Raw genomic sequence first — 121,896 nt, forward strand, 5'->3', positions numbered from 1 at the left:
ATAAGACTGAAGGAAGGGACTGAAGGCTTTTCATGGTCCAACAACGTTTTTGTTTATCCTTCAGATGATTCCAGCCACATGATGCTGCTTCATTGACCTGATTGATAAAAGTGTACCCGATATATATATGGTAATCCATGAGTCAGGCTGCTAATCTTTTTTCCTCATAGATGAATTTCGAGGCTGGTTCTATGCAACGAACCACCTTGTGGATCAGGTTAGTAAGCCGCAAGCAACAACACAGAGCAGCGACTGAAGCTGCCTTAAGTGACTTCATTGTAAGCCTTCTGTTGGGTTTCCTGCAGCTCCCATGACCTCTTTGTGCAACTTATTCTCAATATATACAACAGAACACCCTTAAGCTTCAAATCAGACTTGATTTGTTGATATTGAAATAAAATAAAACTCCCATCATTTTGAAATTAGTTTCATTTCACATTTGTGCAATTTCCTGTGAGATCTTTAAAGCACTCCAGCTCCAGGAGAAAACATGCAGTAATTGCATTTGTCCAGATACCAGACATGTAGTGATGTCAAAATGAAGGCGTATATGAAGACATATACATAGATATGTAGCGTTTTACTTCATCTGCTGTTTTGTGACATCGTTGAGGCAGTGTGATGTCAACCTTTAACCACATACCCATTAATATTCAAGCCTTTTTTTAATCGCTAACCCTAACATTTCATTATTTTAAGCCTATCCAACTTTTAAAAAAAAGGATGTGCTCAGACAATGTGGAAATGTGTTTCTAGTGTGTTTGTAGTGCAATGCCATCTTCCAACTTATAAAAACTATGCAGTGCAATGTCACCATTGTTTTGCATAACACAAAACTTTGACATGCTACAGTTTGTAAGTAAATTTGACATGTAATGTTTTTAGAGCCTTCAAAACTGAGTTATCATTGATCAAATTGATGGACTAGAGTTAAGTCTTCAATGAATAAAGTATGTGAAACTGTGAAGCTGAGATGTTATCTTGTCTCACTTATGAACATGTAAAAATGGCTTCCAGCACTTTAGCATCCAAGGGTGAATGTGTCTTATCTTTTAGAGGTGCTAAAACAAGAAAACTAGAAAGCGTTGGCTTAAATTAGGGGGTATCTAAGACATCTGTGTCAGGGGCCCATCAGCTCACATTCTATCTGTTCCAGTGTTTCTCTTAAAGATATCCTGTAGAGACTTGTAGCAGAGCTATGGAGCAATATTTTTACAAGAGCATGGTGCACATGCGTTAGGTGATCGCATCTGCTGTTTCATTCATGTCACAACCACCAACTCTCTCAGTTATGGGGATATCAGCTGACTAGTAAATTTTCATGAAGGTGCATGGACTGCCCATTAAAACCCAACATTTCACGATATTACTCTCCTGAAATGTTCAACCTACACCTATTTGCTATTGCGGCTCCGTCCCCCACCAGAGTTTTCACTTCATACGTGGCATTTTCCTTTTTTCTTTCTTTTTATAATAATATTTTCACATATATGTATTGCTATTGCATTCAGAATCCAGGTTCATGCTAGGATATCTTGGCGGTCCAAAATAACACTCTGCAACGCCTCAGTTCAATGTTGTAAGCATACATGAAATAAATTACAACCAAATTGTCATTCAGCACATGCTGTGTCAAAGTTTTAAGCCTTCTACAGAGTGTGAATTCACATTTTTAGCCTGGAGGCCAGTAGATAGACCCCCCTGAGAAGGGAAACAGTGTGTTGATACGCCCTGGGGTAGTGGAAAAAGGGGCCTGTGTGAACTGTCAGCGCCAGATAGACACAGAAGCAGCTAATCTACTCCCAGGCCAGCACTCACTAGCATGTGCCACTTGCACTCTTGCTGACCGACTTCCCACATGCATATGGAATGAGGTGGACAGGGTCTGGGTGTACCCGCAGGTGGAAATCCTGAGTGGAGATATACATGCATGAGGAGATTATTACCAAACAGTAGACGCAATACAGTTCTGGGAAACACACATCCTGGCAAGGGAGTACTACTTGGAAAGAACACTTTGAATGCAAACGTATGTGTGGGTTGTTCACAGATTCAAGACACAATGGCATGTGAGCACAACTGTATTATCTCATTCTGTACACTGAGAGAGGTGTTGACATGCTGCTTGTGCTTTAATTAAATATACAATTTTCCAGACAATGGAAATGGATCATTTAATCAGCCACTCCTAGCTGAATGAGAAGAGCAAATAAAGGATTGTTTGCTCAGTGACTAAGATTTGGAGATGGAGCAAAGATGGATAGCTACAAAGGAGACCAAACCCCATGAAATCATATCCCTTACTTCTCTGTGAACCTTGGTTCATGATTCATTAGTTCTGAACAGAGTTCGTCTTGTCATTGAGGCTGCTTAAATCCTTTAACTGCTGTTGAGTGATCAATAATAACTAATGGTTTGTTTGGATAAAAAGGCAACTTCACACAACACTGAATAATGATATAACAATTTCTAAAAATGATGTTTTGTGATCACCTCCCCTTGCTGCTATTCCAGTGCAATAAGGGTTGTTTTTGTCCTTTACCTAAACAGGTACTCCCCAAGCATCATGTCAGACCCTTAGAAGTTGACACAGTGACCCGGCGGTAGAAAAGCCCACCAGGAGCTGGTCTGCAGACAGATCAAAGTGGAAATCATGCTCCACCAACAGAGATAAATACACACTTCCTCTCATCCCTTTCACACTGGTTTTTCCCACACTCCAGCAAACCGTTGTGCTGCAGCAGGGCCAGCTAAGAGGAAATGACAGACCACATCAAGAGGCATGCTGTTGCTTTGACCTAAGGGCTCACACCAGACCTCAAGACGCAGGGAAACGCTTTACCATTCATCTGAGCAGGTTGTAAGTTATTTGTGCTTTTCTCAGATGTTGGCAACTGCGGAGCAGTGCATCTAAGAATAAGAAATGGCTTCACAATTGGTTTGTGCATGGTTTAAAATGCATATACCACCAAATGTTGTAGGGGAATGACATTAAACATGTCCAGATTTCTCTATGAGCCACAGTCAGACCTTCAGTTTTCTACACAATATATACGAAATCTAAAAGCATTGAACTTTACAAACTAAACCAGAGAATCACAGAGAAACAACAAGTCCACTAAAATGAAAATGAAACACAACAATAAAGCTGAGTAAATAACACTACAGGATGGTTGATAACTTGCTAATAAAGGATAAACTGTTTGGAAGACACAATTTGTTTAAACGAATAGTAAAGTTTAACTTTAATCCCCTGTTGTCTTGTAAATCGTTCTGAGTTATATTTGAAAAAGAATGTTTTTTCCCTTCACAAATACAAATTCAGCTTTTGTTCACAAGAACTGCTTTTTATGGCGGTTCCACTCTACAGCACAACCTTGAAATAGCATTTGAAACAAGTTTATCCTATCACTTAATGCAATAGTTTCTCTTGCTCAACAGAGATAAAGTACCAACATAACTCATAATAGTATGAGATGCATGATCATTTGTTGGTCTGAAATCACTGTGAGTGTATATCTATGCTTTTTTAATATCTCCCTGGTATTCGTGATAATCAAGGAAGAATAACAATGGACTAAAAACAATAATTTTAAGGCAAAAATAAGGAATCAAATTGTAAAAAATAATAGGTTCACGTGAGAAACAAATTCCTGGGTGAAAATTATTCTTCCACTATCCCTCCAACTTGGGAATGACAACTTTATCACTATTTACATCAACCATGCCCGATGAAAATCAATGCATAAGGGTTACACATTGTATTAAAATAATGAGAATAAAAGTAATAATACAACTCTCACTGCCTTCGATTGATATGTTAGAGTTGCATTATTTCTTTGCTCAAAATCTTGGTACAAAGTTGAATCTGCATAAATTAGTGGATGGATGGATGGATGGATGGATGGATGGATGGATGGATGGATGGATGGATGGATGGATGGATGGATGGATGGATGGATGAGGCTTTCAGATTTGATAGGAATCTGTGGAAATCTGTGCCAATTGGCACTTATTAAAAGCCACTTAGAAAGAGTTGCTAAGAAACCTACCTGTTTTCTAAATCTGTCTTGTAACAGGAGGCCCTCCCATTTGGACAGTTCATAGAGTAAATCAACTTTACCTCCAGTCCGTGTTTCTCCTACATGATTCTTCTGAGACATGTATTTGCCGGACCAAAATATAAAGGCTACAAGGAAAATCCTCTCCTCGAGCAATGAATTATGTTTGGGCATTCCCTGAACAGCGGCTGTTTATATTTTCTTGGCGGGGAATATGCGAGGCCACCCAAAACAAAATTGTGTAATGTCATATTATTCTACTGCTTTAGTACACACTAGAGAAGATGCCAGATCCTTGTAACAGGGCCGTGCAGCTTTTCCAGTTTTTCTCCTCTGTTTTATGCTCTTCCTCAGGAAATCCACCCATGCTCATAAGTTTCTCCACCTGTTTGGAAATATCTTTTGAATCGTTTCTGGTCAGTGTGAAGGATCATAAGTAGGGCCCTTAATGAGCAAATAAAGTCTGACATTGCTTTGCACCCAGAAGCGGAGAAAGTGAATCACTGTGCAGATTCATCTCCTGCAACACCTAATATTGTTTATGATTCATGCGAACACCTAAAAAATGAACCAGCTGGAAAATGGGAAAACTTATCCTAGATGTCCCGTAAGTGAGTCCAGCTTCAGTAAACCTAGAGTAAGTGAAGATTACAGAACTAATAATGGAGAATATTGGCATTTGATATTATCTTATGGAACAGATTAGAGGATAACAAATACGGTACTCAAAACACATTTTTCATTTTGCACAGAAAATAATTGGTATTAACTTTATATAACACAGTTGTACATTTATACAGGTCTTAATCTAAAACTATTTGAAGTAAATGTAAATAAGGTCTAAACGTTCATGCATGAAGACAAGTCAAACTTTAAGTTTCTAAGTGCCAGAATAAATTAAGTCACTAGAACAGAACATGTATAAGACAAAAACCTAACCTTTGGGTCTAGAATATAAAGCCTGGGATGAATTGACTTAATTTGCAATAATTAGGAAAATTGAAGCTGTAAGCAGCGATAAACGGGCCCTCACACCCTTGTGCACGTTCAGGCGTGCTGCAGTGGAAGCACTTGTATGACTTGCATGTAGATTCTTCAGGCCTGGACATTTAGGGGATGACACCACCCACGACTCTCTATATCAAACCATTCAAAAGTTATGGCAGAAAGTAGGAACTATCAAATATCGACCAATCAGATGAAGGGGCGGGGCTACATTGAAACAATTAAGGTGAAGGAGTCAAAACCGAGTCTGATGACACCACCTACGACCCTCTATGTAGAACCATTCAAAAGTTATGGCAGAAAATAGGGACTATCAAATATTGACCAATCAGAAGAAGGGGCGGGGATAATTCAGGCCAATGAAGGTCAAGTACTCAATACCGAGTCCGATGACACCACCCACATGTCTTTATCCCAACCCGTTCAAAAGTTATGGCAGAGAATAGGGACTATCAAATATCGACCAATCAGAAGAAGGGGCGGGGCTAATTTGCAACAATTATGTTCAAGGACCCAAAACCGAGTCCGATGACACCACCCACCGCTCTTTATGTCAAACCATTCAAAAGTTATGCCAGAAAGTAGGAACTATCAAATATGGACCAATCAGATGAAGGGGGGCGCGCTTTTGGGCGTCTATCATCGCCACAGTAACGCTTTTGACTGAGAAAAAGTGATCGTCGCAGGATGGAGATGCACATGTTGATGTATAACAGACCTGGGTGCACGTTACGGTTCGGGCGAAGAAACGGACGAAGAAATGGCATAAATTCCACCAAAATTACACGATTAATTCAAAATGGCCGACTTCCTGTTCGGTTTCGGCCATGGCGCCAAGAGACTTTTCTTTAAGTTGCGACATGATATAGGTGTGTACCGATTTACGTCAAACCGTATTGTGGGGCTTGAGGCACGAAGTTTTCTAGGGGGCGCTGTTGAGCCATTTTGCCACGCCCATTAATGCAAACCATTAAATATCAAATTTTTCACCAGGCCTGGCTTGCGTGCGAAATTTGGTGACTTTTGGGGCACGTTTAGGGGGGCAAAAAGGCCCTCATTTTGTCGGAAGAAAAACGAGGATAAAAACAAAAACGAGAACGAGAACGAGAACGAGAAAAACAACAATTCCTACAGATACAATAGGGCCTTCACACTGTAAGTGCTCGGGCCCATAATAATGACAATGTGACTCTAAAATATCTAAGGATCAGAAGATGATTCCACAAAGCATCAACCCCTCTCATAAAAGCAAATAAACTTTTTTTTTTGTCATTTAAAAAAGTGCTCCTTCCATTCAGAATGCCAACAGCCTCTTTGAAAGTGTTTTGAATTAAACAGATTCTATGGAAGTGACTGACAGGCAATTTAGGGTATAGATAGAGAGGAAGTTAATGCAGTCTTTAACTTAAGGTGCACACATACTGTTTTGATGCATAACTGCTATTTTGTCATCATTTTTGAGGAGAAAAAACCTTTTCCAGTTTTACTTTTCTCATTGCATTAGTTTAGTTTTTTTGTCTTTAATACACTCTGAACCATAACACACTGTTTCCAGTTTAGGACATTGACATGCAAATCTTTACATAATATACAAACTTACTCTCATTTCTGACAAGCAAAATGGCCATGTTGGATTTTTTTTCTTTGTTGCTTTTTTTTCTTTTTGAAGCATAAGTACACTAGATAGAGTTAAGTTTAATATAAAAATCACATGACTTCTTGAGATGAATGCCACATAGTCCAAGACGAGTTGAATGTCTGTTTGAGCCGATGTTAACATCAAGGTTGCATTAAGCGATACGATTTTTGATATTCAAGTGAAAACAGGTGAAGCACCTGTTTTGTGGCTTCACGAAGTGTAGATGAAATTCGAAATTCCTGCGGAGTGTAAAATAAGTATTGTATAAACCACTGGTAACTGTCCCTATGCCAACCAGGATTGCCATGGGGCCACAATGGTTGCCTCCACTTAGCGATGTGAAGGGATACCAGTGGTATCAGGCCGACAAAAAGCAGGCGGCTGAACAGAAGCAAATTAGATTTAGGTGTAAATTGCAGTTGGCAATAACTAATCTTAGTTGGCAATAGCCTTCTCAGAGATGGCTGTGGAGATTTGGCATTCAAGGCAGGACCATAAGAAAGAGTAAGAGAGAGGGATCAGGTGGCATTAATGCTAACTGTTCTTCATCATCCCCCCTACGTGCAGCCCACCAATGTGATGAATCTGATGTTATGTTTCTGTCTAATGACAAAGAAGCCCAACCTTAGTTACCGGTACTTCTGGTATGGCATTTCAGTGTCAAACATATAACAGTGTTAAAAAAAGTGCCTAGACTTTTTAGCAATTTGTTTGTTTATTTTCTTTTAGTTCATTTGTGGCTCTTTTAAGCCTTTGGCACAGGATGATTCCGCCTGGCGCCCACCTCCTTTCTACCGCACACCTTCCCTCTTGCCATCCGTAATTACCACACTGTTCGAGCCCTAGCCTGTCCAAAAGCCACTGCAGGTTTGATGTTTTTGGCTTGGCTCCTCTCTGACATGCCTGGGAAGGGCAAGGAAAGGAAATGGGTGGACCAGCCGCTCTCCATTCCCCTAAAGCAGGCCTGGGAGAAGCCAGCCCAGTGTTTTTCAACTCGGCCGGGCTTGTAAGGGAGCACAGCCCATCTGGTTCTAATAAATCCTCCATGTGGCTTCGCAACTGGAATTGTCTGACCTGCATGGGGACGTGAACACTGATATAATCATTTTGCAACACAACAGGGAAGGGTTTGAGCATGGTCATTGGACTTTGGAAACCAATACAGTCTCGTAATCTGAAGAGGATGCAGCACACACCAAAGCGGCCTCACCAAAACCCTACAGGGGGGATGGATGGCATAATGGTCATATTGCATTCCTGCCAACAGTGGGCAGTGTGGGACTGTATCTTAAATTGTGACAATCATTTACGTATTGTTTTTTTTTTTGTTTGCTTTTTTGTTGTTGTTTTTTTAAGAAAAAAAAGCACAATTTTTAATATTTTTCAAACATTCATACCTTCTTTCACAGGTGTAGTGTTTCTGTTATTTCACCAATACCCTAAATCCATTAAAGCAGTGTGAATGAATGGTAGTATGGGCACACCAAGACAGCAGACTACGCCATGCAGACTAAAGCTTGCCAGCTCATTAGGTCACCCAGTGTTATGTTGGTAATGTCTGCCTCCAGATCCCAGTTATATATTTATGACCTGCTGGCTGCAAGAGTGCTGCTGACTCGCGCATATGAGGTCAAAGCCATCAAAGTGACCTAACCATCAGAGACAGCAGAACATCTGTCCTCCTCCTTCACACCTTCTGTGGCCGTGTTTCCTCAGACCTCCCTGCCTCTCTCCATGCTCACTCACCCACAATTAGAAGCAGTTTGATTCCTTACCGTGAACACAGCAGATCAAATGACAGGGGTCAAGACAATTAAGATTTAAGGTTTACACCACCAGGTTTTCCTGATCAGTATTCCTATTTAACATGAGCTACATGCAACAGCACAATCGGAATTAATGAATTAATTCTGCACTCTTCGAGTTATATTAAAATAGAGGAACAACCGTTGTTTTCCAGTATATACCTCTCACTTTATACGAAGCTATTTTACTGCCAAGCTTTTGAATAATGTAAAGGGTTCAACGGTGGTGTCTGATTTCTCCAAAAGTGCAGAAGCTATGTGAACAGTAGCAGCCTCAGGCCACATATTTGGCTTCTCAAAAGTTAAATGGCATCACAAAAGGGAAACATGTGATTTTAATGTCAATCAGTAATATTAGCAACAATAATGATACAATATCCCACAGGTATTATCCTGTAATTAAAATGGGTAATAATAGGATTTGGGTGGAGGTTTAGGGCAGGAGACCACACATGGGGTAAGCTTGTATTGTACATGCTTAATCAGATTAAAACTTAAATGTGATTATAAAAAAGAGTGACACAGACTTCACAGGAATGCTGACATAAACCGGGCTGGTTTGCACAGTCCCTTCTGATGGGACAGAACTTTTCATTTTACTAAAACTCTCTTGGCAGACATTTTTGGGGGGATTTACACTCCAGTGGGCTGACAGAAAGTGTGAGTTACTGGTATAGATCTGCACATCTGGTTCCCCTTCAGTGATTCAAAGTTTGTGATATGCAGAAACAGCAAATGCTCATTAGACCAAATTTACTACATATTAGAAACAAACTGAACGGCATAGGAAATATGTCTGTTTTAAATATTTTCTTGGAAAGCCTGATGGGACCTAAAAGATATGGAGCAGAATGACGAACAAATCATTTGTTCAATATAAAGTGCCGTTGCAACATCAATCAAACAACTAAAAGAAGAGACCAGAAACAGCTTTAAACCCACTATAAACTGAAACATACTGACAAAAAACAATCACACAATAGGACAGCAGTGACATAAAATTGCCAAAAAAGCACACAACTGCTTAAAAAAAACATAAAATGACTGCAAGGAGATGTCAAATGCCCACAAAGAAACTCAAAGTAAAAACAAAAGATGAAATAATAACAGACCCTCAAAAAATTACTATGACAGAAAATAATCCAATTTAAAGTACGGTATGATAATACAAAATTTTCACCAAAATGTGCGTACAATACTCACTCTGTTGTGTTTTCTTGACAAGACATCAAGTATGGCGGATGAGGCTGACTAAGGCCCATTTTTGTATTTATATCAAAATGACACGATTTCAAATGAATTGGTACTATTGTTGAGGAAGTAAATGACATCACACAGGCCAGCAAAACAGAATATGAAACATCAGCTCTTATCACCATCAACCCTCTGTGCTTCAGAAGATGAATGGCCACAGTCAAACTCTCTCTAACTCTGCAGTCTTCTGCACAGTCAGTTTTTATTAGCTGGCTGGAAGATATCCACTTGACGTGTGGAGTGAATGTTGCAAACATTCGCGTTTTCACACGCCACCCCTAAAAAACACCCATCCATCCATTTCCTATACTTTCTTCAATCCTTTTCAGTGTCCCAGGGGGGATTTGGAGCCTAGCCCAGCTTCTATCAGTAGAGAGGTCGCCCCCTCAGGAACATCTCTAGAAGATTTCAGGAATGCTGTGTATGTGTGAAAACCTTAAGTCTTAAAATGACTACAAAATGAAAAAATAATCACAGATGGAAGAAACCACAACAGCACTGAGGTACTATCAAGAAGCACAAGCCAATCTTGAAGGTAAAGAAAAAGGAACAAAAAAATAAACAAAAATTACCACATAGAGAAAATGACGTAAATCCCACCTATAGATATACAAAATGAGTCTACGAAGGAAAAAAATGCTGAAGAAAAAACAAATGTAAGGAAAAATAGCAAAGACCTAAAACAGTTAAGCAGCTTTCAAATAGAACGCGGTTTGCACCGGGGTGGGCGCAAACTCGGCGCAGAGTCGGCGCAGGTGGGCGCAAGGTGGGCGCAGACTCGGCGCAGAGCAGCGTGCACATCCGCGCATCGCGTAGGCCTACATATTTGTTGCAAGTTGCTTGGCGACCGAAAAAAAGTTTTTCCGGTCTGGCGCCGTTTTCCCACTCGTTTGGACGTACAGTAGCCTACAGCTCGGTTTGAAAAATGTATCTGTCCCTGCTTAAAAAGAAAAGCCCGGGCTTTAGTTCTTCTTCTGAGGAGGAGGAGACGAGCAGCAGCAGCAAGGAGGGTTCATGAAATCCTCATGAGAAGACAGGATTTGGGGGAATACAGGCTGGTTCGGGAGCTACAGCTCCATGATGGCCAGGTCTACTTCAGGCTGAACAGGGAGCAGTTTGACAGCCTGTTGGGGAGAGTTGGAGCCTCAGCAGGATCAACCAACTTCAGGCTCCATCACTGCAACTGAACGCCTGGCCTCCCTTCCTCTCCTTTATATTTCTGTCCCTCAAGTTTCTCCATTTTTTCTTCAAGTCATCCACTGTAAATAGTTCAAAACATATTTTATTAAAAAACCTTTCTGAACTATGTTGTCGTTTTTTAGCTCATGTCAGTCATCTAGATTTTTAGATATGGACATGTAGTAAAGTATGTGCTTCAGTTTACAAAAGTATTGACACATGGTCTTTTCATAACCATATATTGATAAATGATTCAATTGATCCTGATATGAAGCATGGAAATGCAATATTTTATTTGAAACTAACATTTTATTGTTAAAAGAGCAAAATAATATCACATTTCTACCACTTTTAAACACCCTTGGTATGTCCAAACTCTGGGAGATTTCTCTCCACTTTTGTCTCTTTTTGTTGAGGTCACGATAGGCCTGCAGTCTCGCAACCCACAGCTCCTCACATGCTCATAGCCAACATCATTATCGGGCTAGATGACTTACCTCCATGTTGATCGTCTCTGATCTACAACCTGCAAGTTTTTCACCCTCCACCACCTTTTCTCCTATTGGACACCGCCGAGATGTCGTCACAGGGCGCACGGTGAAATTAAAAAATGTTCAATTCGCAGCGGCAGCCTGCGCCCTGTTGCGCACTGTTGCGCTCTGTTGCGCGGTGCGGCAACCCGGCGGCAGCTCGGCGGCATGCGCCCTCTTGCGCCCTTTGCCGCCGCGCAAACCCGGCGGTATGTGCCCTCTTGCGCGCCGCCGACCTCGGCGGCAGACCCCTGCGCCCTTGCGCGGCGGCAGCACATACACAATGAATGGGAAAGCAGCTGCCGCTGTGCGCCCTCTAAGTGAAAGCCGCTTTACACAAAGCAAAGAAATCATAGAAATCAGCTAAACAAAGATGCAAAACAATATCAAAGCACACACCTCAACATCCCAGGATGTATAGAGCACACTTTTACAAGCAAAAGTCCTTGCTAGGGCAGGCTGGCCGGGGTTTCGTTCTGATTTTGGAAATCTTTGTTCAGTCCAAATAAGATTTCATTATAAATAATTCAAACTGTTAATGTATACATGAGATGATATATTTCTGCCTTCAGTATAAATTGTTCTCTTTCATGGTTCAGATGTATGTATGAACCCTCGTTTACAATGTGTGTTTTTTTATGCTATAATAATAATATATTAATACAAATTTAGAAACAACCATGAAGCAAAGTGGACTTCATTCTGGATAAATGTCGGCTGTCTAGTATCAATAAATAGCACATCCTGTCCATTCACCTTTTATATACTGAAACTGTAGGCTTGAGCATTACTGCATGCAGATTATTGTCAAATATATCCAAGTATACAAAGAAAATGTTAGCTTTTCCTCCCCTCAACATCAAAATGGCTCGCCATGACAGCTTTGAATATATCACTGTGATAAATTCAAAACAGCCATGACCAGATCTACTGCCCACATTTTCCATGCATTTTTTCTGTGAAGTGAGTGATGCTTGACCACCCCTTTACTTTTTAAAGAGACACCCATCACCACTACCCGACAGGCAATGAACAAAGCTATTCATTGCTTACATGTTATCTGTTCAGTATCTGTGCACAAAATTCTTTCTTGTGGCTCTTCTTAGTTCAGTTCAGAGCAGTGTACTCTTTGCATATGTAGCACGTCTCAAAATAAAATTCATGACTATTTTCTCTCTTTGTGTCCTTGAACTTCACTATCATAAATTATATGAGCACAATGTCAATAACAGGAACATCTGAGGGCCACATGGGATGCAACAAAGACTGTTGCCTCTCAGACAAAGAAATGATCATTCCTTTTTTATACAGATTAGTTCAATATATTTGGGAAAGAAAAGCAGCCTCTTGCACTTTTACACACAAATATGTTTTATTTTGTTTTTCCTCCAAGAATGAAACCTTTATCTTGGGAAAGCAACATGGAAAGTATAACACCTGGTATGTATCAGTAAATTGAAGGGAGGAAAGGCCAAGCCATATGTCTACCTTAAGTCTTCAAAGCAGCTTGAACGTGTATCTAAGTGCATTTCAAGACTGAAACAATCCAAAAAGGAAATTTATCACTGAACTGATATTTTGGGGCTCTAAAGGATTTTCTTTCATAAACATCACATGCAGCATGTTTTTCAGCTAAATCAAATGTCATTCGAGCTTGGGCATCTGCAACTGAAGGGATATTTTGAACACATTTATGCAGACAACCCACGTGTGTCAGTAATAATTTCAGTTATGCCATATTTATAACGTCTGTCTTTAAATCAACTGAAACAAACTGAATTACCATTAACGTGTGCAGCCTTTAACACACAAGCAACCCATTGTTTCTTCACAGAAGCACATCCAATCGCTTGATATTCTGAAAAATGCCCCTTGATCATTTTTTTGTACTCAATCTCATTTTGATAGTTGATAGCTTGACGTGAATTGTGAAAACAGACGTGGAGAAAATCGATCAAGATTATTTAGGTCCTGTCATTGTTGTAATGGTTTACGCAGGAGGAGAACAGCTGCAGAGCACCTAGACAAATTCAAAGCTTTACTCAAGACACACAGTCAGCATTGCAAACAAAGCAGAGTGGAGCAGGCAAAAAGTAAAAGTAGATGAATAAAATAAATAAAATTAAAAAAAGGTTTAAAAAATTAGTTCAAATATAGAAAAACTGATGTAAGGCATCCAAACGCTGGAAAACAGCTGAATATTATGATAAAAAGTACAAAAAGTTCATATGGAATACTTTATCAATTAGAATGCTTTTATTCTTAATAATAACGTGTAATTTTGACATGGTATTTGTAACACAGCACATTTTGCCAGACAGGCAGCCACAGTAGAAGTAGTAATTTAGCAGATGGTGTGTCTTCAAATGAAGACAGATTGTTGCTTAATGCTTCATAATTTTGTCCACAATTTACAGTCATTTTAAAACATTTTTCATTTCTTTTGAATTTATGGTGTAGTTTGGTCATGAGTCTGCAATTTAAAAAAAAATCATAGATCTTATTAAGCTACACAGAGATTGTTGTAAAAAGATGCTTTATTTCACCTCCAGCTTCCAGCTGTGTATTCACAATGATCCCACAAAGACGTAATATTGTCTCCCCTGTGGGTGCTTTATGTTGTTACGGCATTCTGCAACCTGGAGAAAGTCCCTTTCTTTCTTTGTGGCCCAGGGCCAGCCACAAGTCCCTGATGTGTCTGGTCACAGGCAGATATTTTTATGTCAGTGGCGAATAAAGCACAGTGTGGAACAAGTGCTAACATATATTAAGGTTTCTAGCTGCTTGTGTGACACACACACAAACACACACACACACGCACGCACGCACACACACACACACACACACACACACACACACACACACACACACACACACACACACACACACACACACACACACACACACACACACACACACACACACACACACACACACACACACACACACACACACACACACACACACACACACACACACACACACAGCAACACCAACAACTTGAACTCAAGGGAGATAAATCGTCCTGGGAGTATTTTGTAACTACTGTGTACCTTCCTATTATAAAGTATAAAAAATAAATAAATAAATAAAATAGTGAAATTATGAAATCAATGATTTTGTAAATTATGAACCTACAGGTTATTGTTGCATCCTAGCACATACCTCTTGAGTATTTACAGTGTATTATGTCATCGTGTTAGTATTTCCTTGCTGATATTTAATCTTATAATCAATTTTGTAATTACCATTCAAGGATGTGTAATTTATTAAAATAAGTTAAATAGATCAAACCTGAAAAAGACTGATAAAAAAATAATACTTTATGGTTTTTGTTTTACAGATGTATATCTGGCCACTTTTGTTTAGACTGCTTCTCCCATGACCTGAATCTGCATAAATTAGTGGATGGATGGATGGATGGATGGATGGATGGATGGATGGATGGATGGATGGATGGATGGATGGATGGATGGATGGATGGATGGATGGATGGATGGATGGATGGATGGATGGATGGATGGATGGATGGATGGAGGGATGGATTTGACACATCTATTTCTTCTTCTTCAGAGTAAAAACTAAACTGTGTTTTTTGTTCCATTTACTGAAGATTTTCAAATGTACACGTTCAGCTAGTGCACATAGAATGGACGTGTAAAATATTAAATTACAGTGTAAAAAATGGATCGTACATAGGAGGTGCAGAGCTGAATTATATAAATACCACGGTTCTACCCTTACAGTTACCCTGTAATTACACAGTATTTCCAGGAGTGTGGGATGGATTATTTATTGATTGAAGTATAGCCATGTTATTGTAAAATTACAATTTATGAAGTTGGAGTAAACTGGAATATGTATCCCTCTTTTTTCCTTGTTTTTCATCATCTGCCATTTTCCCTTCTTACTTCTTACTATTGCAAAAAAGTGCAGGCAAACAATAACAGTAACCACTAATAAACCATACAGGATCCTTTCATCTGAGGGTAGAATCAATTTACAAATACTGAGAAAAAGAAATAAATATATTATCTTGCATCTTTACTGTATTACAGATTAAGATAAAAGTATTTGTATTTGTAACTCTGATGGACTGGTGCCCAGTCCAGAGTGTACCCGTGACAAAACTAGATGGAAATTAGGAAATCTAATATCTAAAGTAAATAAATTCACTGTGTTTTGTAAAATGTCACATTTGAGATAAAGGTTGGATTATAATGGCTGACTCCCAATCAGCAAAACTGGCTTGAACATAAAACTTCTTGCTGAGTCTAAAGTTTCCTCCTCTTGGACCACCACTGCAACAGAACATTGATAGGATTTGTAATGGTTTTCCTGTGTCTCAGACTCTGTCGCCATGAATCATGCCCACCGCAGGAGCTTCTCTGGACAGTGAGGTGTCATTTCACAATAAATAACATGTGCACTGATGGACGGGATGGACTGTAAGTGGGCTGAGAGAACCATTATTTACTCTGATGGGGAAAACAAATACATATGGTGCTTAGATAAACTTCAAACAGGGGACAGACATCCTGAGAGCAGAGAGCTGTTTTGCATGTCTCTTCGGACTAGAGAGGAAAGAGAGATTTGGCAGTGTTTAGAAAGCAGAAGTCCCTCCCGATAAGATAAATGCACAATGTCTAAACAGAGATAATGATATTTGTTGTGTTTTGCAGCTTTGGATGATGCAGCCATGCAACATCTTTTGAAAACCGTTGTTGCAGTGCAAACATTTATTATACTAAATATACAGTCCTTTATAGTTTTTAAATATTCAGGTTCCGAGAGTTTGATTAGAATAAGACAGCAGAATTAGCATAGTTTTCACTAGAAATACAATTATATGATTAATTACATCATTACTAAGTTGTCCAATTTTTCTTTGTTTTGTTTTTAAAGAACAACTTGTGTGAAAAAGCCTCCTGCCAAATGTGAAGCAGCAAAGCTGTTCATGTTTGTTTGTTATCCACCAGGATAAGTTATCAGAATTCCAGTTAAACATATTTAACATAATTTTCATTTGTTTTAAAATCAGAAAAAAAACATTTATTTAAAATAATAATTAACGATTGTTCTTAAATGTGTGTAATGATAAATATAGAAAAAGTTTTTCCTATATACATGACGGCCTCTCGCCTGAAAATTAGTTGTGATGGGCTCCGGCAGACCCCCGTGACCCTGCAAAGGATATAGCGGGTATAGAAAATGATGGATGGATGGATGGATGGATGGATGGATGGATGGATGGATGGATGGATGGATGACGGCTTTCTACATTGTAATTAGTTCTTGTTACATTTTAAAGTGTGTCTAAGTGTGTCTCCTCAAAGGAGGAGACCAACGAGTGCAACATGAAGAATCAAGTGCTGCCAATTCAGTTGGTGTGCGTATCCAGCTTGGTGGGCCAAATGAAGCATTTGAGATGTCCCTGTAGAAACCTCATGCATTAACATTGTGATCATAATCTTGCAAATGACTTAGGAATTAAGCTTTTTCTGAAGGTAATGTTCACATCTCAAGAACAGCTTGAGACGTGAGGCCAGGCTATCAACCTAAATACCCCAAACTCCATGTTTTCCTGTGGGTTTAACATAGTTATTGTCAGTGGACTACATGTATGTTAACCTTTAAACCTGAAATAGCCTACAAGTTATATTTTTACAATCAAATCTAATATAATCTCATATCATCTTAATACACGCTTTGGTAAAGCGTGTATTGAGTGGTGACATGTTTCACGTAGCCAGTCATAGTGAGATTCAGATATCTTAAGCCACAGATATGAACCTGAACTTATTAAGTAATTTCCATTTAACTCTTTAGCTTTTCATACACTTAATTAGAATAATAAACAGTATATGCTGTGAGGTCCTGGGTTAAAAAAAACTGGAACATTTGAAAATATTTTCCTCTAAATTGACCTCCCAGGTGAGATTGCATGCAAAGAAATAAACATAATTAATTGCTAAAACAAGCACAAACCACGTTGTTGGACAGCCAGGCCTCACAATCGCCCATTCAGCTGTTTGTGTTTTTGTTGTAAGTCATATTTTACCTCCTGCTGCACCACCTGTACTACTGGTTCAACGTCTGATGTGGTCCACCACCCTCTCAGCGCTGGCAGCCTACATGTGTGGCACCCATCAAGTTTGCAGCAACAGATAGCATCATCGCTGCTCTGACAGACGCTCATACGTCAAGTGGCGGTTTTCCCCATATAACATTTGGCCCACAGTGAGTGTGAGAGCTTGACAGAAAAGGGAGTTTCCCAGTGTTTTCTCCAAGGGACTGTATGTTTGTCTTGTACCTGCACAGTCAAAATAAACCAAAATACTTTTCCTTCTTTTTTTATGATATTTGTGTGTGTGTAATATTCAGGGTTTTCAGTAACCCCACACACGAAAGCATGCTGGAAAACAACACGTCACAGAATATGGGATACCCGCAGAGCCGCCATGGTAACATGATAAACATCATGTCTGCCATTAAATAGAATAAAGCAAATAACATGAGTCACTGATTCTCATTTTTCATGCCTCTATCCATGCTGCATCAGCAACATATATGCTAAAGAAAACAAGCAGACCTAAAAACGCTGGGTGGGTTTGTGCTTCAGTTTCAGCTTTGGCTTCGCTGTTGTAAAAATTGGTGGGGGAAAATGTGAGCTGAGGAGGGTGACGCCCAGTCAGCGTCAGGTGAGTCATTTTATGTGGCAGTTCAGGTTGCAGGCAGTCCAAACCGCCCGCGTCTTCTTGTGGCCAGCATTGGTAAAATGTTGGTGGGGAGAAAAGGGAAAAATTGAGGTAGACTTGATTCACCCTGGTCTGTGACAGGTGTGTGTGTGTGTGTGTGTTTTTTTTTTCTTAGTTTACCTACACTGCTCTTCACTAGACAGAAGGGGAATGCCTGGTGGTACTGAACAGATAACTGCATCTGGTACTCTATGGCTGTTCACCATATTATTTAGATAACCTGATAAAAATCTTGTTTTGTTGCAACTCTTATAATAGTGTATTTAGAAATAGAAAGCCATCTGTATTGCTTTTAAGCTTGAGAAACATTTTCTACCAATTATCTCTACCGATTATCTTAATCAACAAATGTTAAACATTTGATTGTGTGTATACAAGGTGAAGGTAGCAATAGCTCTGACAGGCCGTAATGCTGACATTGGTTGCGAACACAATGAAACTCATCTGATCATATCTAAAATAATTTCATAATAATAACAGCATAGAGGCATCAAAATAGCTGTCAACTAACCCTGCATTCACACCAAAAGCTTGCATCGCGCCGCCTGCCAGCTCAAGCCGGCGCTTGCAGTAGGCAGCCTAGCGGCAGGGCTTTCAGGCTGTGGATGCAGAACTGGAAGGAAAAAAAGTGTATGTATATATGTATAGCATGCAAATCTTCGGTTTTACTGTTTCACCATGGATCGCACTTTGGGAAGCCTTCTTTGAATTGCAGCAAAGCATTTTCTGCGGAAGCGCAGGGCCCGGCGCCGTGGGTCCATCTGGGTCCACAAAGCTGCAAATCCGGCAACTCCACAGGGGATTTCGACGGCTGATATCGGAGCTTCGTTTTATTTCACTTGAGCCTGTTACTTAGCAGATAGGCTAATAATTCCAGACACCTTTTTCAAGCATCCAACTTCTTCTTAATGTATCTATATCTTAATAAAGTGACATTGTATAACTCTGGATACAGAGACCGTGATTATTAGTTTTTCTTCCATCTTCGTATTCTCTTTCTCCCGTCTTGGGAGAGGCTTCTCGCCTTGGGAATCCCGGTCGGTAATTGGATGCTGCTTTGGATGCTGCTGGTCATTTGCATAACGTTGATATTCTCTCAAGTTCAAAGTGACGCTCGCTCGTTGCTGCTGACGCGCCAGATGCCCTTTGTAGCAAGCGATCATTTAAAATGAATGGCTGCTGGCTACTTATGACGCTCGTGATGCTCTTGCTGTGAATGCAGGAGGGGTCACACTGGCTATGGCTACTTTTTGCATGCTATCAATTGTTGCACCATAAGAAATGTCAGTGAATGTATTATAAGGATTATATATCTGGGAGCAATTAAAGTAGCAAAAATGTACGCTTATTCATCCCATAAGTTTATATGAGTAAAAATGGTAGGAGGGGGCTCACGCTTATGCATACAGGCAACTTAGGTTGTACCATGCTGTGTCCAGGCACCAATTTATTCTCCCTCCAAATCCCCCCACTGGTCTGCACTCACATTACTCCAGTCTCATGCTTCAGTACAATTGTTGCTTGAACATACATCATCACGCTGTTACACACCCACATGACGCCACATCAGGGCTGCAAGTTGTCAGAAGAGTGTAGCCTGCATTTACAGGCCATGCCTACATTGCATGCTCGCTATCATCCAGATTCATGTCCAGCTACACCGTGCCCAAGCAGCACACCTCTTCCACCCATTTCAGAGACAATGCAATCCAATTAGGCAAGAAATGTCAGATTAATGGATAGCAATTTCTTGAAACCAGGCGACAAACATCTCCTGATTTTCATCTTTGCATTCTTTATATATATTTATATAAATCTATTTTTTTAGGAATGTTGGGGCTGACCTGTGCTGCACCTCCCCCTTCTCACCCTTTCCAGTCTCATTTAAGCCTTTAATCAAAGGGACATCTGGATTGCATTGAGCGTTGCAGAGAGAGGCCTGATTGTCGTTAAGCAGACCACGCAATGATGTCACTTTTTATTAATAATGATGCTGCCCACAGCAGACGCATTTATCTTACTGTCGAAGGATTCAGAGACCAGTCTGAGGACATGACAATGACTACACGGACAATTTTACTGGACAGCTGAGAAAACAAGCAGATGCTTCATGATGACTTCGTTCTGATTCATGCGAGAAACACTTCAATAAAATCAGGAAAGGAATCTTTACAGAAGACAATGAGTACATTCCTATTAACGTCCCATGTCATGTCATGAGAAAATAAACTCAGCGTACACGTGTTTCTGATATGTGTATCAACATCTGTAAATCCACGAAGAAGGAACAGAGCTTCACCCTGGCAGGTCCAGATGACCAGATGGGTTGACTACAGTTCTCTGTACTTGTTCTTATTATCTTGATGGCAGAATTAATCCTTTTCCTTATTATCTCAGTTCCTTGTTGTCAATTCATGGGCCATCTTTGATGCTATGATGAATTATTTACTGTATTTCTTTGATGCCAGTAAATCTGAGCAAGTTGGGGAAAAAAATGTGACAGGTTCCCTTTTCAAAAGGAGACACCTTGGATTTTCTAAATGATCTCAGTGTAGTAAAATGTCAACAGACCCATTTTTTGTCTTCATATTTTTACATCAAAATAATATGGAATAAAAGGCTTTGTGTCGACACAAATTGATAAACCCAACAAAAGTTCTTTCCTGGTACACTGCTACTCTATGAACTCATCGAGCCTTTTCTGCGCACTTTTGTTTAATTTTGACAGTCAGGGGTGACAGTCAGTTTATGACCATTGAGCTCATAAATTGAGTCTGTTACTGTTAAGTCTACGCCCTTTTCCAAAACTGTGTTTTGACTGGCTTATATTCTTCCCAACAGTGTCAATGCTGATTAAAAGCAAAATGAGAGAAAGAAAGGTGAAAGCAGGTCTTTTTCACTGTTAGAAAGTTGTCTGGTTGAGGTGTGTCCTGATAGAGCCTTCTGCAACCCATCTAATATTACTGCCTTACTTCCCCTGTCAATATTAAGTAAACCATTTCCTGTCACAAGAAAGACTGTCAACCTTTTTATCATTTTTATCAAGTTAATTTCAGTCAAGTCTGTTGCTTTGAAATTAGCTGAATAAACTATAGAATATCACTCATCGGTTATTGTTTACCTTACTTATGTATGAAGAAGACATAAAAACTCTATTTATAGTCCGATCTAATAGTCAGATTTTTCTTCTCTCAGTTTGCATGCGGTTTTACAACTAAATTATCTTTGCTCCAACTGAGTCATTGCAATGATAAAAACATTCCTACATTTTATGAGGCATTTGTAGTCAAACAAAAGCTAATATTGTTCCCATTTCAAGAAATCTCATGTAGTTGTTTGGGTATTTTTAGTAAAGTAAAAGGAGTAATAGGATTTGCAGTAATGCTTTGTAGAGAAGAAAAGGCATAGATGACAATTTTGAAGTATTACCATATTCTGCATTTAATTTCAGTTTGGACGGGCGTAATTGAAAACAGTAGGAGACTTCACTTTGAATGATTTTAATTTTGCACCAGCTGATTGTTGCTAACAATGAAAAATGTTGATCCCCACTAAATTAAATATCTTAGATTTTTTTCTGGCTTTAAAACAGCCGAGAAGACGGATATTACAAAAAACAAATTCTGCAGGGAAAAAAATAATAAATCAGCACATTTGTGAAGTTAAGTGGCCATTTATTTCAGGGTATTTAACATGTTTGGAAAAGAAATGAGAATTTAAAGGGTTCACATCCATAAAAGAGGGCTAGAAGTCCCTATATTTGGATATCTTCTTGGCATTTAAGACATTCCTCTGCCATCTGCACTTGATAGTCATTACAAGTCTGTTTTATCTCTAAATTAGGCCTTGCCGGCTTGGAATGTCTGGCATGATTTAAACAAAAAGGATTGTTTTATTCAAAAAAATGTCAGTCTGCAGCTGTGATGTTCCTTTGTAATGCTGACACAAAACACTTGGGTAGACAAAAGGATTTTTTTTCTTTTATTCTTTCTTTAATTGTTAATTTCCATTGTAAATATCTGTTTTATAGTCATGCATTCCACAGCAAAATTAATTCTTATTGATTTATGTCTCTTAACTCCCATTTTATGTTGAAGAACGAAGCTCCGGGCCGTTCACTGGAGCATTATCTACTGTCCATTCCCCAAACAAACTAGTTTGGTTGAAACAAAAATGGCCTGCTTCGAAGATCAAATGAACATTAATGAGGGAGCAGCTTTTGAAAGTGTTGCACCAGTTGCATTTCTTATCCAAATGAGGAGGGGGACTTCTCAAAAGAGGAAGCCATTTATCTCTGCTGAGCAGCAGAGCTGGCCTGGAGAGCCTCACTGCACTGCTCTTATCATGAAAAACTAGAGGAGATTTAGTGTGTTATAGCACTCATTTGATCTCAATGGGGTACAGGACTGTCTACTATCAGCTAACGACCCTATCGGTTTAATATTTTCAGCCTATTTCAGCATTCCCCCCTGTGATTAGTTGGACAGTAATTATTTTGCAACGTGCACGCCGAAATCGGCAGACAGATTTGAGCTTAAGGAGCCGCTTGGCTTGCTGTTGAGTATCTGTCAATAATTGTGTGAAAGATTTTCACCCCATGAATATTTCCATGAAATACTCTCCAGATTGAGAATAATAACCTGCATGCCTGCTCTGTCCCTGAGCAACAGCACGCTGTGATCATAAGCAGGCTTTCTGTCAGTGCAGAAATCATTACCACAACTGAGCTTCTAAAAAAGATGAAAGGCCGCATCTGGACTGGCAAAGTGGCCTTTAGCAGGTCTGGTGCACCATTGCGTGCTATCTGCTCCGTCTTCTAAAACCTCGAGGTGAAGGGGATGAACAAAAACACATGTAAGTTGCTAGCGATTTCCCACTGCAGAGCCAGGTCGGGTCAATCTCCATCTTCCTTTGTTTCAGGATACTTCTTTGAACCGTGGGGCCTACTTACTCCATCATAAACACATGAATCTTTCAACCTCTGGTATGTGGCCACAATATCCCGCTGGGTAAGAGATTTATAATTCTTGAAGATATTACTTGACTGTACCATGCCCCTAAAATGTAAACATGAGAAATTGAATTTTTTAACACAATTCATTTAAAAAAAAAAAAAAACATATTACCATTTAAAAACAATAATTTACTAACTTTAAACAAACTTTATGTTGGCTGAGATAAACTGAAATGAACTTAGAGACTAAGAATCTACTGAATGTATGATGGCCGCACCTGCAGCCCCACAGCTATAAATGGCGGTAACATCAAGCACCGACACTTTGATTTATTATGTACACACCTTAATTTATATTGTGTTGAAGTGCACAAGTTCAATTTGTAGCGCACAAATTTGGTTTACTTTGTATATTCAACGGCAGCACGGTGGCTTCTGTGGTTAGCCCTGTTGCCTCACAGCAAGAAGGTTCCCGGTTTGATTCCCAGGCCCGGCAGGATCTTTCTGTGTGGAGTTTGTATGTTCTCCCCGTGCTTGCGTGGGTTCCCTCCGGGTACTCCGGCTTCCTCCCACAGTCCAAAAACATGCGTAGTAGGTTAATTGATGATTCTAAATTGCCCGTAGGTGTGAGTGTGAGTGTGTCTGGTTGTTTGTCTCTATATGGCCCTGTGATGGACTGGCGACCTGTCCAGGGTGTAACCCCTGCCTCTCGCCTGAAAATTAGCTGGGATAGGCTCCAGCAGACCCCCGTGACCCTGCAAAGGGTAAAGCTGATATAGAAAATGGATGGATGGATGGATGGATGTATATTCAACATTTGTTTCTTTATGGTTTATTTGTGCGGCGAGCCATGAGGGGATGTTGGAGACTCCAGGATGCAGCTGCCAGAAATTAAGACGATTGGGACTGTACCAAGGGCAGCTACATCATGGGGGGAAATCATGGGTTTTTTGTGTAAATATTCACCATAATTTAAGTTCATTAGTATAATTTTGTATTTAGGAATTAAGTTAGGCCAACTCCCACCCTCACTGTTTGTTTAGATTATTTGTGTAAGTTATTTGTTAACAATGTTCAGTGTTTTACCCCTGTGTGTCATTGGTCTGATCAGCCAGTATTTAAGTTCCTTGTGTGTGTTTGTTCAGGTGTGGTCAGTTTGGTTTTGTTTCAGTGTGGTGGCTGTTATTGTTTAGTTTCTTCATTTTTTGACCTCTTTTAAGGGCCCCATCTTGTAAAAAATTATTTTGGTAATAAAACCCTTTTTTTCTTTAAAATCTTTGAAATCTTTAAAGATTTCTTTAAAATCTTTGTGTCCTCATGCTTAACCGGCTTGGTCCCTCACAGAATGAATGAGGTCAGTTGCTTATTGAAAAATAAATTGATGAGGATGTACATGGCTCCACATGTAGGTCTGATATTGGGATGATCTGGCCTGCACCGGTAGACAAGAGACAAGAGTAAGGCCCATGGCTTAAGCTGCCGTGTGATGTTCGTAGTCTGGTCATCTCTGCACTCTGTTACCTCATCCCAGTTTAGGTTAAGGAAATGTATTTCATTGGTAAAAGGACATATGATAATAACTTAACGACTACATCAACTAAATTAAAACCCTTTTTTTTTGTCTGTGTTTTGTGAGTGTGATTCAGAAAATATATGTATTAGACAAGTCCCAAAACAAAATAAATTCAAAAACTAACAGCACCCAAAAGTATTCCATTATTTTTCTACACTTGTTGGCTCATTTGGTTAAAGCAAGAAAACTTGTTCAGTGTGAACACCAAAGCAAATATTACTCAAGAAATAAAGTGTGAATGAAAATGAAAAGCTTGCATGTTTCCAACAGAGTGTGACCTTGAACTATCATCCTAAAATATTGTGATGCCACGTATCCTTGATTTCCAAAGAAAATTAAACACTAGTATTTGTTGCTTTATGAGTTTAAAATTGGAACCCAAATACAGGCACGAGGGAGGCAGGCATGTGAAGACAAAGAAGATGACTTCATAAACATATTTGGGGTTTTAAGACAAAAATCAGGACTGAAGAATCACTGGTTCACCACTGATCAGTCACAGCCTTAGGATCAGCAGAAGCGAGACTGAAAAGAGTTAAACGTGTTGGATGCAGGAAGAATTGATTAGGAATCACTGGGAAACTAGAGAAGAAACACAAATGACTCTTCAGGAAAAAGAGCACAGGCCTCAGATGACCCAGAAGGAGGGACAGCAAAGTCTGTCTGGTCAACATGTAGCTGTGAAAAGTGTCACCTCTATTATCTAAAGTCATCCTGATCAGTGTGTTTGTACTATTGTGATGCAAGTTCAAAACTGGACACACCAGGGATGGCATAATTATTACAAAAAAATGACTAAAAAGGAGAAAACATGATGGATGGATGGATCAATGGATGCATGAATGGAATTAGAAAAATTGTGAGGAAATTAACCTTGTTCTTTGGTGAAATAGTTATTGGCGGTCCACCTATATATTTTAACAAACTGCAACAATACAACAGAGCTCCGTTAATTTCAGCTGAAACAAATAGCACGGATGTGAATGCACAAATACACTTTCCACCTGCTATATGACCAATATTCAAAATGTAGAAAAAAAAACCCCTCACACTTCAAATTCATCAATGGAGTCATACAGTTAAGATGAAATATTCAATTACAATTTGCAAATTCACAATTTGAATTACTATTATTACTATTATTTTAACTCTAGAATGTGCAGCACTTAGTTCTTTTGTGTGAAACATAAGCTAATGCATGTTTGTGGAGCTCCAGAACTGATTATCCAGTTGTCTCATATAGTTACATATTTAATATCCTCATATTATTATTATAGAAAAATAATTTGCGAAAACCATTCGAAGTAGAGAAAGTGTCAGCAAGAAGAGGAAAACATCCCCACCATAAAATAAATATAATGGGTTTAGGAAAGGGTGGTTGGGACTTAGTTGGTTCTCAAACATCACATCTCCATTGGTGGCACTTAGTATATCTTATATTACTTGCTTTCGTCTAATTACTCACTTTTGTCAAGTATGTATGTAATTGCGTTATCTCTGTGGAGCCCTTCCCTTCCCAGCCAGTTGGCAGCAGCGAGCCTCTGTTTGATGAAAGGCATCCAATTAAGATGAAACATCTAGGTCCTGAAATGATAATTTGTGTCCTGGCAACGCTGGTGGTCACGGAGGCCCGCTCTGTCAGTCCACACCACCCTTTAAAACATGGCCCGCTATTACTTCATTTAATAATTAATAGGATTTTAAACAGTCTTTCGTATATTGTTTTAATATGGAGCGGAGCTGACGTAAGGAGAAACCAGTGTTCTGAAAGCTCAAAAGGGAGGGGAGACCAAAAGGTTTCCATTGTCTCAAATGAAGTTGGCAGTGAGAGTGGTTTACTTGGATTCTCGCTGCATAGTGTAATTTGTGAGTATATTGATAACCTGCATTCAGCCTAACTTGTGCGTTTGTCTGTTCTCTTCTGTAATAAGAAATGATGGCATACGTAACCAAAGCCAAGGGAATAAGATTTCAGCCAGACATTTAAGTGAATCACCAACTGTGTTGCATGTGAAGTGTACATTTGCGTGACTTGTTGTTCATTGCCCACATTCAACTTCGTGACTCTCTTCCATATTTGTGCCAAGTCTGAGGCCACATTCCTACATCTCTCCAGTTTGTCGGTAGAGAATGTGGCTAGTTTTCCTCCCTTGACTTATTTTGCTCCATTTCACATCCACTGTACCTCCAGGGACATGTATATTATATAAATACGCTGTGTGTGGTAAAAGGCTTTAAATCACATTTACAATATTTACTCTCCATCAAACATTGAGTTGGTCTTGTTCTTGGCCTTATAGGTTTTTAAGTGAAAATTCAAAAACAGTTTATTTTTACAGCTAATAAAATAAGGATTCTATGTACAATCCTGTAAAAAAATAAATAAATAAATAAAAAAATAAAGGACATCCTTAATCAGTTCTAAAGTCTTACAAAGTTAAAAAACAAGAATAAATCATCTGGTAAAATGATTTATTCATCTGCCAGGTCTTGAAATTAAGTAAACACATCGTTCAGATGAACAATAGTACATGATTTATTCATGGCATTATTTAATTGCCAAAAAACTAAACCAAAATGCTGAAGTTGTTTGTCAAAAAAAAGCACACCCCGTGCTTCAAAGGGTAAGTAGCACTAAACTGAAATGATCATTTTTGGATGACATTATTAGTGTCTCACATTATTGTGGAGGTATTTCGGTCCCCTGTGTTTTACAGTGTTGCTTAGTTCTTTGAGTTTTCCGAACATTTGATTTACACAGCTCTCTTAAGAACCTGCCACAGCATTTTAATCAGGCTGAGACCGTAGCTTCGACCGAGCCATTGCAGTTGATTCATTCTTTCCTTTTTTTAGCTGTTCTGCTGTAACTTTGCTGGATTTCATGTGGTCATTGTACTGCTGTATGGGTCAACTTGAGCGGAGCTTTGGCTCTTAAGTCATATCATATTTTATCTGATAATAATTTGGTACTTTGCATAAAGCAGTTCATAGACAACTTAATGATTGCAAGATGCCCAGATGGCTGCAAAATAAATCCAAATCAATTCACTTCCACCACTCTTCATGGCAGTGGGTGTAAGAACTCTTTCTGTTATTAAAGGTTTTGTTTTTTTGTTCTTGTTTTAACAGTTCTTCTGAGTCTTGCACAGTCTATCCTTGGCAAACGTCTTGATATATGTACATGTGTTTGTGGAAACAAGCCTGAAATCTACTCAATACACATCTTTTGTCTGTGTCACAGATGAATCCCAGACATGCCTTGTTTCCGTTCACTGGCAAAACTGTCGTCTGACTCTTATATTCTGTACACACATAATTCCATAGCTTTGTCTATGGTTACAAAAACCACATGCATATTTTCTCATTATGAATTAAATCCTTAAATAAAATTACACGTTAGATTGTTAGATTTAGGGAAGTTATAAGGCAAGGTGTAGTACTCTGACTCATTCAGAAGTGCTATAGTGAAGCTTTAAAAATATAAACTCAGCTAGTTTCAAATTTGTTTCTGAAGGACTCAATGGTTTTCCTCTGAGGATTTTAATATTTTGTTTGTTAATTTTCCTAAGTAGGTGGGGTCTCTCTCCAAATCAAATATGTAACCCAAGATGTGTATCATCATCGGTGAACTGCAAACTGAAGTCAATCTGGGCGATGGAGTGAAGCCAGTTAGTCAAATCAAACTTTTGCCAGAACTGCTTGTGAGACAAGCAAAAATGTCTTTCCTTACTTTGGTTTATTTGAATTAATGCTCTCAAATTCTAATAGAAATGATATAACACAAAAAAAACACAAATCGCAGTCAGTTTCCTCAGCACAATTGCACAATCAAACTTTCATTTGTTTGATTAGAAAGAAAAAAAAACAGAATTTCCTTGAGCTGTTGTAAAAAGATATACTGTATGTCTGAAAGTTATAAGATTAAAACTGTTCAGAAAATGTATGTTATTTAATATATTCTCTTTTCTAAGCTGATTATGATAGCCATGTTTATCTGTCTACGTCTGCAGCACTTGTGGGCTGAAAAATGTGTAGTTTCTGACTCAGACATGGAACTTAGACCACAGCAACACCCTAATCAGGTTTTCAGCGCACGAGTGCTGCACCACAGTCAGGCAACTTTCTAATGTCTGGAGCCGAGGTTCTGCAGCTTCCAGTACATCAGCAGATGATTGTTAACAGCATCAGCACGCTTCAGACGACAGTGTCTCAAAAACTGGGAGGAGGTGTTCAGACAGCAACAATTAAGGGTCCCATCTGAAGAGTGATCATCATTTGAGTGCCACTTTTATATACTTTCCCACAGCCTGTCCCCAGCCTACTGGGACTGCTGATGCTATCTCCTGCCAAATGTGTTTACCGAAAATGTGAAAAGAAAACATCTAGAAGCAAATAAAGTAATGCAAACCACATGATACAAAAATTTGAAACTGCATTACAATGACATCTGTCTTATGTCAAATATCAGTTGATCATTTGGGATTTCTAGAAGCATATGCGACAACAGATTCACATGTCCATATTATCTATAACTGATACTAGTGGAGCTAATCCAAACACTGGTCCACCCTCTGATTGAATTTAATTACAGATGGCCTTGCTGACAATATGTTCAGCAGTGTTTGCTTCACTTTTTTACAAAAAAAAAAAAAAAAATTCAAATAGTTTCTCGTCATTTGTTTGATTAGAGCTACTGAACTTGGCTGCGGTGAAATAACTCCCTTTTGAATGATTACAGTTTTGTTGTCAGTTCAGACTGACCATGATTTTGAGGTGAGGTTGGGTTCAGCTCAGATCAAGGGGTCATATCCTTCTGTGTTTGTCAAGCTGATGTGCTGCTGGCAGGACAACTTACAGCCACGAGGTTGTCGGGCTGGCGGCGCAAGCACTTTACAGAGTGTTGTTTTCTTTGGGCGCTTAGTGAATCTCAAACTGCTTGTTTCTCTTTTTCCTGTATGGATTTCACATTTGCATGGAAAAATCTTTCTTGTGTGTTTGGATTTCCATTGTGTGGACAATATAAAGGGCGCCGGGATGGGATGTGGGAAAAGGGAGTGTGCAGTTTGCTTAAGTGCATGTTTTGATGTCTGTTTGACAGCCTTGGTCAGTGGCTGATGTCAGTACATACTGAAAGTTAATGGCCATCCTCTTTCCTACTCTTAAATTCACTGGGGGAAACCAGTGAAAGACTGCTACTGCAGATATCCCACGATATAAAAATGTGGAGCGCGTCCATTATATACAATGTTCAATCATTATGTGAAGCCTGCACACTTTAAACAGCAGAGGAATTAAACATATGTGGTTGCAATGATATAAAATGACTTGAAAGCTTCTAACTGATCAAGAATCTCTGTAATGTGGACTATAAAAGTGCTTGCCCTTTAATTTGAAAATAAAGGTTGATTTTTATATGTCAGTGGTTCCTTAAACACTGTTTTGAAAGGAAGTATCTCAAATTGTGGTCAAAGACCAATTGGGAAAACAATCATTGAGCAATTTTCACCAAAGTATTTTTTTAAGCTGGCAATAAACGTCTGCTTGAAATGTATCCGATTTTATCCTCAGTGCTAATTATTTGCAAAAAGGTAAGATTTTCCCATGATGGTTCTTGAGCATAGAGCAAAGGACACTGAATCAATTGAAAATGATTATATATATATATATATATATATATATATATATATATATATATATATATATATATATATATATACATTTTACAAAAGAAAAAAAAACCTGCACATCTGTCTTCCTCGCTCGTGTTTGCTTTTTGGCTCAGGAGCTATGGCTGAGTGTACAGAGTTTGTTATGACTGAGATCTGTGGAAATAAAAAGGCCTTGTTGTCTCAGCTGAACATGAGAAATACCTGAGAACCTCATCAAGTCTGCTGTATGACCTTGTGTAAAGTCTTTGAACAATGCCGGGAGTTCTTGTCAGATTAAACTTCCAAGAAAACCGGCACAATCACTTTCCCCATTCTTCTCTGGGTTCCCCTCTTTATTACTTTTTCCGGCCTCTTTTCGTTGTACATGCGTCTGCATGAGTATGAGGTGTTTAATAAGTGTGCACATTTCCTCCGCGAGGGGAAATAATAAATCCATGCTCATTATTTCAATAAACAAAATGTACTTTAATCACTCAACGGCTTATGACAGAAAAGTGTGTTTGGCTCATGCATGTAACAATGATATGCCAGGCGCTGACATTCTGTTACCGAACTGCTTTGGCATAAAACAAGGACACCATCATTTTTATTGACACTTTGCAAGAGAGCGTGAGATTTTTATTTTTTATTTTCTCTCTCTCTGTCTCTCTCTCTCTCTGGGTTATATTAGGAACTGACCTTGTGGCCACCAGTCTGGAGTCATTATGTCAATATCAGAGCATGAGGTAAAGAACCGTAACTATAAATAAATAAAATCATAAATAATGTCAGCCTACCTGCACCAATCTCCGCAGGCCTGAATGGAGGTATATATTAAACCCTGACAACATCAAAGGTATGAGACTGCTGGCATGAGATACTGGAATACCTTTCACATCCCTGTGACTGATGTCACCTCCACAGGCTAAATAAAGCCTTCCTGGGTCTTCTTTCACATGTTATCTGAATGGTTAGACGTTCAACTGCTAGCTATAGTGAGACAGATTCCTCAGAGCAGGTTTCAGAATGCAACTAACTGTACGAGAGCCTGAAAATTAGACTTATGGAAAAATGACTGGCTCCATGTCCTCATTGTTTACCCTTAACATGTGCAAAAGTGTCTCTGGGCAGGACAGGGAACCTGTGTCAACCCCTACAACAGAAAAGGGCTGAAAGAGAGAGGGGGAAATAATGAACGAAATGAATACATGCTTGGAATAGCTCCAATGTTAAGAGAAAACATTATAACTGGAGAAACAACTCCACATTACCAAAAAGCCAGCTGTTAACGTTGAAGTGCTACACAGTTAGAACTAAACCATTTAGCAGAAGTGTTTTGCTACAGCAGGACACCAGAGTAAACGTGACTGAGAAGACAGAAAGATGTGTATTGAAGAGTTAAATGATGTTGTATTGGTCAAGAGCTGCAGTTTATGGTTATTTGAAGCCATATACAAGAGTTAGTGTTTGTGTATTAAAATATCACTTTTCAATTTCACTTGAAGGAATATTTTACTACTTTTAGGAAATGCATCCTACGTCACAACAAAATCCAGCCAACTTTGGACTCCCATCCAGATCATGCTGTGTATCGCTTTATGACACCAAACAAAAATGCAATGCATCAAACAAAAATTAAACTAGCTCACAAACCTACAGTGGCTATTGATCGAGAGGCAGGTATCAGACTTACGAAAGTAATGATGAAAGGGAAAACGAGAATGACCAAGTGCGACACCGAAAAGAAAACATTTTGGACAGTGGCGTAAAAGCGACCTAACCTCCACCTCTCGTGGCATTAGTAAAGTTAAAAGTTTCAGTTGTAGTTTTTTAAATAAATATTCAATGTTTCAGTTCCTGATACTCATTTCGGGTAGAAACATGCAGCAGAATCTGAGACTGGCAGGTGTAACCTGGCATACCTGTCAAGTCTCCCTATTTGGCCAGAAAACTACCGTATTTTACCATCTTTCCCGCTGTCTTCCTGTATTAGTATTTTCCTGTAAATTTCCCCTTTTATAATATAATAATTTTTAAACTTCAAACTGAATTGTCCCGAACCTCGCGAGAACTGTCACTTGCTGTAGCCTCGGTCGCAGTTCTCGCGAGGTTAGTGGCGACAACGGTAACAAACTCGGAACAACAAATCAGAGATGGATGGATGTAACAAGAGAAGACATTTCTGCCCAAAAAGCAAAGACTTTTGGGGAACCGAAATTACTTTCCCAAAGATGAGCAGGACGGGGCAGAGAGCCACATGAGTGAAAATGACAAATTAAAAGAAAATGTAAATGTTTCACTTGAAGACAATCAATATGTATATAAACTGAAAATATTTAAAATAAATAAATGTGCTTTAATTCCCCTTTGTGTTTTCATTTAGACTCTATTATAGGAATTACATACAACAAAAGGTCGGCCTGTCAGATTCTGAGCACCTAGTTGTAGGTTGTAAGTGGTTGACAGGTAGTTATTTTGGATTTCTCATAAATCTGTCTTAAAATGTAAGACACTGGACCTCGGTTGGGCTGGTGGGACAGCGGCGGGAAAATTCCCCGTATTTTTAAATCCAAAACTTGACAGCTATGGTACTTGGGCAGGATGAGGAGTGATGCTACAACTGTGAAAGGTCTTTCAGTAAAGGAGAAGGAGATTCAGAAGGAGCCAGTTGAGGTGACGAGACTGATCAAAATCTTTCTTGCACAACTCCTATGGACGGCATTTTAACAGTAGGAGATCATGTGGCATACCAATAACTGACTGGACATTTTAAATTCACCTAACTGACATGGGAAGAGATCAAGGTTACGGTTGCATTTCATTTAAAAAACACCTAACTATTGCTTTTCCATGCCGATTGAGTGAAAGAACTAATTATTTTTTTTCCCCATTTTGAATGTTGTGCAAATCTCTATTATATTGACAAAAAAAAATCACAACCTAGCCTCCATTTATTTGCTCGTCTTCCTCTTTACTGGGAGCTGATTGTGCAGAGTCAGCAGCAGAGGATTAAATGTCATTTTGAGGGACTCAGCAGCAGTATGGATGTTTGCCATAATCAGGGCTTGAACCTGGCTTCTCCAGTTAAAGGGCAGCTGTCCCACGGCTCATTCTGTAAGTCTGACCAAAGTCTCTCTGGCAACAGCAGTGCCAGCATGGGACGGAAAAAGAATCTCAGATCCAACTGCAAAAGACAATAGAAAATATGACATGGGCCTTCTCAACTATCTGTTTCTCTAACAATGTACACCACAAGAAAGGATTCTCAGTTTGAAACTAGGTGCTTTCACTTCACTAAGGGAAACGCCACTCATCCTGTTTTTCCTTCCCGTGACCACGATCGGGGATTCCTTCAAGTTTTTAAAGTGGAAAATGATGGTTTGTCTGGAAAATGACTGACAGCCTCTCACGATACTCTGAAAGTAGTGGGAACAAAGGAGTTTCCGTGAGGATAAGCTGACCAGAGAAGCTCTGTTACAAGTCGGAACCAAACTGAGGAAATGTGGTCATGTTAGATCACTGATGAGGAGCTCATTGCCTCAGAAAATTGCATTTGTGGGAAAACTAAATCAATGAAACTCATAAATCATTTAGTGAATAACCAGTGACATAATGACTCTGACATAAGCTCAATTACTTTAGAAAAAAGCAAAAAACAAATGGAGCAGTCACATGTTTAAGAAAGCGCTCAACCACATCTCAAGGAAAAGACATTTAGACTTGTCCAGGTTTTTATAGCTTCACTCTATTACAGTCTCCCATCAGTTATGTGTTGCAATCTGATCTAATTAAAAAATATGACTGAGTTAGTTGTGTGAAGAATGTTGAACAAGAGATTTAGTAGAAAGTTCAATCTCTGCCCTGCATTCACACCTTTAAACAGCTGATCAACATTTGCATGGACTGGGCAAGACTGATGCTCGTATTTTCGCCCCTCAAAGAAAGAGACACCACCTAATTGGGATATTCTAAAGTTTTTTTTGAGTAATGTTAAGTCAAGAACACCAAGTAAATTATTCTTTTTAGACAAGAAAAATGCACACTTTAAAATGCCAAACTGTGATGCTATTTACACAAATAGCTGCACTGTCCAAACTTAGCTCCTCTATCATTTTACCTAACATGATACGCTGTAGCAAGGATCCAAAGGAAAATAGTGTTTAAAGTACAGGCAGGTGTGGTATCTCTAAGTGGCTTGAGCTTAAGGTCAGGAACTGATCGCAAGACATTCTCCTTCAGGGTTTTTCTGAAAGAGAAGAGAATTCATGGTTCCATCAAGTACGGCAAGTTGTCTAGGTTCTGAAGCAGCAAAGCAGCCCCAGACCATGAAACTACCAGCTCCTTTTTTGAAATGCAGGATCATTTTTCCACAAGATGCACACCTCCAAAAAGTTCCACTTTTGTCTCGTCAGTCCACAGAATATTTTCACTGGAGTCTTGAGGATCATTTAGCTTTATAACGTGGAATTCGCTCTGAATGAATGCCATTTATGTTCAGCCTCTTTCTTTCTGCTGTATCATGAGCAGTGACCCAAACTGAGGCAAGTGAGGCCTGCAGTGCTGTGGATTTTGTTCTGGCTTTTTTTTGTGATCTGGATGAATCTCTTTCTTGGTGTAATTTTGGTAGGCTTGGAAGGTTCACCACTGTTCAGTGTTTTCTGCCTATGTGGATAATGACTCTCACTGTGGTTCACTGGAGTCCCATAACATTAGACATTTTTTTGTAGCCCTTTCCAGACTGATAGATGTCAATGACTTTGTTTATCATTACTATTTCACAAAAAGCCAGGTTCCTCTGGATAGCTTTTTTCTCCCTTAACCATTAAATTAATCATTCAAAAACTGTATTTTGCATTTGCTCGGGCTATCATTGTCTGATTTACAATTCTATTTTATAATATGTCCCATGTAAGTGTGATAAAAGAGGAAACACAGAAGAAATCTGTAAGGTGGCAAATACTTTTTCTCATCACTGTGCTGTGCGTGAAGCTACAGGTAGTTGCCCAAGTGATGAGTGCTTTGACTAAATAAACTCATGGTAAAAGATGAACTATTGAATGGAGACTTTATGTACATGGTGTTCTGGAGGATGACTTGGAGGCAAGAATGTAGAACATTTCCTTGTTTTCCTCCGAAATCACATCAGCATGTCGTATGTGGAATATAGCTTATTTGTCGGTCCCATCAGGCTCGAGAGTGACAATCAAGAATGTTAAGAGCAGTGCATCAGGAAAACATCAAAGAAAGCACTGAGCCCCAAGGAATCCATAAAATTAATGATCCAGATTGACTTCTGCACAAAACAAAGGGTGGAGAGAATGTGCCACTGTATGAAAAAGGTCACAGTTCAAGTCCGAATGTGTTTTACGGTCTGCTGAACCATAACTTTTCACCTATTTAACAACAGGTAAGCTTTACATCTTGATGGTGGTGAAAGCTTGTCAAGAATATGAACAAATGCCAAGGAAATGGAAACTGCTTTGATTTCATAAGTCTGCAAAACCGTTTGTTTTATTTTGTCTGCTTTAAAATCTCTTTCCTCCACATGTTTTTGTGGAGAGAGGTGTTAGCTATGAAAAACTGACAGAGGACAAACTTTTAAAAAGTCATGTAATCTATCGCACACAAAGGCACATACGTTTTGCATATTTTATTCTATATTTTCTTCCTAATGTTTACTTTCAATATAAAACCAGCAACACGTTTCAAAAAGGTTGGGACAGGTACATTCACTACTGTTCTTCAAACTAACATAACTGCTTTTTTAACAACATTCTGAGAAAACCACTTGTAGCTTTAACGGCAAAATGCTTTCCCATAAAGGATTGCATCTGGTCAACAGCAATGTCAATATTTTAATTTTATGATGTATCAAATGCTTTGATTGGGTGAGTTCCAAAAAAGGAATTTGAACTTTGAATTCTTGAGACCGTTGGACAGTTTCCCCGAGGCCCATAAATGAGCTCAGGCTTAGAAAAGGCAACTCTGTACTTTGTCACTATATATTCTTTAATTTGTACACTTGAATTGGAACTTTGATACAAATCTGAAGATCATTATAGTTTTAAGCCCCATCCAAAAATAATAATTTTGTAATGCAGATGATAATATCCTCAAATTAACTTGCTGTGATAGGGTAGTCTTAAATTGGCCAGTTATTTGCTCCCATAGATAATTTCTAAAACTGCAAAAACAATGCAATATATTTCTGTATGTAATTCATACTGGATTGGTTTAGTACAAAATATGCAACAATAAAAAACACACTTTTATGGTGGCGGTGTATGTTAGGTACACTGGTCAATTGGGCATTGCTCATTGTCCCACATGTACCCATGCTGTATTTTTCACATACTGTATTATGCATTTTGGCAAAATAAATGTGTGTACTAGGAATTAAGTACGAAGGTTTGAAAATGACTTTCAAAGACTCACTTATATACCTGAACATGACATATTTTTTGCCAACTAATTTGTGATGAAACATTCAAAAAGATAATTGAGGTCAGATTTATATCCCCATTGTGTTCTGCATCTCGTGGAAAATGGAAATAAAGATATATTGAATACTGAAACCATTTGTACAATGAGCTAAGTGTAACGGTTACCGAAGGTAAGTATATGGATGATATTTATTGAACCAGTATCAGTAAGGTCTAGGAACGACTGTAGAGCCTGAAAACCTGTGTCAGCAGAATTACCACACACACACACAACGGAATGGTTTGAATTCAATGTATTGTTCACAAAATAATAAAGATGAGTTTACAAACCCTGCCTACCTAAGCCGGCTTCCTAGTGTGCATAAATGCACAATAAATGGGCCCATAAAAATAAATAAAATAAAATAGAGGTTCCTTCAAAATAAAGAGTTAAATGTCCAATGCGTACTGCTCCTTTAGGGAAAGAAGCAAAGGTCTTCTTGTGTATGAGTGTGTGTTCTTTGATGTCTGTGTTCGAACTACCCGGGTAGATTTTGAGTGTTAGTCTTATCTGTCTGTTAATGAAAAGGGAATCGACGATGCTGTGCTCTGCAGATGGATCCTGCGGCTGGCCACACCGCATTGCTGGTTCCTCCACAGTCAATCTTCCAATTAAACTGGCTCGCCACTGAACATAAAGTTCAGATCCCGATCGACTCGGTCTGGGTAAAAAACTATGCAAACAGCGAAGAATGCATGTTATAATATAATTTTCTCTCTATCGATCTCCTTAAATCATCACTATCATTAACATTTCCTCTCTTAGTATATCAATCATGAAAGATACACACTGTCAAGATATCCCAGTGTCAATTAGCTGCAAATCATGCATACCAAATCACAACATTCACTTCAACATGTAAATGAAATATAATATATTTAAACTCACTATTTATATTTTTAACACATTAAATCTATTTATTCTCTTTTAACAGCACTGTAATTGTAACATATATTTAATTAAACATAGGCCCTTTAATATTCAGCCCTCTTTTAACTGTTAGGATGGATCAAACAGCCATTATGTATTCACTTAAAGGGGACATATCATGAAAAACACGTTTTTTCTTGTTTTAACATATATAAAGTGGTCTCTCCTCACCCTGCCAGCACAGGGGAGACAAAATCCCATGAATTTCTGCAAGGTCTGTGACCCCCACCTTACAGAATCCCCCAGTGTCACGTGATTTTTTTTGAACCGATGAGAATCTGCGCCTAGGGTGACGTCACCCGAGGCGCAGAGGTTCGGCCTCCACTGCTGAAACCACGCCCACAACCAGCTCTCTCCGTCGGCTCGAGCGTCCGCCATTGTTCAGAAGCGGTGGCTGTTTGAACAGCGAGGGAGAGTAGAAATTCGATTTTGCATCGACATTTACCCTCATAAAAGGATCAGTTCCCACAGCACGGACCCAGTAACTGCACACGAGTCAGCGGTATGTTACTTTTTTTTTAATGTTATTTATATTTGTATGATCTTTGCATGGGCTAAGTATTTAGCTTAGCTCCGGAGCCCCGGCGCCGCATACGGAGCTGCGGGGGCTGCTCACGGACCGGACCTTCAAGGAGCCCCGGGCTCGGGGCTCTATTAGTACAGTAATACATTTTTCTTCTGTGGTTTCAGATCTTTCAAACACCTGGAGCTGTTCACATTCAGAAGACGCGCGGCCCTTCCTTGAGCTAGCAATAGTGCATACATTTTATTTATATATTTTAACAATAAAGTTGCCATTTGTGAAAATTCAGTGTTGTGATTTCTTTACAGTTAACATGATTCATTTGTCTTGTAACATAAGAAGTGAAATGATGAGGAATTGGAGTAAATAACCGTGGTGTACCTGTTTAGAATTAAATTCAATCTTCCTGTTTGAAGACGAGGTGACTAAAGGCTGATTTATGGTTCCGCGTTACACCAACGCAGAGCCTACGGCGTAGGGTACGCGTCGATTTAACGCAGAACCGTGGACACGCTTTGCTACGCAGCCGCTGCTCTTCTGCCCGGAGCGACGCTTTGTCTCCTCCCCTCCTACACGTCATTCAAGCAGCCAATCAGCGCAGAGCCTCATTATCATACCCCCCCCCCGCCCTGAAAATGAATCACAGAAAAAGGCTTTAGAAGCGGAAAAAATAAAAACATGGCCCAGAGACTGAATTTCTGATTTATGTAGAAAAAACAAGCTTTAGATTGTTTTTAAGACATTCGAGGCCTGTTTAAAATATACATTAAATGCCATAATATGTCCCCTTTAAGCATATTTAAACCATTAAATTACCTTAACAATACAGGTAATCAATCAATACTCCTTCAGTAACATAACTTTAACCTCAAACAAATAAATATAAGGCACCTTTAATGGTGTAAAACACTGTTACTGCTCTGCTACAGTATCACAGCTGCATAGTGTAAGTCAGGGGTGCTCAATACGTCGATCGCGATCTACCAGTCGATCGCAAAGGTATTATTGGTAGATCGCGTGACATTAAAAAAATTGACGTCAACCTATCATCCATCCCGTCTTTTGATTGATATACATGGCAGCCAATCAGATGACATCTGAATTTTGTCTGAGGTCATAGGTCGCTGCCCATGAGCAAACAACTGCGCTAAGTGCTAACAATTAGCAAGCTTGTCAGCAAGTTACGGCCAGTTTTCAGCCTTTGGTTTTTTCTAGGGCTGAAACGATTCTTCGAATAATTCAAGTAATTCGATTACAAAAAATGATAGAGGAATTTTCTCTGCCTCGAGGAATCGTTTAATTTCTTCTTTTTTTTTTTGTTTAATTTCACCAGCTCAAATCCTCGTATTACGCCCGGACTATATTTAATGCGACACAACGCGCTGACGCTGATCCATGCGCTGCGCACATTAAAGGGGGGGAGAAAGACGCGGCGGATATGTTTGTTTTGTAACATGCCATGCTCAGGCAGTCTGCAATGGCCCAGACGGGAGGCACATGTAGTTCAGTGCTTAACTTTTATTTTTAATCCACGCTATATTCTTCTGGTCCATTCTCCTATGTTCCCCCTCTAAAGCCAAAATTATTGTTCCGCGTTAAATTGACGCAGAGTCTACGGTCTACGAGTCTACGAGTCTACGGTCCGGCTGGCGGTGCTGCGCTGACGTGCAGGCTCTCCACGGCTACGCCTTAGCCTACGGCGTAGGGTACGCAGCGACGCGCACCTTTCTGCGTTGTTGTAACACGGAACCATAAATCAGCCTTTACCCGGTACATAAACCTCTGTTCCCGCTACAGTTTTAAGTAAAAGAAAAGGCAGAAAATGTCAGAAAAATAAAAACGTAATAAAGCTAACTGGGTAGTTTTCAATTTTAGGTCCGTAGTCATTCATGGATAAAACAAGCAGCACTGGTGTCTAATGTGCTCAAATACAGCAGGGCTCATCATTTTATTTTGAACACTGCCAAAACTCTAACTTAAAACTTAACTAGAACTTCAAATTTGCTTGACATAAATGAAAGTTCAATTGAAACACGTGGGAAAACACCTAACATTTTAAGTTATGTGTGTTATCAGGTGTAATGGCATTTTTAGGTTAGAAATAAGAACATTTCTTGGTAAGATCCTTAGTTTTTTGAGTGAACATAGTTAATTGTGTTGTGCAATATTGGCTCATGCGATATAAAGAATCCTCAATATATTTATAAATAATTATATGTTTTGAATTTTTTGTAGTAGGTGGTCAGTGTTGGGTGTAAAGGCTGAATTATGCTTCTGCGTCAAAACGACGCCGTGTCTACGGCGTGTGGTTTTTGTACACGCAGAGGACACGCCGTCACATGCGCCGTCAGTGACGTGCACCTCCCGAAAATTGTAACTACGTGAAAGATATTACGTGTTCTTTTGTCTGGTGAATCAAGAAAGACTAGTGGAATAAAATCACAGGTTAACAACTTTTAATCTTGTCAAGCACAAGGTTTTTCCGGCCAGAGGTACATTTGTCTCCGGCCGGGGTACACTTCTGTCAGACCGCGTGAGTCGGAGAGAAATGCACCAAGTTTTCATGAGTCCAGTTGACTTTATAATCTAAAGGGGGTGTTCTTTGCAAGTGAATTTCATTGGTGGAGGGAACGGAAAAAGACCCCCAAAAGGTGTCACTTCTATCTCCTTTGTTATTTCTCTCACCTGGGGTGCCACCCCAGGTGGCAGATAAACCCCCCCAATGCTAAACATCTGTTTCTCCCCCAATGTCTCCTCTCAACAATGGTATGTATATTGTACTCAACTTCCAGTCTACCAGTAACACCAGGAGGTGGCTCTGTGTCTTACTGCATACAACGTTACTTTGAATATAAAGAGAAAGCCCACCAGTGTTGGAAAATGCTTTGAGCTTTTAACAATTTTCATGAAATCCTAACATACGCGTCGAGGAGACGCCGTCCACACGCAGACCGAGAGGGCTGTGATTGGTTCGTTTGAAAGCGAAGCATTTCCGGTTTCCGGTTTGAAGCAGTAGTGAACTTCCAGGGCTTTTTTCTTCGTTTATATGTGATTTTTTTTGTTTTTGTTTTTTGCACAATAGTTGTCCTTATTTCTTTGATTTACTGTGACCGGAAAAAGTCGGATAAACCATTCAGAAAAAGATCGCTAACTAGTGGCCGCGGGGGGTACTGCACCGCGACCAAATGGAGAGACGGAGAACTCTGAACGATTCGTGACGGCGTCACGGGTGCGCCGTGTGCTCTGCGTGTGTGTGACGCAGAACCATACCCGCACCTTAACGCGTTACAAAGTAACGCGTTACAAAGTAACGCGTTACTGTAACGAGATTACATTCGCCAGTAACGCAGTAATGTAATGCGTTACAGTTGTAATTTGGGTAATCCCGTTATAGTTACTCTAAGACAAGAAAAAATAAGTTACTTTAGTTACTTTAAGCTTTTCAACTACATGTAGAACGGGAGAACAGAAAAGAAAATCAAACTTGCCTTTCATGCGTCTTCATGCGTTGCGCTGCAACACTTGTCTGACTTGAGGCTGATTTATGGTTCCGCGTTAAATCGACGCAGTGTCTACGGCGTAGGGTACGCGGCGACACACACCGTACGGTGCGCGTCGCCGCATACCCTACGCCGTAATTTCTGCGTTGGTGTAACGCAGAACCATAAATCAGCCTCTAACGTGATCTTACGGGATTTTAAGGGACTTCTGGTGCTGATCTGGGCACTACAGTAATGTTCCAACTACAGGACTGTCTCAGAAAATTTGAATATTGTGATAAAGTTCTTTATTTTCTGTAATGCAATTAAAAAAAACAAAAATGTCATACATTCTGGATTCATTACAAATCAACTGAAATATTGCAAGCCTTTTATTATTTTAATATTGCTGATTTTGGCTTACAGTTTAAGATTAAGATTCCCAGAATATTCTAATTTTTTTAGATAGGATATTTCGAGTTTTCTTAAGCTGTAAACCATGATCAGGAATAATCAAATAATAAAAGGCTTGCAATATTTCAGTTGATTTGTAATGAATCCAGAATGTATGACATTTGTTTTTGTAATTGCATTACAGAAAATCACAATATTCTAATTTTCTGAGACAGTCCTGTACATGTTGTTCATTGGCAATCGAGTTATGGTGCAGCTCAGGTGATATTGCAGAGTAATCCAAAAGTAATGTAACTAGTAATGTAACTAGTTACTTTCAGCAACCAGTAACTAGTGTAGTGTAGTGTAAGGGATTACCTTTTTTAAAGTAACTAGTAATATGTAATGGATTACTTTTTTGAGTAACTACCCCAACACTGTAGGTGGTAGATCATTTTGACTTGATCATTTTATAAGTAGCTCTCATGCTGAAAAAGTGTGAGCACCCCTGGTGTAAGTGAACCTTAGCATGACAGTGCACAATTAGCTCGCGGCTAGCGGGATTAGCTCGGTGCTAACGTAATTAGCGATCTTTTTACACTCATTTATCACCACTGAAATGATATGTATCAGTATCTGTGTAGTCTCTCGTACTCTTGGCGACAGTATCACAGCTCCAATTGGTTTTTATTCATGAATCAAGAGTAACACAGTCACAAGGAGTCCTGATAGCCAAGATGGCGCATTAGCATTAGCATTTCTTACCGGAGCTAAGGCCCGCTAACAGAGGCTCTTCATTCCAGCTGAATCCTCACACAATGTAACACCCTGGCGAACAAATAACTTGTTAACAGTGTGTACCAGGCGAATTATGGTGAATTTCTGGTGTGAGGAGTGTTTATTCGTTACCGGGAGTTCTCAGTTGGTAAGCTGTGTGCTCTTGGCAATGACTTCTGCCGAAAAGAGAGTGAACACAGTGACAGGCTGACCGTTTACTCATAGCGGACGCGCCACCCTCTGGTCGGCCATGGAACTGCACCGTTCCACAACATTAAGTTCTGAAACCCAGGTGGGTTACATAAGCAATATTAATTTGTGAATAAGAATTAAAAAAAATACCAACGTGTCAGAAATGTCTTTTCCTGTAGTGTTTAAGCACTGCTATGGTGACAAGCTCTACCCACAACGCAAGAAAGAAATGCCAAAAAATGTGTTTCTTGAAGGAGCTGTAGCACCACTGGCGCCTCCATGAGAGCAATACAAATCCCAGCTGCTTTGAAAATAATTAGTGCAGGGATCAAGCGTTGCAGGGAAGTCTCCCCAGTCTGGCGCTGAAGAGGAGACAGGTGCCACCAGTGGCCTAAGCCACTGAAGCTGCACTCTGCAATACAGAGCAGGTCCAGGCTGGCAGGATGAATGCCAAGCTCCATAAAAAAGGAGAAAAAGTGTGATCCAAAGGCTGCAGGTCAGGCAGCCCTTGGATCACACTTTTTAACACTGTTCAGCTGCTTAGTTGGCAATTTGTTTGAGTTCTGTAAGAGAAAGTTGGAGGGATTTGTGGGCTTGAACAACTGGGCCTACCCAATGACCCTTTAGCTGACTTATAGGATGATAAAAGATATATTGATATGTCGTATATATTTATATCTACAGATGGACCTGGAGCTGCTACATTGGAGTCCACAGCAAATAAGTGGTGTAAGGACTTAGAACATTTTCAAAATAGCAAATCCAAATCTATAGTTCATGGAGTGTCGGACTCCAGTCCTCGAGAGCCGCAGTCCTGCATGTTTTAGTTGTTTCCCTGCATCAACACACTTGATTCAAATTAACGGTCGTCACCAGCTTGTCATCAAAGTCTGGATACTTCTGTTGATGACAAAGCTCCTTGTATCATGGTTTGTTAAAAAAGGGACACATCTAAAAACATGGCACCGGCCCTCGAGGACTGGAGTCCGACACGTGTGGTTGATGACAAAATACCCCAGAAAACACACCATAGAAAGTACAAGTTATTTAACTGAGCAAGGTTTTCTGATAAATTTACTCAGTCCATGCAGATGTTGCCCAGTCCATGCAGATGTTGATCTGATAGAACTTTCTACTAAATCTCGTTTAACATTCTTCACACAACTAATTCAGTCATATTTTGTAATTTAATCAGTTCCAGGAAGATTTGTTGGGGCTGGCGCGTGTCTTCATTACCAGGAACGGTCCTGCAAAAGTGGCCTTCAGGAACCTTCACAGGGCAAGAAACATTCCAGTACTAGGAGAGGTACTCAGGTTGGCCAACAGGAACTACCCAACAGGGTTTCTCTGCTAATCAGGATTTCTTAATTATATTCAGCCCTCTCACATGAACATAAATCATGTGAACACAACTCATTTGAACCCATTGGACCAGAAACATTTTGTTGCGAGTACAATGAAGTTGGAGATTACAAGAAAAAAAACATAGATGGACCAATGAGTCAGTTCAGGCCTTGTTGGTGTATAATGCCAAGATAGAGGCACGTGGGGGAGTTCTTGTAATCTTAATCACTACGAGTGCTGTGTATGTTAAAAAAAGCAAACAAAAACGCAAGTACCATTCCGTGTTTTTACTTGCTTTTTCTCTTTCTCTTTCTTATTTGCTGCATTCTTCTTTTTGGTTTGCAAACAGCAAAAAATGCTCATTACCACCACCTTGTGGTCAGCTGTGTTACGGGCTGAGGTAACGGTGGGGCCTGTTAGAGGTTCCTGTCTGGTTTACCCTAAATCGCTGCTAACAGAAACACATCACTTTGTGCACCCAGATGTAGTCATGATGGTCAGAAGTTAATAATGTTGAAATGGTGTAAATTTCAAAACTTAATAAGCACCATCATTGCTAGGTAGCGGAAAAGGGAGGCCGCACCAACTATGTAGATGGCGAGTCCAATGCCAGCTTGCTATCTGCTAGCGGCAATCTTTTTGGTTTTGTGTTGTCACATATTGTCAATTTCTCTGTGTTAAATAGCTCCCAAGGACAACTTCCCCATTTCCAGTCTCTTGTACAACATTGACAGGATTTTAGACCAAACATGTTGGTCAAAATTCCTCGCGTTCTTATAGTGCAAAACTTTTGCAAAGGCCTACTTAGATTTGTGCATAAAGTTTATCAGTACATTGACACCATTATTATAAATTAAACTGGTGATCGTTTAGTTTAATAATACCATTTGTAACTCATGATTATTGTCATTATTTTTCTGGTTATTTTGTCAATTGATTGATTCAGAGAATCAAAAACTGATCTTAAAAACTGAGCTCACATTGAATTCATTGTATTATTAAATTAAAACTAATCAATTGCTTGCAATTTCAACATGACTGTAAGAATTGATTAAATAAAGCTATTTCCCCTTAAACATATTTCTTTCCTCTATCCCATTTTTTCATCAGCTCTGAAATGGTTAAACTCTCCTTTCTGGCTGCTCCATGAAAAAAAAGAAAAACAAAAGTTTGTGTTTAATTGAACAATTGGCAGAGGAGCTGTTGCTCCTTATTGCTTAAAGGTAAAAAAGCCTCAAAGTTGTCTACTCTGCCTCCCAAAGGGATCCTAGGAAAGCAAACCTCTGTGTTTGACCTTTGCAGAGACTCTTGTAGCAACAGGCTCCTCTTACAACTCATATCAGTTTGCACTAAAGTACAAACAAAGGCCCAGTAATAGCAACCAAATAGACAACGCCAGCAGACATTTGACATGAGCCGAACGCGATGCAGATCTACACTTAATATCTTAAATTTAATCAAAGCCAGTATATACGAGTTCGGGGGGGGTTTCATGGCTAGTGTTTCTGATGTTGTAGCTGAACTATTTTTTTTTCTTCATTGAAAACAAAACAAAACAGAAAAAAAAAAAAACGAGGCAATGTTTAATCTATAAAAAACTCATGTTTCACCAGAAGTTACCAGCTTATATTCACAGTGACACTGCAGAGGATGGTACTGCCAGGAGACAAGCCCATTACACCTGATTTTATAAATATTTAGGCTTAGCCACATAAAGCTGATTTTGGTACTTTACTCTGCTGGTCTGCCGTGAACACTTGAGTATAAATCTGCTTAATCTGTTCTGTGCCATGCTGCGCAAGTTTTGCATTCTCTCAAGTTAATTTAAATGCCTGATTTTTTCAGTTATGTCATTGTGAATTTATTATTATTATTCAATTCAATTATTATATGCAATTCATGGGTAAAATTGAGCTTTTTAATTCACCCCTGATGACAGGTTCTTTGAATTTGATCTGGTGTTTTGAGCCTCTGAATATAAGAAAGTTTCCGTCATCAGCTGAGAACGTCTAAGCAGATCTTTGATAATTGATTTGGGAAGGAAAGACCCTCAAAATGCTGGCATTTGTGAGCTATGGTTGGGTAAGTATCCCATACCAGGTTGTTGCGGCGAGACAGCGGAGATGTTGTGGTCAAGTGCTAGGCCAAACTCAGGGTGAAGCGTGCTGATCCCTGTGGTTGACTGGAATAACAATTACAGGAAGATTAACAAGACCTTCAAAAGAAAAAAATGATCAGAACTACAAAATACTGAAATAGAGATGTTTATTTTTCCATAGAAGGCTTTGCTGTGCTTTAGTTGAAAGACATTTTTTCTGGAGATCAGTGAAAAAAAGGGGTGCAGACATGAGACTGTGGTTCATCTTTTGCCCCTGTTCTCAAGGTGACACTCTGACCACACGACGAAATGGATCCAATTTTTCTATAGGAAAACCCAAAAGGGTGTGTATTTTTGTGTTTTATACCGGGAATTTTACATAATTTACAGTAGATGTTGACATATCTAACAAGATAAGTAAAATTGTCTGCTTGCTGTGGCAATGCAGGGCAAACTCAAATGAAGAATTCCCAGAATCATTACAATTATTCCCATAAATATTTATACAAAAATCATAATATTCAACTTGAGACATTTTCACATGCATAGACATGGTGGACAACAAAGGTCCTGAGTGATGGAAACAGTTTATAACATTACTTGAAATGAATTATTGCATGCTAGTATTTCTGTAAAAAATGTGGCCAAATATTTACTGTGATACCCGTCAAAAGCCCCACCTTTTCTGTGCATCAATGCAGTGATTCGATCTGCAAAAAGCCTATTACCCTGACTACCCTCTACTTCACTATCTTGGGCAAAATTCTTAACGCATCCAATGACAAGCTGGTCACACAAGTATTATGTTTTATGTTTTCCCCATTGCTGTCTAATGTTTCACATTGAGGTTGGGACCGTCAGGCAAACTACGGCTCACAAAAGAATGGGCCCATTGATTCTCAGAGGAATAATTTTAGTCGAGGGAGTATTTAGCACAGGCTCAGCTATTAGCTGCTTCTCCAGCTCTGTGATCCATGACTGGAGAGGCTCTGAGTGAGGAGAGAAAGAGGACCCTTGCCTGGCATTGCATCCACACCGGTTTCACACTCCAGCCAGTATGCCGAAGTCATGTTTTGTGGATTTAGTCATAAATATACATATTTCTATCTTAAAACAAACAATAATTTAGATTTTCAGCATTATCATTTCACAGCAAAGTTATATCTTGATATGATGGTGGCAAATAAATAAATGAAAATAAACATTGGGAATGGTCTGCATCTGGACAGCAACCATACAGAAATAGATTTTTTTTTTAATATGGCGAAAATAAAACAGCTTTAAAAAACAGTCGTCAGGAAATGATTGCCTTTATTTCTGTGTATAAATCGGGCCGTCTGAGATTGGGCCCGAATTCCTCATTCTCAGGAGAAACCAAAGTGGTCCATCATTACCTCCTCCACACTCCCCCTTTTCCCATTTCAGCACCACACTGAGCTAAGATATCAGCTAACACATTATCCTCTTAGCCCTGGAGACTGATAGCCAGTGAGGGCCTGGAGCCAGGAGCAGCCACACAGGTCAGGGAATAAAACTGGCATCACAGTTACTGCAACAGTACATTTAACACAGATCAGATATAGCTCACTTGCTGATCTATTGAACAGTTGTGCCGTATGCAAATAGTACACATAAATGGACATATTTCAAGTAACTATTGTTTTTAAAAAAAATCTATAAACACTGTTTTCTGTCTTGTATAATTCCAGTGGATTAACTTATTATTCCTATATCTTTTTTTAAAGGTAGTAAGTACATGAATTGATTACTGATAAAAATATACATTTGGAGCAGATCTACATTGCAGAAATAGTCCCACCCTGCTTTTTGTAAGGTTACACTAACATAACCAGTATGAGAGAGTAATGTCAAACCATTAACCCAATACGCTCAATATCAGGTGACATTATCCCGTCTGTGTTACCCACCATGACTGGCTTTTCCAAGAACATTTGATTATATTTCTTGGCTCAGCTCTTTCTCAGACAACAGAGGAAGCCAAATCCACCAGCTTTTTATGATTAAGAGGACAAAGTCGGGATGATTTTATTCCAGAGAGCTTGCCAAGTCATTTTATATCACTTCAACAAGCCAAAGACTGAATTTATGAAATTGCATTAATAACTGTCAATGTAAAAAAAAATGAAGATCTGCAATAGTTGAGAAAGCTTGATAAACAAATCTGGTATTCCTCAGGCTTTGGGTTTTCAATCAGAGCCCAAAGGTATTTCTTTAACAGCTCTAGTCCCAAAATTGAAGTGTTATGCAGCTAAAAACACTGCAGCAGGCCCACATGCTGGCTGGAGCCCAAGATGCACCTGCGCTGTCATTTACTCAATGAGTGTACTTCTGTCTGCACGTGTAGACACCCAGCACCTGCTGCACATTAATCTGTAATGGTTTCCACTGCCGGATATTCCCAGTTAACAAGACATTTGATTGGCGCACCTTTTACTTCTGTCCCACAGGTCCATGCTCCTCAGCCTGCACTGTGGAGGCAGGCATGCTCAGCTCGACTTATAACCAACTGATACTTGTCACAGAGTGTGTGGTTTGGGGCTCTGAGGGGAAAGCCAGGAAGGTGGCAGATCCGCTTCACATGAATTTGCCTTTTTGGCAGCGGCATCGTCAACTTGGATGAAATTGAACACCTCCACACAGCTTCACTGGAAGGTTACAATGTTTCTGGATGTGGTCCATGCACGCCTGTTTTCGCCAGCCACCTTCTTAACCAGTAACATGGTGATGTCATTATTCCCTGTAGTCGCAACTCTGAGTTGGCTAAAAGTGAAAAGCAATCAGTCTGAACTTCTTGTTCACATTATAAAGACCTTCAGCTCTTACCATTAAGCTCTGCATGTACGTATTTACTTTTCCTCATGGACTGCATATGGTCAGAAATAAACGATTAAAGTGGAACTTAATCATCCTTACAGATTTAAAATGGTGATTTAATGTAAAAAAAAAAATACCTTGACACAAAATTATTTCTTAGCATACAGGCCCACGCAATAACAAATTTTTTTGTCATAGCAACAAACCTGGCATAGCAAACAGCTAAAGTAAAGACAGCTCAGCAAGTTTTCAGTTGACAGACTGGAAAATCAACACCATATTATTGTGTGACCTTACTGGACTGAAAATAAAACCTGTTTTATGATTGATTGTGTATTTTGCCAGACCCATCAAGTGATGCAGCAGCAGGTTCGGTGAGCAGCTAAATGTTGAAACAATAATCAAAGACTGAAGACTCTTTTTTTGTGTAGTTAGATAAGAATATTTTCGTTGTCTGAATCACCATTGCAATACAGGAGCTGTAAGATTGTGACCAACTATGGATGCACCAGCTATTGTGACTTTGAACGTTTGAGAACAGTACGACTTTACGCTATGAGAGCATCCACTGACCAACAGAACAGACCACTTTGAACTGACATTTTATGACAAAATAGTTTTTCCTTGCTTTAGGAGCATCCGATGTGATTACAATCAAGAGTTCTGACATAATGCAACCTTGTAGTTTTGCTTGGGGCAGTCTAGGTTTCCTCAACTTAATCCCCACTTACTATTACATCATGCTGAATCTGCTGTGCCTAAAACGTGGGTAACATGAAGCAACACAGACTTTAAGAGTAGCACACCCTACAGAGTAAGAGGTGAAGAAGAGGAGCTCACTATACAACCTCAAACCAGTTTATCAAGGTGTGAAGATATTTTTTAATGTTTGAAAACATACCTGAATAATAGTACGTAGCTACTCTGCAAGGGTAAACTTAAAAAAAAATACCCTCTATGAAGTACCATGTTACTTAATATAACACAAGTTATTTATAATAGTTTCACTTAGTTATTTCTAATATGCAGCAGATGTGTGATTATGATAATTGGTACCATTGGAAACATCATTGAGTTGATTTCAGTCTGACACATAACCACGCTCTGGAAGAAGTCACCTGTCCACAGTATTGTTTTGGGGGATTAAAAACTTTCTCCCAATTCCGATGACTCACTGACATCAGGCCAGAAGTCTTTGATGCTATACAGCTGCTCAGGCACCCAACGTCTTCCTCAGTATGAAGCATTTCCAGTTGTAAACATTGTGGTTTACACCCAGTGTGAGAAGGCAGGATTATTCCAGGTTTGTGGTAAAACAGATAAGAGTACCACTCTGCAGTAAGAGAGGAGAAAAAGGATCATGTTGAGAGCTGGATGTCATTCAGTGTGAACACATCCACACTAAAGCCCTCTGCAATAAAATAAAGACATAAGGAAAGACATAAGATGTGTTATTTTGTGTGTGTTTATTTATTTATTTTTTTTAATGGATTCTAAATGTTGTATAGATTAGATGCTTGAGTTAAATCCATCCATCCATTTTCTCCAATCCGTGTATCATTCGTTTTCTATTTTCAATTGCATTCCCCCATATAAAAATATTCAATAACTTCACTAACACCAACTGTAGTTTCACCAAAATCGCTACGGCGGACAGTTGTCTACGGAGCCCTGGAGGTGACATGGAAATTATTATTGTTATCTCGTGCGCACAACTTTTTATCTCGCGCGTTTTTTTAATTAATTTTCACTTTTTCAAGAAACACTATCTACAGTAAACATTTGGTAGTTCTAATGTTCTGTCTAATGACAGAATTATCACTGTTTCAGCAGGTCTCTTAGGTTTATAATTCAGATTAATTTTCGTTTACATATAACATTGTTTGTAGTGATTTTAGTGCAATTTAAAGCTTATTTCTAGAAATAAAATCAGCACTGTAGGCAGCGATCTTGGACCAGCGGCCACTCTGATTGGTCCAGCACGCTCACGTGACAATGTCGAAGCACTTTGTGTCAACTCCGCCTCTGGAAAAAGTTCCACTTTTAAAACGTCGTTTGTGAAGCCAGTTTCCCGAGATCGGACTTCGACGACTAGATAAATGCTTGGCATCAATAGCTGTATATGTTGAAGTGAGCGGATATGTCACTTCTGGGGGTTTCCTTTCGGCCTAATTATTCAATCCCAGTGTTCTGTTCTCACTGACCGCCTTCCTAACTCACGGGAAATAAAAAGTCGTGCGCACAAGATAAAAAGTCGTGCGCACGAGATAACAATAATAATTTCCATGTCACCTCCAGGGCTCCGTAGTTGTCTCCTACTGATGGTAAAAAAAATGTATAGCCAGTTTGACGGGTCTGAATGATGTCTGTTTATCAATAAAGCAATCAAAATACTTTAATGATCCCAGAGGGAATTTATTTGAATTACATATCTGCCGATTATGTGTACAACTGTAGTAGTGACACTGCAGTTGGTGGTCGTGAAGTTATTGACTATTATTATATGGGGACCGCAATTTGTAGAGATCTAAGCCGCATATTGACGTCTGTTGTGCAGTCCAGACTCTCATTTTGATGACAGTTGGCTTGTAGCTTGTTGTCTATGTTTCTGTGGTTGGACAGAGGCAACATTCATGCTTTTACGTCTCTTTATTTAGGAGTTATTGACAGCGGAAGTGGGAATCTGCGAATATCTGTCTAACTTGACCGGACCCTCTGCGTCTTTTTCTCCTCAGATCATGCCGAGCACATAATCTTCTGACGCTCCATTCCCAGCATTACAGGATACCCATCTTGAAGTCCTTGATTAAACTAGTATGTGATTCCAGCGCCGCCATTTTTCATTTCGTATTTTTGATCCGAGTCTAAAATTGAAATATGAAAAAACAGACTTTTTTTTTATTTTTGATCGACAATTGAAAATAGAAAGAACAAATGATAAACGGATTCTCTCTCCTCACCAAACCAAGAGCCCTTCCACCCCTCAACTGCGCCTCCTTAAAATATACTTGAGTTCAAACACGTACTAAAATTACACAGTCTTTTCTTTCTCAGGTAATTGTATTTCCTTGTGATGCTCACTTGATTCAAGATTCAAGATTAACTTTATTCTCCCTCAAGAGGGAAATTTGTTCTAGGCCATTTGCCCATGCTGCAGCCACAACACAGACCAACCATACAACACAATAACAGGCCATACAACAAATGATCTCCTGCTTTTGAACCTCACCACTGAACCCAGGGTCTTTTTTCGTATGTTTTGAGTTTTTTATATCTTGCTACACTTTTCTTAATTAAAGATGTGGTTGATTACTTTTGTCTCCTGGGCTCCCACATTTGAGTCATGCCTACATCTGACATTGATACTATAGGGAGCTACATCCAGATTGCTAGTTTGTCACAACGAGAAGAAAATTGCAGATGTGTGACTGATCACTAAGGGCTAACTCCACAAGCTAGTCAATATGCAAAAATGGAATAAAAGGACAGGCTCCAGTGTATGAAAAGTAAACAGGTTTTAATCTGTAAAGACAGACATCAGACATTCAGCATTCTTGCACTCGATACCCCCACTGGTTCTTCACTAATGAACAAATGTTTCAGCATATTCATGTGTGGTATATATGCGCCTCAAGAGTCACAAATTTATGCTAAAATTGGGGGTGTTTTGATTGATGGTTGGTTACAATTAATCGCTAGCTGTTATCACTTGAGTTGACTGCAGTAACAGTGCATAGTCATTCTTATTTTAAAGATAACGTTTGTTGTTGTTCTGTTAATTGTACAACCATTTGCTGTTGGTCTGGAAAGGAACAAGGGGCTTGTCCAAGCAGCAGACTGCAGGTACCTTTGTACGGTGGCCGAGACCCGCCATTGCTGAAAATAAAAGTAACGATGCAAACAGAAACAAACGCCGCTGCAAATTAAATAAACGCTTAGCAAATAAAATAAACACTGCAAACAAATAGAAACGCCGCTGCAAATAAAATAAATGCTGCAAAAATAAAGAAACCCAGCTGCAAATAAAATAAAAAAACGACGGAAATAAAAAAGCCACAACTGAAGTGAATTACCGGGGACTATTTTTGCCGATGCACCGGTGTCGCACATTAAAAATTACACGTAGCGACGTTGAACACTAACCTTTTCACTTATATTCTCTTTCGTTGTTCTTCTTATTCCTCGCTCTTCTTATTTCTTCCTTTTCACTTACGTCCTCCTCGTCTTCTTCTTCTCCTCTCACATAAAAACACTGGTGCATCGGCAAAAATAGTCCCCGGTAATTCACTTCCGTTGTGGCTTTTTTATATGCGTAGTTTTTTTTTTAATTTGCAGTGGCGTTTCTTTATATTTGCAGCGTTTCTTTTATTTGCAGCAGCGTTTGTTTTTATTTTCAGCGTTTATTTTATTTGCAAAGCGTCTATTTTATTTGCAGCGGCGTTTCTTTTTATTTGCAGCGTTTCTTTAATTTTCCGCAATGGCGGGTCTCGGCCACCGTACCTTTGTCTGCAGACGATGGCTGTGATTTTGGCCAGTGAAAGATTTCTAGGCCACTTGCTCAGGAAGTAGCTAGACCAGCCAGGCCTTTCAGCTAAGCCACCCTTCAGGTTGGCCCAGACCCTATAAGATTGGATAACTTTGCCTGGACCATCGCCCGGAACCAGCTCTGACATCAATTAGCTAAGCACTAGCTTATCAAGAGACCTGCTGGTGATCAATCTGAGCACCACCAGTCCTTGTTTCAGCTCTGTCTGGCAATACTTGGTTCCAACATCAACAACGAGGACGGATGGAGCGATTCAGTCACAAAATATGTAACATAATGCTAGTTAGCATCATAGCTCAGCTTTCTGGCAGAGCCCTTTGTACCCAAAGGACCATTATCACCCCAACCCTAATCTTGATGGGCTCAGCATTTAGTCTTTTCAGCAGTAGCCTACTTGTTTTAAAAGTTCCATCAGTAGCAAAAACAGAAATGATAATGGATGGACACTTTTGATCAGAATAAATATGAGCTACGTCTAGTTAGCATCTGAAGATCTATTAGCTGAGCATTTGCGTGTTGAGATTTTTCAGTGTTTTTCTCCTCATTTCAGCTCCAGCAGTCGTTGGTTTTTAACTTGTGTAATGGAGTTAAGGTGGGCATTTTTCAAGTAGCCTGGGGAGCATGATGGCAACCACCACTAAAGAAAAATTCCAGCTTCAAACCGAGTCTTCAGAAAAGATATGGGTGACGTCGCAGGGGTTTGTTTAATTTTCATTCAACAGTGGGCGGTTGACACACTATTCAACCTCCTGACAACAGCACTGGTTTTTGGCATGAAACAGACTGGATCTGTAATACAATGTAATTTCTAATCACCTTCATTAAAGTTGAATTATTTACACACTGGTCCACTAATCTCTATTACACTCCACTTTGTTACATAGAAAGTCCACTACTACCATATTATGCTGGCATTGATGTGCATCACAATCATCTCACATAATGAATATTTGCTAATAAAAGGGTAACTTTCTTGCGGGATTTGACTTTTGTTTTGAGGAGCAAGGTGGATGATAAAGACCTAGAGTCACTGAGATCTGAGTTTACAAGGTGTACTTATCTACCCCGGCTTGCTTCACCCAAGGAATGGAGCTCACCGTGACAGCTGCCGCACTGTGATGAATAAAGAAAATGTAGGGAAACACACAGAGACGGAGACAGTTGCTCAACCTGTTGACAGCTTCCCCATAATTCAAGAAGTCAAGGTGCCGGACCATTCCTGCAAGGCTAAAGCAGCTCCGTAAATAGCTGTCTAGCATGATGAATGTTTTTTTCTTTTTTTCGTCTTCTATGGTAATCTTGCTCATCTCTCTCAACAAGCCTTCTAACAAAATTGAAAACACAGACAGGAAAAAAACACTAGTACCACTGACAGGAGGAATGTTTCTTTGTCCTGGATGGTTACGCTTTCACTGTCCTGTTTTAACATGCTTAAAGAATCTCTGAGTCTGTCTCCAGGTCAGCATGGTTAACAATGCACCACTTGTTCCATTTTCTTTAAAATGAAATTATTCATCACTGTTTTTATGCATGTTGACAAAGTTTCTCATGGTTGCAAAGAAGTACTACTCCATCAGTGAGCTGCAAAGAAAAATATTTATTTAAGCTTTTTGCCTGAGACTGTGAAGTTTTGCAGTTCGTGCTAACAATCTCAAAATATTGGAAATAACAACTCACACAGACTACAAAAGCTGAGGTCTTTTCAAATAGCCTACCGCACACTGTTGTGTCTATTTCTCATTCGAAGTCCCCTTTTTGTCAGGAAAAATAAAAGCAGTATTTCAACTTTCCCACCATCTCCTCTCAATATATCTGTCCCACTGCATTTGTGACTTAAGTCCCTGTTGGATCCTTGCCAGCGTGTTAACTCCAGCTAAATCAAAGGATTAACAATTTAGTTCTTTCCCCCGATCCCCTTCCCCACCCCAACATGCCAACACACACACAAAACACAACTAACACTAACTTTAAGGAGCTGACCTCAGCCAACAAATGACCAAATCCACAAAAAATAAAGAACCCCCCCACCTTCCTACCCCCCGACAGACAATGTGGTCTTTCCTTTTCTTCTGTTCTTATGAGAAGCTCCTATTGAAGCAGCCAAACACACTTGTTGGGATTGTGGTGACAGATCCTTAAGTACCTCTCTCTTAAACGAAACCCCACTACCCTTTGGGATTCAATTTAGTTGGCAAATGCTTGGTCACAAAAACAGAGATGGTGGGAATCCAGCGAAAGCAAACTATCTTGCATTTGTATATGGGATTACTATCCCCTTAATGTATATTCCCACACAAAATTTGTTATTGGTGTTGCACTAGTAGAAATAGTGAGTGAATAAATGAATCCACTTTCTGTATGCCAGACTTTAACCTATTTGTGCTACACTTTCTTCATTTATTGGCATTAGCAGTGGATTCACAGCCTCTGGTTAGTAGGCAGCACTGGTTGTGATCCATGAGCTCAGCTTTACTCTTGAACCTGTGCCACAGCGTCTCACACAATGAAACAGGCAATGTGCATCTGTGTACGACTCTGCAGCAGAAAGCAGCGACACATACGCATGCATCGCATGTTGACACACTGTTTGTCCTTCCACATGTCAGTTATTCTGACTTCTCCTAAATCAGCCAGAATACACTTTGCTAGAAGGTTGCACGAGGATAGCTTCTTCCTACGTTAACATCAGTGTTTCCCATTTCTGAAACCTTTTTTCAAGCTTTCCACTGAACATATATTCCCAGACCACCACTCATGACAGTCAGGCTGTTTACAAGCCTTTTTCTGTCACTATATATGTTTTATGAGAGAGCGGGACAGACATTAATGGAATCCTGTGATCATTTCTACAGCAGTGGGATTTCAAGAATGCAGCATAATATTAAAAAAAATGACAAATATAAAGATTTATTGAAACATAAGTTGTGTTTTAATATTTTATTTTTCATGCTGATTATAAAATGTTGATGGAAACAGACACAAGTCACAAAACCTTTTGCAAAAGGTTTCCGCAGTTGCATGAAAGGATTTTAATGGGTTTTGGAACGAATGCTCAGATATGGTAAATAGCAGCTAACATTAAAGAATAATCACAACAGGTAAAAAAGAAAAATATCTCATAGACCTTTTTTCATTCATCCCTTGTGAGGAGACAAAGACCCGTGTGACTAGACGTAGTGCAGTGGTTACTTTAGATCGTCCTCTAAGTTGAAGGCCGGCATTTTGATCCTCCACCCTGCTGGGTATGGAAGTAAATGAAGGGAGGACACTGAACCCCATTTTACCCCATGATATTTCCATCTTTGTAGAACCATAGGTCTGCTGTATATACACTCACCAGCTACTTCATTTAGTAAAACTATACCTAATAAAGTGGTGAGTCTATATATATATATATATATATATATATATATATATATATATATATATATATATATATATATATATATATATATATATATATATATATATATATATATATATACACATATGAACCATTGACAACTATGGACACTTTATCCATCCATCCATTTTCAATACCCGCTTTATCATTTGCAGGGTCACGGGGGTCTGCTGGAGCCTAGACACTTTAGTTCTAATTATTTGATTGTGAAATATAAAATTACTAGTGCAATCGTTAGTTTGCATGATTATGTAAATATATATATATATTTTTTTTATAAATATCTTTATTGCTGTAACATGGACATTTTCCCAGTGTGAGACAAATAAAGGCTTATCTTGTCTTATCTTATCTTATCTTACATATATTAGGGCTGTCAATCAATAAAAAAAAGTTATCATGATTAAATAGAAGATTTTCATTTTCATTGTTAACACAAATAATTTTTTTTTTATATTCTCTTTACCTTAAAAAATATATTTCAATAATACAAGGACAGACAATTATCATTGTTTTGAACAAATAGTTGTTTCTTGTATTATTATATGTCAAAAACATAATCTGAAAGCGTTGAAAGGGCACATTTTGGCAGCCTTTACAGCCTGGTTCACAACAACGTGTTGGTTTTTATTGTTTAATTTCACATCCATGAAAAATTTGGGAGGGTTTTGTTTTTTTGTACTGCATTAGATAAATTTATATAAAGCAGTGATCTATTTTTTTTTTTATAATATAAGACATATCCTTTTCATTGATGGTTCAGCAGGTGGCTGCGAATATAATTTCCTAATTAGTCATCCTCATAATACAAAGCTAAGAAAGTGATTGACAGCTTATACTAACCCAGCATCTGATTGTGTCACCGAAACAGCATCTGAAACCAGATATTCGCCTGTAAATGTCCGCCAGCAGCTTTGCAGCTCCATCGATATGGGTCAGCTGAAGAAGCTGGTAGCAACAGGAAACTTTGATTGACATACGGGCTACGACTAAAGCTGAATGCATTGTATTTCAATATCTACTGCAACTGCATCACTTCTTGTTCCTCCAAACCACAGGTTAGTCCAAGGGGCATATTTCCTGAAACTGGCTTGCATTCATGTTGCGTAAATAATGTTTGCATATTAATATATTTGCTGTATATATATATATATATATGTGTATATATATATATATATATATATATATATATATATATATATATATATATATATATATATATATATATATATATATATATATATATATATATATAGTTGTGCTGAGAAACTTAAAATACAGTCCAAAGACAATACATTTCAGTTCATTATAATAAAAATAAAGTCTTATTTTAAAAAATAATACAAAAAAAGATGTAATCTGTGCTAAAGAACCAAACAGATTACATCACATCTTCACTTAGATTTTCAATTCTCCATCCTGAGCAAGAAGGTGATCGCAGAGAGGAAATAGAACATCTCTAGACTGGAGAGTGCCTATCTGCTTCTATAAATTGGTAATCTGAGATGGGAGGAAAGGACGAGCAAACCAAGGAATATCTGAGAATAAAAAGAGAATGATGTTAATTGTTATAATAATGTTATAAACAAGAAAAGAGAGTAATAACAGAGAGAAGAAACAGGCCACTCAACCAGTCTTAAAGGGATGGTCCAGGGCATTCAAGTCAACCCTAACTGTAAGCTTTACCAAAAAGGTCAATTCTAAGCTTAAACTTAAAGGTAGCAAAGGTGTCTTTAGCCCGAATACTACCTGGGACTTGATTCCATAAAAGAGGAGGTCAGAAGTGAAACTTCTGCTTCCGCCACAAGCCTGCTTTCTGAGGGAGAAGTGCACTCTTGGGATTGTATAGAACTATGAGTTCTATGAGTTCTTAAAAGTACAAAGGAGCTAGGCCCTTAAGGGCCTTATATGGATTAAGAATTTCCAGTATATCCTAACTCTAATAGGAAGCCAATGGAACCAAAATTGGAGAAATATTAATTTTCTTCATTAGAACCCTCGCTGTTAGAAACATGGAAAGAATAAAAGAAGAAAGTGCAAGAAAAAAGAATATGCAGAAACTAATGAATCTATAGGAAACAATGGTACCCAAGTTAAAAAAAAAAAAAAAAGCACACAACCACATCCAGAAGAGCAGGGTAGGATGCATGCTGTACATAAATATAAATAAAATGGTGATAAATTCATACATATTTGTGGTTTCACAAAACTGCATTTTACTTTAGCAATTAGGTTGAGTCAGGGCACGTTAAATTTAGCAACATGAGGTGGAGTGGGTGAACTTTTCAGTAGTTACCCGCCTGGTGATGCACAGTAAGTTCATCTTGTGTTGCGGTGGTACTATAAATGGGCAAGATATGATGCCAAAAAACAAGTGGCATCCACAACAGGGTCACTGTATACCATGACTCAAAGCTGAAATGAAATTGCTGACATTTAGGAATGAAATTCTTGACAAATTGTGTTTTGAAAAGTGAAACTATCCTGATTATGCTGCTGTACATTCCCTCTCATAAATAACGGGAAGAAACTAGCAGGTTGCCCTCTCATGGCCTCTGGAAAAAGAAAAACAGGTTTCATCTTGGGTGTTTCTGGCTCCATTGCATCACGGGTTCATCCTTTTTTCTTCCATCTCGTCTCATCCTAAATTCTCCGGGTCATAGGCGCCTGGTCTAGCCACGGTGCCGTATGTCCTAATCACATAAGCACACGGGCTAATCCTTAGAACAGCTGGGGAATCTTTACTGCACAATTGAAGCATGAGTTGGACAGCAGCTTTATGGCTCATCTCTGTAAACCCCCACGCTTTCATCAGCCTGCCATTGTAACCCCTCCTGACAACACAGAGACACACACAGTCACCACAGCTACAACTGATTTCCCCCACACCACCCCACATGCAGACACAAATGAATGGTCATAGGTCAGTACAGCTGCTGATAGAAACTTCCAGGTCCTCCTCCATTCACAGTTGTACAACTTTCCCCCTTGAGCTTATCTAGCATCAACATTTTTGGGAAAAAACAAAAACCTTGACTTCGTCCCTGTTGTCAATATTTCATACATATCTGATGCACAAAACAGGTGGTGACCCGGTTAAAGCAAATTTCTCAATTGTAAATGGATTTTCTATTCTGACATTTAATGCTGTATAGATATGGTGTTGAATAGCCATTGAGTGATCTCCAAAGTACTTACTGTCTAAGTGAATTGATGGACTGAGGAGTATGTGTCCATCGCATACGTCCTGCCAGCGATATATCAGAAATCTCTCGTCTTGGATATACTGTGATGAACTGTTTTCCTGAAAGCTGTTTCTGCTAGAAGAGTTAGAGGATCCATCTCCTCTGAGACTCTGATGAATAATGGAGTAATAGGAGAATTTTCCTCAAGAATAAAATGTTTCTAACCCTGCACCTCTCCTGGCAGGCATTCCAATCCCCCTGGAATAATTGCAAGCGTAGGAGCATTGCCAAAAAACCCAGGCGTCTACACAGATCTATGTTTATCCCATCCCCCGAGAGAGTTTGCTATGGGGTCTCTTGGGCTTTCCCTGCTCTTCAAACATGTTCTTCAATGAAAGAAACACATGTTCTGTTATTGTTTGTATAATCATTTGTTTGTTTATGATTCTGTTTTTTTGTTTGTTTGGTTTTTTTTAGGGGGTCCTGAAAGACAGTCTCAGCTCAGGTCCAAACACAGTCTGTACAATTTATGAGCCATACTGAATTCTTCTTTTTTAATTTTGCAGGAGTACAACATGTTTTAACAGAAGAAGAGTTCTTTGAAAAATGAGCTGTGTCATGTGAGGCTGACATTTTTATGATTGTGAGCAAGTGTTGAAAACCTCCCGAGCCGGTTATCATCGTTATCCATCGCATTCTGCAGAGGGGCCTCAGTCATGCTCAATGAGCTTTCTCCCGAGTCACAGGGAAAATGTGCAGGGACCTCCAGTATGGACTGGTTCGCTAGCACTGAAAAAAAACACTGATAGTTTTTACAGCCCATGGTATCACAAGACACAACATGATATATTACACTTCAGTTTTCATCCTGGTGTAAAATCAGTTGACCAGCCCGTTTGTATTTCTTCCAAAGAACTTATTGAATTAATTTTTCTTTCACCTCAGACTCATTTTTACATTTCCCCCAACTTACAGCTTTGTGTAGTTTTCTTAATTTTTCTTTGCTCCTTTTTCATGAGATGCTGAGCTCACATGTTTGTCCACACCTGAAGAACAAGCAGGAGCGTTGACAACAAATCAAAAACGGTTATAAACAGCACAAGCTATTAGGCAGGGTGCAGGAAGGAAGGAACACAGTCTTCAGACTGCTATCATACTTTCCAGAGGGAAACTCGCTTTCCCCCCTGAAAAACCTTGAAAAAATCTTAAGACTGTAAGCTACACAGACTTGCATCGTGAGCTAAGGTGTTTTCATAATGCTCAGCACATGTTTCAGCCAGTACATTGGTCTTTGAGGGGGCTGATGCTCATATTCACTTTTATCTTTTATTGTTTTCAAAGCTTTGATTTAACGTTAAACTGTGTAATTTTTTATGAAAAAATGTGTAGAATGAAAATATGTGCTTTCATGTAAATTACTGAAACATTATTTAACTCAGTATACTGAGAAACTGACCCTCACAGACCATATTACTATTGTCAGTTTATTGTCAGCATGTTTGCGTATAGCTATGTTGACTAATATTTTCTCATTATGTGAAAGATACATGCTACATTTATTCATCCATCCATTTTCTATACCTGCTTCTGAGGGTTACAGTGGTTTGGTCAACCTGATCTCACAAAAATCCTTGAAATGCCCACGACCTCTCACCACTATTTTCCGTGGCACCAACACGGAAATGGTATAATTCCGTGTGAGCACCACGGATATTGTACTATGCAAAGTCAATGGGATCCGTTGTCGTGATATATACACGGATTATTACATTATTATTATGTTTATATTATTCTTTATTATAGTGGCTAAGTTATGAGTTTATGATGCACAAGTTACTGTTTGTTACTGTCAGTTTGTAAAAGTATGTTTTTAACGCTGTTTTAACAGTGTTTTAATGGTGTTTTGATGATTTTTAACAGTATTTTGACGGCGAGTATTTAACCGTGTTTTCTAGTATTTAACGTAAATTCGAGCATTTAACCATGTTGTTTGCTGTCACCATGACGACGGAGGTGGCGTAAGTGATGTGAAATTATTATTTTTAGCAAAAACCACAAGCGTTTCCTACTTCTAACCAATCATAAGTGGTGCATTAACCTAACCAGACCTTAACCAGAGCGTCGTCCAGCCACAAAATATCATTTTTAATTGCTTTTGAACCAGGAAGTGGAGACAGGCGATATTTAAATTCATTGTTTTAACCATCCTCCCATTTTGTCACCACAGGGAATTCCCTGGGCATCCCCTCTACGTCATACAGTAGATTGATAAGCGGAGATCCTGATCACGTGACGAGTGCCCCGATCGCGGATGTATTTTTTTTTTAAATAGCCTACTAAAAAAACACAGTTAAATACTCGCCGTGAAAATACTGTTAAAAATCATCAAAACACCATTAAAACACTGTTAAAACAGCGTTAAAAACATGCTTTTACAAACTGACAGTAACAAACAGTAACTTGCGTGTCAAAAACTCATAACTTAGCCACTATAATAAAGAATAATATATACATAATAATAATGTAATAATCCGTGTATCACGACAGGGGTGGGATTAAATAAATTTTCTTCTTCCCACTCCCTTTCGAGTGTTGACGAATTAATTTGTATTTTGAACCTGCACCTGATAAACCTGATAAAAGGTATTTGTTTAATTTTATGTTGCACGCAGGTCATTTATGTTATGTTCATTGCTCGAAATAAAAATATATGAATGAATGAATGAATGAACTATAATAACGAATAATATATACATAATAATAATGTAATAATCCGTGTATATATCACGACAACGGATCCCATTGACTTCACATACAATATCCGTAGTGCTCACACGGAATTATACCATTTCCGTGTTGGTGCCACGGAAAATAGTGGTGAGAGGTCGTGGGCATTTCACGGATTTTTGTGAGATCAGGTTGGTTTGGTGGAGCCCATCCCAGCTTCTTTGGGTGAAAGGTTACACCCTGGACAGTTCACAAGCCCATAGGGTGCCACATTTATATTGGCTACTCAATTCAAATTCTCAGTTATCACTTGTGACCTGCTAGAAGTGTGTTGTGATTTGTATTTTCAATCTAGTTTCACGGGAGATCTTAAATTCCTCACAAATTTCACCAGTGTTCTTGGATTTTTTTAGATTAACCCAGGGAAAATGTTTAAGAAAAACACAGTCTACTGTACAAGGTTGGATGGGTGATGATGGAATGGCACATGGATCTTTATCTTGTACACAGTGGTTTCACAAATTTCAGTGATTTTTACTATGATTTTTACACTTTTACTTGTTGGTAAGGTTTAGTTAGGTTTAGTTAGTAAGTGTTTCATGAAGTTACAGTTTTAAAAACAACTGGAGTGCATCATATACAGTAATTTTTACAGGATTTGTGGGGTGGTGGGCTGAATCAAAGAACTTTTTTCCTGGAGACTAGGTCCGAATGTCATGTGAAACTATTATCACTTAGTTATGTCCGTCAACACACACTGTTCATTATTCTATCAATATTCAATCTTGGGTCCCACAGGGCGAGAACCTGCTATGGTCTAGTTTTGAAGGGGTTTTGCACAAATTGTGCTTCTTCCTCAGATCTTTCCGGGAGTGTTTCAAAAGTGGAGTTCGTCCAAGCATTGCTTCTAGATTCATGAGATTACGAATTTGATGCCAAATTTTAGCAGAATAGAGCGTTCTTCTGGGGAACTTCTAAATGCGAGTGTGCTGTAAGATCAGTCTCATTGATTGAATCATCCTTGAAGCAGGGTAGGTGGAAACTGTGCAGGATTGCTGGAACCCACCACTGTGTGTCACACATGGGACAATGAAGCAATAACAAGACACAGATGTTGACAGTCAAGAAGAACGAGGGCCAACACAGGAAGTCAAACAGGATACAATGCAGGAGGTCAAGCAAACCAGGAGTGTAGAATCAAATGGGGTGCCAAATAAAAAGATTAAAATCTAACAAAAGTGGTTAACTCAAAAAGATATGGAGCGGCATTGAGACCCACTGAGTAGATATGCAATGAGCAAATAATGACATGAATTTCACTGGTCCACACCCACTATCTGGCTGCAATTCAATTTAGAATGAAAAAGGAACCAGAGAAAAATCCCATGAAGTTATGTTGCACTTCAGGTGTCGTCCTAACTCCCAGTTTCACTCTGAGAGCCTTTAGAAATGGTCCGAAAGTGCCTATATATCCAGCGTGGTTGGATAAGGCTGAAATAGCAAATAATCTCCCACTTTCAGCATTTCAAAAGTGATCTCACTCTTCTTGACACCTACAGCTCTGTGCATGTCCGAGCCGACCAGGAGGGCAAGAGTGGGAATGGAAGGTCGTTGGGGGGTTCGCTTGATCTTTGTCTACTTTAAGTCTATGCTTTAGTTGCACCCACTTCCTTCTGGGTAACAGCTGTCAAAATGTGTCCGATTACAGCACACCGCAGAGCAGCAGCTCATATGAGGGGCTGGTACAGGGCAGGATGTAGGGAGGAATCCAGCAAGTAAGGTACATTAAAAGCCCTTAATTTCTCCTAGCACAGCAGCTTAGACACAAGGGATGAATAGCTAACACCAAGAGGGTGCTCCTGCACTGCTAATTTAGGTACATGTGTCAGGGATATAACAGGCTTTTCTACTGATATGTTAGGTATTAGAGCAGATACGCTCATAATTGTGTTTTGTTTTCCCAACTGGATATAAGGCTCCCATTCACAGCATAGGTTCCCATAGCCCATTTTCCCTTGGATTAATTTAGCTTTGAGGGTTTTATGATGAGGCTTCAAGATATTTCCAACACTGTTGACAGAGAAAACTCTGAAGTCCTCCCGCCCTCATCTGCAGTATTGCCTCATCTGAGGTGATACTGCTTGTTGAAATAATATCAGCTTAACAGGATAATTCTCCAGCTTGATATGCATGTCTGAACACTGTAAACCGAAAACAGAAATCTTATCTTGCTCCAAAGAGCTTCCTGGTAATTTTGTTTGACGCCAACATGAGCACATCATTGTTATACAAATAGTGTAGTGTAACATGACAGCAACTGTGATAATCAGTTTATACTTAATCAATATAAAATGTCACAACAAAGTGGAGGTGATAGTGCATGAAACTCTGAAGACCCAACAATGTCTGTATCAAATTCTTGAAAACACCTAACCTCAGACCTCAGCTATGACATTTTATTACTTAGCAGGAAAGCCCTTTTGCTTCGCTCACTGTTTTTGCTTCATGTTTTTCCCAGCATAGACATTTGAAGCAGAGATGTTCTGGTCCCTTCTGTTGTCTTCACTTTCATTTTGATGTTTGAGCATTGAGCTAATGCTTGCTAGGAAGATATGCTTTTGTCTTTGCAGTGCATCTGGGTGGATGGATAGGTATAGATAAGGTTTTACCATATTCATAAGGTAAAAAAAACCTACCAAGTGTTTTTTGCCTGTTCAAAAAAGACAGAATGTAGCACTGCCACAGCCCTTTGAATATCTAGTGGGTCTTTTACATGCTTGTGATAATTCAGACTTTAATGCTCCAGATACACGTCAGGCTACAATTGGAGATTCCTTTTGTCACTTAGAACGCTAAGAAGGGCACAACAATCCAACTTTCAGTGCAGTCAATTTGTGAAGCCTTGCTCTAATGCCTGCACACAGTTGTGATTCATATTATGGACAAAATAATACTAATACTAGACTAGACTGTCTTTTTTTTTAACTCCAGTTTTGGCAAAGGTGAATGTGTCACAGTTTTGGGTTTATACCTCTTCTTGTTTTATTTTGAAAGCCTGTGTCCTTGTGTTTTATTTCTGTTTTGAATACCTTTGGTCCCATCTTCCATGATTGTTTGCACCTGCCTCCTCAGTCCTGTCAGTATATCTATTAATGATCTATTATCTATCGATTAATTAATCTAATCTATCATTTTTTTGTGAAAAAAAAGAAAAAAATGACAAAATGTTAATAATTTTTCTATTATACTAAATACATTCAGCCAGATCAGTACATCACCCTATCTGGCATATATTCCAAATGTCTAATTGATAAATATCTCAACACTTTTGACTTGCTTTTTTACGAGAACTGTACAAGTTGTGGTTTTATTAAGGGGTTTTGTCCTGTAATTAACAACCAAGATATACAGTAACAAGCTAAGTAAAGTTGAGCTGATTTGTTGATGCATCTTTGGGAACTTTATTCAAGAAAGCCTGTTGTATTTCCCTGAGTATCAGTATACAAGAAACACCATCAAATACTTATAATTTGTAACTAACTAACTCAATTACTCAAACAGTTTAAAAAGCATTTTATGTCTGTTTTCCAAAACGTTTATGATATTACTTTTGATTCCTGTTGCCATGGTCCTGCAGTACTGCATACACATACGTGAGCAGTGTCAATACTGTTGCTGTCCATTGACTGAATTGTGGCTCCACTGCATCATGGTGAAAGAGGTTGAGAAACTTTTCAACTTTTCAAATTTGATTTGAAAAGTTTGATTCTTTGATTGGTTGTTTACTGGTGTAAAGAACCAGTAAACCAATTCTGAAGGCCCATCACAAACACCAATCACCATGTGCACAGCCCCTGTGAGTACAGGAGCAGTCCCACTAAAAGAGGCATATCACGGTTTAGAAGCCTCCCACTAGCAAATTTCCATTCTGTTGCACCAACAGCCAATTTATACACAGCAGATGAAGCTGGCAGGAAGTCAGACCCAAGACTGACAAAGAGAATCAAGTCAATTTTACAAATTCTACACCACAAACGTGCTTCAACATCTGCCTTATGTTAACCGACAGAGGCTGTTGTAAACAATTCAGAGGGTTTAAGAAGAGATTTCAGCCACGCACAAGAAGACGTTGAATTTAAAGTGAAAGAGCACAATGTATTGGAGACCACTCATCCTTTTTTATGTATATAACAGCAGAAAGGACAAGATATGGCAAGATCTTTAAAAGGAATGGATTACTACTTCAACTCAAAAAACTTTGGATAATTTTGTGGACTCACAAATCTAGCCAAACAGACAGAGAAGTTTGACTGCAGCCCTTCTGCTCCCAGTGGGACCCAGGGGAAATAGTTGACCATATTCCAGTATTATCATGTTACAAACAACTGGCTGCATATATATTAATGGTTAATACCAATTTGGCAAAAAGTCATTTATGCATTTTGAACAGATGCAACAGATGTTTATTAATAATAATAATAATAATAATAATAATAATAATAATAATAATACAAATTAATTAATTATTATTGTTATTAATTTATGCAAGGATGTGCATAGGAGTGAATGTGCCCTTCATCAGACCCCTTGACAGACTGATCTATCATATTAAACCCTAAAACCCTGATTCTCTCAAAAGGAGACTAAAATCATTGTTAATAAGACACAAAACAACAGGACAGAAAGAAAACATGATTGTGTCGTGTGTTGTGGTTTATGTAATTGAACGTGTAGTAAATTGTGCAGGGACAAAAAAAGACAGACATATAAATGTAGGAGAAACATATATACAGACAGAAAAGGACAGACATTTAATCATAATCCAGTACTGAGTGGCATGTCATCTTGTTTAACTACTCACGACACCAAAAACCGAAACCACACAGGGAATAATTTAAAAATTCATTTATTACCTCAGATTTTTTTCGCCTTTGTTATACAAAGATGTTAAATAACTTAAATACATTCTTACCAGTCATTTCTGATCTGTTTATACCTACAAGCTATACACATGAGGTAGAGGAAAATAATTTAGAGTTCCCATAAGACATGAATAAGTGAACATGGACATAGCTCTGGTGGTGTAATATTATCACAAAGGGCATTACAATGGTGGCGTGTTTTATCTTTGTTGTACAAGCACAGCACAAATCCTAACAGAAGGCACATGTACATGTAGCGTGACCCAAAGGTGAGTTTAAATGCAGTCACTAGGTCACACTGCAGGATACTGCATAAGGTGATAGCCAGCAATATAGTCAAAAGTCTTTTACAAAATAGTTGATTATAATATAAACAGATTCAATCCTATAAACATATTCTTGACTGTCATTTTCTGAGTACTTAAAAAAAAACTGAAAATAAAACAGCTATAGGTAAGTTGATTTTAATTTTGTTAGGATTTGTTAGTGCTTAGATGACAATGCTGAGATATGAAATGAAACAGGTTTGTGGTATACGCTGCTTCTTGAAGCCCCCACCCCAAAATGAGCAAACACCCAGAAGGGAAAAAAAAAGTAGAGTAGAAAATATAGGATATAAAATCATTTTAGACTTTGTGTCTTTATTTACACTGAACAGGTGCTCATAATACATTTAAAAATAATTTATCTTTCATTCTTTTCTACAAAATAGAATTGTGTACATGATCCACTGACTAAACAGTGCAGTTTTGTTTCTGATGATACTGTTGCGTCTAAAAGTCAACGGGTTGCTGCATCATGCTCCTCTTTCTCCAGAGAATTTGAGAGCCTTACGTTCAAGCTATAAACAAACAGAAATGAATTCACTCTGTATTTGGTATTCCTGTCATGTCTGTTGCAAATCTATTCAAGAGTAGAGAACCTCGCTATGCTTGGACTGAGGAGTGTGTGCAGCGAAAACACACCAAAAGCTGTGGAGAGCAGGCATTTATGCTCTGTCTCAGCATAGCTATTATGGTTTTCATGTAGCGTGCAAAGTTCTATGTATATATTTTGACCACGCTTTATTTGGCATGCCATCTCATATCAAAATGCTTGGAATTCACTCCTCAGGACAAATAAGCTGAGCTGGATTCTCTTCCTAAAGCATGAATTTGCTGTCAAAGGGGGTGGTTTTGATTAAGTATTATTTCTGAAGATTAAAGCATATGTTTTGCCAGTTTTACATGCAGATGATCTGAACCTGCAACCGCCTTGTTTCGGTAACACTGCTGTTCCGGTACTTAAACCTCTTTATTTATGATCAAGTTTGTTTTAAATGCTTGTGAGAGTTGAACATGTGCCTCACTTTTGTCTTTGTACCACAGGAGAGTAAACTGTTGCTATTTACATGGGAGAAAAAAAATCTGGACTGGACTGTATCTATAAATACAGATTTTTAAATACTTTTAAAAGGGATTTGGGGCTTCAGTGCATGTATGGGCTATAATACAAAACTGGGTCCCTCAGTAGTTAATTCACTCCAATTAAAAATATGGCAAATAACATCTATATTTGTATATTTATAAAAATGTTCCCATAAGCTAAGTGCTGAATGAAATGTTAGTGTTTATATTGCTTATATTTACAGAGGCATTCTTTATAAAACTGTAATGGCATCTTATTGAGATAATTTGGTAGTCGTGAAACTACACTCATTTGCTTCCCTCCAGTGTGTTTGGTCAGATCAATATCACGCTCAAATCTTTCCACTTAAGCAGCTAGTTATCGTATCTTAGTATTAAAAACACTGCAAACTGGGAAAACATGTAGCCTGGCTCTGTCCAAAGGTATGCTTTTAAAATTCACTCATTAACATACTGCGGCCTGTTTGTTTGCAAAAAGCTTACAAGTGTCTAGATGTGGCAAGATAAAGGGGTGAACATCTGCATATAACATGCTAAATAATGAGCTTTAAACATGCTAACAGCTGATCTGTTCAAAAGCCACGCAGCTATTTTCCTCCCGTTTTTTATAGCGGCCAGAGCAAACCAGCTGCTGGCTACAGTGCTGCATTCGCCACACAGACGCAAGAGAGACGTCAATCTTTCCAACTCTGAACAAAGTGAGTAAGTACTTTTCCTATAATGCTAAATGGTTCCTATAATGTGTCACTGTCACTGCAATTTGCATGATGGGGTTTTAACGTTGCACTGTGTTAACTTTGTCACTTGCTACAGGGTAACAAAATAAAAAAGGCAAATTAATTGGCATATAAAAAGAAACACTCTCTGAAGACACCAGCAAAACGTCCACGTGTACACTTAAGACATTGATTTGTGGACCCTTCCACAAATGCCAAGTCTTATAAAATGCATTTATATTAGATACAAGTCTTTAGCTTTGATCTTCACTTGAGCGAACCTGCACAGAGGTGAAGTTAGAGTTCAGTCTCGGTTCCCCATTACAGTTTGAACTTTACTGCACACAGACTACATGTCAACATGGCTCAAACAAATCATGGTAGCAGAAAAGGAAAAAAAAAAAAAAAAAAGTTAACTTGCTGGGACTTCCTTTCCTCTAGCGCTCCACAGAATGCTTTACAACTTTAATGTATAAAAAAGATATTCTACTGAGATTTAAACCCCAAGGAGTTACATAAATTTGGCTGTTGCACTGATGTTGGCTTCAATGAGGCCACTGTCATCTCCAGCTTAGATAATCTTTGCATTTGCACTATTTCATCCAAATATAGTGGTTTAAGTCATTCCCTGAACACTGATTCGCTCAAGGCCAACAATAGCCTAAATTGACTGGTTTAGTTATTTCCTGTTAATAAAAACAGCTTCATATTATATTATTGCAAAGAAAAAAAAATACATATTTTTTTCCTTCTGGTGAAGGATTAGTCCCATAGGATCTATAAATTATCCACAGCAAGACATCTGACGCAAGTGTGCCTCTTTCCAAAGGGCCTTGTCAATGTGAATCAGGAAGAAAATGAACAATAGCACACAAACAAAAAAACATTTGTGTAGTTAGTGGTTTGTTTTTACATAGTAAGATAAGTGGCTTATATAATATCATTAAAATATAACTGAGTTTATTTACATATATATGCAAACACACGTTGTGTGAGAGTGTAAATATGTGCGTGTAAAGTAATTCTTACACCCTGTCTTTTTCTTTAAAACAGTCTCTAAATATGATTTTCATTACCATTAAATGTCATCACTCGAACTCTGCTTCAATTTCACTTTACAACATGCTCACATGCCACACATACGTGGGCACACACACACACAAACACACACACACACACACACACACACACACACACACACACACACACAAAAATTCCTCTTTGGGCAAAGCCCAAAAAATCAGTCTGCTGGCGTTACTCTGTGTTGTATCATCATCAATTGTATTATGATCAGTTTTTGTTCTGCTTTTTCGTGAAATGGTGCCAATGGATTTCATAACAACTAAAGTAAAAGCATTTCTTCTCAAGGCAATGCTGTGATAAAAAGCGTGAGATGTTGAGCCAGTTGTCTGAGAAAGTTTTTATTCTTCAGGACCTCTGAAACCCAACCCACAGAAATCCCTCAAAGTGCTTATTGCTTCTTGGCTCACTCCTCATTTTGTTTGCAGAACACTGTTCTGACGCTGAAAACCGGACCTCGCATGGAACAAAATGACCACTCATCTTCAATACAACCATATTTAACCTGCTCCACTGATGGAGGGGGGACGGACAGGTGAGTGCTTTACCCCTTGCAGGTGTAGACCTCTTCTCTCTGTGTGCACTGTTTGCATTCAACGTAGCAGCACCAGCGCACCTGGCACTGGCAGGGCCCGGTCACCTCCCTACTTTGCGTGTTGTGGCCGCGGCCGCAACAGATAGCGTCACAGTTCTTGTCCTTGTAGCACTTGCGGGCTGCGGTGCCATATGAGTATTTGCTTGGTTTACAGAAGCTCGGCGAGTCCTCAATGTGGAGCAGGTCCATAGTACGGGGGATTTGATCGCCGTAACCGGGCAGGGGCTGGTGCTGCTGCTGGCCCCTGCCTGTGGAGATCTCCCCCTCCCCAGTGGCCTCATTGGTGGAGCTGCCCACCTTGACGGAGGTTTCGTAGCGCTGCTTCAGCGTCTTGCCGATCTCGTGGAAGGGCAGGAGCTGCCTCCAGCAGGTCTGGACAGTGCAGGAGCCAGAAACACCGTGGCATTTGCAGGTGGTTTCCACTCCAGCCTTGATTACCTGGAGCAGGATAACAAAAGGAATACTGTTAACCGCTGAGAAACATTAAAAGCATGAAAGCTCTTCAAGTTAATGAGGCTTTGTTTACCAAGCTGCACTTGAAAGACAATTTATGATTACGGTTAAATGAAAAAAAGTGGAGTCAAGCAACTTGGGGAGGATATGTAAACAAAGGGACATTATTACCTTCATCTTTTTTAATATTCTATTCTAAAGAGCAAATTAGAGACTCTGCTTATGACTTATGAACTAAAGGAAAGCAATATAACAGGGAGGTCTCACATGAAAAAGGCAAGCAGCTAATTGATGGTGGAAGGGTGAATCTCATAATCATGGATGAAATTTAGATTTGACTCATTTATGGTTATTATGATAAGTGAAGGGAGGTTATAGCTATGAAAGACTATCAATTCAGACAGCCGTGGGAAAGAGTAACACCATTGCTAAATGCAGTATATAAGCAAAAACCGTGAGTGGGAAAAAAATAAATAAATAAACACATTTTCAGAGATGTGGTTCAGAGAGAACCTGAATTTCTTTTCTCAGCCTGTGAAAGAAATCTGGTAACAGGAAATCTGCATTCATCACGCTTGCAGTTCAAGAAAATTTGATCGTTCAGCTTTTAAAATATCAGGGGGATGCAGAGGTTAGCACATTCCAGTTTCTGTGTGGGAATTTCTCCTTCGCAAATGTGGTACAACCCACTATACATGTGCAAATCGCACACGCAATAAAAAGAGCAAAAACAACATCGTAAATCTCTGTGACAAATAAAATCTCCAGAGAAACTGGGTTTTGAAATCTGAATAATAAGATCTGAAGGGAATATTTTGTGTCTGCTAACATTTGGGAAGCGTGCCTCTACTATAACTCACTTTGAAACCGACACGAAAACGGCTACAATGGGAGAAAAGCGAAGTTAAAAAACAAATTTAAGACATTAAGTTTGTCTTGGCTTGTTAAATTATGACCATTCCCACTTGTTTTTTTGTTTTTTTTTCCTTCCCCATTAAAAGAACGCTTGCTCACCACAAACAATTGCTCTAAACTCAAAAGGGAAAAAGAAATCGAATTCCTTTTTCCTGATTACAACAACGTACATGTATAGAGGACTTCGTCTTGGACTCGAGTCCCTTAGCAGCACTTTGACATTTAAACTAGATATTGCTGTGAAGTAAAGAGTATCTGGGATACGTGCACAATGAATGAATGTTTATTTTATGATCTGATTAATGTAGCCTGTTTAAGTACTTTCTGTATTGCTAATAAATTTTGACTCTGTTCTGACTGATCTCTTTATGACTGTTAGATTTATGTGTTTTCTTGCTCAACTTTCATTGTTTTCAGTGGAGAAAATTACTACTTTAATGACAATAAAAATAAGTTGAAATTTGTGTCAAATATACTGTGATTAAATTATCGTGTTATTCACTTTGTAACTCCCTAAAATGCCTCTGACATCACAGAGAGGCTCATGAACAACTGTTTGCTTATAAATGAGGTCACACTGCAATATTTTAGACACATTAATAGCTGTAATAAAATACGTTCTCTGATAATCAGTGTATGATAAAATTAGCAATTTAAATCTTAATATTGAGCTTTGTCAAGGTTTTAGATTTGCAGCACACAGATTCAATTAGTGATTCAGAAATACCCCAGTTCACAGCCACAGTATCTTACTAAACGGTTCTGACAACATGTATTAATGAGAAAGCATTTGTTATACACACTTACCTTCATGCCCACATTTGTGTTGTGCATGTCAACACGTGCGCGCAGGTCCTTGTTGGAGCGTTTGCCCAGGAAATCCTTAACAAACTTGTTGGCATATTTGAGGTTGTCTCCACAGCCTCCCCACTGCCAGGCCTTGCGGTTTTCCAGGTCTGGGGCCTCATCACACGTGCAGCGCTCCATGCGTCCTGCACTGCAAGCCTTGGCCATCGCATGCGTTAGACCCGCTGAGGAGATGGCGTACAAGAAGGCCGTCTCTTTAAATCCTGAAAAAAGCAAGTCAAATGCAAATGAGAGGCAGAGAAATGCTGTTTAACTCACCAATCACATTTGCCAGTTAATGAGGAATGGTGTGGCAATAAGCTATCCATCCTAACCTCTTTTTAACATGTTGGCTCGATGGCGCCCCTCTAAGGTGCAGTTCCATCTTTCAAAACGAAATTGATGCTGACATTCTAGGGCGCTCATGATGATGGCCTCCCTCAAGGTGTCCGCCACGCCCGGGTCACGTCTGCACATCCTGCGCTGCTTCTTTTCCAGTTTCAGCCGGTCGCACAACTTGAAGTGAGCTCTGCCCGTTGTCTCTTCTGGTAAAGAGTTCAGTGGCAGGATAGACAACGGTTCATTACCTGTCAACCTAAAAGGGGGGAGGGGGGTGAAAAAAAAAGGCAGGCCAATTGAAACAGAGCACAGAGAGTGGATACATCCAATAAAGCACAGGATGCTGACTTTACTGTGCAAACAATAAGATTTGCAAAGATATACTACACAAACAGCACAGGAAGCCCAGCTGGGGCATATAATGCTCTAAAGCGTGGTTAATGTTCAGATGAATTCAGCTGGGCAGTGGTTAATGTTCAGGGGATATTCAAGTTTGCTGCAGATCGAGATCAACCTCCGGCACAGGCGTGTCCCGAGTAGAGAGCAAATTCTCTGCAGAGGTGGAAAACTTCGGCTTCATCATAAAGTTCCCGACACCATCTTTGATGTTGAGTAACAAATGTATTCAGTGAATACTTTTGTTATTCATAGTTTAAACAGGATGGAACACTATGAGCGTCAAACAGTAGCCAGCATATGCTTGGTTTAATATTTATATCATACCCTGAGGCGGCATGTCACTCACAGCAGCACTGGACAGATTTAAACACAATAACCTAGCAGGATTTACACCGCCACTATAAGACCGGCCAATACGAAGAATCTTAGAGCTGCAATCCCTTTTGTCATAAAACAAGCAGAGGTTTCAGCTCTAAACATTGCACTTCTTTCGTCAGCTTATTTAAGGGGAGGCGTATAAAACGCACAAAGCGAGGACTGCCACATAGCTGGCAAAACCCACGACCAGCGTTCTGAGGTCGTGATGGAGAAAACAGAGTGTTGCTTTCATAAACACACACGAGGGACATGACTGTCGGCCTGTGACCATTTTGGTCACATCAACTGGCAGGATTGGCACCGCAGTTGTTCATTATGTGCAATTTCGGGCCTCCTTTACACCCTAAAGTGAAACTGAAGAATAAATGGATATACAGAACTTACAAAAGCAGAAATGTTCAGGCCTGCATGCCTTTTGGAGGCAGAGTTCATATTTTTAAAAGGAAACTTGTGCAGACAACACCTGACTCATCAATAACAATAATGATATGCAGGAATCTGCTTCTGGCCATCATCGTTGGCTGAATTGGTCACTTTCCATTATTGTTGAAAGTGAATGAAATCAAGCATTAAAGCTGCCCCCTTTCAATGAATGCAGTAAACAACAACAGCAGTTTGAATGGATGGAGCAGTGACACATTATATATATATATATATATATATATATATATATATATATATATATATATATATATATGTCTATAAAAGAGGAAACTATGTAAGTAAACTTACATTTAAAATGAAACTCCACATCTAAAAATTCAAAAAAAGAAAAAAGAAATTGGGCTCATAAATTGAGATTTTTATCCAGACTGCATTAAGTCTACCCAGAGCCAAACTGACTAAAAGTCATCCAACTATGCAACTGAGGAGAAAAAGACAAATAAACAGAATTTATTACAGCCAAGAAATAAAAATCTACAGATGTAGAGCACTTGTTGGATGTCCACACCACATCGGTTGATGTAGCAGAGGTGTTGACCGTTGATCCCCGTTACTTGCACTTTAGCCTTCATTAGCGCTTGTCATAAAGGACTCTGTCACTGCTCATATTCACCACAGCCGCCAACAGGTCACGTGAGTTCTTCAGCAAAAGATTTGTTTTATTAAGTCCAATAACTGACTGAAATGTTTCCCCTTGAGTCCTCAGTGTCACATTAGTGAACTTAATGGTTCACAGATGCTCCAGCATGCGCTGTTCTCTTTACAATACAAAAAAAAGCACTAAGAATGAAAAATAAGTCATAACGATTTGCTTGCAGATTGGGTGAAAAGGTTTCCAATTTGTGTTGGCCTTTTTTTAATTTGTTTGACAGCAGTGACTGTCAAATAGAAACCTGGCAAGCCATGTCTTGACTGAGGTTGTTCTCCAACACACAGAGCATTAAAAAAAACAAATAGTGTGCTTTGAGGCGTACAAAGAATGACAACGCACGAGAACATTGTTTCTCTCTGCATAAATGACATTTTCCTCCTAGTCGTTTCATGCTTTGCCGAAATGCACTCTGAAAGCAATGCCAAGGCAACATGAAGTCAATTCCAAAATAAACAACTAACTGACCCCGAATGCTACATGTGACTGGCAATTGTTCCACTACATTTCTACTGCAAGCAAGCAAAAAGACTCAATCATGATGTCTCATGGTGTACATTCCTATGACCATTTGAACTATAGCTGTACCAGGAAATATTTAAGTTAATAAAACTTATTTTCAACTATACACAAGACCTGGAAGTACTACTTTCCAAGTTTATATTTCTCCTCCTGACAAATGGCACTCTTTATCACTACACTCACTTACATGACACAGTGGGTCATGCTCAGTAATGCATATCACCATCAAATCTTCCAAAACAAAAAGACCCTGAGAGCGACAGGCCTCAATTGTCTGCAGGGCATCTGCCCTTCTGAGACAAACGCTGGAAGGCGGCCAAAGATGACATGCTACTGAGTGCTACTGTTTCAATGTCTTTTTATTTATTAACCCAAAATGCACATTTCCAGCTAAAATGGCCTGAGGGCAAATTGTGGAAGAGTCAAGAAAAAAAAAAAAAAAAAAAAAAAAAAAAAAATTCTTCACATCTCCAGAGAAGACACAACTGGCCAGGGTTCACTCTTGTGCAATGTTTCCGCTCTGTGACAGACCAGAACACAGTCAAATAGTATCACAGATGTACACTGCATCAGTTCCTCTCCATTTTAATGAAAAAAAGAAAGAAAAAAAAAGTATTACTTAATATGGATTCAGTACTAATGATAGTAGACTCACATTTTACTTTTAATCTGATTGAACCTTTGCTAGAAATTAAAAATAATATTTTTGCTGGATGTGGGACTACGACTCCCGCTATCACGCAAAAGGGTCACACATTCCAAAATGATGATGTGTAAATAAAAAAAAAAAAAAAAAAAAAATCAATCTGCTCTTTTGCTGAATGAAGAATGAACTCATTCAACTCACTTAGAGGACGAAAGAACTGGAAAGCTCTTCAGTAGCTCAATCACAAAAATTGTTAAAAATGTGATCTTGTGATCTTCGGGGAAACCAGAAATCATTTGTTATCTTACAAAATGTACAACTTCTACAATGAAAGCAGAAAAATAAAAGACATGTTTAAGACAACTCAGTGAATGCCAAAGATTCTGTAAGATATCTGATCAGTTTTAATTTACACACTTTTAATAGTCTGTACAAGTAAGCCAAAGAAGAGATATGTAGTTACAGTATAAATCCTCTTAATTGAAATCAGTTCAAATTATTAGTATTCATTGCCTCGCCATAACCAAACACCTAAAATGACAAACACATGGCTTTCCTTGCAGTGACTCAGTACCAATGCAAACATGTTAGACATCTATCAGGCTTTAGGCGGACGCAGGGTCCCACCAGGCATGGAAGCACTGCGGTTCAGCTGCGCCATGGTTTTGCTCCACTGGCAGTATGAGCTAATATACAATATTTCTTGCGTCCTTTTTGTCATGAAAAAAAAAAAAAAAAGATGGATGGTTGGAACAACACTATCTAACTTCAAAAACTGACCAGTCCTTCGCATTTGAAACCTCTTCTGAAACCCTCAGATATGTTTACCCATGGTCTCCACGGGTCAACATAATGTTGAAGTACGAGTCCACTCGTAGTGTTTTGTTCTTAAAATGAAACCAGGACTCTATGAGCTATTGCTATGCTGTGTCTGATTTCATGTCAGCTCAATCTTTAATCTGTGTAAACCAGGTGCCAACCAACTAACTTCTGGGTTGGGGTTCATGCAGAACTAAGATGTGCTGCAGTTCCTTGACCGGCCGCTGGAGGCTGGCTGCAAAAGAAAGTCAATCTCTGTTGACTCCCATGTTAAAATGTCCAACTTTCCAGCAGATATAAAACATATTTACAGCCTGGTTAAACAAAGACATGTCGGTCTTAATCGTTTGATTTCACATCTATGACAACTCTGAGGGGGTGATTTTCTCTAATATGATTGATTGACAGTCGGCTTAGCCAATGGGTAGTGATCCTCACTTCCTCATCCGTAATCGTCATGCACACTTAGGGCAGCGATCAGCAGTTTGTACTAACCTAGTGTAGGCTAAAAGCAACATTAATTTATGATTTCGCCATCGAGTCAACACATGAAACAGTATATTCTATTTCAACGGGGGTCAGCTGAAGGAGCTGGTAGCCACAGTTACTGTAACTTTGATTGACATATGGTGCGCAGGGGGTTCCCGTTGGATTCCCGGGCAACATGGCTGCAAACAGTATGGGGAAAAAAAAAATAGGCTTGAAAACTGCTCTTGTGAAACATGTGACTGATGATGCTTGGTCCATTGTCTTATTTTTTCCCGGTCATATTTTTCACCAGTCTACGGTGTAAACTCGGCAGATGCAGTTGAGCTGCTTTTATGCTTTTTCTTCATCATATCTTTCACGGCCTGCTGGATGGCGTGTTCCTACAGGCCACATTGTGTAACATGTCAAAGTGCGGGTTTAACTAACAAACTCACTTTACACAGTACCCTGGAATCAATGACTTTGAGGGCACATTGTGTCTGAAAGATCCTTCTCCTGCTTCAAGAGTTTGCAGATGTCTACAAAGCAATTTACATGCAGACAACAACTACATTTCACCAATGTTCCCTCTCATGCAAGTTATTGATTATTATTGTAGCCAGGAAAATGTAACGGATACACGCAATGTTCCTGCTCTGAAAGGGAACATCTGCAAGGATACTGAAAGACTTGTGTGTAAACGTTGCCGCTAATGAACACAAAATGCATGAAGTTAGCCAGAGAAGCAGAGCTAATGCTAACCAAATCAGTCGCTAAATGATCAAAAGGAAACTTGAGTCATGTTATTAGATTGGTTTGACATAACCAAAGTAGTTCGTTGTGAGGTCTGTTCTTTTTTATTTTATTTTTTATAACCACGTCTGCATTTCATTGCAGTGAGTTGCACAAATTGAAAATTTACTTGTTTCGTGGCACGTCAACATTTTCTACAATTGCTGAATGACTCACATGCAGACAATCAGGATTTGTAACAGAAAACAACTTTGAAACACTCATTCCTGTGAATTATTGCTTAAAGAAAAAAACAATTAAATGATTAGTTTACAAAAGCGTCGTGGCAGAGGTAAAAGACTCAAGAAAGTGATGATGGAATGACAGATTGAGAAATTAAAACAACCATTCAGGAATCATCTTGGACAACGTTGTCAAAGTGACTTAACATCCGCACCTATAGAGGGTCTACTGAGCTTAAAATTACAAATAATTCCTTTGTTTTGCGGAATAGAAGACAAAGTTCTAAGATAAAAAGCTTAAATTGTCTTTGTGGAAGAGACACTAAATATCATATAGATTTGATTTGATGCATGCACCAAACTGTACAAGAACATGTGTTTTCACATCATCCAGAGTTTTCTCTAGGTGTTTTTGTTTGAGGTGTTGGCACAGCAACACTAATTACACATGAAATTTAACACCAACATATAAAACTCATTATTATCCTATGAGAAGTTGGATTCTTGCTGATGTTTGCTCAGCCACGCTTTTTCCATTCACACACACTTGCCTCTACACACTCGTCGCAGACACCGCTGACCTACTCTCGCGCCGCACCTCCTCCACTGTCTTTCACTTGGTTACGCTGGAGTTTGTTTAGACCCTTCTCTTCACCTGTCAGCACCTCCCATTGCCCGTGACATTTACTTTACATACATTTTCCTATGCAGCAGGCTCAGTGAAAACGGCTCATTTCACATGGTGGAGTCTCTGAGTCGACCCCTTGAGGAAATCATTGACTTGCTGTAAACTTCACCATCATCACTCTCTCTTTGGCTTCACATTATAGTCCTGGAAGCGACCCTCAGCTGGTACTTCTGCACGTTCTTCGATAGTCTGGTATGTAAATAGTTAAGGAAGCGTAACAATACCTGAACTCTTACATGGTGGAAAACCTCTTACTTTAACTTACAAGTTGAAACTGCAAGTACGCATAGCTGCGGTGTTCCTCATATACCCACGGAACCATATATAAACAAAGACAGCTCAGTTTATGCATGTACATTAATCTCAAGAGCCTAAAGAAGTCTGAACTGAAACCTTAACAAACAGAATATAAGGCACCGACTCACTTGTTATCAAGCAAACATAGTCCTGTTATTAAAATGCAATTATTTGTTGACTTGGTGTGCAGCCTCCACTGGGGATAACAAAACCACCATAACAATACAAACTACTCCTTGGTTTCTGTTTAGATTTGTGCTTCGGCAGTTTTAACTCAGTGTCCTTTTATGTGCCACTTGTGTTGACCACATTTGTGTATGAGGTTACCATACACAAGCTGCGTGTATATCCACAAGCACATGCATACGAGCTGTAACAACCTTAAGTCAACACCTACAAAGAGTCTGTTGTGGTTGAACGTGCCCCAGCAGAAAGAGAAAGAAAAAAAAAAAAAAAAAGCACAAAAGCCACAATTTCTCCATCAGCCTGAACTTGCAGGTTGTGTGGTCTGGTGTCTCCTAGATCACAACCAACCCCCTTTCCTTCTCCTCCACCTTTTTTTCCCCCCTACTCTCCAGCTTCCACTATTCCCACTGGTCAATTACTCTAAACGGATGTCAATCATTGGGTCCAGCTGTTGGCTTAAAACAAAGCCTCTTCTAGACAAAACAACCGCCCTCTATGAACTTAGCATGTACAAGCCAGTGACAGAAATGGGCATATCTCCTGAAACAGTCTAAATATTTGAAAACAAACTACTTTGCTCACTTGACATAATTCTATGTGCAAGTTTTTTGGCGAAGAAGACAACAATTTTTTTCATTAAAACACCGCATTTCTGTGGGAAATTAAACTCATCAGTGTTGATCTACTTTTTCTCTCTTTCAATTTTTCCTTATGCTTTCACGCCATTTAAAATGCTTCTTTTTGGGGAGAGAGGTTGCATGCTTTCCTCAGAAATGTTGGATGAACTTCAGACCACCCTGCCCAAGTCCCATCTGGTGTATCACAGCCCGGGCCATGCCAGAGGTAGTCGGAATGTGAGCGTGTGTGGTGTTTTCCCTCTGGCCCACTCTTGCTATGGCTAACAATGTGCTCCACAGCTTAAACTGGAATAATTGAAGAAACCATGAATCAGTGTCAAATGACTCTCTGGTTCAGGGAGTCTCGGGGCTATTGTTCACCTCCGTGAGGTTTATACGAGAAGACATTCTGCACTGAACACAGACATTTCCATGGTGATACTGCCCGTTCATTAAAAATCAAAAATAGTGGAAAAATATTTGAGGCTTAGATTAGATTAGTCCTTGCTTAAAAGCACTGGGTGTTGTGATTACTCCTAACAAGCTGTGAGGGACACAGTACAGCAACATGACAAAACGACTTTGAAAACAAAGTGGTACTGGTCGGGGACTCACTCATTAATAGCTGAGTAATGAGCCTTGTTTCACAGTGGGAAGGTCATGCAACATCTACAAGTGCTGCCATTAAAAGCGTTGGAGGGAAGTGCACTATCTTGCATGACCTAACAGGATATGACCCATATTTATGTCATCTGCCGTCCTGTCTGGTCATTTACAACCCACAAAGAGCATGTCAAGACTACTCCCACAAAGTGAATGATTGGGTTGAGTCCCTTTCAGCATATTCTCTTGATATTTATAATGTGAATGCCATGATTCTTTTGACAAAATGTGTTTTAAGTTAATCAATTCTTACAGATTTTCCCAAAGAAAAGGCTGGGCTTGAACATTTTAATCCATTAAAATGGAAAAAATAAAAAGGGGGGGGGCAATTCACTGCCTAATTTTGTAATCCACAGCCGTGAATACGAGCAGTGGGGCTACGGGACTGGGGTTTGGGAATGGGAGTGTGGGGCATGGTAAGAGGTTTAGCTGTGTGAGAACTGAAGGCTTCTCAGGTCAGCAGCTCAGTTATAGTCACTGTGTGACTGGCACAGATTGGGCGCGCAGCGGTGTCCGCATGACTCCCCTGATCTAGCCCACACCATGGCACTGAGCAGCCTTGTACCAGCGCACCGGCCCACCAGACACCTTCAGGCACATACGCAGTAACTGGCTCTTACCGATTCCACATGATGGCACGAGAGCCAGATTGTTGTTATTTGGTAAGAGAACAAAACCGTTTCACTGTAAACTCAAGTGAAATCCAATAAAGCACATATTTACAAGACTGGAAATGTCAGGTTGGTCTGTTGCTGCTACAAGCGAGCCAAAGATCTTTTCTGAATAAAATGACGTTTCAAAAGACAAACTGCATCATCTAATACGGACTTGTATACTCTAACAACACAGATTTATTTATTACCAAAAGATCTAAAGAGCCTCAAAATGCATCTGGACTCATTTTAATGCCCTGCAGGATATGACAGTTCAAGCAAAACCTGTTGCTAATTCCCCTCACCTGACACCTGTTTTTGTGCATATAGGCATAGATCATAAATTACCTGCAATGAAATCATTTGACTGGACAACCATATGATGACTACAGCAGCAGTATCCAGTCAAAAGTCATGCTTATGAATAAACACTGCTCCAGGGTTAATCACAGAACGTCTGCCATGCCTCAGCCCATTCATGTCAAACTAACTCCCATTTGACAAATACTGTACACACATTCGAGTGAAGTATTTGAGTGCACATCAGGTCAAGCTTGTATAGGACTGCATTGAAGATGATTATCCAGTTGGGTCTAACCTGCATTCATGAAAAGGTAACTTTGTTTCCACATTTATGAACTTTGTTAACAGCTGCATCGCTATCTTTACAGCTGCTGGAAGAGGGAAAAGAAATGTTATTCTTGAAATAAACATGGCATTTATCATGATTTCTTTAAAGTTACATCAGTCAAACTCTGTGATTTTATCAAGAATATGGACTATTTTTTAAGTTTTGTTTTTGGGGCTTTTTTTTGTTATTTTCCTAGTTTGCTAATCTTAATATGTGTGAAGTGTCATGTCTCCTCTATCCCACAGACGGGGCAGAGAGAAATTAACATAAAAAAAAAAAGATTTCCTGTGGTCAAGGATGGAAAACACAGGACATAGCGGTGGCACTAACTAGCCTCGTCTCATCAATGCCTCACCACTTAAAAGTATCTTGAGTCCATATTAGTTTTCCTGTTTTGCAAATTGCCCATGTCTCCAGCTACATCTGCAAAGATCATCATATGTTTGCAATGTGACCAACAAGTTTCCTTGAATGGGAGTTTCTTCCTCAACTCTTCTAACGATCCATCAACAGAGTGCACACAGCTGACGACTGGAACTGAGCTGGAGCTGCTTTCCTTTCCTAATCAAATATGTCTTATGGCTGCGGTCTCTCAAGCATGCTGATGACACTAGAGCTGTAGGAGGTGAGCATGCCAAATGCATTTTAAAAGCCTCGCCAAACCATGTAATCTTCAAAAATATCCTCAACAACCATGTTATTATAGAGTATAAGCCTCATAACAACCCACTGCAGAGACCACTGAAACCTTTATAACAAAGGTGTGTACCAACTTCTGTAATTTTCTGTGACTTGATTGGTAAAATGTCTGCATCAGCCAGACTAAAGACAAAGAAAAACTGTGCACTATGCAAAGTTGAGTACAATTAAGCCAAATTTATTCTTGCACAGACTTGGCTGCCGATACATTTTATGATTTCACATTTCTTTTTCCAGTTCTACCACAATTAGACTAAGAGTTCCTGACTGAGGGCCATCCGATACTTCAAGGCGTTGCACCCCCATGTGGCATCCGTGGGTGTAGCAGGCCATTCCTTGTGGACGCAGCTAAGGATTCATAAACAAAAATCATGGTTTACCTTAAATACAGACGCATCAAGCAGAAATGTAAAGAAAACAAAAGTCCCTCTTTGAAGGGGCTATAAAATCAGTAATCTAAGCTCACCGCACGAAACTGCCACAGCTCTGGTACTGAGGGAATCTTGTCCTCTTGGATAATGCTACAGTGATACCCTTAGAGGTGTGGCTGTAGCCACAGGATATCCTATGAAGTTGGGAAATCCCTCTATCAATGGTGCTCCCCGCCCTGCTGCACGTCAGGGCTAATCAGTTCTTAAGGCCCGGTAATGAGACGCTCTCCACCACTGTCTGCCAGGCAACGCCAGTCTGAGCCCACACCAGCTCTGCTCCTTCTAATGAGTGGTAATCACCCAGGAGCTCCCCACAAACCACTGCAGGGATGCCAGCATGCTCATAACGCAGGCAAGCCAGAAGACAGGAGGGAACCAAAGGAAATGGTTACATGGAGCCACTTAAAAAACAAATTGTAACGTTTTTTTGTTTTTTTTTTGTGCTATGCTCAAGAAGCAAAGGGTCTTTTTAAAGACATGCTACTGTTTGAAACACAGCACGATCCATATCTTCAGAGCAATAAAAGCCCTTTACAGCTGCATATTGTGGAGTGAAAGGCAGTTTTTTGGCAATCTGCCTCTCTTAATGGAGCGCTGAAAACAATAATATAATCTCAACAGGGCAATAGCTCTGCTTCAGGGATAAACTGATGAAAGACACTGTAGTAATTTAACAGCAACCACTTTATTTTCTTCTTCCGGATGCTGCGGTACCTCTATGATTGGTACATCCCAGTCGCATGACTGTGGGCAGCCTTCCTGTATATGTCACACGTGAACTAAATAAAAACAAACTCTTGACTCAGTTTGAGGACTCACATTCACTAGAGTTTACAAGACCACAGAATGACATGCCTTTGACCGACACACAAATTTAACCCAACGGACATATCTCAAGGAGCAGTATGAGCCCTGACGGGGGTAAGTTCAGCTGCTAGTTTACACAATATCTTATCGAGGCGCTGTAATTGTTAGTAAAGACAGATTGTCGAGCATCCCAGATTCAGACTCTAATGATAACGGAGCACCAGAAATGGCACCTGCCACAACAGGCTGAGGGAGCTAAAATGAGTGTCCACATTCTTGTGGCAAAGGATGACAATTTCAGCGGGTGCTTGACTACGCCAGGAATCCCACCCCACCCTCAGCTTAGCAGACTATGGGCAGGAGAGATTGTGTTTATGTTACACTTACGCTCCACCGCACTCTGGAAATTGGGTATGCAACATTGACCCTCTATTTTGAGTAAATCAGTACCCAGGAGGCCCTAGGATGCCTCTTGCTCATGGAATATTTATTTGAACAGGTTTGTACTAGTCCGTCCTCCACTCGAAGCCGGGGCGACACCAGTGTCGAGTTTCTGGGAAACTGGCCACGGGGCAGTCACATTTTGTGTCCGTGTCACCTGTGCAGGCTCTTTCGACGTGTTTCATGTTCCTCAGCTGCAGGACTAAATCATTCACTGACACCCATTCATATTCCCCTCTCGCTGGGCCACAGAATAATAAATCTAGAGTATCGTAATACCACATGTCTCTCTGCACTACGCAGGCCACAGATACAGAACAGACTGACAGAAGGAATTGAAAACAAGTGCTAACTGAATAAGTAAATATGCATCACCATTATGGTCATTAAGGTCGATGCGAGTGCCAATTTGGCACGTCAGCTTTAATACATGCTGCCTGCCAAAGGCGACACTGCAACAGGAAGGGAGACAGAAACGGAGAGCAAGGTTACATTTGTTCTTCTAATGCAATTTAAGACCTGAAACCAAAGACCAAGAGAGAAACAGAAAGCACGTGATACATGCTCGAGTGTTATAGATGATAAGGCTTCTTCAACGGTGCTGAGATCAATACAGACCTCATCACAAAAGGGTTTCAAGGATGTGCGCCGACACCTTGAAAACAACTGTACCCAGAGATGTGAATAAGTTAAATTACCTAAACCTCCTTCGGTCCCGTTTCAGTGTCTCAAAATTAAGTTTCTTTTTCACAGGAGAGATGACAAAGCTCACTTCAACTTTTCAACAAGTCTAACATAGAAGTCTAATAGGCCCCTAGGGGGACATTTCTTGTGCTCTCTTGCAGATGCACAATAGTTCCCAGATCACCTAACACTCAGGGATCCTACACAACAGTCATACCATCCATAAATTTGACTCTGCTGGAAAGGCCTTTAGTGTCATCACTCTGTGGTCTAAAACCATTTGTCTCTGCATGTGCCTGCAGGGTTTGTACACCCAACAACAAAGATTTTTTTTAATGCTTTTTTGAGAAAAGACTTTGCTCTAGTATTGTATGAGATGCCTAACTGGCAAGTCAATCTTGCTTAGTCACGTTCTGAAATCTTTTCAGATTAAAAGCCTCCAGGTGTATGAGCAGCACTGGCATGACTGGAGTTCCACCTAGGGTTGCCACCCGTCCCGTAAAACACGGAATTGTCCTTTATTTGAGAAAAAAATGTTGCGTCCCGTATTGAACTAATACGGGACACGATTTGTACCGTATTTTCATGAACTTTTACACCATATTCTAGTTGAATTATTGAAATAAATGAACCTTTACCCCATATTCTAGTTGAATTATTGAAATAAATTAACTTTTACACCATATTCTAGTTGAATTATTGAAATAAATTAACTTTTACACCATATTCTAGTTGAATTATTGAAACAAATGAACTTTTACACCATATTCTAGTTGAATTATTGAAATAAATTAACGTTTACACCATATTCTAGTTGAAGTATTGAAATAAATTAACTTTTACACCATATTCTAGTTGAATTATTGAAATAAATTAACTTTTACACCATATTCTTCACCTGTAGGCTATATTATACATCTGGGCTGATGTGGACATACGTAGCATAGGAGGCTATTTCAGTTGCTAGTATGGTTGGCTGTCTGTACAGTCATGCAAGTTCAATGCTATTAAATCACTTTAAACTTTAAATCAAAGCATTTAGTTTTTTCATATAAAATAAACACATTTTATTCAGTTAAGAAGTTTTGGGGCTTTTTTTTGGCTCCTGCACTGCTGAAATCAGGGCGTCCCTTATTTCTATTTCTGAAAGGTGGCAACCCTAGTTCCACCTGACGCTCTGACCTCATTTGAATAACCTTGTCCGGGTGTGCAAACGTCCAGAAGCTGCAGAGCAGTTCATCTGAGCAGGAGCAGACCCCTCTGAAGGAGGAGGTCACAGCCTGCACTGGACTACACCTAAAACCCAAGGCGTTCCCTGGGAATAACTACTTTGAAACACTCACCCCCGGTGCGCTTTTCTAATTTAAACATTATTGTGTGTATGACATGATTCATGAGACGCTCGATTTTTCAGATTAATTTCCCTACACGGGTTCCAAGTGTTTTCTAAAATTGATGGAGGCAGCAGAAAAAGAGCTGTGTGATGTTTATGCTGGATAGGGGGAATTTTTCTGTGCAAGCTGAGCAGACGTTTCGGCCACCAGTTCAGTCAGTCAGATTGCTTTATTGTTACCAGCTGTTGAGTCTGAGGCATATTATACACTCACCTTTCGCTCCGCGCGTCTGTTTTCAGAGTCGAGTATAAGGATATGATTTTACAAGTGTTCCAACTAAATAATCACTGGAGCGCTACCTGCCATTCAAGCCATGCCACACCGTAACTTTTCAGTGCGCGATGGCTCAATTGTCAGGTAAAGAATGGGGTAAAACATTACTGCGACGCTGCGTAAATGTATCTTTAATAGAAGCCGCGTTAATAGGCTGCCGTTTAATCCTCCCTGAAAGCTTTTTCTTTTCTGTTTTTTAACTGTCAGCAACTTCAGTTGAAAAATCATGTGCAAAACAACCTGCTGCAGACATCAAGCTGTAAGGGCCTCCAAGTGACACCTTGCCGACCTCGCAATCAAAGTAAATCAACTTTTAATGGTGTTACACGCGCTCCCGGATCACCTACAGTAAAGGAGCGCTTTGGGGTGAACTGGGTTGGGTTGAAAAGTTTTCGTTATCTGTTCTGTAATTCCGAAGACAATGACATTAATGAAAGCAGCATCATGTTCATGGGAGAGAGTGTCAGTCCTTACCCGAAATAGGCTGAAGAGGGTCCCGGCAAGTTGAGAAGATACACTATAACTGTGAACGATAACCATCCCAGGAGTAGGTGTCCATCCAGCATTTTGCTGCGGCTCCAGGGCAGATCATTTCGTTTCTCCTGAGTAGCTGTGTAAAATCCCTTGTTGTACGTTCAACACTTCTTATACAGAGAGGAGCTGCGCTGCGCTCCTCCCATCCGAGGAGAGAAGGGGAAAGGAGAGGAGAGGAGAGAGAGCCGCATGGCAAAACAGAACTGATTCACAATTCCCTCTCAGGTTTCACAGAGATTATTCATCACAGTGTGTCTTAATTTATGACCGGTGTGACAGCCTCTCCTCTGCGGGCGTTTTAAACCCCGCACAGTCAGTGTTTGTGTAGGCTGAGCTGAACTGGACTCTATGATAATACTTTCAGCCAGTGACAGTTTGTTTCCAGAGGGTCAACCCCTGAAATGTTTTAAACCGGCTACAAGCAACATGATGTAGAAATGCTGGTCTATATCTGTGCTACTAGTTCTATGAGGCAATTTATACCACTGTGTCTACTTTTGAGGGGGTCAACTATGCATTTTAGTAGTAGCCTGCTTTAATTATGTTGTATTTGATTGATGATTTACTACTCATTGATTTTTCCGTATTTATCTTACTGTGTGGAATTGTGGGGATCCACCTTTAAAACCACCTTAAATTCAATAATAAAACTTCAAAAACGAGCCATACGTATCATCAATAAGGCTGATTACTACGCTCACACAGATCCACTTTTTCTAAATTCTCATGTTATTAAATGTTATGATTTGTTTTATTTTAAAATCATGCAAATTATGTTTAAAGCAAAATCAAAAATGCTCCCTGACCCAATACAGAGGTTATTTTCAATTCAGGAGACTCGTTACAATCTTAGAGGTGTCTGTAATTTCACAGTACAAATGGCTAAAAAAGGTATGAAAAGGAGATGTGTCTCCATCGTTGGAGTTAAATTCTGGAATGATGCCAACATAAATTAAAAAACATGTCATTCTTTTGTTGTATTTAAGAAAATGGTTTGTAAAGCTATTTTTGAAGCCTATAAGTGCAATTGACCATCTGTTAATGTTTCTTTGCTTTTCTGTTGTTTCTTTGCCTTTTGTTGTTTCTTTGCTTTTCTATTCTCTTTTTGGTTTTCTGGAGGTTGGTAGCCAAAAATAGAAAGTTGGTACTATAGGATAGGCTTTTATAAGCAGTTTGCTTCTGCCTATGCCTTTTCAGTTATTGTTCAACACATTTTTTTGGTTTTGTATAAAAAGTTAATGCTGTGTACAATGTTTTTTGGTGTTGTTTTGTGTTGCAATGACTGAATAAACTTCATTCATTCATATTTAAGTATAGGTGACTTGGCATAGCTGACACCCTGTCTGTAACAACTGCTGAGCATGATCTAGAGAAGCTTTACCATAGATAGATCAATTTTTATTTATTTATTTTTCTCTTTGGTCAGCATTTGTTTCCTTCTGGTCTAAGAGTCTCACATTTACTATGTATTTTTGTTTATTTATTTTATTTTATTTTTTAAGCTGGAGTTACTTCCAGACATAGTTAGAAATCACAGAGGGGGGACAGAAGGGTACAGACCCCACTTCCTGAGAAAAATAGTTGCCCCCCCATCCCGTCAGTGAAAACATGACTACATAACGTTAAATACAATACTGTGCTTTGACAGATGTTGTGCTAATTCTTGAGAAAACTTATTTGAAAGTTGTAGGTAATTAGAAGCCCCTTTCTCCTCCAAATATGCCTCACAAGGGTTTAGTTAACTACCTGCCATCCATGCACACGTCAGCAGGAGTGGGTCCATACCATTAGCATGCCAATGCACACCTGCACCGCATGGAATGGTCAGAATCTGCAACCATTTAAACGGCATATTAGCTGGCACTTACACCACATACTTTGTGCATATAGACCCAACGTGGTAATGTACTTGACACAAACAAAACAGGATCGTTTCAATTCAAACTGACAACTATTCCTGCCTAAGAATGTTTTTCCTTCCACTTTAGAGAGGTTTCTCCCTTACTCCTTTGATCGTCATTTTGGTAGGGGGCAGCACCATCCCCTTATGCTGTACAACTGTTGAGAAAGGAGGTCTATGCATATTCACAATAAAGATTCTGCATCATTTATCAGGGGGGGGGGTCATAATAATCAATAATGGTGTAAAAGCTGAGGTCTTAGCCCTTTTCAGCGGTTAGGTATTTACTGACACAATGACAACGAGGAACGATATCAACATTGATCTTAGAGAAGAAGTTGTTCTTGTTTCTAGACATATTGGAGCTCATCAGTCTACAGTAAGAAAGAATAGTCACAAGTAAAATAAAACACTTCAACAAGTGTGGAAGTTTGCCCTAAAGACACATTGTTCAGAGGTCAGCAAAATCAGCAAAAATAAAAAAGATATCCAAAAGCTACATCTCAGACTCTTCCGGCTTCAGTTAATGTGTTAAACTGTTAAGTACATGGGCGGAAAATTAGAAAAATGTTGCAGAAGCATGGTTGTTTGGAAGGACAGCCAGGATAAAGCTGCTTCTCTCTGAAAAGATTAGGTTTGTGTCAAAATGAACAGCACATTTTCTGAAACAATATCCTCTGGAAAGATGAGACCAAAGTGGAGATTTTTGAGTATAATGAGCCATCTCAAGCAAAGCATATCAGCACAAACACCTCACACCAACTGTCACGCATGACAGATGATTTGGACTTGGTTCGTTGCCACAGGACCTGGGTTACCTTGCACTCTGAACTCACCTGTACACTGGAAAATACTAAGCACACCAACAAATCTCTAACAGAATTACTCAAAAAAAAGAATAAATGTGTGGCAATGGTTCAGACTCCAACCTGACTGGGATACTGCAGCAGGTTCTCAGGAGAGTTATCCATGAAAAAATGTTCATAAACTAAAGCAGTGTTATGGAGAAGAGTGAGCCAACATTCTTCTCTGACAATATGAGAGCCTGATAACATCATTCTGAAAACTATTACTTCAAGTTAATGCTGTTGGTAGTTCTACTTCTAAAACCGCTACTGTCTTCTGGTGAAATATTACTCATTTAAACTGCCGTGTAGAGTGGTATTAGAGTTTGTGTTTTAAATCAGTTATCTTAAATTCCCATATGTTGTATTTCACCTCTCAAAAATGCATTTGTGCCAACCTCCATCAAACTCCTGAACAATGCTTCTTGAGGCCAAAGGATGTGCAATAATATTTTATATTTTATATATATATATTTTTTTTTAATATTGTGTTTTCTTATGGTGATTTTTTTTAGCACTTTTCAATTAGTGTATGTGTGTGTTTGTAATTGTTGCTGAAATGGTGTGTCAGGGGATCTATTGTTTTGTCACTGTAGCTGTAAAGCATTTGTGGCTCAGCTATCGAGTCCAAGACAAATTTCCCCACGTGGGAAAATAAAGTATATTGAATTGAATTGAAAAAATAACATCTTACACTAAAAGCTTTCTGTTTTTCAAAGCCAAATATCAGCTGTATCTTGCTTTCTGGGACGTGCAGTGATCAATTCTCTGCTCAATACTTTCCTGAGTTTCATCCATCATTCAATGAGCTAATTTTTTTCAAAAATATAACAGTATTTAATTTCACATTAAATATAAAAGCAGAAGACGTAACCTTCAGGCGCTTTTCAGAATGTCACATTATCACAGATGTATTTCTTTAGCGTGGGAGTTGTTGCAAACTATGTATTTGGACAAATTGTATTAGCTTCATGTGATTCAATGAAGGATCCTATCTGAAAGTAAAAATGGAGATTTCCGATGGATAACTTTTTATAATTTGGTATTTTATGACTGAATTGGATTATATTTGGGTTATATTTTGGAATGTAGATTACAATCGTACTGACTGTACTGTAGTCAACATGAATTTGAACTTTTTTTAGCTTTCAAGGTTATTGATATCTGCAGGAACGCCTCCGCCCCATGACAGTAGCAATACGTTTCTCAGACTTGTATTAACTAGTATTGCAAATTTGTTGATTATGTTGGCACCACTGATTTATTCATACCATCTGCTGAGAATGTCTTCAGTCAAGGGCAATCCCTCTTAAATCCTCCCTAAACACTTCAATGGCTCAGCTACCTACTAACATTTTTACTGTGTCTGCACACTAAGATTTCTGGCATGTAAACAGAGGGAAATATCTGAACTTGGGAAGTGTCCAGGTTTTCTCAGCTACACCTGGGTAGCATTCCTGCCAGGATTTGGGATGGGTTTGAAGCAATATCTAGCCCATTTACCTCACAGATTGATCAAATGGCTTCAGTCAGGTAAATTTATACTTACTCTGTGCGAAACTCAAGCAGATAAAAATGAGCAAGGCTGATAATTGTGGTTTTATGTTTCACATGATGTTCGATCGCTGATAAGTCTTCAGCTGATTGGTACTTACTAAGCATTTGCACATCCTTTGGTACAGCTGTAGTCTTGTTGATCCCTCAGTGTTTTTCCATCCAAGCCATTTTCATCCACTTGTACCCGCATTCGTTCAATACATTGAACTTATGTCACTACCATACCCCAACACATAATGGTTCCCAAGAACACATCAGCATGAGACTGCAGCCATTCTATCTCACAGACCCAACTGCCTCGCCATGTTTCCAGTCTTTCTGATAAACTAAACTAACAAGCCGATACGTCTATCCACCTAAACAATCCTAAAGGTCTTTATCACTACCACCAGAAAGAACCTAAAAAGTATTTCTAGTGTGACAGAAATGAGCATTTTCACTGTTAATTAGGAGTTTGGAGGGGTTGTTGGGCATAATAATGTCCAATTAATTCTTTGGTTATCTGCAGAAGTCTTTGTTGTTCATTATTATGCTTAGCTTGTCTGTCTTTGAGCACAAAACACAGCACAGCGGTCATCTTCTCGTCTCCCAGATGTTACCATTTGGCTGACAGTGTAGGGTATTTCTATTGGGTTATCCCCCTATTAATAATAATAATAATGGGTTAGATTTTGATTGTGCTTTTTTAAGGACACTCAAAGCGCCCACAATGGGTCCATTATTCATTCACTCCTCATTCATACTTGGTGATGGCAAACTATGAGAGTAGCCGCAGCTGCCCTGGGGCAGAATGACGGAAACGTGGCAGCCAATATGCACCTAACGGCCTCTCCGACCACCACCAGGACATTCATACAACATTCACACACCAGCAATGTCCTCACTGGAGGCAAAGAGGGAGAAGTGTCTTGCCCAAGGACACAACAACAGATGACTGGGTGGAGCAGGGTTTGAACTGCCAATCCTTTGGACTACCCGCTCTACCACCTGAGCCACCCAATTAAGTTAAATGATAAAGAATTACCTAAACCGAACACTCGTGTGAAGTCTGTCTTATCTTTGCCATTTCTGAACAACATTTAATGGCGTGCATGCATATCCAGCTAATCAATCTATATATCTGAACACAAAAAACAGTTTGGTTTGGGGCTTGAATAAGTCTGGTCAGCCACATCCATTCACGTCACAGAAATATTCTGTGGGGAAATACGTCTGGTATCCCCTCCCATTCACAGTTATTTCCAAAAGTACAAAATGTACCGAACAAGTGGAAATGGGACCAGGGCTCATACAGGAGCATCCAAGAGTTGCAGTTTGATATATCTCCACCGTTATTATATACTTTTGGTGATACTAGTCCACCTATGTCACATGCTTTATTTTTCTTTTTGTATGAAATGGCATCCAGAGGCAGATTTTTCTGCATCAGTTGACACTCCTGCCTGGACATTGATTGGATAGATTTTACATCAATGTCAAATCCAGAGGAACCAGATTAATTATTTATGTTAAAGAAGAAATGAATTAGGAAGACTGGCCAGACTAGCTTCAAATAGAAGAAGCTTTAAAACCACATAGTTAAGCTCAGTTACCAAAAATACTCAGTGTTAGGAAAAGATTGGGTTTCGGGTCACACCTCAATATTTCATAACTATTACCTCATGTTAGAAAGTTCAATTTTCTATTTTCCCCAGCCCAGAATTCCACTAAGATATAGCAAGCAATGTTTGACATTGCCACAAGAGGTCACATCATTTTAAAAGTTTTTTGTTATTAAACTTTTTATTTGCAAAATAGACAGACAGCTTATACATGTTGCTCTACATTTATTAAACATATTAAGTCTCATCATCCACACATAAAAAAAAGAAAGAAAAAAAAGAAAGAAAAGGGAAAGAAGAGAGGAAGAAAAAAGAAAAAAATTTATAATTAATATATATATATATATATATATATATATATATATATATATATATATATATATATATATATTTATATATATACCTAAGATAATAGGCAACTTTCAACCCCCCCCAAAAAAGGAAAACGATATAAAACAGTTTTTACCAGTGATTTTGGTGACTTACATTTTAACGGGAGGCACTGACATGTGAAGTGAACAAACTTCCCTGCAACCATTTCACACAAAGGGGTGCATATTGGTAGAAATATATTTACATAGTTCCAACTTAACTTGAATTCTCATGAATTTACTTTTTGCTTAATTTCATGTTTAACTCACACTAAATTTCCACTTAAGACTCCACACAGGTGAGCACATGAAAGCACAGGAATGCACTTTTTTATGCATTATTAGCTTGTCAATCATTCCTAAAGGGCAGTTATTCAAAAGCTTATAGGCCCACAGTAAGAGCTCTGCTTCTTAATAACACCTGGTGTTAAGGAGATCAGCGTGAGGGTTTGTCAGTACATGACAAGAATGGACACTAATCCCAAGCAATACCCACTGGCCGTGCATGTCTCTTGAGTGGGATAATTGATTCCCACACCCTTCTTAAAACATGCTTGCCCCCTCTTCAGAGGCCTGGCAACCAAAAAAAACAAAGCTTTTTTTCATTCTGTGTCAAGGGATCATAGCTAAGAGGACAAAAGTGTGTGTGCGTTTTTTTTTTTTTTGTTTTGTTTTGTTTTGTTTGTTTTGTTTTTTCACTGGAGCTCCTATGAGAGTTGAACTGAGGGCTGTCATAAATGTAGGTGGTAGCAGAAAATTTGTTTGGTAATGGACACTAATCTCTTTAGGTTGTCAGGGGTATTTCCCTCTCTGCCCTTAGGGATCTTACCTCTCCCTCTGATCCCCGCTCAAAAGCAGAAATGAAACATGGATGAAATGTCAAAGCCACGCTTAAGTGGGAGTCTAGGAAAGTCAACTTTGTTTCAGACGTGAGTGTGACTAGACTACCCCGCAGAAATAAAGTATCGCCTCCCAGGGTTTTATGGTGTCTTGTTCTTCTCCAATTACAGTGAGGTATGACGTACAACTCAAATAGGTGGAATGGCATTTACAGCAGGATGAAAATTGGGGCAGTTTCTCGTGACGAAGCAATCTGCTTAAATGTATTCAAAATATTTCAGGTTATACAGCAGTATGACAAATGCTGTATACATTACATGTATTGAACATTAAGAAATAAAGAAATCTGTAAACATGTATTAATAATTAATAATGAATTAATGCAAGGCACTCTTTCTTACTATTCAGTGAGGAGACGCAGCAGTTGTAGTTGTGCATTTTTAAATATTTTATTTATGAGAAAGTGAAGCACTGTAAGACCAATGTTATTAATATGTTATTAAGTAAAGAGCAAAGTTTGGATTGTGTCTCCCTCTCCTCAGGCTCTCTATTAGCCTTGGTCTGACCTTGTCTTGGTATCACTTCCCTGGAGAGGAATGCAAATCATATTCGTCCAAACCCAGTTACCACCAAACTCCTCGTTCTCACCACCTCTACTCTGTTGCAGGGCCACATGATCTTTTCCATGTACCAGACGTAATTTGCGGCTTAGGTTTGGAGGCTGACGGTGCGTCTGCGCCGCTCTGCTGTTTCAGGCGTCGGGCGCTCCATGTGCTGAAGTTCTCAAGATAGAGGAAAAGTGCATCCTTTGAAGTGGAGGGGTAGCTGTTGTGTCTGCAACCTCGCTAGCTGCTGTCCACTTTTCTGAGTTGGTCCTTGATGGCATCAAATCAGACACTCAAAAGGATTACATTTAGAACGAGCTTAAGGGTGTAATGATGCCATCAAACAGGTAACCTCAGATTTCTTGTACAATTTCCAAAACAGAAGCTGGAGCTTTAAGAGCAGGTAACTTACTATCTTAAAATAAACCTGAGTGGAACTTAATCCTTGTGCGTTATTGGTGACAGATAACCTATCGTCCGTGCACATTTTCTAGTGAAGTGTTATGACACACCTGATCCAAATTGTATGTGAGCATGCAGTGACTTGTCCATTGTTGAAAGTGTTTGAGTGGGTGCATGTAACCTGCTGCTGCTGTGTAGCTGCTGTGGAAGGAAAAATAAAATAACTCCTAAAGCAAGCTGAAATCGCTGGTTTTGGTAAACAAGAACATCTACTTCAGCTCGAGACAAGTAACTCTGCCAAAGGTGTCCTTTGGTTTATTTTATTAACAAATTCACTGGGCAGCCAACAGTCTTGCTCACTCAAGCATTCCTTATATTTACTTTCTTGTAAACAATGACATTAATATCAAACCACAGTCCACTAGGTCTTTCATTGCCAGGGGACGTTTGATACAATCATCTCACGGTTTCCCAGCAACCTACGAAACACCCTGCCTGAGAGGTGTTTGCAGAATTGCAGTTTTCTATTTGCCTTTGAACAAACACAGCCATTCATCCACTTCATTTCACTGGAGGAGGAATCTACAATGACACAACACAGTCTTTCAACAGAAAAAATAGTGACATGTCAGCAACCTGTGCCAGGAAAGTACAGGTTGCCCTGCGCAAGCAGACGACACGGTAGATATACAGCGAATGGGTCATGGTGTTGACCAGCAGGTGTTGTTGATGGAATGGTATGATCTGCTTTACTTAACATTAATGAAACAAGACAGAGTCCAGCTGAGCAGCTGCAGCCGGCGCAGCCTCCCTTTTTGCTGATTGCAATCTAGGATGACCCAGAGGAGAGTTTCATCGGATAGAAAAGACCAGAGAAGAAGAGAAGGGGGAGAAAATAAAACTTCTCTCTGTGTCAGCAACTGAGAGAAAGTACTGCAGCCTGATATGCGACCTGCAGGGCTGTTCTTGTAATTAAAGCTGTGTTTTGTCTCTTGGGCTCAAGAGCTTCATGCTGTTGCCTCAGTAGGTGACCCCAGCACTAGTACAACTATTTGAACGTTTCTGAGAACAAACCTTGAGACCAAAGACTCCCAGCACAGACTGCTGAAATGCCACAGGTACACAAGCAGGCAGAGATCAATGTTCTCAAGGCGACACACGTTAGTTGGGACTATTTGAAATCTAAACTGTTTAGTCTAAACTACATACCTGCGTAATTTCTTTTGATACAGATGAACACATGATTTTATCACTCCGATATAAATAAACTAAACCTTGTTAAGCGATCCACTTTTTTTTACATTCGTGTAAAGTGCTGCTGTGATAAATTTTTGCCGTCCTATAAATTCACTGCAAGCAACATTGTGAAACAGACATGAACTTGGCTACAGGATAATCTTGGAAGGATGCATATTGTATGACAAGGGTTCCTCCTGAATCATAGGAGGCCGCAAGAAAATGGATGCAATTGTCAAATTAAACTGGAATCTATTTCATGAGCCGACAAACTGAAAACTAATAACATGCTTTACTTCAGTTTAGGCTCCATGCGAGTAGCTGCTTTGCTACTCACATGAAAGTTGTGGTTCTTCTATGTCACCATGATATGTGGACGCATCATGACTGCATCAAGCTTAACTAAAGCTTGTTGAATTTACTTTTTTATTTATATCCCACAAGCCAAATGAAGAAAACCACAATATTGGTCCATCTGGCTCCCGTCTGCATTGTTCAGGTGTGTCTTGATTTTACTCATCAGTGCTTGGGTGGTGTCATTATACATCATTTGATCCTACATCCTTTTAGGTTGTTGAATAGACCTGAGTTGTAAGAGCAGTGATTTTGCAGGATGACCGCCCTAAATTTCTCACACTGTCACATTTTTGTCCTTGACTGTCTTTGGTTGCAATACATAACAGCTGTTGTCTTTGAACTTCAGTCACTCTCCAACTGAGGTCCACTGTTTTGTAGCCGCAATCAAAAACATCACCAAGTTTCTTTCATGTTGGAGCTTTCATTCTTGTGGGACAGCCAGAAATCGTGTGTACTGGCTTTTTACACGACATATCATGCGCAAAATCAACCAACAACGCGATGATTAAAGGTTTCTGCTTTTAATCTGCAGGGTAGAACTGACAGTCTCAGAGATACAAGACTAGACAGATCATATTTACAATATCAAATACTGGAAAAACCCATCCTGATGGACTCGGACTTCATAGTGTTGTGAGGAACTGATAAAATCACAAGCTGAGAGCAGTTTTTATGAGAAATAAGTTCAAACTGGGTGGTGAGGCCAGTAGAAGCAAGGCTGCTCTCAGCCGAGCCGGGCTACATGTTAATACCTAAAACATTCACCATATTATCAGGACAGTGTCATTTGCTGGAGGCAGAGGCAAAATTGGTCAAAGATCCCAAAATTAGGAAAGAGTCATAGAGTCATACCAAAGTTATTTTGTTTTTTCATGGCTAAACTTAGAAAAGTACAGTTTTGATCCGCATAGGTGGATTTCTAGGTGAGTCAATAGAGAGGAGCTTGAAACATATCTTACAATAATATTATTTTTATCATCCCCACTTTACAGTCAATGGAGCATATCAAAAATGATAACAAAGTCATGCAGATAAGAAAACTGGCCATAGACCTGCAAGACAGGATAGAGCCACACACTTGCGTTTAATAATGCAAGGCAATTTATATAGTACATACAGTACACCCCGTCATTCCGCAGACATGTTAAAATGTGCCTGTCCAACTGAAGTGAATAATCATAGATGAAAGGTTTCGGTTAAACAGGTGACCAATAATCGTGTGGCCATGAATTAGAGCCAATTCCACCGTTGAGACTGTTTCAGCACATTGCTTTATTCAGCATTAATGGTTGAGTGAACAAACAGACACCATTCCCAACTACAAAGCAAGTGACCTATGGGGAATTTACTAGAACACACTGCTACACTCTGCAGACCATGTGAAGTAAAATCCTCATATCTGATGAAATGAAGAATGAACCATTGGAGCACATTTCCAAAAACTGCAAAGAAAAGATGAAACTGATTATCACTGCTATTTGTGATGATGGGGATGTTTTCTGTGAGAAGGACTGGGAAACTAGTCAGGATAGAGAAATATGTACACAGAAAAAATATAGAGCAGACTTGAGAGAAAACGTTTTGCTCCAAATCTCAAGCTGGTGGGAAAGTCTACATTTCCTACTAAAATGTAGCACCAAGAAAATACAGGTGTGGCATTGGAAAAAACTGTGAAAGTCTTGGAGTAACTTTTAACCTCATAGAAGTCTTTGATGAAACCTGAAAATGGATGTGGGCTACCCATCCCATCTAGTTAAGTTGATAAATACTCCAGCCAAGAAGAATGGGAGAAACTTCCAAGGTCAAGTGTGCTGAGCTTGTCGGATCATTCCCAAAAAGAACTAAAGATCCCATTGCTGCCAAAGATGCTTTAACCAAGTGCTCAATGACAGGTCTACAAACATGTGGAAATTACATCATATTTTAAATTATTTTATATTTATATTCATATTTTATTTTCAATTACATACTCACTTTGTCAGTACTGCAATGATCGCAATGGCACTGTACTCACATGCTAATAATAGTCCAGTATTTATAAAGCAACATATTTTTCTATGCCGATAAGTCTCAGATCTGCTTTGAAATGTCAGATTTTAACTTCTGTCCGAACTGTGAAAAATCAAAAGTTATAATCAAATTCCCAAACTATAATTTGCTGGCAATGTACACTAAGGATCAGATAAGATGATTGGCATGTGTAGTGCTCTGGTTGAGTTCTGTGGTCCAACACAACAGATATGACGTCAGACACGGCCAGGACATCAAGATCTGAAACTGTCCACCAAGACTCCTTTTATCAGAAGCCTTTTTACACCCTCTATTGCCAAGAGGCCAGCATGTAAGATAGGGATGTCAACGCCTGTGGTAATGCCCATCCTGAAGATAAAGTCAAAGTAGGGGCAGAGCGTTTGCTTTGTTTCCCATGTCTCAAGGCCGTCAGAAGAGAATGGATACAACGCAGGGTGATCAGTAGTTTCCAGGTGTAAACTCGAAGGTGTGGCGTAACTTATTGTGGCACAACTTTCTCATAAACTGATTCTGTTTCTTATTGATCACGCACAGGAAAGGGGGTTTCAAGATGCCTAACTGCATTAACTAAAGAATGGCAGACCATTGTAGGCTTTCTTAAGGCTCATTTTTTAAACAACCAAAATGCCACCCATGATCAAAACTATACGCTGCAGTCTTAGTATGTCTTGATCATCCAAACCATGCATCTAAATCATAGAAATTATCTTTACAACATTAATGTTAATAGCTGAACTCCAAAATAGACATAATAATAGTGACATTTATATATATTAAATGAAATATGTATATGTGTATATAAAGGCCTGCATCCGTCATTACTGACTATACCAAGAAGTCAAAGTTAAAGATTTTTCATTTCATTTCATTTCATTTCATTTATTCCGTTCATGGTATATCTTCTTACAATGTTGTACATAATTCCAAGAAGTACACATTATCACCATGACAAGATCATCAATAGTTAACAAGCAATTCCGCCGTTTTTTGAGTCAAGATGGAGATTTGTCACAATGGATGCATTCAGAGGTCCAAGTAGAGGGGTCTATATGGAAATCCCTCAGGTCTCTTTTCAGTACATCTTTGTATCTTAAACAAGGTTGGGCTGTTGGCCTCAATCCGTCTTTAAGAACGCTATTGAGGATGCAGAGGAGATTTAGACGATATCCCAGCCCATCTAAGTCGAGTGACTCTCAATAGAGATGATAAAGGTCTGGAGGCTGTAATTCGAAAAAGTTCTTCATTGGTCATTTTATCTTTCCATGAGACACCAAGTATAGCTATGTCTAGATATGTAGTTCTGAATACATAGACAAAGTAGATACCAAAGTGAGTAGGGACTAAGACACAGCCTTGTTCAACACCTCTATGGATGGGGAAAGTGTTAGAGGTATCACCATCATACTGAATGTTTCCTTTTATTCCTTGATAGAAGGACTGAACAAGGGAGAGTAGCATTGGAGGACAGCCACATTTATTGAGAAGAGTATTCTAAGACACTGTATCAACCGAATCAAATGCCTTAGTAAAGTTAATAAAGGCAACATGGAGAAGCTGTTGTTGTTCCCAAGACGTTTCCATCATCAGCTCAAAAGCTCATGTCTGCAGTAAATCGTCCTGATCAAAAACGACATTGAGATTCAGTATAAATCTCTTCAGCGAGCCGCAGCAGTCTACTGAGAGTGATCTGGAAGTTGTAGCCTGATTGGCTCATCATCAGGCCTATGCTTTTTACGTTTTAAGCCCACAGCTGTGAGTGATATGCTTCATTTCCACTCAGTGGGTTTCTGGGTCATCAGATGCAGTGAGGGACTGCAACTTCTTAGCTAAATCTTTACAGAAGCTCTCTCTGGGGTGAGGTATGGCTGTAAGGTGCTGAAGTCATCAGCACTCACGCTAAAATGCCACTGCAATGCTGACATCTAGTGGCGATTTTGTATTTGCACAGAATATACAGTGACTTGACTCAATCAGTCCGGTTCCTTTTTTATTTGTGTGTGTTTGATTTGGGGTGGTTGTTTTTTGTTTTTTCATGAAAAAATTGTGTTTCAATGCACAAAGGAGCATTAATGGCTTCATTGTATATCAGCAAAATAATCATGGAGAAGTGGGTGAAGTAATGAAGGTATGTGATTAGTTCATTATTTTTGTACTGGATGATGTTTGTGCGGCTGCTTTATGTCAAACAGAGCAAACAGAGGGAGTCTGACTAAGGTCTGTGATGCAGAGCAATGACGTGACACAGTTGTCCGACATGACTCGGCTCTGACTAAATGACATCACCTCTTCAGAGTGAGGTCATCATGTGCACACAGAGGGGCCCTCGTGTTCTTCTGTTTGCTAAGAGGGGGAGAAACAGAGCTGCAGAGGAGGAACGGAAACACAGTTTAAAGTTTGTTTTTAAAATTATAAATTTAAAAACATTGTGTGACTAAATATGGCAAACTGAAATGTTACCACATGTGTCTTCTGGTATTATTGTGACTGCAACTTTGGGCCATTCTCCGATTAAAACATTCAGGTGCCACATGTAAGTGGGTATGAGATTTTTCTCTTGCATTTTACACCCACACTAATTTGACCTCTGTACTGGTGATGACAGCTGCTTGGACAAAAACGGGCTTATTTCAGGGTTGCTCTCACTTCCAGATTTCCCCCTCTACAGCTGCCATGAATGGAGTCATTTATTTGAGCAATGGTGAGAGAATAATTCAAGTTTTGCTTCAAGGAAGAGTTAATTCACCTCAACTTTATTAAATACAACATACTTTATTAATCCCCAAGGGGAAAATAATTGTTGCAGTACTTTTCATGATTGAAGTCTCTTTAAAGATGAATTGTAGAGGGTTATAATAAATACATAGACACATGGCTGAAGCACCGTGCTGTGAAAAGGAAGCTCAGGGTTGATATTTTTTCCTTTAATGAATTATCCTCCTTTGCACAATCAGCTCCAGAACGACCCCCAGACCAGAGGTGGCCTTCTTCATCAGTTTTATTAAGCTTCTTTAAGTCAATGGCTCTGATGCTGCTCCCCCAACAGATGTCTGCAGATGTGATTGCATTCTCCAAAGAGACTTATAGAAGATGTACAACATTTTGCTGCAAAAGCTGAAGGACCTACGCTTCCTAAAGAAGTAAAGTCTGCTCTGTCCTTTCTTATGAACAGCACAAGTGTTGTATCTCCAGTCTCTTGTTTAGGTGAACCCTGACACATTTATACACCTCCACCATCTCCACTTCTCCCATGATGGAAAAAACTGTTCAACTACTCAGCATCTTGTCCATCATGGATACACCCCCACAACTATGAAGTCATCTGAGTATTTCTCTAAATGAAAAGACTCTGACTTGTACTGGAAGTCTATGGTGTGTAGTGGGAAGAGAAATGGTAAGAGTACAATCCCCTGCGGTGCACCTGTGCTGCCGACCTCCTGCTCAGACACACAACCCTTCATTCTCACAAACCCGTCTGTTTGTAAAGTCGTCAGTAATCCGAGTGATCGTGGAAGCATCCACCTGTGTCTTCTGGAGTTTCTTACATAGTAATGCAGGTTGGATGGTGTTAAACTGGTGAAATCAAAGAACATGATCCTCACAGTGCTGCCTGCTTCATCCAGATGATGTGCACGCATTGAAGCAGGTGTGTGGTGGCGTCTTCAGTTCCAATCCTACAATGATGAGCGAACTACAGTCGGCCCTGAAAGGTGTTTGTTTGCTTATTCAGGTGGGCCAATAAAATCTCTCCAGGATTTTCATGATGTGAGATGTTAGGTCTACAGGTCCATAGTCATTAGGAGAAGATGGATGAGATGGATAAATAATTCAAAGTGAAAGTTCTCCTTTTCTTGGAATGTGCCATAAGCAAACGTATAACTTCCGAAATCAAAACATATAAGTTACCTTGAAAAGTATAAAATAATCAAAAAAACATAAAAAAAAAAACATCAGCACCAGCAAAAATGTGACATTTTTTGTTACTGTTCTGTAAGTGTGTGTCACATCATACAAAACCGTGTTTGCAGAATGTAAATGTACGTGATCTGGTTACCCAAATTTAAAATAAGGGACTATTTAAATTGTAACATTTGTTGTGTTCTTGAAAATGATCAATCCTTCTCTGTAAAGTTTCAATAAATTAAGCAGTTGTTTTGTTTTGGGTTTATTTTTTGTTGTTGTTTTCATATATACGATATATACACAGTATATGATAAAAAAAATTGTGCTTTATTTACTGAAACACGCAATGTTAAACTACCTTCACTAGATGGCGCAAACGCCTTCTCTTCAGACACTGAAGGTTTCTGGTAGTGTGTAGCCTCATCTTGTTTTTCTTCCAAGCATGTCATTAAAGTTTACAATTTGAACACCCATTGGACATTAAAGACTGCAGACAGATTTGAGCAAGTTAAGAGAAAAGTAACCAGAAACTGCAAAGTTGAAATTTCCTTTTTAAACTGTGTGAATTTCTCAACCTTCTAAACCGTGTGAAAAACCAAACTTAAAAAGGCAGAGAAAGCACATCCTAAATTGTGGATCTACATATTTTGATGGTTATTTGTTCTTACAAGTGAAATAAACGTTAACAATAAGTTGAATTTTTGCATCAAAATGAAATGATTTCAATAAAGGCTCTTACGTCCAACCATTTTTGCCTCTACTTTATTCATTTGCTACAGATGGCTGTTTGAAGATGGTTGTTTAAATCTCACAGTCCATCAACTGAGAGTTGTCTGATATTCACTTTGAAACGGATGCCTTGCTGTCCAGTGTCCTCTGTAGACTGCTCATTCAATTATCCCACTTCATGTGTGTGTGTGTGTGTGTGTGTGTGTGTGTGTGTGTGTGTGTGTGTGTGTGTGTGTGTGTGTGTGTGTGTGTGTGTGTGTGTGTGTGTGTGTGTGTGTGTGTGTGAACAATACTTTGCAAATATTTCCACCCTTGACTAAAAGTCACAAATGTCCACCGAAGGCTCACTGAAACTTTGACTTCTTGAATTCTTGTCACTATTAGTATCATTTCACGCCAAAACACAGGTGCAGCTAAAACACTGAAAGTTATTTGTTTTTCATTTCTGCATTACATTTTATTGGTAACTGATATTGCATGTAATATATGAAGATAAGCATCATTACCTATTAATGACAGACAGATCGTCCTGCAATTGATCAGCAATCAAAAACTGATTTTATAAAAGGTAACAGATAGTCTGCAGCTGACATTTTTACTGAAATAAGCAGTGTAGCTGATGATCATGCAGATTTATTTAAAGTCCAGTTGTTCAAGCTGTGAGGGCATCAAAAAGTGCCCAAAATATGAACTTTTTATTTAAATGAGCACACTACTGAAATCTCACAATTGCATATCACATTATAAATCACGAAATATATTGTTAAAAAAGCTTGTCTTATATACATGTGCAAAAATAGGGATTTCTGTTGAAAATCATTTAGCTGTAGGTTAAATCTAAGTTCTAAAGAAGAAAAAAAAACTTCTAAACATCTCACTTACATTCATGACAAACAGGCACAAACAGAGGGCTGGAATCCTCAATAATGGTCTCAAGCAATTCACACATATTTATTTCAGCATTTCAGAAGCTTCAAGCCAAGGAGTGAAATCCGGACAGGTTGTTATAGCTACGCAATCCACAGGGGTTCCGATGTCTATTTAAAATCCCGAGGACCCTCCCTCTCTCCTTTAAACAACATTATATATCACACACACTGCATGTTAATGCGACCAAGTCTCAGTGAGCACTAAAACACATCTTAAAATTAGCTCATTCCGCAGTTTGAGTTGGAACTGACTGACAAGGCAACAGAGGGAACATATCATCAGAATTCCCCCTTTGGCAATACCTGCTGATTGGGTCCTAAAAGCAAGCTGCTTTTAACTTTTAATATTTGGCTCCTGAGTTCTGCCACGAGAAGTCGCGAAAGAAAGAGATTCCCTCTGATTGTTGGAGGATAGAAATTAAAAAAGAAAGGGAAAGAAATTCATCATTGTAAGCATATATTGTTTTTCTTTACTCTTCAGCTGAGATCTCTGTGCGCGGATGAGCGCACATGTTGGCATTCTGCTGGAGAGTTTTTGCGAAGTTTTAAGGATGATATACCTTGGATGTTTCCTGCTGCTCTGTGGGCTTATGCATGTCATGGCCAGCTATCCCATTTGGTGGTAAGTTTTATTTATTTATTTCCATTTTGCACCCGCGTAAAGAATATCGAGTCGTTTTTGCGTAAATGTTGAGCAGTTACCTCATGATCCCTTTTTGTGTGAGTTTAAGAGGTTGCTGTTTCCTTTGCTTTAGTGACAGCGGCGGGACGAGTCAGTTTACACCTGGTAAAGTCTCTCCGGCTCCACTGTACGCGAGGAGCACTTGGCCACTTTATTACTAGATCTGATGATGCAGAAGTTCAAACCAGCCGGTAGAAACCATGACGCAGCCTCTTAAAACAATCTTTTCTCCGTGAATTTGATGGTCATTTTAATACCAAGGACATTTTCCATCATGAACGACGTTATTAGACCGAAAGGGGCCCAATTTTCTCCTTCAGAGGACAGCAGGTGCAAACTCGGTGTGTATGAGCGCGCACGCGTCCACGACTGGGATTATGGGACTTTAGGGGGGCGTCAGGTCAGCGGACGCACCGACATGAGCAGTGAGCAGCATATATATATATATATATATATATATATATATATATATATATATATATATATATATATATATATATGATACATTTGTCTCTGTTATTGTCCCTAATTTTTTGTTCCTTATTTATTAAATATAAAACAAAAACATCAGAATTATTGGAAAATGATATTGTTATATATGGTCATTTTATAGGTATTTTCAAGCACCAAGTCACTATACTTATGCCCTAAATAGATTTTAAATGAAGATAAAGGTTAAAAAAATGACATGTCTGATAAACTAGCATATTTTTCCCCTATTACTATAGTTTTACATACTGTATGATTTGGTTTTAGCACCCACTTTTTGTTTTGTTTTTGTTTTTTTAGTTGTATGTTTTGTTTTGTTTTCTGTATGTTGGTTTTCCTAAAGTTTACACCTCATATAACAATCCCAAGTGCCTCATACAGTAGAGTTTAAATGACAAATTATGCCTCATGTCTAATATTCCAATATTTGGCCATGCTTAGAAATTGGGTGGACCTTAATCTGCTTCCCTTAACTGGTCCCCTGGTGGTAATACTGATGGGAAACTAATTACATGCTCAGCTGGAAGGAAATCCTGATAAAACAGTTGAGCTCACTGGACCAAAAGATGGAAAGTAAAAGAAAATATCCAATCACTAGTATGCTATTATTTTAAAAGTTATGGATGTTTAGTCAATTAATTATGATTTTTGCTTGGGTTTTTTGTTGTTGGATGCTACATTGAGTCCTTTTTGTGGTTACTTTCCTTGCACACTTGCAAACACAGTAAGGAGGGACATTGACTTCCTCTGCACTTAGAATCTTTTTTTAAGCTTTTTTCTTCTTTGCAGAATCATTTTTGAATGACAGAGTGAAAAGCAGGCTCCCACCATGTCATAACGCAATCTCGCAGCAAGCCAGCCTGTGCATTAATCGTTTGATTTAGGAGGGTGTAACTACAGGAGCAAAAGAGCAGCAGGTAAACATGAGGGCAGGTTGGCTCCCTTATCACTCCTACCAGTACAAACAGTCCATGAATTCAAAAGTGGCACATGCAGTCACTATTCAAATTGGCTACCTTGACGTAATAATGATCCTTTTTTCTGCTTTAAAGACTACTTTAAAGATGTATTTGTGTGTTTCATGGCAACTCATCCCAACTCAAATAACATGGGTCTTTTAGGATTACACTCAATATGCCTGCATTGTCTCTTCGTTTGCAAACCGCCTGCCAGTTATCTCGGAGCTATCGCTTCTGTGAAAAGCAGCCAGGGATGTTTTGCTGACAGAAGCTGCCGTACTTCCCTTCAAGTGGTCCTCAGAGGTGCAACACACTCAGCCTGTGCAGCTCCAGTAGTGTGTGCGGGGATTCAGATCTACACTAAAGCAGGTTCATGTCTGTCTCTTCTCGACCTGCCATGACATAGCCTCGCTGCACCCGCCACCCCACCGCCTCCTTCCCTAGTCCACCCCACCTTAGAAGATAAATACCTGGAGGTGAAAGCTTGCCGCACATTCCTTTTCCCAAACATATTCTCTTGATGTCAAAGTCAGCTCCAAGGCCTCAGGGCCCACAAGTAAAGTGGTAATTCTAAGGCACCCTGCTTGGGCTTGCTGAAATATGCATTAAACATGTGCTGGATACAGTTAGATTAGAGGGACAAAATATGTACTGAGACAGAAATTAATTGTCATATACACATATATGATATAACTGTTTTCCATATTAGCCTTAAAACTTAATCAGTTATAGTTTGAGGTAGATTATATGTAGGAAAGCTGGTCTGACAAGATAAATGGATTTTTTCAAAGGAATTAAAGAGATTAAAGTCAAGACCACACAATAAATACCTAAAATCCACACAACACATAGAATACCAGTAGTTAGCTTTAAATGGTTGTTAGAGCTGGTATCCAACAACAACGTTCTTTATATGCCCCCCCCACCCCCCCAAAAAAAAAAGAAAAAAAGAAAAATCATAAATCATACCATGTGGAGCTTGCCCTGCCTCCTCTCATAGACCATTTCCTAACACAGGAAGAGGTGGCAAAGGATTACTCAGCCACACCGAGACAGCCACAGAACGTACTGACTCATGATGATTTTGTGTGAGAGGGTTCGAGACCTGGCAGAAATTCACGCAAATTGGCCCTCACAGAGGTAGTCATGATTAAAGAGCAAACTCAAGTGTTTCTGGAAGCTCAAATCAGATGACAAATGTAGTTACTCCCAGTAGCTGGAGCTAATAGCTGACATGATCATCGATCTGCACTGTTTTCTGCCGTTGCATTTAACTTTTATTCATGGAAATTGTTTTTCAGCAATGCAAAAAGCTCAGATGTTTCCTGTCTCTGCAGACAAGACAGATCCTTAGCAGAATATGGAACCACTTTAATATATTTATAGTTCAATGGGGACTTAATATGTATTATAAAATCCTCTTTCAGATAAAAAATCCAGTCTCGTCCTCATTATTAATTTTTGAACAGATTGACAGAGTTGATGTAAATCTTTATTCTTCCCGCTGGATATAAACAACATCAAGATTAGGTTTATATTTGGCTTCATTTGGAGGAGCATATTATTTTCTTTTATTAATAAAAAATACCAGTTAAGTTACAAAACAATTTTTTTCTCCTTTTTGTTAGATTTTCTGCAAACTTGCAGGTAAGCCTTTGTTTTACTTATTGAGATATCCATTCTGATTAAATCCTTCAAAGCATGTACATGCACAGCCTACTGGATCTTTTTATTTGTTGCCCAAACATGTATGATTTTGTCCAGAATGACCAGAATGACTTCAAGCAGATGGAAGAAACATTTTCTCATGTGAATATAAAGCTACTGATAGAATGCTATGAACTGTCACATGCAGCAGCTTTCCTTTGTGTGTGAAACAACACAGAAGTCTGTAGCAGTGTGGGATATGCAGGTTTCTGCTGGAAATGACATGCTTCAGGCTACATGGATTGACAAAGGCCAAAAAGAGGTCAATTTGTAGGAGTGCCCCTGTTTACTGATGGTTGCATCAGACAAATGTGATTTCCTCTGGAGTACATTTCAACTTGCCATTGCTTGCTTACTGTATGTCTCATTTATGATTAACCTGAGCTCAGAAGTCTGTGGAAATAAACCAACCGATTCTGTTGAAACCAATGTGACAAATTGCATTTTTGATCAGAAAATTGAACATGGTAAAAGCAGGTCGACCACTGGTTCTCTAAAACTTTGTCACCTGACAAAAATGAGAAAAATGTATAGGTCAAACAATGGGTTGAAATCAGTATTTAAATTTGAAAGCTCCATTGAGGTATTCAAGGTCATCAGAAGCCATCTGAGTCGGATCATTTAGCCGAGTAGAGCTCGTTCGGGCTCTAAGCTTTAACAAAAAAACAGTGCCTGTGGGCCAGTGTCAGGAATTTGGTAATCTTGTGATCAGTTATTAGTCCTTGAACAACACAGAGCAAGTCAGCAGAAAGTGAGTTAAAGGAGCAGCAAAGCACTGCTCACCTGCGCTGGAGCTGCCATCATGGAAGTGTTTGCGAGCACATACTGTATCAGTCAGAAGATGGTGATCAGAGTGTTTCACACTTTAACAGACTGTTGACATGAAACAAGGACTTTTCTGGATTGCCAAGAAGCTTCTCTGCAGCTACTCTGCAGGGAGATTGCCAATAATAATAGGAACCATGCTATTAAATAGTTTGGCTGTTCTGACAGCATGAAACAGTCAAAATATTGGCTTTAGTAGCTTATCAAAGCAGGTAAACACTTCAGGTAAGTGGTTCATGTGCATTTAAGAAAAAAAATGTGTGGATCCAACCAACTTATTTTTTGTTTTTTCATTCTTCATCCTGTTCTGGATTCATGAAATACATTCATAAAACACTAAACTGTATTTAATGGAAGATAAAAAGCAACTGTTTCCAGATCAGATGATTACAAAAGTAAGGATGATTCTACAAATAATATCAGCCTCATGTATGTGCTGATGCTTTCATTTAGAAGTACAGATGTGCAAACCAAATACAGCTAAACTTTTCTCAGTTACATCCACTGCATCTGATGTCTCATTTCTGTGATTGCTAGTTACAAAAAGTGCTAATTGAGTGGACACGGAAAATCAAGACGGAGATAAAGCCATAAAGGCATGAAGACAGACAGATGTAATCAGTGAACCAAGTTTGCACTTGTTCTATCTCAGAACACCTTCCTCAAAGAGAGAGAGAAAAAATGAGGCTGGGCGGGGTTGGGGGTGGGGGTGGGGGGGGTCCGTGTTACTCTTAATACACTCTCTGAAGTTTCAATGTAGGGTTTGCACTCTTATTACCCTAAGCTAAAGGCCTGTTAAATGTGCGGACAGTTAATAACAAGGTGCGGTTCTCCAAGTTGTCAGCTTAAGGTCTATGAAGACCTCTAGATGCAATGTGGACTTTCATCTTAAACAGAAACACAGCGGTGGCAGGGCTGCAATTTCAGTAAACGCAAAGGCCAGGTGTCTGCAGGGAGGGTAGTTGAAGGGATAAAGGATGCACACTTAATGGTTGCATCTGATACAACAAATAAACACACACAAACAGGCAAACTCAGACATAACATTACACTGCACCAGGAGGGAAATTAACCTCTCTCTTGCGTGGGGTTATATCAATAGATAAAGACACAGAGCGATAGGAAGATAAGCTATAATTATGAAAGTGCACTGACACCGTGTCTTCCTCTCGCCCCGTAGGTCACTTGCAGTGGGCCACCAGTACTCATCAATGGGTACTCAACCTATCCTTTGCGGCAGCATACCCGGTCTAGTGCCCAAGCAGCTGCGTTTCTGCCGGAACTACGTGGAGATCATGCCCAGTGTGGCCGAAGGAGTCAAGATTGGCATACAGGAGTGTCAGCACCAGTTCAGAGGCCGACGCTGGAATTGTACGACAGTAAACGACAATCTGGCCATCTTTGGGCCGGTGTTAGATAAAGGTAAAGTCCTGCATTGCATCTACGTGAGTTCTATCACATAGACTGATGGGCCTAAGGGATTTATGCTGATGGAGATAAATCACATTTTGTTTTTCACCCAATATGACGTTCAAGGGGTTGCATTTCATTGATACACGTTCACATGTCCACAACATTTTGTGTGTATTTCCGATGGGGATGGGAATTGTTACCTGGTAATGGTGGACAAATAAAAACTAAATATTCTAATGCACTATGCTATTATACTGTCTGAGCTGAAAGCAGGGCAAACAAAATTTCACATATTTGGCTCAGCAAGTCTCTAGAGAGGAGGAGGCCTGGAGGTAAACCACTTTGTGCCCAGTCCACAATTTACTTTTGTTTGGTCTTTTGTCTTCTCTTCCATTATTAATTTATTAAATCTTTTAGTCAGCACCGCCATGATGTCTACAGTGGCTCTGTGAGCAAATTTCATCAGTGTTGACATGTGACATAGGATTGTAACGTGATACGCAGTAGTTACAATAGTCAACCGTGATAGGAGGTCATGCTGGGAACCAGCTCTCCATGTTTTGTTGATGTTTTACCCAAATATCAACAAACATGATGTCATTTGGAAATCACTTACCCTACCCTACCTGATGTGGCAGTCCTCTCATGAGTATTTCAAAAGGGTGTTGAAGATGCTGTTATCATCTATTACTTATTAGTCCATTAGCATGAATTAACAGGGAGAACGATCAGCATGGCCACAAATCAATCAAGTTATTTTTTCGTGAGATGAAGACTACATCCACAACAATTCATTTTCGTTTCGTGACATAAAACATTTGTTATGGTTACACCTGGCATCCACAACACTCCAATGAATTTTATCCACCAAAACAAACATGTTTTGATCCACTGCAGGTCCTGTTTCAGTTTGTAGCTGAAACTGTCATGAGTTAATGTGACTGAACAAAACTGACAGTATGTGGAAATGACATAGCTGCATCGACTCATATTTGCTTTTCTAGGTCGACACATATCCATGTATGATTCACCAAGCTTATACCACGTTAACATCACCAAAGACATGCCTTAATGACAGTCTAAACAACAATGTGAAGACAGACCAGGAAGCGCTGTTGAGTTTGTTGTCGCTGGTAACAGCTGTAACACGTCGAAGGTCTGCATTTTCTAAAACTGATGCAGGAGGAAAGGGCAATTTGCAACAAAAGCTGTTTTCTAGTAGAGTTTTCAGCCTGTGTTCACTTGTGCAGACATTCCCAGTGAGCATTAATGGCCATGTGATATTACAGTGGTGTATTGTGGGCGGAAATCATTTACAACTCAGTCAGTGTCCTAGAGACCTGCAGGGAATATTGCAAGTGATATGTTTTCTCTCCTCCAGATAGATTAATTTGTTAGCATTCGTTAGGTAAGTTAGCATTAGCTTAGTTAAACATCTTCTCACTGGTCGAATTCGCATAAGAATGCAGACTGCCTGGTAACTATGAGCTTAGAGGAAACTCTGCTCCATCTCACATAAAACAGAGCCAGCAATCTTGCAAAGTTGTTGTTACCTAGGTTATGTGAGACATAACAAATCCAGTTTCTTGTGCATTCTGTAAACAGGCTCTGCTGTTATACAGAATACCGCATTAGGAGTAAAAGCACGAGATTAGAGCAGCGTTTTCTTCAACAAACAACAAAATAGATAAGTCTTTAAGAGTCACATTATAACACATCTTCTATTGTGTGTGATCCCGTGTAAGATTGTACCTACACTTTGTAGGAGTTTTAATTATGCCATCTCACCCCAGTACCCGCTAATTTGTGTTTGAGTATGGTATACCTTCAACAAAGTTCCTAGAAGTCTTTTGTTTTACAAACCACTTACCACAAAGAGAAAGAAAAGTGACTTATGGCATCTCTCTTCTGATGAACTCTTCCATTAACTATTCTATATGCTCTTTGTCTTATATTTGCAGTAGAAAAGCTGCGTTCCCTGCATGCATCATTCATTACGCTGATTCAAATCCTTGTTTAAACAGACTTGAAACTGAACAAGCTCTGAGGGGCCCGTATGCATGAAATAGTGTACAGAATTAGCCTAAGTCATGTGAGTTTTGTCTTGTTGGAGTTTTCTTTGGGAGGGGATCCCCTTGTGATTGCCGTATTTTCCAGTGAGTTACTTGACACAAAAAATTGAAGCGGAATGACAATTAGAGGACTTCCAGAACATGCTTTCCCCATCCGATTATAGTGGCTTTCAGGTATGTGTCCAATCGTGACCGTAGGCTTCAGAAATCCCCGCTGTCCAAGTCTTTATTTGAAAAACTAAAACCAAAACGATAAAAGGATTACAGACAGAATGACATTTTTTTTGTTGATGCTTGCTTAAGGTGTTTTTTGGGGAAGGGGAGATAACACAACTATTTTGTTCGTATGTTTTGAGACAGTAAACATTTACTGATATGATTGATCAATTGCACAATTTGCTGTTTTTGCATTCAGATAACAAACATGCTAATTTAGAATGTACCTTAAGCAAAGTCTTAAAGTTATGCATTCTTTTCTACTTTCTTTTTTCTTCTATCTTTTTTTAGTATTTGACTCCCGTTTGAGTGTGGAGCTAAGATAACCAGCTTAGTAACAAGCACACAGATGTGACGGAGCTGTTGATCTTTTTATTAAATGCGCATGCTCACCAAGGATCAAGTAAAGTGTTTTCCTCTTTTTTAATTAGTTTTTCTTTGGGATTATTTATTGATCACTCTTCAGAACTGAGTCTGAGTGGTGCACATAGTGGTTGGGGGATAGGGATCTAAACTTGTCACCTAGTTTACTGAAGATTGATGCAAACACGGGGGTCTGGAGGTCACTCAGGGCAATTGCTTTTAATAAACTCTTGAGCCAGTTGATAGAAGAGGCTTGAGCTCAAGTAGGTGGCCAACGATAGGGGTTCTCGATCCTAACCCCATTGTGGTGCAAAATGCCACCAAGTCTTTCCCATTGCCTCCCCTCCCAGGTCTAAATTGCAGTGGTACTGACTGGAAAGAGAAGGCAACTACTGGGCTTTAGTAAATCATTTTGATTGGATTAGGGTCACTCTGGCCCTTAATAATGTGAGAGGTCAAAGTGACTGGATTAAGTGCCTTTGTAAGAGGCCAAGGAAAGTGGCTCAGGGGCTCACAGGCCTTTGATAGGGCTTAGTAGGAGAGGGCTTCCATTTCATTGGATTTGATTGATGCTGGTGTTTGTCTGTGCAACAGGACCATTGTTCCCAGTGGTGTCTGTTTGTCTGCAGTTCATAGTGTTGTGTGTCAGTTTCCTCCTGCTTTTATTGTGCTCAGCAAAGAAAAGAAGGTTAGGCACCTTTATTTGTGTCAGAGGCTTAGTTACTCTGAGTTAGCCCATCACTGCCCGTGACCACCTCAGCTTCACCACAAACATTAGAATGTATATATATATATATATATATATATATATATATATATATATATATATATATATATATATATATATATATATATATATATATATATATATATATGTATATGTATGTATATGAATATATGAATATAGCAGTGCAGGGGTGTGATGGCTAGCACTGTCGTCACACACCATAAACATTTCTGAGTCAAATCGTGACTCAGGGCTTTTTGTGTGCTGCGTGTTCTCCTGTGCGATTCTAAATTGTCCGTGAGTGTGATCGTGGAGGGCTGTTTGTTACATTTGCCTCTGTATAGCTCACCTATTGACTAGCGACCTGTCCAGGGTGCACCGAAACGCTCATCCAATGTAACTGTGATAGATAGATAATACAGAAAGAGGACAGATGGATTAACATGGGGGGTCAAAAGATGTGACCCTTTAAGGGAATCTGAGAACAGTTTCAGTTTTTTTATTTTTTGTTGTTTTTTTTCTTGTGGGAAACAGTTTTGATCACTGGCGAAGCCTCAGAAATGAACGGCTTTTGTGGTCACACACTTGCTTGACCGCCTGCAAACATTCATAAAGAGTAAAGCAGCTCCTGCCTTTGAAATGGATACATTCTTTCTTATGTTCTCTCCTCACAAATGATCTGAAGCTCTCTAAATTTCTATCTTTCACCACACCCCAAATCACAAGCCATGCCTCCAGGCTACATCTGCATCAGCACTCATTAATTTACATTAACTAAAGTGTCAAAACATGTACTGCTGGAATCTGGCAGTGATGAAAGGGGATAGAAAGCTATGCAGGTGTTCTTAGTCTGCATGGCCGATCCTAGAGCTCTTTTGGCCTTCTTGTTATTTACAGAAAACCTACTTACCTCTGTGGGTATAATCAGACAACAGTTTGTGAGTCATATGATGAAGTTAGTGGCGGCAATTTTTGCCACGAAAGTGGACATTCACAATGTCAGGTGTTGCCATCCATACATGTAGAGACACGTCCAGTCTGAATGAAATCACTGAGTTAAAAGAAATGGATCGCAAACTCCTATTATGAAATATGTAAAGCATGAAACTGGCTTATCTAGCCTCTGTTTCCTGTTGATGGAGGCTTTGTATACCAGGAACTATAACCTAAATCAACAAGTTCCAGCTAAACTGACCAGGAAGAGGTCAGGAGATGTGGGTTATGACCTATGACCTGAGGATGGGAAAGTGTAACTATTTAGGATGAGCTAAGAGGTCTCTCCTTTTCATGACACGTATGTCTGTCCATCCTGGGGGAGGGAAGCAAGCACACCAGTATATCATTAACTCTAGGCAAGAAAGAAAGAAGGGGTGTGGTAAATGGAGTTGATGGGGGGACCTTAGCCCCACTCCCTGCTGGGCACTGCTCAGAACACAATATCTTCGCAACCATGAGATTAAGCAGGAGAAAAAGTGCTTTTCCCCATTCACACGCCCTTTAGATTGTTTTATTAAACCATTTGAATAGGGATTTCCCTGTCTGCCGACAAGCAGGGTTCAGCTAATGCATAGTTCTCTGTTGCTATGACTTAACTTGGTCCCCACTAATCACTAGCCAGGGCAAATTTCATATAAAATATCTGGGCCCATTGTGGGACTAACACAGCGTGACAGTGACAGCACAATAGGGGATTCAACCCCCCCAGCAGGTTGTAGGGACCACTTGGCCTGTCAGGCTTTGGCGAAGTTTGGTGGAAGAGCATTGTCCGAGAAAAAGTGGTCTTAAATTGGTTGTAAAAATAAGAAAAGCTGTGGAAGTGATATAGGAGATGGCGTTTCCAGGTGAAGTAGATGTTATAACAGTTGCATTTAGTGCAAGATGTTCATGACATGATAAATAAAAGCACGAGATATCAGCAGTAGACTAATTAGGTTTTCCCTCATTAACGTATTGTTATTATTTATTTATTTTAGTATTAAAGTAGCACGAACAAAGTATGTTTTAGATTATTGCTTTGTGCTGTCACTAAACAATTCGTTGGTGTAGGTCAAATACCATGTGACTCATATGGCATCATATACCACCGCTCTAATTTTTGTTTTCCATATTGAGGCACAAAGGGTAAATTTAATCAGCTTAGAACTAGAGCACATTAGGTAGTTCCCTGCAAAATAAATAAGAATTTTAGAGCTTTAAATACAGTAGCAAAGCGTCATTTATACATCTGACTATTTTTATTTTATTTTTATTTTTTTACTTTTCTTAATTATGCGGGCTGAACACTAAATAAAACAATGAAGACAAGGTCAACTAGAGTATAGGTCACCTTTCAGACGCTGCAAAGTGTTTATTTATCACAATATTTTACCTTTGATCATTTATTGCTAAAAAAAAATGTTTTTCATCTTTCCACCTCAGTTTCTTTGCCAATCAGAGATGCGTGAAAAGTTGTGGGTCGATATTTGTCATACTTTTTAAAGGTGATTAAGACCAATGACGGGCTCACTTGAATTCCACTTGAACTAAACTGAAAGCCAAGTAATGGATCAAATAGAAGTATTATCTGACTTTCATCATCTGATTTATTCCTATTTATTTTGTATTGTGTTTGTTTTTCCGTTTACAGTTAATGTACTTTTGCGTCTTTCATTTCTGAAAAAAGTAAGACTGTATTAAAAAAGATAAAGTCGGAGTGCGAGGATCTGAGGAGTCAGACCTTGAGTTTGCTCATGATGTGAACATTAGTAATCCTGTTCACATACAGTAACTGTATGAAATGGGAGGTAGAGGATGTCAGTAGACCTTTTCTCTTGCATCATTGTTTCTAATGCCCTTTAGTCCTCAAACTGGTTGGAACCTGCTGTAAGGGAGGAGTGACTGCTCCCTTTTGCTTTATACACCTTCTTCTTTTTTCATTCTTTCCCTTTTTGTTCTTTTAGGCAGATGTGTACTCTGTTTTTGTCAGACACTCTTGAACACGTGCACAAAAAACCATCCCAGATTCTGCTAATGAGCCTTAACCACTTCTTTATTTAATTGTTTTTATTTGCTATTGACTCCTGCTTTCTTTTGCTTGTCATGCTTTGATTCTGCAAAAGTATATTTTGAGTGTATGCATTCTATGTCCTGATGAAATCAGTTAAAGCAGCTTAGAAGATACTAGAAAAGTCCCTCCAATCATGTATACACTTTCTTCAAGATGGAATACATATGGTTTCTGGTCACTGAAGACACATCTCCATGATGTGCATTGTCCCCTCAGTGTGAGGTTGTTTCCTAACCTTTCAAAAGCTTAATTGAGTCTCTTAATTATAGGCCTGTCAGGCCTGTCTCTTCCTCTCATCTCTGTGGAAGATCCTGATCCCTCTGAGTCATCAGTTTGCTATGTTAGACAGAGACATTGAGGCCTTGCTGGCCTGATTCAGAGACAGTGCGATTGATGTCTGGGCTGAGTGAACCCACACACTAGTAAAATATTATAGATGAAACCTCAGCACGTGAAAATGTGTCTATGCCGTGATATATTTATTTAATGCTGATATCATACTAAACAAAGGCATTCGGCCACATAAAAAGAGCTGACTGACATCATTATTACTAATTGTAGAAATAACTTCTCTACAAATGTAATCCTAGAATTATGCACATCACTCAAGGGACAATCCCTAGTTATTTTCTTCCCCTGAGGTGTTTATTTTCCAATGTCTTACGGATTTCTATGTTTCTCTTCCCAGCCACTCGAGAGTCGGCTTTTGTTCACGCCATTGCATCGGCGGGAGTGGCCTTTGCAGTGACACGTGCCTGCGCTGAGGGTTCGGCCACCATATGTGGATGTGACACGCGACACAAGGGGCCTCCAGGTGAGGGTTGGAAGTGGGGTGGCTGCAGCGAGGATGTGGAATTTGGAAGCATGGTGTCCCGCGAGTTCGCCGACGCGAGAGAGAATCGCCCCGACGCACGTTCTGCAATGAACCGCCATAACAACGAGGCAGGAAGAATGGTGAGTTTTATTGAGATTCTCTTAGCAGTATACACTACTCTCTGATGTTTTTACTAATACCATCAGCTCTTCTTTTTTAAATCCTCAGTCGCTCAATGACAACATGTTCCTGAAGTGTAAGTGCCACGGCCTCTCGGGCAGCTGCGAGGTCAAGACCTGCTGGTGGTCTCAGCCTGACTTCAGAGTGATCGGTGACTACATGAAGGACAAGTATGACAGCGCGTCTGAGATGGTGGTGGAGAAACACAAGGAGTCGCGTGGTTGGGTGGAGACGCTGAGGCCCAAGTATAACTACTTCAAACCTCCCACAGAGCGCGACCTGGTATATTACGAAAGCTCGCCCAATTTCTGCGACCCCAATCCTGAGACCGGTTCTTTCGGCACCCGGGATCGCATCTGCAACCTGACGTCCCACGGCATTGATGGGTGTGACCTGCTGTGCTGCGGCAGAGGCCACAACACCCGGACTGAGAAGAGAAAAGAGAAGTGTCACTGTATTTTCCACTGGTGCTGCTACGTCAGCTGTCAGGAGTGTGTGAGAGTCTACAACGTGCACACCTGCAAATAGACTTGTGGAGGTTTTCCTCCTTTCTCACCAAAAAACTTGAGTGGGCAGAAGAACAAATATAAGGTTTTTTTTACCTAAAAGAACTGCTTAAAGCTGTCTAAACTGTCAGTGAACACACACAACAGCCTTGTGTTTTGTGCCGCGATGCTACAAAGAGCCAGTCTTGCCGAAATCAGCAGCTGAGCAGATATCTGAGAGAGCCGTTCATAAACTCTGATGGAGGTGATGACGGCAGTAATGCTGATATCTCTAGCAATGACTAAAAAGCTTTCTGATGTGCTGATGTACAAAAGGAGAACTGCTGGCAAATTGACAAACACCATATTGGTGATTTTCTTTTCTCTCTCTATTCTTAGTAGTTGCTCTTGTTCAGATTAGTACAGCACTGCTGATGCTTTCAAGTCTGTGGAGTAAACAAGCGAAGTGACATTTGATCGAAAATGAACATTCTTTAATGTTTTATCATCACTTGTTTTTGCCACAAATGGATTTCTAAGCAGATTACATGATCAGATGCTCAACAGCATGCATTTGCCTCCAGCACACTACTAGCGTGTTACTGCATATCTGAGAACTAACGCGATCAGTTGAGTGAGTGAGTTTGTGTTTCATAGTGTTACTGACGTTTGGGTAAGAATGCACTTGTACCTGAGTGAATGTAGTTATTTCTTGTAATGTGTTTACATATCCTCACGTTCTTAAGCTAACGATTTAATATCTGCTTTAAATGACTAAACTTTGTCTAAGAGTAGACATGAGCCACGCCAGCTGAACACCAGCGAAAGAAAAATAATCCACGGTCTGCACATTCCCCCAAACACTTATAGCTTTTCATAATGAGAAAAAACACAACGTTGAGATTCATGACCAAAGACGAGAAAAGGAAAGAATCCGAGTCTGTGATGGTCAAAGAGCTGTAACTAAGTCTGCAAGGTCACCACTTGTATCCTGCTGAGAAAAATGAAGCATGTTGTCCTTGTTTTTAACAGTATTAGCAATGTGTCATGTCACTCAATGGAATGAAAACGGCTATTTAAAAAGGGGTTTTCTTGTAAGATTTTTTTTTTTTTTGTTTCCTTCAGACACATATAACATTGTTTAAAATTTGATCAAACAGCAGTGTGCTCCTTGGGAACTAAAGACAACAATGGCAAACACAACACTATAAAACATAAGCTCTGGATAATGCAGTATCATTTGCAGATGCTGTAAAATAATGACCAAAACCTGTGTATGTTATTATTCAAAGCTGTGGCTTCTTGTTCTCCAAACTAAACGACAAGCAGCATCACTGGGACTATCACCACTTCTTTTATTTTAACGCTGCTAAGATAACATGCATATGTGTGTCCTTACATAGAGTATGGCTTCGTCTGTCTGTGTTATATGTATATTCTTTGCATGTTTTGATTCTTTCTGTGAAAGACATGTCATAATGTAGTTTGATAAAAATGTGAAGTCTGACTAATTCTTGCATAATGTAATTTTCATTTAATCAAATAGACCAAAATAGGATTTAATTTGATGTTATAGCTGCCTTTAAGTTTGTAGTCATGCTTAACATCGGGGCAATACAGTGGGGCCAGAGGGACAAAACATAACGTGGTAGAGCAAAATATGATGGTAAAACCAGACACGTAATACATTTTAACACAAAAGAAAAACATATCAAATTATTGACA

At 39.3% G+C, this 121,896-nt stretch overlaps 2 protein-coding genes across 2 annotated transcripts; one reads left to right on the plus strand and one right to left on the minus strand.

Moving 5' to 3' along the window:
* Nucleotides 1–68,234: 68,234 nt before the first annotated feature.
* On the minus strand, nt 68,235–89,026 carry wnt9a (wingless-type MMTV integration site family, member 9A). Its single transcript, XM_061732446.1, has 4 exons — nt 88,831–89,026; nt 74,590–74,849; nt 74,216–74,478; nt 68,235–72,478 (listed from the first exon to the last, which is right to left on the minus strand). Exons 1-4 carry the CDS (start codon nt 88,920–88,922, stop codon nt 71,990–71,992), a joined length of 1,104 nt encoding a protein of 367 aa, XP_061588430.1. The 5' UTR covers nt 88,923–89,026; the 3' UTR covers nt 68,235–71,989.
* A 17,457-nt stretch (nt 89,027–106,483) lies between these two features.
* Nucleotides 106,484–120,930, plus strand: wnt3a (wingless-type MMTV integration site family, member 3A). The gene is made up of 4 exons (XM_061732465.1): nt 106,484–106,815; nt 112,036–112,277; nt 119,381–119,646; nt 119,735–120,930. The coding sequence occupies exons 1-4, from the start codon at nt 106,694–106,696 to the stop codon at nt 120,212–120,214; spliced, it is 1,110 nt and encodes a 369-aa protein (XP_061588449.1). The 5' UTR covers nt 106,484–106,693; the 3' UTR covers nt 120,215–120,930.
* The last annotated feature ends 966 nt before the right edge of the window (nt 120,931–121,896 follow it).

The sequence above is a fragment of the Cololabis saira genome, chromosome 10 (genome assembly GCF_033807715.1).
Source record: "Cololabis saira isolate AMF1-May2022 chromosome 10, fColSai1.1, whole genome shotgun sequence".
Lineage (NCBI taxonomy): Eukaryota > Metazoa > Chordata > Actinopteri > Beloniformes > Belonidae > Cololabis > Cololabis saira.

Excerpts from the sequence above, each read along its gene's own strand:
- wnt9a (XM_061732446.1), bottom strand. The coding sequence starts at position 88,922 with ATGCTGGATGGACACCTACTCCTGGGATGGTTATCGTTCACAGTTATA. Across the intron at positions 74,850-88,830 it reads CCCTCTTCAGCCTATTTCGG|GTTGACAGGTAATGAACCGT; the intron begins GTAAGGACTGAC and ends CCCCCCTTTTAG. Across the intron at positions 74,479-74,589 it reads AGCCAACATGTTAAAAAGAG|GATTTAAAGAGACGGCCTTC; the intron begins GTTAGGATGGAT and ends TGCTTTTTTCAG.
- wnt3a (XM_061732465.1), top strand. The coding sequence starts at position 106,694 with ATGAGCGCACATGTTGGCATTCTGCTGGAGAGTTTTTGCGAAGTTTTA. Across the intron at positions 112,278-119,380 it reads TGGGCCGGTGTTAGATAAAG|CCACTCGAGAGTCGGCTTTT; the intron begins GTAAAGTCCTGC and ends TTCTCTTCCCAG. Across the intron at positions 119,647-119,734 it reads ACAACGAGGCAGGAAGAATG|TCGCTCAATGACAACATGTT; the intron begins GTGAGTTTTATT and ends TTAAATCCTCAG.